General features: G+C 39.7%; 1 protein-coding gene across 5 annotated transcripts; it reads left to right on the forward strand.

Annotated features, from left to right (window-relative positions):
* Positions 1 to 2772: 2772 nt before the first annotated feature.
* On the forward strand, positions 2773 to 92139 carry HECTD2 (HECT domain E3 ubiquitin protein ligase 2). 5 transcript variants are annotated; one of them, XM_032312704.1, is made up of 21 exons: positions 2773 to 2858; positions 39010 to 39139; positions 55790 to 55928; positions 56605 to 56707; positions 57184 to 57273; positions 59090 to 59154; positions 63274 to 63319; positions 65006 to 65115; positions 66538 to 66686; positions 67869 to 67992; positions 70590 to 70686; positions 73835 to 73942; positions 74824 to 74956; positions 75829 to 75917; positions 79513 to 79671; positions 82875 to 82949; positions 83588 to 83675; positions 83761 to 83867; positions 85148 to 85263; positions 86360 to 86503; positions 89642 to 92139. In XM_032312704.1, the coding sequence occupies exons 3-21, from the start codon at positions 55864 to 55866 to the stop codon at positions 89760 to 89762; spliced, it is 1989 nt and encodes a 662-aa protein (XP_032168595.1). In that variant the 5' UTR covers positions 2773 to 2858; positions 39010 to 39139; positions 55790 to 55863; the 3' UTR covers positions 89763 to 92139. The 5 variants fall into 5 exon arrangements, 4 of the variants coding, with proteins under 4 accessions (XP_032168595.1, XP_032168594.1, XP_032168597.1 ...); XM_032312703.1 differs by lacking the exon at positions 2773 to 2858 and adding an exon at positions 19254 to 19513; XM_032312706.1 differs by lacking the exons at positions 2773 to 2858; positions 82875 to 82949; positions 83588 to 83675; ... (2 more) ...; positions 86360 to 86503; positions 89642 to 92139 and adding exons at positions 19254 to 19513; positions 79838 to 80642.
* Positions 92140 to 144179: the final 52040 nt, after the last annotated feature.

Raw genomic sequence — 144179 nt, forward strand, 5'->3', positions numbered from 1 at the left:
GATCAGACTCCCCTTCGCAGATCCCTACCCCTCTTCCCAGCACACATTTTCCTTAGCACTCCAGCCTCTACTGGTCCAGCATCCCAAGACTTCCCATTCCTGTCTGCCTGCAGTGCCCTCCCCTGTCTTTTCTTTGAAATTCTACCACTTTGGGGGGCACCTGGATGGCTCAGTCAGTTAAGCATCTTCCTTGGGCTGGGGTCATCATCCCAGGGTCCTGGGATAGAGCCCCGCATTGGGCTCCCTGCTCCTGGAGAGTCTGCTCCCCGCCACCCTCTGCCTGCCTCTCTGCCTGCTTGTGCTCTCTCTCCCTGACAAATAAATAAAATCAGAAGGAAGGAAAGAAAGAAAGGGCGCATGGCACAGGCAGGGGAAGGATCCACCCAAGGCAGAACAAAAGAGAAGTTTATTGAATACATCTCAAGGGAGGAGTGGGCAGGACAGCAAAGGAGGGACCCTCTTCAAGGAGGGTGTGGTGAGGGGCCACAGTTACAGGGCGGCGGAGTGAGGGAGTATGGGAAATGTATGGAATTTTTCCTTTTTGGTAATCTTAGGAACTGTGCCTGGTTGTAACTGTGGTGCTATTTTGGGCCTGTGGCTATTTTGAGGTGGGTCCTCCATGAGCCTGTTCGCATTCAGCTCCGTGGTAGTCGCTGTGGGCCCTTTAGCCTCCATCAAGTTTCCATGGCTCCAGCCTGTTGCCTAAACCTGGCCTCTGCAGGCAGGTCATTTAATGTCTCTGAACTGCAGCACCATCAGACAATAATCCTACTCCACAGGGGTTTTGTACTCTTTGTTAACCACCTCAACTTGATGAGGACTAAACAGGACATGGTTCTCCTCCAACTTCTTGCCTTCTGCCAGGTTATATTAGCTCTCCCTTCCCGGTCCTTCACCAACAGGTCTGGAAACTTTGGGTTATAAGAGCAAATCTTACTTCCAAATACTAAAAAGTCCAGTCCAATCCAAATACAAACCTCTTTCTCCCCTCCCTACCAACTCAGCTTGACTCGTGGCTCAGGGACCTGCTGGCATCCACCCTTTTTATTCCTTCTTGCTATTCCACTCCTCTCCTGCTTCTGGATCTTCCAAGGTCAGGACAGGAGGAGGCAGAAACCAAAGAAAGGTGGCAGGATCTCTACTTCGTTGGTGCTGTTTTAACCAAGGATGCTCTCTGTCAGGACAGAAAACTGAAGCTTGGTTCCTGTGTGTGGATTTCTTGGAGGCCCCCCAAGGACCTCTGCCTTGCATAGCTTGGTGATCTCTCAGGTGGACCGTCTAAGCATCTTTTCCATTATGGTAAGCGCAGTGTTATACATCATCTGCACAAGAAATTGAAGGGACTGGAGGAGAAAGAGGCTTCTCTTTCTACTTCCGGTATACTTCCATTTGCTTCTTTTTGATCCTACAGCAAAGCCGTAGGCGCTATGCAGCGATGAACATCTGGTGATGCTCCCCAGCACCCTAGCCAAGTGCCCAGACATGCAATGCCTTGGAAATTCACACCCCTAGCCTGGTGACAACCTCACTGTGGCCCTCCGGATGGAGTAACATAGCATGTTTTACACACACATGCTTGTGCACAGAATGTGTGCACCTGTTAGCAACCACCATCTGTCTGCTGTGGGGGAATGGGTTGCTTTTATTTTATTGTTACATAGACATCAAGAATCAAGGCCAAAGAAAAGAGATAGGAATTCTCTAATTTTACAAGATAATCAACTTTCTCCTCTCTTTTAGAAAGAAAAATTTCTCCAAGTGAGACTGGTATTTATCAGGAGCTTAACTTTGCTCATGTAAGTGCACGGAAACCATTACCTGGAGCTCTTTTATTGGTTTGGACTCTATAGAAATATGCAGAAATAGAGCAATCACTTCAAGCCTATTTGCCTGCTACCAAAGACAATGGCAGCCCACCTGGGAGGATATTGTACCTAGAAAAATATGTCTTGTATTTCTTTCTTGCATTTCTTGAAACTTGGGAGGTAGGAGGAGAAATTAAAAAGAATAAGGACTGCAAGCAAATATGAGTAATTATATGTGCAAATGTGTGGTTACTTATTCATTTGGGGTGTTTCATTTTGCCCTTGCAAAGTGTATATTCTGAAACCACACAGGATGAGTAGTACATACCCTGAAACTCTACCTTAATTGCTTTGATTTTTGGTGTTCCATGAAGAAAAGCCCCAGGAAAGACAGGAGGGTGGTATGGGAGGGGGTTGCATTTGCAGTGGTAATTCTGCTGTAATACTTGTGAACCCCAACCTCTCTGCCCTCTTCTCTGTGGATTAGAAAGGTTTGTCTCTACTGTCAAAGGCAATCTATTCTTTGGCATTTAGAAGAAACACTCAAGTAACATAATCTCAATGTGTTAAATCAATTTCAACTTCTGGGTTGTGTGAGTGAGTGTGTGTGTGTGTGTGTGTGTGTATAAATTCTTTTCCAAGTCTCTTGGATTGTGCTGATACCATTGTTATTTCTTGAGAATAGATCCTTCCTAAGTCACCCACTCATATTTTGAAATTTGCCAGGATTTGAAATAATTTGATGCATTTTCAGGGCTAAAATTATCCTTGGAGGAAAAGTTCTACACACCAAACATTCACCCAGAAAAAGGGCTCTAAAAATGTTAATTTGGGGTTGTTCATGCCAGGAATCAAGGCTGGAGAAGTGAATTCATCCCTGCCCAAGTTAGGGAGGGAAAAAAAATATCTGCGGTGCCTCTCGAAGTACATCTCTTTCACCATCACGGCTTGGAAGCCTGTTCACCATGCTGCTGTGTGTGCTCCATCTCACTGTTGGCATTCTGATTTTTTAGCTCAACAAAATGAGGAGTGAATCCAAGATGTCCACATCTGGTGAGTAGCTGGGGTACTGGGATGGATGGACAGACAGAGTGAATAAATCATATTGTTGGCTGAGAAACTTTTCGGTCTTTTTAAAGCAGCTGTTGTAGTCTAGAAAATGCCGGTGTTTCTTTGAGGAAAAATCAATCACAGAAATAGTCATGTCTATGAAATAAGACTGACACCATGATTTCGTGAATAATTATAGCTACTCTGATTAGGATTAGACACGCTGTGGTTTAACTAATAACTTTGATCTGGCATTAACTAGCCTCTGGCTGAGTTATTTTAGGTACAGTTAACTGTTTTTCTAAGAAGCTTCTGTTACCTGGGCTGCAAAACCCATTCCTTTCACAACATCACATCTGCCAGGCATGTAAATAAAAGACCAAAATATGGAGATCTAGAAGATTCATTTGATCACAAATATGGATTTTGTCTTGTAGCCTCAATAACCTGTGTTTCCTCTTTCTGGAAAAGTCCTCTCTCTCTATCTTTACCACTCTGCCCCCTACCTCACCTTCCTCCTCTCCCCATCTCCCCAGTCCCCATGCATACTTTCTTTCATTTCCCACAAGAGAAACACTGATCCTTCCTGATTCACTTTCTGTGCCCACTTCACTTCAAAGGCCAACTTAAATTAGGTGCCCTTCCTCCATACTCTTTTGCCATCACAGCACTTACTAAGCTGAATTGTAGCTGGTTTTCTCATCTGCCTCCTTGCACCTGACTGGAGGGCTCCTGGAGGGCAGTGATTGATGCTTTGATCCCAGCATTTTATTTGGCACAGAGTAGACTCTCAGTAAATGATGGGCAAGAGATGTCACAATGCCGTGCTTCACAGAGTTGGCTGAAGAGCCAATGAAGTGAGGCAAAGGAGACTGAGTTTCAAATGGCAAGGCCCTTTTTAGGTCTTAGTTAGTTTTGACACAATGGAGTACACAAAAAAACTGTTCTATTGTCCTCATATTTACGCAGAACTTTAGAACAGCTGTTGCTTGTTACAATGAATAAAGGGAGTTAGGAAGCCAATGAATCTCTACTGATCATTTTCTCTGTGCCAGACTCTTTTCACATATTCTTATTAATCCCTCCCCCAATCCTGGAGGTAGATATTAACATCTCCATTTTAGAGAAGAAGATAGTGGAGCTCAGAAAGGCCCTTGCCAACATCTCACAGCTAGTAAGTGGCAGAGCCAGGATTTGATCCAGATCTGTCTGCCTCAGAACCCATGTTTGCTTCCCTACCGGATTTTACTTCGGCAAAGTAAAGAATCTTGGGTCATAGATAATTACCTTGCTCATACCTATTCTGCCCATCCCCCATTCCACAGATCTGGGTTGGGGGGGAGTGGGGGGGTGCTCCAGGAGAAATTGCCTATGGCATGCAGCCCAGTGGTGGCTGAGTTGGGGATGGCCCAGGAACCTGCCCTAGTGCTGACCAGATACCCAGAAGCCAGGAAGGTGCTGCATTTTTTTTTTTTTTTTACATAACCAAAGGGAAAGATATTGACCCACAGAGGAAGTCAGCAAATCCACAAACCACTGGAGTCTGATAGTTAAATAAGTGTATTTTTCAAGCTGCTTTTATATCACAAATTAAGGAACATAGGACTTTTAGAAATGATGGTGAAACAAAGTCAGTATTATACATCCAAGAAGGGGAAGGTGAGAACCAACCATAGCATGTATTATAAAGTAGTCTGGATTATTATTAAGAACAAAATCATTTACATATTATTATATAAATTGTATTATGTTATGTTATATATACTATTATAATCATAATAGATAAAATCATGTTAAAACAAAATCTTGACTATGATATGAAGGCCTATTTAATGTTTGTCCCAACCTTTCAAATATAAAACCTGCAGGAAGTTTGCAAAGTGTTTTGTGGGTACACCTGGGGAGGTAGGATTATAACATCAGGCTGAAGCACATTTGAATCTCACATGGAAGGCACAGAGCCATCACGAGAACACAGTATGTATTTTAACCATTAATAAAGGACTAGCTTCCTTTACTCAGGCTGCTCCTTCAGTCGTGAAGCAATAGACACATGTTCGTGTGCACACACACACACACACACACACAGCTGGAAAATTCCTATGCATTTTTCAAGGTGCTGCTCAACTGCGATGTGTTTGGAAAGCCCTTCCAGATATGCTTAGGGAGAATTAATTATTTTCTCCTCTGCATGCTCATTGATCTTTGTACATACTTCCACTGTAGTTCCTTTTCACACTATGCTGTGGCTAGTGCCTCCAGTGCTGGACCAAGATTTCAACAAGGGGAAGAACCATCTCTTAACATCTCACTATTCTCAGAGGCTATCTCGGTGCTAGACAATAGATGCTCAATAAACCTGAAGACTACCTGAAAGGAAATGTTTACTGCACCTTATACCCTCTCGATACCACTAGAGGGCAATATAATCAAGATTACCGAACACCACTGACGTAGTTCCAGATGAATAAATAGCTTCCAAAAAAAAAAAAAAAAAAAATCTATCTTCTTTTTCAGATGTTCTTTGTATTTTTCTTTTCTTTTCCTTTTTTTGGGGTAGGGCGCATGCCTGTTGATAAATTCTGTAGTTTGGTTTGAGCAAACATCCCACAAATATAAAAAGAACACTTCAAATAGAGGCTAAGTGCCAGAGCGCCAAGGCGTCTAGGGATTAAGTCCCTGGACTGGAGAGAAGAAACCAGCCACTACAAATGGGATTAGAGATGCTCCTTTTTCCTCTCAGACATGAAGCAGGGATCTGAAACATTGGTGCTCCATCTTTTCATGTTTTAAGAGGCTTGATCCTCCACATTCCTCCAACGGTGAAGTTAAACATCACCGCATTTAAGGACAAGCGGCGGGACTGGGGAGTTACATCTCAGGGGCGTGGGCTGCAGGGGCACAAAGCCGGCTCAACTTTCCTCTAGATCGTTTCTGTGTATCTCTCCCTGAGGCGTAGCCTTTCCACAGCTGGTTTTCCTTCGGTTCACATTTCAGGTCCCTGGCAGGACAAGCATTCAAGGGACAAGTTTCTAATGAGACATCTCCTCTGTAAAATGTAATAAACCTTCGAGGAAACGCCCCTCGGGGACCATTGTCTCCATGCCAGGGGACACCTCCGTGAAACCCTTCCAGCCCTTCCAGGCACAAGGAAGCGCTGTGCCCGTTTAGCTTCCCTAGTTCTTTGTTCCCCCCAGTAGCCAGCCACTCCCTTCCCCCCCCTTCTCCTGCCTTCCTTCCCCCTCATATTGTGTTTTTGCAGGTACTTGCCTCTGCTCCCCTCCTTGGTGGTTACTCCTGTGGGGTCGAGACAGGTTTCTGCATTCTTGTAGTCCGAAGAGTATCTATTAATACCTTTCATATAGTTGGTGCTCCGTAAATTTTGTTTCATGAAACCAAATGGAAAGGAGTTCCTGTTCCACTAATTGTGAATCTAATACCTGCTTTTTAAATTTTTTTTTATTTCTTTAAAGCCTGCTTTTCTTTTTTTTTAGTCTATTTCCACTTTTTCACACAGCTGATTGAGCAGCAGCACTTACCAGTTTTAAACTTGGATAGACTCTTGTTTGATTAAAAAGCTTTCTATCATAAACATTTAGAACTGTTGCCATGATTTAGCTATCAGTTATATAATTGCTTAGCCTAACTAGTTCCCTCATCTGTGTCTTTAGAATGGGGTGTGGACCAAAATAGGTTTTTTTAGATTTTTAAAATTTATTTTTGCGAGAGCGAGAAATCACGAGCATGAGTGGGAGTGAGGGGCTGAAGGAGAAGCAGACTCCCCTCTGAGCAGGAAACCCAAGGCAAGACTTGATCCCAGGATCCTGGGATCATGACCTGAGTAGATGGCAGCTGCTTAACAACTGAGCCAAGCAGGCGCCCAGTAACAGGTTTTTTTTTTTAATCAAATTAATAACTAATATCTTTTTTGTTACTGTCCCCTGCCCAACAAGCCTGTGTTTTGAATGATTTGGCCAATCGAATTGCATTTCTACATACAAACAAGTTTATTATTATCTAATGAATTCAAAACATAATTGGCAACCGTTGAACAACTGTGGTTGTAATACAGACTTAATGTAATTCTAGCCCAAATCCTTTAGCATTTATCATTTATTTGTTCTACGTTCTGTTCTTAATATTGGGCATAATGGGGATAATGTCTGTTCCAGTGGAGCTGAAAACAGAGAAGCTTTGTGGTTATCAAGATCAATTAAATCCATTTAGCAGTATTTAATAATAAATGTATGACTTAATGTTGGGTTTTTAAAGTTGGAAACCGCTTGTAGTTTCTGTTTCCTATGTTTAGAGACCTTCTTTGTCTAGGAAACCAGTGCACTAGAAGCATTCTGAGGTCTCCCTACCTTACTCTGCTTGCATTTGTCTCAATCATCCCCATTTTCTATTACAATGTAAAAAGTTCCCACAAATTTAGTTGCTTAAGATAATACCCATTTATGATCTTATAGTTCTGTAGGTCAGAAGTCCAGGCAGGCTTTGGGTGGGTTCTCGGCTTAGAGTCTCACAAGGCTGGGGTCCAAGTGCTGGCCAGCTGGCTCGTGTGGGGAGGTTCTGGGAAGAACCCGCTCAGAAGCTCACTGAAGCTGTTGAAGTTACTTGAGCTGTGACTTCCCGGCTGACAGTCACTGAGGCCTCTCTCTCAGATCCTTAAGGCCACTCAACCTTCCTTCTTATGGCCTCCTCCATCATCAAAGCCATGATGGCGCATGAAGTCCTTCTCACACTTTGAATCTTTCTGATTTTGCTGCCAGCCGGAGAAAGCACACCACTTTTCAGGACCGTGTGATTAGATGAGATCCACCATCGCTCTATCTTAAGGTCAGCTGTGCCACATAACCCAAACACGAGAGAGATCTCATCAGATCCGTGGTGGCTGGATATTAGGGCAGGATGTCTTTTAGGACCACTTCAGAAATTCTGCCTCTGATATTGACCAACAGAATTTCCGCCTCAAGCAGTCACTGGGAGAACTCTGTTGGCACACAGGAAGATTTCACCCAAGCCACAGATAAGGTTTTCAGAATCATATAAGGTTATCTTATTTAACTGAATGGAGGTCTTTTTTTTTTTTTTTTTTTTTGAATGGAGGTCTTTTAAAAGTGCATGTTGCAGGGCACCTGGTTGGCTCAGTCAATTAAGCCCCAGACTCTTGATTTCAGCTCAGGTCATGATCTCAGGGTTCTGAGATGGAGCCTGGCATGGGGCTCTGCCCTCAGAGCGGAGTCTGAGATTCTCTCTCTGCCCAGACATCCCCCACCCCCACTCACGCACGCGCACTCTCCCTTTGTGAATAAACAGATAGATAGAAAACTAGATAAATAGATAAATAGACAGATGGATAAATAGATAAAAAGATCAATCAATCAATCTTTTAAAAAAAACCACAGTGCATGTTGCAATTTTATAGAAAACATTCTAAGATTGTTTTGGTCCGTTTTTCTTCGTATCATTTCCTCAGAAAAAGATTATCTTTTTAGGAAAGTAAAAGGTTAACTACAAGTACAATGAGCACCTCCAAGTAGAAAGAATATTAATATTAATGAGGCGTCATTTACGGAAAGCATTTTATGCCTAATCCTCTAAGATGTGGGTAAATAAACAGTACAATTTTCTTTTGGCTATTTTAATCTGCCACTTACTAAATTTTAGCATTTCACTATCTTATCAGCAGAGTATAGATATGATGAGCTAATATCTGAAAGAGGAAGATGACAATAAATGTGTATATCAATTTTATGTAACATTTTTTACTTTTGTGAAGTTGAAGAGTAAAAGAGTTCTCAGTTTTACTTAAATTTTCTGTTCTGACTGTTGACTGTTTGAGGTGACAGTTCAATTTTCACTAAGTAATGATTACATAAAACCCATTTTCTCCACTTCACCACATAAGAAGTATAACAATTGTCATCATTGTGGTTGCAATGGAATCATTTCTTAGGATAGCAAAGCAGAAAATATATGACTTTAAGTTTCAAGAGCAGTTATCCTTGGCAGATGTATTAGGGACAGATGACTTAAACCTTCAAAATAAAATTCATTAGATATGACTTAGTTAAGCTTTTAACACTTAACCTACATATTTTCCTTAGGAGTTTTTCAAACTGTTTATGAGGCAAACACCTCTACTCTCTGAAAATGAGATCTATCTAAACATATTGACTGGGTCATTTGTCACATACTTCAAAATCACCGGGAGTATCTTGTCTAACACAAAGATTCTGGGGCCTTTCTCAAAGTTAGTTTTAATTTTAGAAGGTCTTCCTGGACCACCTTTATCTGGTTTATAAAATCAGTAGTTCAGTCACCAATTAGCCAACATGATTGATCTGTTACTATATAGCAGGCACCATACTGCCATGGGTGTTTAGGATACAAAAATTACCAAACCGTCTCCAGGAAGTTTAGAGTATAGTTAATGGTCTTCCAACCGCAACAGCTAGGACTTATATTGTTGCAAGTAACACACACACACACACACACACACACACACACACACACACACACGTACCAAACAAATTTTTTCTCAAAAGAAGCAGGAATTAATGAGTCAGACAAGTTGAGGGGCTCATCACTGTCATTGGACACATTAAATAACTGGTTCCTTTTATCCCTTTCCTTTCTGCCCTCCATAGTGTCAGAGTCATTCTGAAAAAAAAAGGTGTTCCTAGCTCCCAGGGAGATTGCTTCCTCTATTAGATCTTGGAAGAGAGAGGAGACTGTTCCTGCAAGTTCTCTGTGTAAGGAGGCATGCTCTCCTAAAAGTTCCCAGAAAACACCTTTTTACCTCTTGTTACCGTGAGTTGGGTCATGTGCCCATTCCTGAGCCAAATACTGAGGTCAAGAGAAGGGATTGTGGCTGACTGACTCTGAGACATATGCCCACTCCTTCAACCAGACATAGAGACATAGTCTCCTAAAATACAGTGGGTAAAGATGGGAAGTACGTTTACCAAAAGGAAGGCAAACAGATATCGGGAAGACACTACAATGCCCACTGTATATCCCAGACTCTGCAGTCACCCCAGGGGTGTGCTCGCATACCAGAAGGTACATTCCTATAGACTCTAACATGAAGACCAAACCTTTCCTCATTCCCCTACCTGATGATTCTTGCAACTTGGCAGCTCTAATCTTGGAGGAAGGCTGAAAGTCTTCATTTTAATAAGTTTCAAGAGAGTCAGTCTACTGCATATAAAAGTTTGAAGATCATTGCACTATACTGTAAACTTCTTGGGGATAGTTTCATAATTCTTGTATCCTAAACATAATTCTTGTATGTTGCCTGTTGTATAGTAACTGATCAGTAATGTCAGTTAATTGGTCATTGAATTACTGACTTTATCAACCAGATAAGAATGGTCCAGGAAAGCCTCCTGAAATTAAAATTTTCAAGGGGTGCCTGGGTGGCTCAGTCAGTTAAGCATCCAACTCTTGATTTTGGCTCAGGTCCTGATCTCAGGGTTGTGGGCTGAAGTCCACAAGTCAGGCTCTGCACTCAAGAGTCTGCTCGTCCCTCTCCCTCTGCTCCTCCTCTTGCTTGCATTAGCTCTCACTCTCTGTCTCTATGTTTAAAATAAATAAATACAACCTTTAAAAAATTTAAATTAAAACTTTCAGTGGCACAACATCTATAGCGATGGATAACTGAGGACACTGACATTCAACCTGGCTTTTCTGGATTTGTAAGACAAGTGTCTCATCAGCAACCATGGAAATTATTTTAGGGGCCATCACTAAGAATCCAGATTTGTCCCTGGAAATGGGTTTCCAAAAGAGGTTTGTAATGAGCATAATTATAAAAGCCTATAAGTATCATGGTAGTTGTAGAACTTCTTGACTTTCACCATGAACTTCTTTACCAATGTATTACAACTTCTATGTTGAAAGCATTTTTTTCAAGTAGATGTTCTAGTGCCATTTAGCATTTTGTCACTAATCCAAGCTCCTGCATGATGAAAAGAAGGACCAGATAAAAGAAACTATGGTCCTTGATCATCAGAATGCATTAACACAGACCCTGAAGCCAGGAACTTCTTGAAATTCTGGAACGCCTCCTCTTGTTGGCAATCCTCATGTCACACAATACCTTTGCCTTGTGTGCAGGCAGGACACAGATTCAGTTCCCTGTGAAGAAAAATATGGCAGGAACAGTATTGACCTAGGAAAGTTTAATGTACCTGCTTTGTTTTTAGAGATTAACCGTGTGAGTGCTAACGCCTCCACCAAAATAGTGATACTGGGAACCTCAATTTCATATTTGTCTGCCTTTTCAAAATGAACCCTCATACCTCATGTGTTTAAATAACACAGTTTACTAAAAATCTTTCCAAAATGTCCTCTGCCACTTTCCTGATCAAAGTATGATTGTAACATAGTAACATTTGCAGAGCCTACAAAGGCAGAGTCTCTGTGAAGCATTTAACATTCATCTGTTCAATATTTGTTATTCCTATGGGCCAAGAGGTTGCAAAAGGTTGGGGATTCTCTGTATCTGTCTTCAAAAAACTCCAGAGGCAATAGGAATTATTAGCCAAATGCTTAACGTGGATTGTCACCTCGTAAGGGTTGATTATTTTAGTACCTCTAAAAGAAATTGTTCCTTTAGGATGTTAGACAACAGAGAGGTGTTGAATAGGCCTTCAGTAGCAGTGTTTCACTATGGCCAAATCTGAGTTTACAACACCCTAAATGGTAAATAATTCAGGATTTCAAAAGAAATAAAATATAACTAGGGACGCCTGGGTGGCTCAGTGGGTTAAGTAAGCCTCTGCCTTCGGCTTAGGTCATGATCTCAGGGTCCTGGGATCAAGTCCCACATCGGGCTCTCTGTTCAGCAGGGAGCCTGCTTCCCCTCTCTCTGCCTGTCTCTCTGCCTACTTGTGATCTCTCTCTCTGTGTCAAATAAATAAATAAAATCTTTAAGAAAAAAAAAAGAAATAAAATATAACTCTATTCCTGCCATAAACATTTTTTGAACTTTTCTGTATTGTGGAGTATAAAGAGATGAATTTGCACACTTTACTAGATATGATTCTTTAATTCCCCCATCTGTACAATGGGGTTGAGTTCTGTGAATCCAAATAAAGCAAACCTTACTTAAAATGCAGTTCATGGCCACCTGGGTGGCTCACTCAATTAAGTGTCTGCCTTCAGCTTAGGTCATGATCCCAGTGTCCTGGGATGGAGGCCCACTTGTGGCTCCCTGCTCAGTGGGAAGCCCGCTTCTCCCTTTCCTTCTGCCACTCCCCCTGCTTGTGCTCGCTCACTCTGTCAAATAAATAAAATCTTTTTTAAATGGGGGGGGGGATCTGGAGGCCAAAAGGGGGAGCTCTCACACTCTACCATTTAGTCAAGCATTGACACAGACTAGGAAGAATCCTAGCTTACCACTCCTGCATGAGGGGGTAGGAAGAATTTCTCCTTGCCTAGCCAGCAAGCTTAGCCAGTAAGAAACCATCATCAGCCTGAACTGCCCATTTCCTCCAATGACCTTCAGTTCAAAGCAGTCGCTCCCAACTTCCTCCTTTTCTCTGTAAAATTTCCTCTCCTTTGGTCTCCAGACTTGCTTATGTTTTCCCACAGCTTGCATGTTCTGAATTGCAATTTCTCTGCTATTTCCAAATAAACCTATCTACTGTTTTACTTTTTTTTTTTTCTAAGTAGGCTCCATACCCAGAATGAAACCCCACATGGGGCTTGAACTCACAACCCTGAGATCAACACCTGAGCTCAAATCAAAAGTCAGGCGATTAATCTAAGCCACCCAGGTGACCCTGCTGTTTTTCTTTTAAGGTCAACAGTTCCTATTCCATAACAATATTAAAAGTAAGGTTCCTGAAGAGAATACTTGGAGAGCTCTTAGCACAAACTTGTTACCCAGTAAGTACTCATTAAATTAGATTTATTAAAGTGTATCACAATTCATGCACCTTGGTGGCTCAGACAGTTAAGTGTCTGATTTCAGCTCAGTAGTGATCTCAGAGTCCTGGGATCCAGCCCCACATTGAGCCCTGCCTCACCCTCTGAGCTAAGTGGAGAATCTGCCTCCTCTTCTTCCCCTCCCCTTTTTCATGCTCTTTCTCTCAAATAAATAAAAAAATTTTTTTTTCTAAAATGCATCGCAATTCACAAAGCACTTTGTTTTCTCATTTTGACTCACAATATCCATGCAAGGATAGAGAAACTAACCAAAGACAGAGTGGTTTTGCCAAAGCCACATACTTCGTTAAAAACTGGAAGAACCAGAACTAAAAGCCAATGTTCAAAACTCCTAATTTTACCCTTTCCAATACTTTGAGTTGAAATACATACAGAGGGGCTCCTGGGTGGCTCAGTGGGTTAAAGCCTCTGCCTTCAGCTCAGGTCATGATCCCAGGGTCCTGGGATCGAGCCCCACATTAGGCTCTCTGCTCGGCAAGGAGCCTGCTTCTCCATCTCTCTCTCTGCCTGCCTCTCTCCCTACTTGTGAACTCTGTCTGTCAAATAAATAAATAAATAAAATCTTTAAAAAAAAAAAAAAAAAGGAAGAAATACATACAGAGTCACCTTTTCTAACTCTGATGGGAAATGCTTGTACAATAGCTTGTACAAAGGTTATTGCAATTTCCAAACTATTACTCTTAGAATTGATGACATGTTTTACTTGATTAAAATTGTGTTTTCATAACTGAAGCAAAAGTTTAAACCAGTATAAATTTAATCAATTTACTAGTTTTGGCATCAACTAAGACCAAAAAAAAAAAAAAAACCCACAAAAAATAACCCAAAACCCTGTGTGTGTGTGTGTGTGTGTGTGTGTGCGCGCGCCCATACATGTACACACACTGTGTGTAACAGGATTGTGCTTAGCTGTAGATGACAGAATTATCAATTAACACTAATTTAAGCAAGATAGGGATCTGTCTCACAAAACAAGAAATTCAGATTTGGCAGTCCAAGCTGATGCGTCAATTCCACAATTTCAGGAACATTCTAGATGTCTTCTGTCATTCCACCATATTGTCCTTAGTGTTTTGGCATTCATCCTCATACTTGCACTCTCACGGCTACAAGATTGTAGAACCATGTCCACACATCATACACTAATTTCAGGCAGGAAAAAGGTAGCAAAAGTTTGCCTAAAACACTCAGCTTACCCCTCATTGGCCAGAATTCTCATATGGCCGCAAGAAGCTATAAGGAACAGAAAAGAAATCACCTTTAACTGGGCTTAGTGCCATCTCACACTGAATCAGCAAAAGAAAGGGGAAGAATGAATAACAGTGTCTGCCATTTTGACTTATACTGATGCCTTCGGCAACCTTAGAACATATCATTCCTTTTATTCCTTTTTATTTTTTTAAAGTTTCATTTATTCAAATAATCTCTACCCCCAATGTGGGGCTCAAACTCATGACCCCAAGATTAAGAGTTGTACCCACTTCTGACTGAGCCAGCCAGGTGCCCCCATAGAGTTTCTTTTAACTGAGATTCATGAAAATTTTCAAATGGGTGCATCATGAAGGGGATGTTTTTGTTGTTTTGTAAAAACAAATATAAAATTGGGGTTAAGATTTAAGGCAACATTTATCTACGTATATTGAGGTATCTAGGCACATGCACATATGTGTGTGTGTGTGTGTGTGTGTGTGTGTGTTGATACATTGATAATCCTTCAGAAATAGCTAAAGAAGCCATCCCAAGCCAACTTAAAAACACATACAGTCATCTTCATTTTACTGCCAGTCATATTTCCTTTTACATCACACTGGGTTAAGACAAGATGTTTGTTTCATCCGCAAGTGCAAAGTCCTGTGAAAACAGAATAAGAAAAAAAAATTTTAAAAAGGAAGATATTGGGGCACCTGGGTGGCTCAGTGAGTTAAATAAAGCCTCTGCTTTCGGCTCTGGTCATGATCCCAGGTCCTGGGAGGGAGGGAGGGAGCAGGGAGCCTGCTTCCTCCCTCCTTCTCTGCTTGCCTCTATGCCTATTTGTGATCTCTGTCTGTCAAATAAATAAAATCTTAAAAAAAAAAAAAGAAAGGAAGATATCATTGAGGTTTTTAGGCTTGTTATCAGAACTCTTTTAGATCTGCCCTCATTCTTTGGGGGAAGGTTTGCTTGCATATGTTCTAAAGAAAGAAATTAAGATACAGTAAAGCTCTTTAATGAAGATGACACTAAGTTTGGGTACCTCAAAAAGACTTTTAAAAAGTTGAGATGGGACTCTAGAGCCCTGCTGTGTTCTAGGATAGCACGTGTTACATTTGGTTACTCAAATAGAAATTAACTAAAAGGAACAATTCAGTTCCTCAGACACAAGAGCCACATTTCAAGTGCTCAGTGGCCACATGTGGCTAGTGGCTATTGTATAGGACAGTACAGATAGAGAACACTTTCACCACTGCAGGGAGTTCTAACAGACAGCGCTGCCCTAGAAGATCCAGGCTTTGAAGAAGCAATACCAGACCAAATTATCTGAATGAGGGCAGTCCAACACTTGGAGCATTTTTGTAGTTCCTCTTTGGAAATTGTCCTCAGAGCCCTGAGAAGCCATGCCAAGAAAACATCTTATTTCATTTATTCTGAGCATATCAAGTGCCTCCTTAATAGTACACCCCAGGGATTCAAGGAGAAATCAGACATGCCCTTTCCTCTCTATGCCATGACCTACTGGGAGAATAAAATACTAAGATGTAAGGTAATAGGTATATAAATGGAAGTGTGTACGTTATGCTCTTGGAGCAGAGAGAAAGAAAAATGGATTCTAATTAAGAAAATGCCTGCTTTGTAAAGAATTCAGATAGATGCTAAATGAGGGGTTTCAAAGCTTTGCCTTGAAAGATCACTGATGCATTTTTTAAACAAAGGACTGACACGAAGTTATATATTTTGAAAAAGATCATTCCTGTAGGACTTGGAGCAGGTAAAACACTGAAGGTGAGATCAAGTGGCAAGCTAGGGAAATAATTTGGGTTGGAGATCCTGAGGGCCTTGACTAGGTCAATGGCCTTGGGAATCCAGAGTGAAAGAACAGAGGTCTGATTCAGAATTCAAAGCTTGATGATCATCCACTCTATTCTTCAGTTTTGCCTCTACATAACATTGCACAAATTAAAAAAAAAAAAAAAGTCAAACTGAGGGTATTCTGAAGAATAAGTTGTACAGATTCAAACAGTGTTTCAGTATGTTCTATTTTTATAAAAACAAATCAAGAAACAGTATGTGTGTGTGTAGAGAGATAGATCGATTTTGTAAAGAAACAGACCAAGGTCTTGGCAATGATCTGAAGTTGGGTAGGACCCAGAATTTAATATTTTCTTCATTTTGCTAATTTGTATTTTCTGTCTTTTTCTGTAATGACAATGTATTGTTTATTAATAAAGAAAAGCTGTTTTTAAATAATAATTTTTAAAAGCCACAGTCTTTAAACCTAAGGAAGAGTTCTAACAATGTTTTTAACAATGCCAACGTGGCTAAAATAGTTTCCTTCGCCAAATTTACTACTACTTTAGGACAACACTCAGTTGAAATGTGAAAAGGATGTTTCCTTTAAAAAAAGTTTACTATTTCACAGCCATACTTGCTATACTTAAGATATTAGTTATAAAACACTCTTAAATGACCTGCCAGAACTTACTTTGCTATTGTTCACTGGATTAGTATTATTCTATGTAATTATAATAGAATGTTATCTATAATTAGAAATTCCATTACCTTGTAATTTGCTCCTTCCCCTTGTTCCATGGAAACAACCAGCTCTCTAACCTCCCCACCCCTCAAACTCCTATTCCCCATAGGTATAATTAATGAGCTTGGTTTTCCATCTGGATTTGGGAAGGTGAAATATTCTTCCACCTCACTCCCAGTTTTTCCCAGGCTAATGAGTTTATATTTGGATGCCATCACTGTTGCACTTTAGGCTGACACTTACATAGCTGAAAAGCAGCTTCACCACACCTTTGTGCAGGCCAGCCGGAGCTCTCAGCATATCCAGCTTCACAACCCTCTCTCTGCCACCTGAGCTCCAGAGGCATGTTTGTGGCGGTTGGGAATGTGCCTCTCAAGGCCACTAGTTCCCAGGGGCCAACACCCTGCAGTTTTCTAACACCCCCATCTGGACTCCAACCCCCACCCCGGAATTCATGTGCATGAAGGAGGGATGGAGGGTGCCTGAAGAGCAATGTATTTAATAGGAAGTAAAAGAAAACATCAGTGGATTATAATTAGGGGTATGTAACTCTCAGGTGAATTAATCAGTGGACTTGTTTAGAAATGGGTTATCTATACTGTGCAGTAGCAGAAATTAAAGTTTTTGACTTGCCTTGTTTTGCCAATATTTAGCCATTTTGTTCTATTGAATGTGACTACATGTACAGACACACTTTTATTTAGTCTCACACATGAAAAGAGAAAGCAGAAGGCATGTAATTCAAGTGGTTTCTCATCCAAGCATTTTTATCACAAATTACTAAATCTAGTTGAAAACAGTCAGAAAAAGGATACTTCCCCCCCCCCCCCACCCCCAGCCGGTACTCCCCACAGTATTTGTTCCACCAACCTAGCTTGGCAGCACAGAATATTTTGAATTATAGTTAAAATAAAGGTTTCCCTTTCTAAAACAACATTTGAGTTGTTGCCATATTAAAAGATCAGCAAGCTGACCTGCTAAAAATAGGATGTGATTGTAGATTCCTCTCTATAGGATGAATATTTCAGAGGTTTAAGAAGGAAAGTAAATCCTGAAAAAGAATTCAAGAAAAAAAGAAAGGAGAATGCTTTAAAGTAATGTCTGTATACATCATTTCCCTTCAAGGCTGTTTAGCACAGAAATACTTTTTCCTGACTGTATGGGCACTTCCTCCATACCTTTTACCAATTAGCATTTAAATAGGTGATGACAGCAACTGTATTAAAACTAGAAAGCCTGTCTATAAATGAAAGTCAGAATTTATAACTTAGAAATTAACTGAACACTAATTGTTATATTCATTACATTGGTTGCTTCAGATCTGCTTGCTACAGATTCTGGGTTTGAAAAATAGGCAACCTCATCTCAGGGTGCACTTTAACTAGTACTTAGTTGTGCTAATAATTCTGAATTATGTAAAACAGATAACCCAAACATCATCTTCGGCTTTGTTTCAAATATATTTTTGGTTCTTACACTTGGATCTGGGTATGCTCGATCTGAAAATTCACTCAACCTCAAACAAAACAAAGCCACAGCCTAAAAATCTGAACACTTGAAATGTCGAGAAGGTCCCTATTTTTAATAAGCGATACAGCGCATTCGTACTCTTTCCCTTCTCTTCTGCAGGTGTCTCCGCTGCTCCAGTAGACTGAGAAAAGGAAAAGGAGGGGGCGACAAGAAAGGAAAGGAAATTGTCTGTGTGGCTTGGCGGGGTGGGATGGGGGGGGTGGTGTTAATATTATGATTAAAAGCTTTCCTCTTCAGTTTGAAAGTTCTTACCCATATTAATGATCTGACATTAAGGGATATGAGTCTGAGCAACAGCGGAGTTTGAGTCCGTCCATCTGTAACTTATAAAAGGAAAGGAACAAAGCAAGGATAGGAGGCAGGAAAGAGATGCAGGGAGAGCGCGAGCTGTAGGCGCGTGGGGACGGGAAGGGAGAGGCGGATTTGGCAGTCAAAGGGGGGACGAAAGGAACAGGAATGGAAAGTGTGGCCTGGCCGTGCAGCCCTGTGGTGGAGAAGGTGGAGCCCACGACGTCTCACTTCCCCCCACCCCCAGTTTTTTCCTTTGTAGGTGGGGGCTCTCGGCATCTGGAAAGAATTGGTCTAAGAAAGGAAAGGCTGTCGCCTGAGGATGCGCAGGCTCGAGACCGCCTCTCTTGGAGCAGGCGGGCGGGCAGGGATAGCAGGGACAATCAGTGACCCTAAGGCAGACGGTTTTGTGGGCGCTGGGGGGAAAAGGCCACCAGCCCAGTCCCACGGGTCTGAAAGCCCCAGGCCAGGGCCGTCCGCGCAGGCGACGTTGCCGCGCCCACCCCGTGCCAACCAGCGCCACTCGGGCCCTCTCACTCCCGGCCCGACCCTCTGCGGACCTCGCCTTGTCCCCTCAGTCCAGATCCTCTAGTGCAGACCCCTCCTCGCCCGGTCTGGCGACCGTCGGCAAACATGGCCGCCAGACGTCTGCCGCGGCGCCTCCTCTTCCAGACCTCGGGGGCCGAGGCTGGCAGCGGAGGGTAGTCCGACCCGCCGCCCGAGAGCGCGCGGCGGGGCGGGGGCGGCCGAGGCGAGAGGAGGGCGGGGGCCACGGGGAGCGGCGGTCGCGGGCCTGGCGCGCGCGGGGGCGACGGCAGGGCGGGGCTTTCGGGCTCGCGCGCGGGGCCGAGCGCGGGCGCGAGCGCGGGCGCGGGCGGGGGCGGTGCGGCGGCGGCGGTTGGAAGCGGCGGCCCAGAGCCCTCTCGCGGCCGCGGCGGCAGCAGCGCCAGCCCCAGCAGCCTCCCGGCCGCCGCCGCCGCCGCCGCCTCGCGCTCCCGCCGCCCGGCCCGACATGAGTGAAGCGGGTCGGGTGCCCTCGCCCGCCGCGCCGCCGGAGGTGGCCGCGGCAGCTCCGGACGAGAGGAAAGGGAAGGAGCCTGAGCGCGACAAGCTGCCGCCCATCGTATCGGCGGGCGCCGGAGCTGCTGCGGTAGGTGCCGGGCGGGGGCAGCGGGGCGCCCCGACGGCGGGTGTTCGGGAGGGAAGGCAGGGGGCGCCCGGCGACCCCCGAGGCCGCCCGCCGAGATGCGCCGGTCCATCCTTCCCCGAGCCGCAGTGGAGTGTGTGGACAGCCGCGAACACTTCTCGAGAATCGGAAAATGTTGGGGTGGCCGCGTCCGCTGCCTGTTCTCGGTTATTGTCTGGCTTGGAGGGGGCCCACGTTCTCTAAGGAAATGACCGGCTTTTTGGAGTCCACGTTATCATCTGTTGGGTCAGGGCAAGGTAGCAGGCAGCGGGGAGTGGGTTTTCCACCGAGGTGCCTGCCTGCTTTGGGGGCGCAGAGATTCCCCCCTTGTCTTCGATTTTCTTTCCCTTCCCCCCTCGGATTGAACAGACTGTGCGGCGAGTTCCACTTAATTGTGACCTTTCCGTTGCTGTCAGGATAGTGGGAGGTAGATGCCTCAGTGATGGTTTTATTTTTCATATGGTACAGACATGTGACGTAAGGTGGGGAGGATTTTTTAACCTTTTATTTAAACTCAAGTTATCTGAGCTTGACAGGGATGATTTCCCAGCTGGATTTTCTTAAGGATTAATTGGAGAGCGCTCTAAGGCTTCAAACTACATATTGCCAGATGATGTAATGGGACAGCCCCCCTTCCCTGTTTTTACTGGTGGTTATGATTCTGATTACTTTGGCGCGCGCGCGCGCGCGCGCACACACACACACACACACACACACACAAATTAATCTGATTTTTGAGATTTTTATTTGGTATAACATTTAAATACTTTTTGAAAGTTTGCTTGGGTACATTTAAAGGCCATGACTTGTCATGCATCTGTGCTTGACAAAATAGTAAAAGTTTAGAGAACATGATACATTTGCTTTATTCCTACTTGCAAACTCATTTCTTAAAACCTCCCTCTTAAATGACTAAGAAGTTACTAAAATAGCTCACTCTTTAAAGTGTTAGGAATAATGTTTTGATTCTGTAGGTTTTAAAAAAAATATCTAGGGACTGTGATAACTGGAAATTGTTAGAACAAGCTCTGATCATTAAATCACTGCAGCAAAGTGTGGACAGTAATTAAATGAGACACATATTAAAATATAGCTAGAAGTGAATGGTAAATTGAAGTTGTGTGTGGTTAGAAAACACTTTGGGAGATTCTTTAAAGGAATTTGTCACAGACCCAGTTCTTATGTTGGTAACCTAGGCTTTCAGAGTTTATCCAAGACATCCTTAACTCGCAAAAAGTGTTTTAAAAGTTCTTTAAATCAGTTTAAAACAATTAATGAATATGCTTATAAGAAACAGTTATATGAATGAGTTTTGGTCCTCTACTGAGCACCCTCCCCAAAACATATTTATCTCAGTTTAACTGAAAAATTGAAGGTTTGGAATAAAAACTTGGAGAAACTGATATACTGTGGACCCAGGTCTGCAGACTGTTTCCTGAAAAACTTGGAGTTTGGAGTTTGGGAATTTAGAGTTTTTCAGATTTTAGAAAGGCAATTCAGTACATATGTCATATATAATATCTGCAGTGAGGTCCTGGCCAGTTCTTCATAATCAAGCATTTCAGTAGTTCTGCAGTCAAATGTATGTGTATTCACACTATGAGAGGTAAAGTCAGTCTTAAGTATAAATAGCTTCATATCCTTTCAGATCAGGTTGGATTGTCAGAGTTCAGGTCAGGTACATGTTTTGTCACCATATGAGGTACAAAAACCTTTCAGTTTTAATAGCTTATAGGATTTCAAAAGTGTGAATAAAAGATTATGGACTTTTACTACTAGTCAAACAAGAATAGAGTTCAATAAGTTTTTTAAAACCTTGAATTAAAGAAAATTGAATAAAATATGTGTTTGGTCCTCCAGAGGGCAGGAGAGCTGGGATGATGTCTGAGATCACCAGCAGGTGGGGAAAGCCTTGGTGTGGAAGGACACAGAAAAACGGTTTGTGGCCTGTTGGTTGTTTTTCAGCCTCCACTGTGGACTAGATGAAGTTTCTGGAGGCTTGCTTAGGAACCTGATTGCTGAAAAAACAACTTTTTCTTTGGGACACTTTAGTGATTCTTTTTGCCCTAGGTGAACAGTTCTATATGCACTGAGTTTATGACTCAATTAATGTAACCCTATATTACTGGCTTTTTCTGAAAATCATTCTATTACATTTTTACAGGAGTTTGGAAGTAATTTAGAGTGACAGCTCCCTAGAATAAATAGAAAGCCAGTTTATGATGCCCTAAGAAATCTTGAAGGGTTGGGACTATATCCGGAAAGTGTAAAAAATATATACAGGGATGGGATTGAGGGTGCTGGAAAAAGCAGCCCTGAAGTGATTGATCCTAAGGCCACCTAAGTGTGAAGGAAGCCCCTTCTAGCCACAAAGTCCCTAGCACAGTGGTGTCAAACCTGACTAACCAGAGTTTCCCTGGTAGCATGTTAAAATCCTGATTCCCAGATCTCACCTCAGAGCTCCGGTTTTCAAACTCTGAAGCAAAGTAAAATCACCTGGAAACTTTTAGAGCCATTATTGTCCAGTTTCAATTGCATACCAGTTAAATCCATTTCTGTGGATGGTTCTCAGACTTCTTTTAAATTCTCAGATGTAGCTAAGATTGAAAATGCATGCTTTATGTACTAAATTAAGAGCTCTTTGAAATCTGTGTTTTAACTACCTTTCTTCAAGTCTACTTAGTTTATGGAGCAGCATTTGAAATGGACTGGTGAAAGGTATGGATTGAGTCAGTGGGGCACAGCAGAAATCAAGGGTGGTGGGGGAACTGAGAGAAATGTTGGTTAAAGTGGTTCTAGTTGGAGATGCTCAAGAGGCTCAAGATAGAGACCTCAGGAAACCATCAGGGTGCATAGTTTGGCCTTGCTGTTGTGGAGAGGTGATGCAAGTCCACAGAGTTGAGGAGACTAATGGAAGCAGGACATAGATGCAAAGGGGTGGTGATGTGAACATTGAATTTACTGAGTTTGACAAATTGGAGTGGAGGAGAATATTGTAAATTAGTTGTTGATACAATACAGAAGTTAGAAAAAAATGGTGAATAGGGAAGAAGAAAATGGCCAAAGTTAGAGCAGAAATAATAGTGGCAGAGCATATGGGTGGCTCAGTTGGTTAAGTGACTCTTGGTTTCGGCTCAGGTCATGATCTCAAGATTGTGAGATCAAGCCCTGCATGGGGCTCTATGTTCAGTGTGGAGTCTACTTGAGAGTCTCTGACTCCCTCTCTCTCCCCCAGCTCACGCAAGCACTCATGCTGTCTCTCTCTCAAATAAAATAAATAAATGAAATCTTAAAAAAAAAATAATAGTGGCAAGTGAGGCTGAGTTTGACTGTCTACTTCAACATTTAAATTCGGTGAGCGGGAAAAGAGAGGAAGTTCTCCACAGGGTAGGATAGCAAGGAATGAAATGACTTCTAGCAAAGAATGAAATGTCTTCAAGCAAGAGCTAGATTTAATTAAGTCAGAGAGGAGAAGGGAAATGGAGGAAACCAGTTTAGGATTTCAAAGGGAAGTTTGCCCACAATGAAGGCCAGAAGACTTGTCAAGTAGGTGGAAGGTGAGGGGAAGGTTTTGAGGGAAATTTCAGTTTATAGAGAGGATTTGATAGGAAGTCAGTATCAAGAATAAGTTCATATACATTGTGTCAGGTGTGTATAAATGGGCTTGGTGAAGCCACTAGCTAAAATGTAACTACCAGTTATGGAACATCTATTATGTTTAGCTTTGGACTAGATGCTACAGAAAACACAAAAACATGGTTTAAAAAAAAAAAAATGCCTGCCTCAGAGGAGGCAAGGCTTACACATGGAAACATAACAAAGCAAAGCAATGTGTATAAGTCACAATGAACCATAGAAACAATTTGCGCTATAGGAGACCAGAGAAAGGAAATCAATGTGTGCAGAACTGTGAAAAAAGGCCTTGAAGTAAAGGTAATTATTTAAGCCGGCTGGCCATTGAAGGATGATGGGATTTGGATGGGCAAAAGAAAGTGGGTAAGTAATCCAGTGGGGAAAACAACATGAGCAAGACTTAAGGAAAAGCATTAGGGAGTAATACAGTGAGCCCAATGGAAGCATGCTGGGAACTTGTGGGAGGTAAGTAAGATTGCTTGGGGGCTGGAGCCAGATCACCAGGCACAAAAGTATGGACTTTCTCCCCCGCTGTGGTTAGTGGGAAGCCACTGGAGTTGCTTAAATAGAGGAACCGATGAAGTTTTAGAATATAAGTGAGGTTCAGTGGGGTGGAGTCCAGAGCCAACAACCAAGGAAGGATTCTTGAGACGTCTTTGGTACAAATGGTGGTTTATTAAAGCACAGGGACAGGACCCGTGGGGAGAAAGAGCTGCTGCTGCCCTGGAGCTGTGAGGAATGGTCCATTATATACTTGTAAGTTAGAAGGGGTCAGGGATGGCTTAAGTCTCTAAGGGATTTTGGTGGCAAGGTTTCTAGGACCCTGAGGGGCTAGCTGTTGTTGGGAAAAGGTCACTTATTACCGTCTAATAAAACCTTAATCATGAGACCCTTCACATATATATTGGTGGGCCCTATGTTTGGGGATGATTGCCAGCATGTTTCTTGGAGGGTTTAGAGATAAAGGAATTTCTATATGTTAATATAGACTTACAGGATCCTGGTTGGGATGGGGGCTGCTGTCTGACTGAGATTGCCTTTTTCCCTTAGCACAGTATTAAGGTGGAAGTAGTTGAGTCCCTAGAGGAATGTCACTCTGCCTGTTTCAAGGATTTGTCAGTGGGCTCTGGATAGTAAGGAAATTTAATAACTTTCCTTCTGCGTCTGTTTTCCACATCAGAATGACATAATGAAATCCATGGTAGTGATTAGTGGTTAGCCTGGAGGGGGATAAGGAAGAGTACAAAGAAGGAGCTTTGAAGTTGGTACCCAAGGTAAAGAGGTGCATCCGCTCAGGTGGTGGCCATGTGAGAGCAGGAAGGGATGGAAGAACCCACATGATGTGGAACCTTATTAGGCAACAGAATGGAAAAGAGGGAAGATTGATATAAAAAAAGGATTCTGCAGTTTCCAGATAAGTTATCTCAGAGAAAAATGTTTACATCGAAAGGCAGTCCAGCCAGTAACATTCCAAATAAACATATGTGTGTGTGTGAACTCACATAAACTCTGCCCATCTAGGTATTTGGAACAATCTCGTACATGGAGACTCTTATGCCCTTTGTCCATTGTGTCCTAAACAAGAGGTGAGACAGGAAAGAGTGAAGGCTATGGTGCCAGAGGTTTTAAGCAATTTAATAAACCATAGATATTATAAAAAATATATATGTATATGTTTTATATATATATATATATATATATATATATGTAATATAAGTAATAGCTAGTATTTGAGTACCTACTCTATGCTAAGCATCTTCCCTGTATTTCTTATTTAGTCAGATTGCAACCAAAACCAATCACAACAACCACTATGATGGTGAGGAAGGTAGTCTCATTTCATAGAACAGGAATCTGAAAGTCAGAGAGGTTTGCTGTTCTTGCCAAAGAGTAAAATAGCAACAAGCAGAGCTTTGTTTAAAATTGAGACAGTGTGGTTCAAAGAACCTGCACCTGTAGCAATATTTGTTCTTTTTAAAAAGAGATGTGGTCTAGTGACAAGTTCAAAATTTTGTTAACCAGAGATAGAATTGTTATGGAAGAGAAAATGTGTTCTAGGATAGCTGATAGTGTCAGTTTTAATGATGGCATGAATGAATGATTTTTCTATATAAAATAAAGCAATTTCATTAAAGAAAAACAATCTGAAAGTCTTGAGACATAAAAAGCAGGGTGATAGCTAAATAAATACATATCCAGGGTGTCTCTAATTTTGAGTGGGTTGTAAAGTCTGTTTGTCAATTTTTTTTTTTAACTGCACAGCCATTATGTCATTGCCTGCTTATTCTCTCATTCATAACTAATTCAGAATGTTAGGACACAAGTGCTTTGACTAAATGTAACAATTGGAGAAAAGCGGTCATTGTAAGTTGTGAGCAGGACACCTCCAAAAGTGCCCTGTATGAAACTGAACCCTCCTTATAGGATAAGTGCGAAGACTAAATTAATACACATAGAGCATTTAGGAAAGAGCCTTGACAAAGTGAGCACTCAATAAATGTTGGATGATGATATTTTTATTATGTTGTTGTTATTGTTATTTACAAACCAACTACTGCAGCTGGGGAGCTGTTTTTAAGCCAGCTCACCCTTTCTAAGTCTGTTCTATGGCTTTGGTACTTTCGTTCATAACGTTTTATATCAAGCCACCCCAACTTCCTTCTCCTTTCCTTCGGTGTGCATGCACACTGGCGCATTTATGCGCACGCACACACACATGCACACTGAATTCAAGGACATTATGCATTCTCTGAACTTTTTAGGGCTGGTGTATGCCAAGGTTCATATAAAAAAAATTTTTTTTAAGATTATTTATTTATTTGGCAGAGAGAGAGATCACAAGTAGGCAGAGAGGCAGGTAGAGATGGGGGGGGGGAGCAGGCTCCCCACCGAGCAGAGAGCCTGATGTGGGGGCTCGATCCCAGGACCCTGGGATCATGACCCAAGCCGAAGGCAGAGGCTTTAACCTACTGAGCCACCCAGGAGCCCCAAAAAATTTTTTAAGAGGAAAAGAAATCGAAGTAAAGGGGGTACAGCCAGTGTTACCAGAGTGGCGGTGATTTAGGCATAGTGTTTGGAACTTAACTTGCTTATTTTTAGTGTGAGTTGAGGAAGAGAGAAAGATTAACAGAGGACAAGTGAGGAAGTGGGTGGAGCTGAGAAAGCTCTGGGAAGCTTTGGTTTCCCTACTTTTTTCTCCTGTTGTTGTTTTGTTTTGTTTTGTTTTTCTGGTATGAGTTTACTCTGTGGGTGAAGGATTCCTTTTTGCATTGCAAAAATGTTAGGCTGCTAAGCCTTACATGAAGGATTAGTTGTTCCTAAGTTGATATTTGTAACTTAGTGACATTTTGGTAAGCAGACAAAAAACATGTTTTGGGGAATGATTGTAGTAGACAAATATGCCTTTGAAAAATAGAAATTATTGAAATTTTATTAATTCAACTGAATTGAAGTCTATCTGAAGTCTGAGCCTAGTTATTAAAGAAAGCTCTATTCCACATTAACTTGTTTTTTATCCACATGTTCTTATTAAAGAAGAGTAAATTGGTTGAGGAATTGTGATTGCATTAATCATACAATTTAAATGTGGTATTTTACGGTATAACAGTAATTTATTGATGCCATTTTTTTTTTCTTTTTCTATGTTGTAAGATAAGTGAATAAAATTTCCTATGCCACCTTGCCTTCCTGTTGAGTGAACACTGAATTTTCTGTTTCAGGACTAACATTTTTTTTTATGTTAAGTAGGGTTAGTTTCAGTAATTTATAAGATCAATTGCATTGCGACTTTTTTGGTGTTAGAATTTTGTTTCAGAATCCCAATCCTTATTTCCTATTCTCCTTTGAAAGAGGTGGTTTATATCACTTAAAGAAAGCAATTCCACTTGGACTGGTGCTACTTTGTTTGGGAGGGAAGTTCACACCTTGCAAGTAGCTAACTTTTCACATCTTCCTAGATGTCTGTCCAGCAGAGTTAGCACTTCTGATTTTGTAACCCAGCATCCTAATAGGAACAGTGAAAAAAGCATACAAAAAAGAAAAACAAAGTATCTTTACCCAGTAACAGGGCCTAAAAATAGTCTCCTTTGTAGACTAAACACAGTTGAAGCCTCTCAGCTGATATGGCCCTCCCTGGTAATTTAGGTCAGTTTCTATAAAAAGTTGGTATAGGAGGCTATCTTAGATGTTTTTTATTTTAACTTAAAACACATAAATGTACATTTGTTCACCTGTCTTTTGACACAGTAGCCTTTGCTTGATACCAGAGGAAGCCACTCAATCTTTGTAGTTTTCTGTGCATTATAAGTAGTTTCTTGACGCATTGATACTGAATAATACATACATTATGCATTATATTAGGAGCACTTAACCTATTGCTGAAATATTTATCTTTGGATTTGAAAAATGCATTTCAGTGAGGTATGGCCCAAAGTATAGATTGCTGTGAGATATTGATCTGTATCTATATAGACCTATATGTTTATCAGAAATTACCAAATCAAGACCCTCAGTCTTTATTCATTCAGGTAGCTTTTATTCTTTGTCTATAGAGTATTTTATACCATATTTAAATTCACTACCTTTCCAGCAAATCCCTTCTTCCAAAAATGATGTAAGGATACTCTCAATCTGAGTAATAATTCTGTTATTTTTCCTAAGATTGTATGCTGTATTGGATCTAGTTTAGGAAAATATGTTTTCATCTGTCTAGATCAGCTCTGCCAGGAGAAACATAATGTAAATAATATGTAATTTAAAATTTTCTAATAGCTACATCAAAAAGAATAAAAATAAAGAGGTAAAGTTACTTTGAATAATATATTTTATTTAGCCCAATATATCCAGAAATTTACCATTTCAGTATTTAATCAGTGTAGACACTGGCTGAACTACTCTACCTCTTTTTCATAGTATGTCTTTGAAAATTGTGTATTTTACATTTACTAGGTATCTGTTTGGATTAGCACATTTCAAGTGCTCCATGGCCCCCTTAGTAAATGGCCATATTAGTGCAGATCTGGATGGTATTTTCTTGTCCTCCCCAAATTTCTTAAATCCATTCTTAGTTTTAATTATTATTTATTCCTATTGTAGCAGTCCTCAAAGTGTTATCTTCCACATCCTTATAAAAGTCCATGAGGTTGAAACTACTTTTAGGGTACTAAGATGTTATTTGTCTTGTCTTATTTCCACTCATTCTCCTGAGTATAGAGTATAGTTTTCTAAAGCATACATGACTTGCTAGTCCAACAAATTGAATGCAGAAGCAGAAGAATCCAGCTGTCTTCTGGGAAAGCAGATGTTAAAATAGATTTGCAAAATGTAATGCCCTTCTTCTCACTAAGATTTTTGTTGTTGTTTGAGAAAATATATTTTCCATTATGGGTTTATTGTTATCTTAAAAGAAATTGATACATGCAATAATTTTTAAGAGTGTAAAGGGATCCTGAGTCCAGAAAGTTTGAGAACCACTACTATATGTTGAATTTTGTTTGTTTGCTTTATTTTTGACATTATTGATGACAAGTATTCTACACGAGTGTATTTTCTAAGTAACCAAGTATTATCGAACATCTTAGAATGCCGAATCATTATTTATTGTATGGAGCATTTTCTAAAATACATTACATACCCCTCAAAAAGAAGATTCTGAACACAATTTAGCATGTCCTGTTGACTGGATCCCTGTGACACCTTTGCATTTAGAACTGACCTCACCACAGAGCTCTATGCAGAGTCAATTTCTAGTGTTTGTCTCTTCAGTAAGTAAAACTTCTGCCTGTTGGCCTAAATAGCTAGACTGTAATATTAATTTCCACTTGATATAGTTTAAAATGCAAGCATTTCCCAACCTGTTCACAAAACTAGTTAAATATGTTTAAAATATATTATTTTATAGATATAAGAATTCAATTTAAAATATTTTTATTTAAAGACCCTAAGGTAGTGAGATATTATGGCTTTAAAAGGTGTTTCATGATGGAACAGAGCCAGCATATTATTCTTTTATCAGTGATTAGTTTAGAATGTGAACAAAAATGCTTTATCTTATACAGCAACTTTTGGGGAATAGAGGATTAGCAAGGTAATTTTATCAGAATTTTGAATATGATAGAACTTGGTATTAAGTACAAAGGATATCATAGATATCCTTCTTATTAGCACCTGATGAAAAATATGATAAAGAAATCAGAAATTTAACTCAGGTGTAGTTTGTTCCTCAGGAATTTAAAAATTTAAAATAAGATCAACAATATCATATGTTAACAATAGCAGAGCAGATAACCTAAGTATTTATTTACATTTTTAAAAATTATTTGTGATTATATATAGTCAAAGAGACCATTGAGGTCCATGGTAGGTATTTGTGAAATATGATTTTTGATTAGTTATGTAATTACTACATTAAATTTTTTGCTATTTACTGAATCTATGGTAGCCTCTGCCTAGAGTTAAGTCTACTATTTATTATGCCAGCTTTAAATATTTTGAGTTTTTTTCCTCAATGAATTCCTGGTGTTTTTTTCCCTGTGTTCCCTATTTGTGCTGATCTTCAATCTGTAACAGCTGCTTGGGTATCCTGTTACTCTCTATTCTTCAACACATCCAGCCCACTGCTTGTGGGCTGGCCACATTCCAGGGCTTCATCCTTAGTGTTCTCCTTCTGTAGGACTCCTAGATTGCATTTCCAAAACTCCTCAGGAAACCAGATGTAATAATTGTGGTAGATCCAATTCTTAGAAGACTTATAAAGAAATGTTCTCTAACCTTTAATTTAGTCTGATGTCTGATGTCAATACCCAATAGCTTCTTGAGTTGATTCTCTAATTTTTAGTTTACCATGGCACAACATGCTGCCCTATTTTTTCTTGTGAAAGTATTAGGTTTTGTGGAAGATTTCTATTGTACAAGCTAGTGTAGGGCAATGGCTATTTTGTGAGTTTCCTTTTATGGATCTGTGGTGTACTGTCAGCCTCTGAAATTGCCGATGATTTGTATCAGGTCATTTCAAGTATTAATTATCAAGAACATAGCCATCTTAAAACAAGAGACTTGGTAGACCAAGGATTTTTTTCCATGTCATTTAAATTTTTTTTTTTTTATTACAAGCAACAGAAAGCTGGGCCATGTATGCTTCCCTTAGGAAAAAGGGGGATTTATTGGAATGATACATATACATAGATCAGAACCAAAAAGCAAACTGGAACAGAGATTGGCTGCTCTCTGTGCCCCTGCTATTCTCCCACTCTTGGCTGGCACTCCTTTCCGTATTCCTTCATCTAAAATCTGGAAAGACCTCCTTCTGATTACATACTAGGAAGCATCAATGCCCTTTATGCAAGACCACCCTAATGGGTAGCCACTCAGGCTACAGATAGCTGCCCTTTTGTTGAGTTCCTATCTCTGCTCCCACCCATGGCCATTCCTGCACAAAAAATAGGAACAATGCTCTAGGGACTACAGAAGCAAACACTGGATATGGCAACCATGAAACAGGCTCAGTGTATCTTCCCTCAAACCTTTACACCCTTCCAGCCACTTGCCTTTCTTCCCTTCTGTAAAGCTTCTCCACAGAGCAATCCCTGCTCATTGCATCCATTTCCTAACTTCCCACTCATTCACTAGTCCAGTTCATATAGTTTCTGCCACCACCATTCCCCTGAATCTGTTGTCTGCAGTGTCCCCAAGATTTCACAGTTATTCATTCTAGTAGGCATACTTTTGATCTAACCATTTTCCATTGTTTAACATCATTGACCACATTTTTTTCTTGAAACTTGATCCTCCCTTCATTTTTAACATATCACCTTTTCTTGGATTTCATATCTCCTTGGCTATTGATCCTTTATCTTCTTTGTCAGCTCATATCATGCAGGCCTCAGAGATACTGCAGATTTAGTTCAGACCCCTGCAATAAAGCAAAGATTACAATAAAGCAAGTCAAATTAAATTTTCTATATCCCACTGCATATAAAATTATGCTAACATTATACAGTATCTTATTAAGTGTATAAAAGCATAATATCTAGGGGCGCCTGGGTGGCTCAGTTGGTTAAGCGGCTGCCTTCGGCTCGGGTCATGATTCCAGGGTCCTGGGATCGAGCCCCGCATCGGGCTCTCAGCAGAGAGCCTGCTTCTCTCTCTCCCCATCTCCCTGCCACTCTGCTTACTTGTGCTCTCTCTCTAGCTGTCAAATAAACAAATAAAATATTTAAAAAAAAAGCATAATATCTAAAAAACAATGTACATGCCTTAACTTAAAAATACTTCATTGCTAAGAAATGCTGACCACCATCGGAGCATTTAGTGAGTCATAATTTTTTTGCTGGTGGAGGATCTGGCCTTGATGTTGGTAACTACTGACTGGTGAACGAGGTTGGTGGCTGATGAAGGTTGGGGTGGCTATGGCAGTTTCTTCAAATAAGACAATACAGTGAACTTCATCAGTTGACTCTCCCTTTCACGGATGATTTCTCTGCAGCATGTGATGTTGTTTGATAGCATTTAACCCACAATGGAATTTCTTTCCAAATTGAAGTCAATTGTCTAAAACCCTGCCTCTGTTTTCTCAACTATGTTTATGTACTAATTTACATCCTCTCTTGACATTTCAACAGTCTTCACCAGGACTAGATTCCATCTCAAGAAACCACTTTCTTAGGGCACCTGGGTGGCTCAGTGGGTTAAAGCCTCTGCCTTTGACTCAGGTCATGATCCCAGGACCCTGGGATCAAGCCCCGCATCGGGCTCTCTGCTCAGCAGGGAGCATGCTTCCTCCTCTCTCTCTGCCTGCTTGTGATCTCCGTCTGTGAAATAAAAAAAAAAAAAAAGAAGAAGAAGAAGAAAGAAACCACTTTCTTTGCTCATCCATAAGAAGTAACGCCTCATCTGTTAAAGTTTTATCATCTTAGGCTCCACTTCTAATTCTAGTTCTCTTGCTATTTCTACCACATTAGCAGTTACTTCCTCCACAGTCTTGAACCCTTAAAGTCATCCATGCGGGTTGGAATCCACTTCTTCCAATCTCCTGTGAATATTGCTATTTTGACCTCTTTCCATGAGTCACAGATGTTCTGAATGGCATGTAGAATGGTGAATCCTTTCCAGAAGTTTTCATTTGACTTTGCCCAGATCCATGAGAGGAATTCCTATCTAGGGCAGCTACGGCCTCATGAAACATATTTTTAAAATATGACTGAGAATTCAAAATGACTCCTTGATCCATGAGCTGCAGGCATGAAGATAGCGCTCAGTTCATTCTCCGTCAGAGTTCCCGAGTGACCAGGTGCATTGTCAATGAGCAGTAATATTTTGAAAGATATCTTTTTTCTGAGCAGTAGCTCTCCACATTGGGCTTAAAATACTCAGTAAACCGTGTTGTAAACTGATGTGCTGTCACCCAGACTTTATTATTCCATTTATAGGACACAGGCAGAGTAGATCTAGCATAATTTTTAAGGGCCCTAGAATTTTCAGAATGGTCAGCAAGCATTGGCCTCAACTTAAAATCACCCTCGAAAGGGAATCAGCCTATCTTTTGAAACCAGATATTTACTTCTCCTTTCTATGAAAGTTTTAGATGACTATTCCTCCAGTAGAAGGCTATTTCATCTGAAATAACACTGAAAAACCTGTTTCTTAGTGCAAAAACCTGTTTCTTGCTACAGCTTCTACATTAACATTCGCTGCTTCCCTTGCACTTTTAGGTTATGGAGATGGCTTCTTTCTTTAAACCTCATGATGCAACCTCTACTGGCTTCCTACATTTCTGTAGCTTCCTCACTTCTCCCAGCCTTTATAGAATTGCAGAGAGTTAGGGTCTCGCTCCGGATTAGGTTTTGGCTTAAGGAAATGTTGTGGCTGGTTTGATCCTCTATCCAGATCTCTAAAACTTTCTCTGTATCAGCAGTAAGGCTGTTTTGTTTTCTTATCATTTGTGTGTTCACTGGAATAGCACTTTTAATTTCCTTCAAGAACTTTTCCTTTGTATTCACAACTTGGCTCTCTGGTGCAAGAGGCCTAGTTTTCAGCTTATTTCATACATCAGTATATCTTCTTCCCTAAGCCGAATCACTTCTAATTTTTGATATAAAGTGAGAGGTGTAAGTCTTGATTTCACTTGAATACTTAGAAGCCATTTTAGGGTTTTTAGTTGGCCTAATTTCAATATTGTTGTGTCTCAGGGAATAGAGACTCCCATGGAGAAGGAGTGAGATGGGAGAGCAGTCGGTCCGTGAAGCAGTCAGAACACACACATTTATCAGTTAAGTTTGCCATTATTTATGGGTGTGGTTCGTGGTGTCCCAAAAACAATTATAGTTGTAACTTCAAAGATCATTGATTATAGATCACCATAGTTATAATGATGAAAAAGTTTGAAATACTTCATGAATTATCAAAATGTGACACAGAGACACATAGTAAGCAAATGCTTTGGAAAAGTAGTGTTGATAGACTTTTTGATCCAGGTTTTCCCAAACCTTCAGTTTGTAAAAATGCAGTATCTGCAAAATGCGATAAAGAATGATAAAAGGAGGTATGCCTCTCTTTCCCACAGATCTGTCCTTCTATTAGTTTTGCACAACAGTTACTACATAACAGTGACATAATCATAACCCTGTAAGTTAGGGGAAAATCCTTTATTTTGGCATGAGAAACATGCTTTTGCCTAGTCGTCACTCACAGATCATATTCTTATAAAACCCAGTCTAGAATTTTCAAGTTTTTACATATTCTTAAGTCATATACCCTCTGTTTATGGTGAGATGTCAAAGTTTGCCTGCTCTCCTGAACTTGGAAATAAAGCATTTTACATCATTTATTTTGTAGTCTATGGGAGGGTTCCGTGATTCCCATTATGCTTCACATTTAGAGCAGAAGTAGCTGTTAACATTTTGCCATTGTTTTGGCCCAGACTTCCATGAATCTTCGTTCCCTATTCCTGTTGTTGTCTTGGTTCAGACTTTGTTTCCTCTGATATAAAGGTCCTCCAAGGCCTGGTTTCACTTCTAGTTTTCCTCCCTCTAGCCTCTTCTCTACACTGTTGACGGAGTAATCTTCTAAACATCCTGATGTGATCAGGTCGCTCCCTGCTTAGAAGTCCTCAGTGATTTTTCCCCTTTCCTTCCACCCAGCACATCAGCTCTGCTCCATAGCTTGAGGGCTTCGTGATATGGCTCCTGCCTCTCTTTCCAGTCTCATCTAATCTGGGCCATTCTCCATTTCTGATTTTGGTTCAACGACACTGCTCCCTAAATCCTATATTGCTCAGTCTGAGGTAACAGTTAACTGTCTTTGACAGTTTCCAGTGGAAAAAAAAACCTGCCCTTGGTATGTCAAATTATTAAAGATATTTAAAGCTAAGTCAACATAACTTCATTCCTGGGAGGCCATTCATTGCTCTCATTTTATAATTTGTTATTTTTATTAATTACTGTGTATAAATGAAATATATATATATATATATACAAAATATATATATAAACGAAATATATAGGGATCAAATTTGACATTTGTTCCCACTAGTATTTAAGATGTTCTATAGCACAAAACAGCCAAGCAGCAAACTTGGCCTGAGTATTTAATAAAATTCTTATTTAACTATCCTAATATTTATAATAAGGAATGATTTACTTTTACATATATATAGTTTATTTTGATTTTATTTTCCTAAATCAACATACTAGTTCTGTGAATTTGAGTGTATTGCTACAATTTACCAAGATTTTGCATCTATTAGAGATTTGAATTGATAGCTGCAAAATGGACTTGTTGATCCAATCAGTTACTCGTTATTTTTTATTATTCAAAGATTCCACAAGTGAGCTAAACAGTGTTCTTTGGGACCTTCTTTTATTGAGAAGGAGTAGAGGAAGAAGTAGGAAAATAAACTATTGAGTCTTTCCTAGATTGCTAGGATATCATTTCCTTAGTATACACTCAGTTTTTCTCCTTATGTTGATTTCCTCTACTTACATGAGTTGTTCCTAAAGCTATCAAATTTCATTCAGCATATATTTGTAAAAGAGGAGAAGGTAATAGTCACAAAGGATTGTTGTAGAAACAAGCTGATATGTGTAACATACCTACTGTCACAGGATAAATTCTTAATAAGTGATAGCTACTATATTAGAGACTTTGATATATGGTGGTTTAAGGATACAGACTTCAGGGTCATTCAGAGTTTGAATTCCTACTTAACCATCTCTGTGAACTTGGGCTTGGTACTTCAGTTTCCTTATTCATAAAGTGGGGTGTAAATACATATCTCATAGGAATGGTATATGAAAGTACTTAATATAGCACCAAGCCTGTAGCAAAGTACGCAGTAAGTGGTTTGTTTTACTATGCCGCTGTCCTAGGAATAGCCATTTGTTGAGCCACTCATCACATTGTAGGTTTTGTACAAGACCCTAGATGATACGGTTTGATTCTGAAACCAGATTCGTATCCTACACATATAAGATGATTTTAGTTAGGCAATATATATAATAGGCTGGATCACGTAGACTAATCCTAGCAGAAATATTAACCAGTCTTCACTGAGTCTAAATCTAGTCAGTACACAAGCAAAATTTCTACTTGTGGCCCTATGAGAATGAATCGGTTGGCCACATTTATCTCTAGGAGAGTAGGAAATGTGGGAGTGTCAGTTCTTGGTAATCATGAATGTTTTTGCTACATAGTGTATGAGCTGATTCTGAAAAGGCAAATGGAAATCAGTGGATTAAGAAGGAGAAGAGGAAAAGGAAACTATTGTGAAAGCAAAGAAATTACATTTAGAGTAAAGGAGTGAATATTAAGGAAGAAAGTTGTATTTTTTTTAAGATTTTATTTATTTATTTGACAGAGAGATCACAAGTAGGCAGAGAGTCAGGCAGAGAGAGAAGGGGAAGCAGGCTCCCTGCTGAGCAGAGAGCCCTCATGACCTGAGCTGAAGGCAGCGGCTTAATCCACTGAGCCACCCAGGCGCCCCAAAAAGTTGTATTTTATTAAGCATCAGTAAGCTGGAAAGAGAGCTGAGAATAAACCCTGAGGTAGCTCTATAACTAAATATTGGCCTGGTAATATTTTATTTATAATTATAAAATACAGATAAATTACATATTACGGACCTTATGGTTATTATTTTGTGAAAAGTGTGTTAATGGGTAGATTCTGTGCTATAGGAAGATTGCACTGTTAGATGCACCTGTGGATTCCTAAGGGCTTAGTGTTATCTTTTTCTCCCCCATCACCTTTTTAACTCAAACTCATCACCTCACCCATCTCCCTTCTGCTAACCATCAGTTTGTTCCCTATAGTTAAAAGAGTATTTCTTGGTTTGCTTCTCTCTCCTTTTTCCCTTTGCTCATTTGTTTTGCTTCTAAAATTCCACATATGAGTGAAATCAAATGATGTTTGTCTTTCTCTGACTTATTTCACTTAGGATGATGCTCTTGAGCTCTATCCACATGGTTGAAAATGGCAAGATTTCACACTTTTTGTGGCTGAGTAATATTCCAATATTCCAATGTGTACTTATGCCACATCTTATTTATCCATTCACCAGTCAGTGGGCATTTGAGCTCTTTCCATAATTTGACTGTAGTAGATAATGCTGCTGTAAACATAAGGGTGTATGTATCCCTTTGAATTAGTATTTTTGTCTTCTTTGGGTAAATACCTATTAATGTGATTGATGGGACTAGTCTGAACTTTTTGAGGAGCCTCCATACTGTTTTCCAGAGCGGCTGTAGCAATTTCCATACCCACCAACAGTATAAGAGAGTTCCCCTTTCTCCACTTCCTCTCCAACACCTATTGTTTCTTGTGTTGTCGTTAGCCATTCTGACAGGTACAAGGGGATACCTCATTGTAGTTTTGCTTTGCATTTCGTTCATATGTGATGTTGAGTGTCTTTTCATATGTCCGCTGGCCATCTGTATGTCTTCTTTGGAAAAATGTCTGTTCATGTCTTCTGCCCATTTTTAATTGGATTGTTCATTTTTGGGTGTTGAGTTTTATAAGTTCTTTATAGATTGGGGTACTCACCCTTTATCAGATATGTCATTTGCAGATTTATTCTCCTATTCCATAGGTTACCTTTTAGTTTTGTTGATTGTTTCCTTTGCTGTGCAGAAGCTTTTAATGTTATTGAAGTCCCAGTAGTTTACTTTTGCTTCTGTTTCCCTTGCCTCCTGAGATGTGTTTATTAAGAAGTTGCTGCCGAGGCCAGAGGTTCCTGCCTGTGTTTTCAAGGATCTTTCATCCATTTTGAGTTTATTTTTGTGTGTGGTGTAAGAAAGTGGTCCAGTTTCATTCTTCTGCATGTGGCTGTCCAAATTTCCCAGCACCATTTGTTGAAGAGACTGTCTTTTTTCCTTTGGCTATTCTTTCCTGCTTTGTCGCAAGTTAGTTAACCATACAGTTGTGGGTTTATTTCTCGGTTCTTGATTCTGTTCCATTGATCACATTATGTGTCTGTTTTCATGCCAGCCCCATACTGTCTTGATCACTACAGGTTTGTAATATAACTTGAAGTCTGTAATTTTGATACCTCCAGGTTTGCTTTGCTTTTTCAAGATTGCTTTAGGTATTCAAGGTCTTTGGTATTTCCATACAAATTTTAGGATTGTTCTAGCTCTTTAGGAAAAAAAATGCTGTTAATATTTTGGTAGGGATTGCATTAAATATGTAGGTTGCTTTGGGTTGTATAGATATTTTAACAGCATTTGTTGTTCCAGTCCATGTGCATAGAATATCTTTCTATTTCTTTGTGTCATCTTCAATTTCTTTCATTGGTGTTTTATAATTTTCAAAGTACAGGCTTTCACCTCTTTGGTTAGGTTTATGCCTAGATAGCTTATTATTTTTGGTGCAATTCTATATGGAACTGATTCCTGAATTTCTCTTTCTGCTGCTTCGTTAGTGGTATATGGAAATGCAACAGATTGCTGTACATTGATTTTGTGTCCTGTGACTTTACTGAATCGTTTTTCAGTTATAGCAGTTTTTTGGTGGAGTCTTTCAGGTTTTTTATGTTTACTATCATGTCATGTCCAAAGAGTGAAAGTGTTACTTCTTTGCTGATTTGGATGCCTTTTATTTCTTTGTGTTGTCTGACTGCTGTGGCTAGGGCTTCCATTACTATGTTAAATAACAGTGGTGAGAGTGGACATTCCTGTCTTCTTCCTGACCATAGAGGAAAAACTCTCCATTTCTCCCCATTTAGGATGATATTAGCTGTGGGTTTTTCACCTATCACCTTTTATTATATTAGCATTATCTCTTTTAATCCTGGTACACCCAAAGTGTAGTCACGGTGCATAGAAAGAAATGAGCTCTAAAGGGTTTATCTTTTTACCTGAACTGCTAAAGTTGCATCAAAAGAAAAGAAAACCTTCAATGAATCAACATATGAAATTTCACATGCATGTTAACTATTGAAAATAATATTTGTGGAGCTCATAAAAATAGTGTTACCTAAACACAAATGTAAAAGAGCCATTAACATGAGTGGAGCATGTACAGTGTACGAGGGGCCATGCCAGTTACTTGATACCCATTATCTCAGAGAGATCTCATAGTAACCCCATAAGGAAGATACTATTTATATCCCTGTTTCCAAACTTTATCAATTTATAGGCATGATACAACTATTTTCATTTTATATTTAAAACAATTTGGTCCTAAAAAAGGTAAGTCAGTGTTATATATTTTATCTGTATATCATGTATCTATCATCAAATTAAAATCTCTGTTTAAGTGTTTATGATTTCTGCAATAAAATAGTTTAAATATAGCTAGTGGGAATTATACTGCAATGTTAACTTCTCTGTTTTTAGGGTTTGGACAGAGGATCCAAAGGCCAAATTTCCACTTTTAGCAGTTTTATTTCAACTGTTAACCAGAAGAAAGAAGCCGCTGAAAACAGAAGTTCACCTACACATCTTGTTTTCCCTAACATCAAGAATGGTAAAATAATAATGACTATTGAAAGTACACATAGTCTTTATATTTTGGCTGAAAAAGTATTATCAAACTATTAAAAAGTAGTTTTTTGGTAGATTAAATTAATTAACACAATATGAAAAAGAAATAAGCTGCATAAATATTTACACAAAGGAGCAAAATTGTTATTTTTAGGTGACTGTTACCTAGGGTAAGGTATGAATGACATACAAAGCTTGTGAATAATAGAATTTGATTAGGCAGCCAGATACCTTACAAATATATGAAAATTCAGTAGATTTCCTTTATTTGAAGAATAATCAATTAGAAGACTTGATGGAAAATAATGAAATACTTAGAAATAAACCTAAAAGAAAGTGAGTTAAACCTGTATGAAAAACTTTATCAAAAGACTAAAAGGTCATGGGATGGAAAAACATGAAGGTGTCAGGTATACCCAGTTTACTCTCTACATTTAATACATTTTTCAGCAGTTTTGTGGGGGGGGGCAGGTAGGATCTTAAGACAGTGATGGCCTATGTGATCTATAAGGATCAGTGTCCAAGAAGATGCAAGCAATGTAATGAGGAAGCCCATTCCTCTGTAGTACATACATTATAAAGCTATTATATTTGCAGTGCTGCCACAAAGACAGCCAAATAGATCAGTAAAAAATGTAGTATATAAGTGGTATTCAATTATTCAAAAATGGAATTAAGATGACTAGTTAACCTATTAAAAATAATAACGGGATTTTTTTTTAAACTACAGAAGTACTAGAAGAAAACACAAGAGGTTGTTTATATATATAAAAAAAATCTCTTGGCATGATAATGCCAAAATCCATGAAACAAAAAATTGACAAGTTTGAGTATATAAGAAAATTTAAAACTTCCATGGGAACTTTTTAAAATCCTAAAGTATAAACATCTACAAATGTCATAGTCTGTGAAAAACATATCCTTGATCATAAAGACTATTAATAAAACAATAAAATGAACATCCCAATGAAGAAAAGGCAAGGGATCTGAGCAGACTAATCAAAAGAGGAAATGTGAGCAATAACTACACATGTGAAAGGTTGCTCGATCTCACTTGTATTTAAAGAAGTACAAGCTACAATAAGAAGTTAACATTTTCCTCTGCAGTTGCAGAGAATGAAAGGATTTATATCTGTGATGTTGTCTAAGGAATGTGAAAATTGGCACTTTTATGAATGGGTGGCTTGGAGTACTACACCTCTATTAAGAAAAATGTGGTATGTGTATAAAGTGTCTAGAAGTGCCCACAATACACTGTAAAATGAAAAACACAAGTTACATATAATAGGTCGACGATGACTCCAGGTTTTTAAGAGTAGGGAAACATTTTATACTTCTTCAAGCATATAAAGAGGTATGGAAGGATGCCCACCAGTCAGTTTAATGGTTTCCTCAGGAAAGTAGAACTGGCTGTATATTATAAATATGCTTTATTTCTTTATACAACTCTGTATTGTTTTGTCACAGGAAATATCCATTACTTGCCTAATTTTAAGTTCTCCTGACCTGTAACAAAAAAAATCTGTGAAGGTTTAAATGTCCCTATACCCAAACAACACAAAATAAACCTAGAAATGTTTAAGGACATAGTTTTTGGTAAATTCCTTGTGTCCGTAGCTGTGTGTGGCATAAATTATTCTCACACAGATTTTCATTTGACACTTGATGCTCGTGCTAGACCCATATTCTGCACTTTTGCAGGTCAGTATTTACCTTATTTCATTTATCAACCTTTGCCTTTGATGACTTCTTTCTTCTCTTATTTATGCACTCACGGTGCACGCATGCTCACACACACACACACACACACACACACACACACACACACACATATTCTTTCACCTCAGGCTCACTCCAAGGAGCCACTAGTCAGTCCCCCAGCCCACAACAAAACAAAGCAAAGCTGTAATTACGGTACCATTAAAGAAAGAAAGAAAGTGAGCTTATTTGATGGGGAGAGGAGTTGAGAGAAATGATACATATTTTAGACTTGTTAACTGGATAACAACTATAAGTTATATTTGTGTATTATTTGTGTATACGTTACCTTATTTGAGCCTTGCAACAATCACATAAAATAGAATAGATACTAGAATTCCTGTTACATTCGTTTTCTATTTATATATAACAAATTACCACAAACCTAATGGTTTAAAAAGCAACACCCATTTATTAGCTGATGGCTCTTTAAGTCAGAGGTCCTGGTGAGTGTGACTGGGTTTTCTGCTCAGGGTCTCACAGGGTGTTGGCTGGGCTGGACTCTGTGGGAAGAATCCTCCTCCAAGCCTCTTCAGGTTGCAGGCAATCCCTGAGGACTAGCAGCCAGGGCTGCTCTCAGCTCCTAAACAGACCATTTACACAGTCTGCCACCTCCTCCCACAGACCTCGCTGAGTGCTGTAGCTTCCTGTTTGAAGGCCAGCAGCAGGAGCCCTCGTGTTGAATCCCTTTCATGTTTCCAGTCTCTCTGACTTTGTCTTTTGCAGCCAGTGGGAGAAAATTCTGTGCTTCTAAAGGTCTCATGTCGTTAGGTTTTGCCTACCTTGATAATCTCCCTATTTTAACCTCAACCAGTTATTTATATCTACACAGTCCCTTTTGTCATGTAATATAATGTAATCCTGACAGAACACCAGAAAGCTGAGACTCATGGGGGCCATCTTAGTTTCTATTTATCACACCATGTTATAAGTATGGAAACAGGCTGAGAGAGGGTAAATTAGTTGGCTGGGGTCACTGTTAAGTGTTAGAACCAAAATCCAGTCCACATTTTGTGACAACAAAACTCTTGTTCCTCTATCTGACAGATAGAGGAAATTCCTGATTGACTTGTTTCTCTTTCCTGATTAATCATATCACATTAATCATACAACTCTAATTACATCATCTTCATACTCCCTAATGCTTCCAAAATTAAATAAAAAATTTTTACCTTGACACTCAAGGACGTTTAAAATATGACAGCTTTTCAATGTTAGCTCCCACTTTTCTCCTACATATAACTACATTTTTGCTATTCTTTTGGATGCCTCATACCTTACCTCAGAGATTTTGCCAGCTTGTTCCCACTGCCTGGAATGCACTCTTCCCTCTTTTCTACCTGACACATCCTTATCTATCCTTCAAAGCTACTTCTTTATTAAACCTTTGCTGATTCTCTCCAACCAGATATAGTTCTTCCCTTCTTTGACTTTCCAATTAGGTTTTCTTTTGTTATTACCTTTTATCAAGTCACCCGGTCTTATGTATTATCATTTGAATATTATAATCTCAGACAATTTGTTCCGTGAAGGAATAAAACCTTTATAATCCCCTCAGGCTCTAGGCAGTTCCCTTGTCCGGCAGTGATTCTTAGAAGTATAGTTAACCAGTTAGTTGACTCTTGAATGACATAGGTTTGAACTGCATAGGTCCGCTTATATGCAGATTTTTTTCAGTAAATACTGTACAGTACAGTGAATGTATTTTCCTTGTGATTTTCTTAACATTTTATTTTTTCTAGCTTATTATTTTAAGACTTTGTTACATACAACATAAAAAATATGTGTTAACCAATAGTTTATGTCATCAGGAAGGCTTCTAGTCAATAGTAGGCTATTAGTAATTAAGTTTTGGGGGAGTCAAAAGTTATATATGGATTTTCAACTGCATGAGGGGTTGGTGCCCCTGACCCCCCACATTGTTAAAGGGTCAACTCTATTGCATAGAGTCAAACAAGAGACAACCCAGGACAGAGGAAATAGCTCTCAGAGTGAATGTGCCAAAGCAGTGACAGCAGCCACAACAGCAGCTCCATTCAATGCTTACTCTGCCACTCATGGTTCTGAATGTGGTACATATAGGAAGGGAATTCATCTAGTCCTTACAGCCACTGAAGGATGGAATCCTTCTCCTGTTTCAAAGGTAAGGAAACTTAAGCCACAGAGAGTTTTAAGTGGCTTGCCCAGAGTGAACTTACCTAGCTAATGATATGGCAGACATAGAAAAAGGAAGAGAGCCAAGGATAGTTTTGGATAATACCTTCATTAAAAGAAGAGTTGGTGAAAGAAAAGAAAGTGAGTCCTGAAGGAGGGAAATGAACAACATTGGGCTGTAACTTAGAAATCCAGGAAAAAGCAGGGCACCTGGGTGTCTCAGTCAGTTAAGCATCCAACTCTTGGTTTCCGCTCAGGTCATGATCTCATGGGTTGTGAGATCAAGCCCCACGTGGAGCCCTGCGTCAGGCTCCAGGTTCAGTGGGGAGTCTACTTGAGCTTCTCTCCCTCTGTCTATCCCCCAACGTGCACGCACGCATTCTCTCTTTTTCTCTAAAATAAATAAATCTTTAAAAAAAAAAACGGGGGGGAGAGAGAGAGACAAATCAAGGGAAAAGAAAATTTAAAGAAGATGATATAGTGTCATTGCTAAGTGAGAACAAGAAGAGTAAGCACTGAGACAACAAAGCAAAGGATTTGTTGTTAATGTGTTTATTGATGACTTTTAAGAGAATGCTTTCAGTAGGATGGTATGAGGAGAATTTAAACTGTAGAAGGTTAAGAGGCAGATTAATAGCAAGGCTATGGGGGCAATGTAGACTGCCCAGATTGAACTGAAGCTTAGCTTGTACTGAAAGAAAAGCAGGGTCTTGCAGAGCAGTGTGGTCAAGGAAAGGATCTCATAAAGAGAGAGACTAAAACTGCAGTAGGAAAATAGAATAATAAAATGAACTAGTAGAATAGAAAAGTGGTATGAGGATAGAACCAAAGAAAAATGCAAAGCGTAGGGGTTGGGATGTCAGCACCAGCAAGGTTACAAGAGCTCTCATTACTCACACTACAGAATTGAGGGAAGAGAGGAAGTAGGAAGAGGAAATGGAAGTAGAAAACTCAGTTCTTCTCGCTTTGAATTCACTAATCTCCTTGGAGGGTGTATCAGTTTCTTCCTGCTGCTGTAACATAGAACACAAACTTGATAGCTTTAAACAACAGAATTTTTTCTCTTATGGTTCTGGAGGCTAGAGATCTGAAATCCAGGCATTGGTAGAATTGGTTCCTTTTGAAGGTTCTCAGAATCTGTTCCATGCCTCTGTCCTAGCCTCTGGTAATTACCAGCAATCCTTGCTGTCCCTTGCCTTGTAGATGCGTCTCTCCAATCTTTGCCTCTTTCTTCACGTGGCATTTTCTCCTGTATTCTTTCTGTGTTTCCCTTTTTTTGTAAGGATACCAGTCATTGAATTAGGACCTACCCTAATCCAGCATGTCTTCGTCTTAATTTGTTTGCATCTACAAATTGCCAAATAAGGTCACATTCACAGGTCATAGGAGTTAGGACTTCAAAATATCTTCAAACATATCTATTTCACAGACACAGTTCAGCCCACAACAGTTTTAAGAATCTTAAGAACATTGAAATGACTCCTATGGAGAATGATAGTCAAAAAGAAAGTCATGAATAGCTCTAACTTTTTTTTTTTTAATTTTTTATTTTTTATAAACATATATTTTTATCCCCAGGGGTACAGGTCTGTGAATCACCAGGTTTACACACTTCACAGCACTCACCAAAGCACATACCCTCCCCAATGTCCATAATCCCACCCCCTTCTCCCAAACCCCCTCCCCCCAGCAACCCTCAGTTTGTTTTGTGAGATTAAGAGTCACTTATGGTTTGTCTCCCTCCCAATCCCATCTTGTTTCATTGATTCTTCTCCTACCCACTTAAGCCCCCATGTTGCATCACCACTTCCTCATATCAGGGAGACCATATGATAGTTGTCTTTCTCTGCTTGACTTATTTCGCTAAGCTCTAACTTTTTTTGTTTGGACTCTTTGTTCAGATTCAATAGCTTTTGCTTCCACACTGATTCCTTTATTCCATTTTGTCTATACTGAAATCCTGATGTCTGAACCAACTTCTTTGCTCACAACTTACCTGCCTCCTATTATGTAGATGTGTGACTCTGAATGAGTCCCCACCACTTGTCTGTTTCCCTCTCATCTGTGCCAGTCTTACGGAATCTAGACTCAGCCCCAACCTGAACTTGGAGTATTTGTATATACCACTCTAGAGGAATAGCCCTCTTAGCAGACTTCTTTTCCTTTATTGGAACTCCTAGTGCTGACTTCTCCTAGCTGTTCTGTCTGGATGTCGCCTGGATTCAGGTACGACTTGGAGTTCCTATCTCAGGGCTGCTGCATAAAGAATTCCTTTACTGAATGGGAAGTTAGACTAAGTCTTTCCAATGTAAGCATGTTTATAATTCTTTGATCTTTCGGGAAGCCTCTTTTACTTGCCAGTAAGATTGTTTCCTCAAAGATGCATCATTCTTGGCAGTTATTACAGTTTCCTCCCTCTTCTCTGGTAGCAGGACCTATGCTGGGTATTCTCTAACAGCTTGTCTTCCCATCTGATCTTCAAGTGGTATTAGAGAAGCTGCAAAAGCCCAGCGTGGGTTTACCTAACAGCTGAGGGATGCCTTTCCTCCCTGTAGATCACATGACTAGGTCTGCCTGTCGAGTTGGCTGTCCTTTTGGAGATCAGAGAAGTGTAGGAGTTTTACCTACTACAACAGCTGTTAGGGATGATACATCTTCAGAGAAACAATATAAATGGTAAGTAATGATGGAGGGGGGATTAGCACTATGTTCTCTCTTACTCTTTTGTATCTTCTTTCTAAAGTGATTATGCCCCCGTCAGACTTCTTTAAAACATCTTTAAACAGCCCAGAACAGCTTTAAAAGAGATGAAACAGTTTCTCCCCATCTCTTGTATAATGTCTTTGCACTCTTGGTAATTCAGAAAAGCGTAGACAGGAACTCTGAGGTTTATCTCGAGGGCACTGTTTCTCTTCCAGCTCAGTGCATTTCATGAGTTTACTCTAAAAGAGCCCTGATAGGACATCGTGAGCCCTGCAGTTTTCTGCCTAATTCTGGAGAAATACATCCCATGATCTTTGCCACTCTGAAATAGCTCATGGAAAAACAAAATGGTCTTTCGCTCAAATGGGTGATTGGATCAGTGTGTGGTGGTGTCCTATGATTTCTACACAGGTAAAGTACCACGGAGTTTACACAGTTCCTCCAAGAGCAACTTTAGAGGCAGACAGAGAAACAAGCTGTTAGAAGAAACCCAGCGCAGGACTTGCCATCTGGGGAGAGAAAAAGACTTGAAATAGCTGCTTTAAGAATCTTACCCTAAAAAAAAAAAAAAAAAAAAAAAAGAATCTTACCCTAGAAGAATTATCTCCAAAGCCTCAAATGACCCCATCTCCAGGTTTCTGTGGAGAATAAACTGATTTTAGACTAAATCTCCAAAATCCTTCTGAGTCAGAGTGAGTACCTTAGACTTGACTTTCCTAACTGTGCCAGCAGGAGAAGAATATCTACTGAGAACTTAGAGTACCCTGCTGCATTTATCTGTTCACTTATCTGTCTCTTTACTAGTCTGGAGTAGATTCTTAAGCTTCTGTTTTAAAGAGGGCAAGTGCTCTTCTTTTTATATTTTTATATTGAAGTTAATTTTTTGAATAGGTAACATTTGTGTGTCTCAAAGAATCAAAACTATAAATAGTATGTTTCAGATGTCTCATTTTTATTTCTTCCCTGCTGTCTTACTATATTCTTTCTTGTGTTTCTTTATCCAGAGGAAAGCAAAAATAAATGTACATACATTCTCATTTCCTGTCTCTTCTTAAAGAAAAGGTAACTGCATATACATTGCCCTGCACCTTGTTTTTAGTATACCCTGGATATTTTTCTATATCAGTACATAAAGAGCTCCCTTATTCTTTTTTATAATTATACGTCACTCATAGGATATATTATAAATTATTTAATAAAGATCCTATTAAAAGAAATGAATTGTGTCCATTCTTTTACTAAACAATGCCACAGTGAATGAATCTGTACGTATGTCTTTTTGTGTTTTCTGAGATATTCCTGGAAGTAGGATTGTTGGGTCTGAGAGTAAATGCATCTACATTCTCCTTGAATTTTTAATCCATTTGTGTATCTCCAGGATCCAGCCTCTATGGTAGGTACATAGAGTCTTTACTCAGAAAGTAGTTTGCTGAATGAGGAAATGTATGGGAGACAGTTTTTCTGGATTTCTGGTCAGTTTTCTCTCCTGGAATGTCAAACCTGTCTCTGTAATAAATTCTCCAGTATAAGGCATCTGTTCCACTAGAGGTAACCTTCTGGAAAAAGGACTTTTGAATATTTTTATAACTAGACCCATGAAAGAACATTTCACCTATGTTTTTGTTTCAGTTTTACAAACATAAACATGACTGAACTTAGTGAAAAGTACATCTCCCAAAACTAATGAATCTATTACAATATATTTAGCTCTGGTGGCTAAAGTCCTGTGAGTCAGATTTTTTCCCCCTCTTTCTTCCTTTTTCTCTCCCACCTTCTATTTTATTTTTTGCCAAATGTTCAGAAAAGTCGCCCTATAGACAATGATGTAAACACCACCTGTTATGACTAATCCACTCTGGTCTTCTTGTTTCAGTTGCTGCCACTACCGACGTAGTGAGGCATCCTTCAGTTTGTAGCTCATTTATTTCCTGCCTGGCACCCACACACTCTAAATTATGATATTAAATAAGAACTGAACATTTGAGTTAATTACCACCAGCAAGTGTCATTGTGACCTTAGACATTACACTTAGCCCTCATGAGCCTTCATTTGCTCATTTATAGAATGAGGAATTGGGGCATTATGTGTTGTGTAACATATCCTCTACACCAAAGTTTTATGATTTAAAGTGTTTATTTTCAAACCTATTGATTTTGTTTGATCCTTGTTGAGTTTTGTTTTGACATTTCATAATTTCCCAGGTCCTACTTCCATGTAAATTTAGGATTCAGTTTTGCTACTTGTTTTTATACGTAGTAGAAGGTTTGGCATTATTCGATAGTGGAAAAAACATGGGTGTTGTAACTTATCCGGATGGGTTTGAATCCTGGCTCCATAACTTACGATCCTGGAAAATTTATTTAACCTCTCTGTGCTCGTTTTTTCCATCTGTAAAATAGCATAATAAAGAAGCTGCCTCATGGGGTTGTAAGGATAAATGAAAAAAAAGCATTTAAAAACATTCAGTTCCATGCCTTATGAAATTCAGTAAATGTGAGTGATAATACTATAGGCAGCTAAGTTGTAGGGAAGGGATTGTGATGAGCAGGAGTTTCTATTACTCTTATTTCATGGGTAACTGCACAAATTTTTAAAAATTTGACACCACATATATGGAATGTAATCAATAGTAATATATGGTTTTAGTAATAATAAATGGAAAGCAGAAGAAGTTGGTGCTAAAATTAAGAAAAAGAACATTATAAGCTCCTATGAACCCACCCAGTTGCATTGCCCTTTCTGTCCAGAGGTAACTCCTATTCCTTTGATTTTTAAAAAATAATAATTTTGTTATCTGTATACGTTCCTATAAACAATATACCGCTTAAATTATATGTGTAATTATATACACACACATACTGCCTGGTTTTGAAAAACAGAATGGCAAGCACAAACCTTGGATGTGTAAGGGACAGTGCCACAATTAGGTGAAAAGATGGTCTGAACAGAGTCTCTGAATCAGATCTGCCTTCAGCTTTCGCAGGAATGTGAGTTCTTTCTGGGGAAGTCAGTGAGCCAAGGTCATGAGTGAGTCCTGGGAAACAAAGGACAACTATTGGCATATCTGACAGAGCTGTGATTTGTTGGACTATGTATGCTTTAGATGTCTGGCAGAAATATGACTCTGCAGCTGTCAGGAGTAGCCCAGGTTAAAGCAGTGAGGTGAACTAAGCACCCTCAGCTGATTCAGATAGCACAGCAAGAAATGGAGAGATTCATCACCCCACCGGCTAGACAAGCTGAAGTATGGAGAACAGTCTGGGCTGGGCTCACCTGTTCCTTCTAACTTCAGTTAAAAAAGAAGAGTAGAAAGGTAGTCAGGATCTTGGTGATGGCAGGCATCAAAATTACTCACTCTTAGGCCATTCTGTTCTAGTGTGTGCAGAGTATTGCCCTCACCTTCCTGTTCTTTGTATAAGGTATCTGTCTCTCTGGAAGCTTGTAGAACCATCTCTTTGACTCAGACTTCTGAAATTGTACAGAGCGGTGCTTGGTGTGGGTCTAGTTTCAGCCCTTTTGCTACATGTTTCATAGGCCCTTTTCATCTAGGAATTCATGTCCTTGAATTTCAAGGAATTTCCTAGAAACTTTTTATTGATGGTTTCCTCCCATCTGTTTCTTTTATCCTTTCTTTCTGAATCTCCTATTATTCAAAAGCCAGACCTTCTGAATGTCTAGTTTTCTTTTTTTTTAATTAATTAATTTATTTATTTTCTGGATCTCCTATTATTCAAAAGCCAGACCTTCTGAATGTCTAGTTTTCTTTTTTTTTTTTTAATTAATTAATTTATTTGACAGAGATCACAAGTAGGCAGACAGGCAGGCAGAGAGGGAAGGGGGAAGGAGGCTCCCCGCTGAGCAGAGAGCCTGATGCGGGGCTCGATCCCAGGACCCTGAGATCATGACCTGAGCTGAAGACAGAGGCTTTAACCCACTGAGCCACCCAAGCACCCCTGAATGTCTAGTTTTCTTATTTTTTTTTTTTCACTTTTGCTTTCCCTTTCTTTGTTCTTTTGCTATATATTTTTGGGCATTTCCTCAAAACCCTTCTACTAAGTATTTTGTTTCTGCTAGTATGGTTTTAATGAACAAGAATTCCTTTTTCCCCTCTCTGAATATCTCTTTATTGATAGAACCTTCTTATTTCCTGGCTGTACTATCTTTTATCCCTCTAACTAAATTAGTGATGGGTTTTATTTTTATTTATTTATGCATGTATTTTAGTCTTAAGGGTTTTGGGAGTATTGTTGTTGTTGTTTTATGCTTATCATGCCGTAAATTCATAGGAAATGGGTTCCAGCAGCCCAGACTCCTTTCCACTGGTTCTTACAAAATGTGCTTTGCTGAGTGGGACAGGCTGGCACTTCAGTTGGACCCAAGTACCTTTCTTTTGGCGTCCTTCTCTCTCTGATCATTTTCCTTCATGAGCTTCAAGAAGCTATCTCAGCTCTTTGAGTGCTTAATATGCTCAATATATACATTAATTCTCTTGGCAAGAATCTTGCCTTTAACTTGGTTCTTTACAACAATGCCAACAGCAAGCTGGGTAACACTATAGACTCTCCCAGTTTTGCCATCATAACATCTGTGGGGCATTCCTTTTTGAACAGTGCCCATTTCCTTGATGGTAACAATACCATCTTTTTTGTAGTTTGGCATTTATGTGGCCAAAGGAACACCTGCCTGTTTTCTAAAAGGCCTAGAGAACATACAGTGGGTGCCTTTCCCCTTCCCCTATGAGTTGATGATTTTGGCAAATTACTGGAAGATGGTATTTTCCGTGAAATGCTAGTGATAGGTTTTTACATTTTTTCCCCCTTCCCTGCATGATTTCTGACTCTTCCAGGCTGCTCTTGTTTATTTGCTTTGGTTTCTACAAAATTGGAATCCCTTGAAGTCTTGTTCATTCATACGCTGGTGATTAATGCTGGCTTGAGGCTTGGACTTTAAATAGGTTCTAACTGGAACACCTGCTCCTGGCCTTTTCATGGACTGCTTGGCTTCCTCAGAGCATGATGACTGGATTCCAAGGCCGAGCACCCCAAAAAGAGACACCCAAGCAAAAGTTGTATTGACTTTTGTGACCTAGTCCTATAACATCACTCTGTCACAATTTTTCATTAGTGGGGATCCACTAGGGCTGGCCCGTATTCCAAAGGAGAATAATTAGACTCCATCTTTTCATGGAGGAATATAAAAGAATTTATGGACTTATTTTAAAACAACCGCATCATGTGAATGTAAAATTCTGAAAGAGAATCCAGATCTTTTGACTCTTATTTTAGAACTTTCTCTTCTATCCTGTCGTAGGACAGGAAGTCATAACTAAAATCAGGTGTTTCGATGACATGTGCATGGTGAGCTTCCATGCTGCTTCAATTTCTTGATTAGACCTCCCCATATAGTTCACTCTTGGAATTTTTTTTTTAACTTTTTGTTTGGTTTTTAAATCCTATCCATTTTGTTCTTAAATAGTTGTAGAGATGGAAGTTAGAAATTATTAAACTAGTGATTTTCAAGCCTATTTTTATTTTTTATTTTCATAGCAAAATACTTTTTTGAATAGTAAATTTTTTCTTAGAGTGTCATTATATTAAGCAGAGAAAACTGAGCTGCTCTGAGTAAACCCGTCCACCAGCACCAGTCCCATGAGGCGGCCCTTGAAATTCTTTGGAACTTTGGGAACAACTGACTAAGGTTACGTCTTTTCTTATTTTATAATGTCAAAATTGAGGTTTAAGGAGTTTCAGTGATATGTCTAAAGTTATGAATGTTAGTAACTGAGCCAACAACAGGAACCAACAATAAGACCAAGCCCCCTATTTCCAAGGCTGGTGCTTTTTGTTGTTGTTGTTGTTCCTATCTGTTATTTACTTAATTACAAATTACTCATGATGAAGCTTAGAGTAGAGCATTTGGCAACAGTGTATCGCCAGCAGCAAACCTTTTAAAACATTAATTCCTTTCCAGCAGTAGAGGGACAAGGAATAGGCCCAGGGTCCTCCCACTGAACATCCAACCTCCATAGAGATTCCTGTTTACCTTTGATGCTGTCACTGCCATCTGTGCTAGATGGCCAGGAACAACCTTCAGTGTCCTAATCATGTGGCCTGTTTAAAATGTCAGTCTTAATTTTGGTGGCTACTGTTGTGGAAAACCACATATTACTAGTTTCCAACCAGAGTCAGCTTATGATAGCTTCTTGAAAACAATGAGTAAGCTGGCAAATTTGGCTGATAATCTCACACCATTCTACATAGTTGTATTATGATCTTCACAGTTTTTTTCAATGTACTTCCAGCCCCCACCAGAACCCTTATTCTTCTTGCACTAGTTTCAAGTGCAAGTTTTACTTAATGTTTCTAAGCAACCAACTAAAATTGGCAGCACTATATTAAAAGCAATGGAAAATGATTACTGCTCATCATTTTAGCGCAGTGTTCCCAAGTATTGGCTGAATGAAATCAAAATGACAGGTTTTCACTGATAAATATATTTTGGCTTTTTTCAGTATATTTACGGTATTCTATATTGCAGAAAAACCTGCATGTGATAGAACAAAGAATTGACTATTTATAATATCCCCCATTTGAGATTTAATTAATCTCTCATCACCACATTTATTGATTTTCTCTTTTGAATTAGATTTTAATAACCATCTGTGAGAACAGACTGAAAGTCTGTCTCTGGAAACAATGCCTTGATATTTAGGGACATGAGAGCAGCTGTGAGCTGTTGTTCTTCCTTTCTTAATAGCTGAATGTCACATCCTGTAGTTTGGCTTTCATTCACTAATGTAAGCAAAGGATCTGCCTTTCTTTCTGACTCAAATTCCATTTACATAGTATGTTAACATTCTGTGTTACTTTTCAGTCCCAAGTTACCTTGTGATCTAAAAATAAATCCTTTCTGGGCCTCTGGTTCTAATCTCACCCTATAATCCCCTTGGCCTTAGCATTACTATTTCTCTTACATAAGATCTTCCCACTCTCAGGCTTTGCCAAAATCCAGTTCTCCTACTAACTAAAATTCACTCTTCTTCCACCTCAGCATGGTATTAATAAAAAATGAGTGGGTATAAAAATGTGTCTATATGCTCTGTGAGTGAATAAGTTAATTTATATTTGAATGAGTCTGTGTGTATCTAATAGTGGGTGTTTATAGCCAGGTTGGGAAAGGTGTGTGGGAAGGGATAGGAAAGGGTAAGCCTGGTGAAGAGGAAGAGACTGTAGAGGAGCCTCAAGACAATAGTAACAGGACTACTGTTGGAGAGAGGAGACTATCATCTGTTTCTTTGCTGCTGAGATGCCCATTTCTTTAAAGATTTCCAAACATAATAAGAAACCATATGTAGAGACATCTAATTTTACTTGCTAACGAATGGAACCTCTGTCCAATAGGTAACTAAAGTAAAAATGACTAGAAATGGGATATTTCCATCTTTAATTAAAGGGTGTAAAAATCCGTTATAGCAGTGAATTAAAGAAATTTAATGTTTTATACTTTCAGCACCATTGTTCTCTCCTAATACTAAACAGTGTTTCTCAGTGTGACCCTCAGACTGGCAACATCAACATCATCTGGTAACATGTTAGATATACAGATTGTTGGTCCCACCACAGACCTACTGAATCACAAACTTTGGGGATAGGCCTAGTAATCTGTGTTTTAACAAGCTCTACAGGTGCTTCTGATATACAGTAAAGTTCAAAAATCATTGCTGTTAATTATAAGAAATTGGCATCTCTGTAGGATCTTCTAATATGAAAGATAATTTACTGTAAAATATACCCTAACACTAATGAAATTTATATTAGTTTATTGAAGTTAGTGATAGATCCAAGGATAGATATTTGATGGGGAGAGTGGATAAGGAAGGAAAGACCTTACAGCTATGTTCCTACTTTGATGATTGATATAGTTATGTTTGCTTAATTGAAAATGTATCCTGATTACATAAGAGTAGAATTAAATTCTATGTATGTACATTTGACATTGTAGAATTTAGAATATATAAAATATTCACCTATTCTATTGGTTTGGAAGTATTAATAATTGAGAAAATACAATGGCCAAATAAAATGCCTAGTGGATAGGCTCAACAGCAGAATGAGGAGACAGAAATAAATGAGCTGAAATATGGAGCACCTGGGTGGCTCAGTTGTTACGCGGCTGCCTTCAGCTCTGTTCATGATCCCAGGGTCCTGGGAGGGAGCCCCACATTGGGCTCCCTGCTCAGCAGGAACCCTGCTACTCCCTCTCCCACTCCCCCTGCTTGTGTTCCCTCTCTCGATGTGTCTCTCTCTGTCAAATAAATTAATAAAATCTTCGAATTTTTTTTTTTAATGAGCTGGAATGTAGTACAATAGAAATTACACAGTTTGAGCAATAGACAGAAAATAGACTCAAAAGAAAACTTGAATTATCTCAGAGACCCGTGGGACTGTAACAAAAGAGGTTACCTTGTCATTGTGTCTTGGAAAGACAGGAGAAAGAGGGTAGGCTGAAAAAATACTCAGAAATGACTGAAAGCTTCCTGTATTTAGCAAGAGACATAAACCTACAGGTTCAAGAAACTGAGCAAACCACATACAGGATAAACCCAGAGAAATATATGTCAAGACATATGATAATTAAACCTCTGAAAACCAGCCAGAGAAATACAATACCTTACCTTATAGAATAAGATCATCATAAACCGAGAACAGTGAAGAGATACAAAAGGTACAACTTCTATACTTCACTCCAACTGATAAAATGATAACACCAGTAGACTATGATAAGTTATGTGTATATAATATATTTAGAGCAACTTTTCAGAAACACCACAGATGAATCAAAATGGAATTCTAAAAATGTTCAAGTAACTCACAAGAAGATAGGAAAAATTAAAAAATAGAAAACAAAAAATAAAATGACAATCTTAAGCCCTAATGGATCAATAATTACATTAAATGTAAATGGTCTGAAATATATCAATTAAAAAAGATTGGCAGGGTAGATTAAAAATATGACCTAACTATATACTATCTACAAGAAACTCAAATGTAACAGTATAGGTAGATTGAAAGTAAAACAATGGGAAAAGATATATAGTAGTGGCTATTATTAATATCAGATAAAGTAGACTTAAAGAAATTACTGGAGAGAGAAACAGGGACATTATATAGTGAAAAAATTGGAGTTGCAAGGGAATAATTAGAAATATTTTTTTAAATTTTAGAAATAAAACAGAAGGAGCACAAAAGCAAACGTACATACTGAATAATGACTCAAAAGAACTAGAAGATGAAAAGAAGGAAATGTTTAACATTTTAAAAGAAATGAAAAAAGAGCTAAAAAATTGAGAGAAATTGAAATTGAAATAGTCAGGGTCTAACATCTGGGTAACTGGAACAAGGAAGGACTTGGTAAGAGTCTATTCCTCAACTGGTTAATGGTTTCAGAGGTCTTTATCTTATACTAACTCATTAAGCCATACATTCCTTTTATAAGATTTTTCTGTATTTGTTTTGTTTTATAGTTAAAAGATTATGAAATGCAACAAAAAGGCAAACAGTGAACTGGCAAATATTTGCAAAAAAGGAAAAAATAGAAAAATTTCATGAAAATTGATTTTTAAAAACTAAAACTATAATAAATTACAGAGGATGTAAATAAACGGTTTGCATATATTCAGAAAGGTAATAAACACTAAAAACTTTGAGTCTCTCTGAAATACTTCCTGGAAGACAACTATCAGGAAAGAAAGAAAAGAAAGAAACTTTATATTACATCTGTGGATAACATAATTTAAGATACAGCCCAATATATGTTGTGGGTGAAGTTGGGGTTAGAAGGGGCTGGTGGCAATAGAGCCTTCAGTACGTACCATTTACTGTGGTAGGTTTTCTGTTGTATGATCTCAAGGTGAATGCAATGCAAAATAACTCCCTTGTTTTCTCTTCATGTTGAGTAAGCCTGACATTTTAAAATTTTTACTATTAATTATATTGAATGCTTTTTTATACTTCACAGTGAGAGACCTACCACCGATTTGCCTTGATGTTAGACAAAAACAGCGTGTTTCTATAGATGCATTACCATCTGAAATGAAGGCCCCAGTTCTTCCAGAATCTGTCCTTCCTAACCAGCCCAAAACTATGAAAGACTTCCAGTAAGTTTCGTTATGGGAAGACATACAGTTATCTGCATGCCAGTACTCTATAATATTTTTGTGTGAGAAATTGATTGAACTTGTGGCTCTTTATAAGGCATTGGTCAAGAGTGAAGACCTAAGACTAGATGTCTCAAGTTCAAGGTGAAAACAAATGTATAAATAACAGGTAAGGGGTGGATAATGTTGCAGCAAAAGAAACACTAAGTAAGAGAATATGAATTAAAACAGACAAAAGGAGATAAAGATGGTGATAAAATAATAAAATGTTTCCTTTTTTAAAAATATGATTTCCTCTACTATGTGACACATAAATCATTAAAGATATGTTACTACTGAAAATGAATACTTGAAGGACTAAGTGTTAATGAGAAAGTAGAGACAGAGAATGTAAAAATCTCTCAAATTTGGCTAGTAAGGGAAAGAAAGTGTTAATTGTAAGGAGCATGTCAAGAATGACTTTTTTAAAAAGCAGGCAAATGGAAAGCTGAATTAATATTGTGATCCATTTAAGAATTATAGGTTCATAAACTATATTTATATTAACCGGAACATATTGTATTCAGCTTCAGTATTTCAAATTACATGTTTGGTGACATTTATTTTTAAAGAAGTAATGCTATTTTATCTGAATAATATTTCTACTTGCTACAATTAACATTTGTTTTCATTTTAGGGAAGATATAGAAAAAGTTAAGTCATCAGGAGATTGGAAAGCAGTACATGATTTTTATCTAGCAACATTTGATTCTTTCCCAGAACTAAATGCTGCATTTAAGGTAATAACACATAAAACACATTTTTCACTATTAGTTTTAAATTTTCCTAAAAGAATACAATAACTTAGCTCTTTTTCTACATGTTATTGACTTAAGCAGCTGTTTAAACATGTATATATTAATTTCAGAAAGTATACATATCACAAATAAGTGTTACTTAAGTAACAAAGTGTTTGCATTTGAAGATTATTTGCATTTGTACTGATGATGATATTTGACTCCTTTCTTTCAGTTTTAAAAACAAAGTGATTATTCTGGCTAGTTGAACATGATAATAAAAATAAATAAATACAAAAAACAAAGTGATTAAAATAATTCTTATACATTCATTTTTATTTCTACCAACTTTGCCCGAAAGTTCTTTTTCATCACCCTACTAAAAATATTAGAAATTATGAAAGAATAGTTATGGTTCAAAATTACTAAGAACAGTCTTTTAATGTTATATACATTTAAATCATTAACTGAATTTGCAGAAAGATGCCACCGCCTCCTTTAATACCATTGAAGATTCTGGGATTAATGCTAAATTTGTGAATGCTGTATATGATGCCTTACTTAATACTGTAAGTATTAATAATGAACAGATGGAAACAGTATGATTCTTTGTTTCTTTTGTATTTCAAAAGCAGCCACACAAATATTGTAATAATCAGCTTATAATTACATAATTGTATAGTAAATTTAATTGGAATTCTCAGAAAGTTAGATATTTTTTATTTTTTTAATTAAATGAGAATTAAGCATAAAATACTTTTTTGTCCAGTCCTTTAGGATGGCTCACTGAAATAAAATCATGCTTCACTTAGGCAGCAAAGGGAGAGAAATTATTTGATTGTTTTGGCATTGTGCTGAATCTATAGTGGTTCTCAAATTTTTACTATGTATCAGAATCACAGGAAGGGCTTCTTAGAATACAGAGTTTCAGATTCAGTAGGTCTGGGGTAGAGCCCAAGCATTTGTGTTTCTAACAAGTGTCCAGGGACCACATTTTGAGAACCACTAGTGCTATAGATGAATTTGTGAGGAGTTGACTTTTTTTTTTTTTCTTAATTCATAAGCATGGTATATCCCTCCAATTACTTAGATCTTCTTTAGTTTTTCTTGGTGATACTTAGTAGTTTTCTGGATAAATGTCTTATACATATCTTGTTACATTTAGTACTAGTACTTGATTTTTTTGATGCTATTGTGGTTTTCATTTTCTAATTACTAGTATATAGAAATACTCTCATATATTTATCTTTATTTACCCTGCCAAATTCACCCATTAATTCTAGTAGTGCATCAATAGATTTATTTGGATTTTCTATATAGACAGTCCTGTCGTTTGTGAAAAATGAGACTTTTCACCTCTTCAGTCCTTTTATCTTGCATGTTATGGATGGATAGATGTAAGTATTTGCCTTATTGCTCAGGCTAGGACCTCTTGTAAAATTCTAAATAAAAGGAGAAATAGCAAATATCTTTGTCTTTTTCCTAATCTTGGTACTTTACTCTTAAATACATGAAAAGGTACCTAATAATAATTTTCATGAGAGAAATGTAAATAACATTACACATCTGTTCAAAAGGAGTAAAAAGTTTTTAAGTACTGAATTGGCAATATTGTGGAGCAACTGGAACTTTCATACCCTAATGAGGTAAGTATAAACTAGTACAACTGCTTTGGAAAATTGCTGGCATTATTTACTAATACTAAGCATATACATATACTGTGACCCAAAATGTTCCACTCCTAGGACATTTGTCTGACCTCTTTTGACTTGGAATGATGTCAGTGTTTTATAGACACTAAAAAATTAAATCTACAACATAAGGGGAAAACTCCCTAAAATGGAAATAAGATTTTTTTTAAGTAATTGAATTGTTAAACTATATAGGAATGTTACTTTATATCCTTTCCAAATCCAGTAATGAATTTCATTGTACTTAATGTACTTAATTTCATTGTACTTAATAATGAATTATGGATCTACCTGCGAATTATAACTTGTTAAAGTAGTAATAAGTATATTTAATATATGCAGTCATTTTATATTGTTAAACATGCTACTCTCTGACTCGTATTCATGATTTTATCCTGCCAATCCAGGGAAAGGAAATTTTTTTCAGTTATATAAAACTGATGGTGGTCATCAAAGGGCCACCATATACGTTTGTGTGGTTTGTATGCACGGCACATTCCCGGGGCATTCTAATTGTAATCTTTGTCATTGGTGCTCTAGCCCTCTCAGATGTGAAAATGATACCACCATAAGTGGCAGTCCTCAGTCAGCAAGTCTGATTTCTCTATTGAAACACATCTATAAATATAATTAACATATAAAAGTGACCTAAGCACCTAATCCTAATTATTTTATGGTTTTCTTTTCCCTATAGCCTCAAGACATTCAGAAGACAGTATTGAAGGGAATCATTAACAGCCTACTACAAGAATGGAAAGGGTAATTTTAACTAATACTTAGCTAATCAATATAGATATTAATTTCCACATCCCATACATCTTTAATATATATGCGTGCATTTTACTCTCAGAAAAGATCTTAGTTGTTTTAAAAACAGAGATCTGAAATTATAAAATATTCATGGCAAAAAAAAAAAAGCACTTATGACAAAGCTTTTTAATGAGATTTCTGACTTCTCAGGAGGGTCTATATGTAGGCCTCACAGGATCTGTGAATCCTTTAAAATTATATATAAGTTGTTATGTACAGATATATGTATGTTATAAAAATGGGATGGGTAGTTACATTATTAACCTAGAATTAAATCTATGGACATTAAATTTAGCTTTGGATTTCTTGGTAGCTAGAGCAAAATCTTTCTTCTTTCTAATATAAGGAAATGTAAGTTTGGCTACTGAAATATTTTTTTCCTGGAACTAAATCTTGAATCACTATATAAGGAATGATGGCAATGTAACTGATAATATTAGAATATCCCTGGATATGCAGAATACAACAATATATTTTGAAAAGTCCATATTATCTAAATTGGTATTATTTAAGTAGCATATAACTTAAATAATAGCTTCTACTAAAGCCAAAGGAATAACATTAAATTATAATTCAAGTGTTTATATTAAGCCCCATTTAAAAATAATATCAAAATTATTAAATGTTAGGGGATACCTGGGTGGCTCTGGCAGTTGAGCATCTGACTCTTGGTTTCGGCACAGGTCATGGGATCCAGCCCCACATTGGGCTCCATACCAGTGAGGATCTGCTTGAGATTCTCTCCCTCTGCCCACCTCCCATTCATGCGTACACTCTCTCAAATAAATAAATAAATCTTTTAAAAAATTATTAAATGTTAAACATACCCCATATTTTTAAATAACATTGCTCTGATTTTTAAAGAAATTCATGGTTATTACAGAAAACCTAGAAAAGTCACCGCTAGTATTATAAAAAAAGTAAACATGTTAACATTTTGCCATCTTTATTTTTCTGGTCATCTTTTTGAAACAACTGAAATCATACTGTATAGTTTGATATGATTTTTAACAGTATTTTTCCTAATTTGTCATTACAGTAATAAATTAGCATTTTCCTTAAATTGTGTGATTTTGGTTGAACCCGTAGTGCTTCCCTGAAAATGAAGAGAGATTTAGAGTGTGGGAGAGCTCCTGAGAGGAGGAAGCCCAATGGCCTAACCCCGCCCTGGTCTGAGTCCACTCCCATAAGCACACTCTCACCGCTTTCCAACCATGCTCCTCAGAAGTGTGCCTGAGACAGATTAAATGATAGTTCAGTGTGATTTATCTATCAAAGGAGCATGTGGTCTTTACCCAAAAATCTTGTTGGATTTTTATTTTTTCATTTTTATTTATTTTTATTTTTTTTTATCCAAAATTCTTTTGGATTTTTTTATAACAACGAGATCTAAAGTTTACTATTTATTATTAAGGGCTAGGCTCCTTTCTAACAATCTTCTGTTTTTTTCTCATTGAATCTTCACTGCAATTTTATGAAATATGTAATATGATTATTTTCATTTCACAATGAAGGAAACAATTTACAGAATAGTTAAAGAAATTGCCCCAATTAACACAGTAAGTGCCTGAGTCAGGATTAGAACCTAAGCAGTCTGGCGAACAGCCTGTGATCTCAACCACAACTTCAATACCCAGAGCTATGTGCTACATTAAAACAGTAGTGCATGGGACAGGAACTTGGAAATTGTTATGGTATTGCTATAAAATGGAAAAAATAGGGCTTGCCTATCACCAGGAATTTTAATATTTATGAATTGCCTTGAGTTTTACAGTATTTTCAAATTGGGGCACCTGGATGGCTCAGATGGTTAGTGTCTACCTTTGGCTCAGATCATAATCTCTGGGCCCTGGGACAGAGCCTCATGTTAGGTTCTCTGCTCAGTAGGGAGCCTTCTTCTCCCTCTCCCTCTGCCTCTCCCCCTGCTTGTTCTCTCTCTCTATGTCCCTATCTCTCTCTCTCTCATAAATAAAATCTTGAAAATAAATAAATAAAAGTATTTTCAAATATAATTTCTAAAACGTAACAGTAGTCCCATTTAGAAAATGGTCTGACAATTATGTAGAAATTATAGACAGAAATAATTTAGATTTGATTTAAACCTGAACAGTTTAAATCATTATTTGATCAAGTAATTCTTCCACAAAGAAATGTTACTAAATATTTTTATATATGTGTGTGTATACAAATGTCAAATTTTAACACATGTTATCTATTTATATTTCAGACTATGTAGCTTTGCATTTTGTAAAGGTCATTTTGTACGTTTGGGGCAGTGGTTTATGTTTTCAGATTTATTTTGTAACTATAACAGAAAAATAAGTAATCATTTGGTCATTTTATTTTCTTAAAGGAAGTAAGGAGATACTCGGAGGTGAGCCTTTTTTTCCCCCAGCATTTAATTTTGAAAAATTTCAAGCCATAGAAAAGTTAATGAGAACTCCTATACCTTTCACCGAGATTCACCAGTTGTTAATTTTAGGCCACATTTGCTTTTTGCTTTTTCTCCCTGTGGGTGTGAGTGTGTGCATAATTATTTCTTTTAGTAAATGGAAGACATCATGACACTTAACCTCGAATTGCTTCAGCATGTATTTCTCAATAATCTATTCCTACATAACCATAACACAGTATCACACCAGACAAATTTAATGTTTTTTCTTATAGTACTCTCTAAAATGCAGTCCACATTTAAATTACCCCAGTTGTCTCAAACGTGTTCTTTAGGGGGCGCCTGAGTGGCTCAGTGGGTTAAAGCCTCTGCCTTTGGCTCAGATCATGATCCCAGGGTCCTGGGATCGAGCCCCGCGTGGGCTCTCTGCTCCGCAGGGAGCCTGCTTCCTCCCCTCTCTCTCTGCCTGCCTCTCTGCCTACTTGTGATCTCTCTCTGTCAGATAAATAAATAAAATCTTAAAAAAAAAAAGTGTTCTTTAATATCTGGGTTTTGGACACATCAAGGATCATGAATTGAATCTGGTAGTCATATAGGTGAACCACTATTAATCCAAGAAGTTACTTCAGGGTATTTGTGAGAGTCCATTCAATAGATCCTGAGAGGGCAAGAAAGAAACACTCATCGGCTTCGGGAATAACAAAAACTCTTGGTCAAATCTGACAATGTAAAGATCCAGATTTATATGGGGAAAAAATTACAAATCAGTTACTTCTCAAAGGTATTCAAATACGAATCTAATTTCAAATTTAGACACATACTAGATGCATTTACCTTGTGATTTGATTTGCAAACATTTCTGTATCATTTCAGAAATAGATAAATACAAGCATATTTTCTTTCTTTAGTGCATCAGTGTTTTTAAGTGAGAAACAGCTATCCTTTATTAAAACAAAAATGTAAGTACTCTAAAATTGTTGTTTTTTTAAAAGGTTTTATTTATTTATTTGATTAACAGAGATTATAAGTAAACAGGCAGGCAAAGAGAGAGGATGAAGCAGGTTCCCCGCTGAGCAGAGAGTCCGATGTGGGGCTCGATCCCAGGACCCTGAGATCATGAGCTGAGCCAAAGGCAGAGGCTTTAACCCACTAAGCCATCCAGGCACTCCAAAATTGTTGATTACTTATCAGGCTCTTAACTCCTTCCTGAGTTAGTCATAAAACAGTATAGCCTATTTAATTTACCTTTCTTTTTTAAGATTTTATTTGTTTATTTGAGAGAGAGAAATCATGTGAGAGCATGAGTTGGGGGGAGGGGCAGAGAGAGAATCTCAAGCAGACCCCATGCTGATTTCGGAGCCTGACACAGGGCTCCATCTCACAACCTGAGACTGTGACCCACGCTGAAATCAAGAGTCATGCTTAACCGAGTGAGCCCCCCATGCGCCCCTACTTAACTCATATTTTAGGTGTCTTCAGAACCAGCCAAGAGTAAGCACAGAAGAACCTATATTCCCAGCATACTATGAATATGTTACTGTCTAAGTAATCATACATATGAAGTCTCATTTTTGGCTTTTACCAGCTCAGTTCTCACAAAAACATGTATTATTTTTTGTTAGCTGCTGTAAGATTAAATACTAATCTGTAATCAATTATGCATATTTCTTTTACAGTCCACGAACAAAAGATGATCTTAGAGCATATTTTATACTTTTACAGGTAAGAAAGCAAGAATTGAAGTTGTCTAATTCAGATCTCCGTCTATGCGTGTGTTAAGGGAAATGATATCAAGTACTAAGTATTATTTTGTGGAATGTTACTGATAGTTTTTAGATTATAGTGTAACCAGAGCATTAAGGTTATAACAAATAAACAATGGGAAGCTAAATTATCTTTTGGATTAAAATTTTAATGTAGTTCTTGCCTTTGTGCTGTAGTATTCAGGATCAAGCAGAATGGAAGCATCTCTGCTTCATCCAGTCAACCTCTTATAACTAGCTTAAATGGGCTTCAGAACTTTCTTTGATTTCCCAACTAGTAGGTTTCTAACTTCTCTAGGTATTTTAAATAAATGCTTCCATTAGAATTCTAATGGAGAAATAAAGGTGGTTGCTTATGTTTGCTAAGGCAAACGTGATGAACTTTTTCCTCTTGAGAGATACAGATTCGTAGATACAAAAAAATAAGGTCTAAGACAAATAATAACCAATTTTTAGTTTGTATTATTTTCTGAGAAAGAAGTATGTTATTACATAGCCAGCATACTGCTTTTGTATTAGTCTTTACAATTTACAAAAGCTGTTTGTGTATATTATTATCTCATTCAAAGGTAAAACATTATGTTAAGTAAGATGAAGTGTTTAGTTAAATATTATGTCCAATAAAAGGAAATACGCACATTAGGAATAAAAAGGGAAGAAAGGAAAAAAGTAAAAGTGGGAAAAACGCAAGTAGACAAGAGGTAGTGGAAAGATACAAGAACGGAAAGTAGAGAAGTAGGAAAGACAAAAGCAAAACGAGAAGAAAGGGAGGAAGTGTATGTAGATAGTAAAAGCTAGAGAAATGACAAGTGAAGTTCAGATTTTTTGAGTGAGTCTGTGTGTCTGCCAAAAGCTCTGCCCTTGACACTGTCTCAGGAGCACCACCAGGTGAGGCTGTCTGCGAGAGGCACTCTCTGGGTTTGAATTTGCCCTTGCCAGTAAGTCAATTTCGAAGAATACATGGTGCTCTCTTAGCTGCCACAATTTCAGTTTATTTTTCAGTAATACTCATTTTTTCTGTGAAGCTCTGAAATGCACATAGTCATAAGAGTTTAGGTTGTAGAGATGTAACTAGAGGCTTTAAGCACTCCTTCAGTGTCCCTTTGACATTTGAAAGATGTCAGGTGCAGTGTTGTGGCTCTCTCCTTGTTCTTTGTGAAATGTGCCACTAATTCATTTCACAGTGGCAGAGGTTACACAACCAGTTCTTACTTTTTCTAGCATTCTTTTTTTCTTTGATCAAGGAAGAACAGGTTTTTTTGTTTAATTGGATAATAGTGATTACCATGGAGCTAGGAGCCTTACATACATTTTCTTTTTTACTACTTAAGTAAGATAGATACTATCATTCCTATTTTAGAGATGGGGAAATTGAGACTCAAAGTTAAGGAACATGCCTAAGTGGTAGAATCAGTCCTCAGGCCCAGATCTGTCTAAAAGCCCATGCTCTTTCTGCTACAGCCAAAAATCAAAGTTTCTGTTAATTAAACAATTAAACAAATAGATTATTGTTTTACAGGTTTTCACCCAGTATTTCATAATCTCAAATTTAGTTTCCTAATTTACCACTTAGCTCATTAAGCTTAGTGTCTTTCCTTTCATGTTAACAAAATTTTAACACAATTATCTTTAATATCTTTTTCAGAATCCTCAATTTAATAATACATCTACGTATGTCATCTATGCTCACTTGCTACGACAGATAGCTACCTTAGTGGAAGCTGATCATCATTTCCTAGTTCACTGGTTTAAAAAGTAAATCATTCTATCATATTAATAAGAACTCGTATAATCGTACAGTTTCAAGTTTGATATTAGTGATTTTATAATAAACTATATTTAAATGTTTTCAGGTCTCTAGAAATGATCTTCTAATTAACAGTACTTCAAAGCCAATTATAAACATATCCTTTAGTACCACTGAGAGAATAATTAAAAATCTATGTTTAAAGCAAGTAACCATTTTGCTGGTGCAAACTGTTGTTGAGGTTTCTGTCCACTGCTTTCTCTTATTACACAGCACCTGCCTGTCAGTGGTTTTCTTATATCTGAAAGTGGTAACTGGATTTTCTCAGATACTGTTTCAATTTGTGTCGTTTTATTTCCTATTTTTGTCAGTCAGTCTCACCATTACTTACATAGTGCCTTTTCCTTACCTAATAATGTCATCATAAACTATAGTTTAGCCATCAGTATCAATTTATAAAACAATACAGTCTGGTTTTTTCATAGAGCTGTACTCACATAAACAATGACTTTTCTCCATGATTGAGAAAATGTTAGAGGCAAAATATTTTCAGAATTAATTTTAAATACAGTCAGTTCTCATTATTCATGATATTTATGTTCTATAAAGTTACTGCTAACACTGAATTAACAGATACTGAATCATTGATCCTTTAGGACATAACAGGGTTAGGCTCCTATGAGCTGCTGGTCATAGTATTCCCATCAACTGATGAATACATGATCTTATTTTTAAAGCATTGTATGTAAAGACATCTTATTTGATAGAAGTTGTGGATTCACGAGCCTTGAACTTGCGACCAACAGCACTATGACTAATGTTTGAACCAATTTTATCTGCCACAAGTTTATTCTCCATAAGGTACCCCACATTCCTCTTGTATTTGAGAACAATAGACAGAACATTTTGGGAGCCATTTTAAAACACCAGAATTACTAACAGAAAAGCACAAAAATGTGGAAAACATGACACTAAGTAAACTGTGTAAAGAATACTCATTTATGGTATGGGAGCTAAAATAAGAAGGCAGAGTGTTTCTTTGTTCGACCTCAGCTGGGAATTATGCACATCTGCAAATGACCATGACTGAAAGCTCCACTAATACTGATTTTGGGGTTGCAATGAAATTTTAGCAAGTAGGCAAATTTGCAAATACTGAGTCTAAATATAACAAAGGTTGACTGAATATTAAAAGCCTTAAGAATGAAATGCTTAATGCTAATGTTACAGTAATTTTGGTGTTTATTTCTTATTTAAGAAACAATACTCCAGGTAAGATTTTGCATCTTTTCAAATATTTGGCAACTTAAGAAGTAGAGTTTGGGGGGGGATATTCTAAAATTTTATATGTACAGGATACACTTTGATATCTAACATATTGCCAAATAGAAAATGTGATTTGATTGGAATTGTTTCAAAATCTTTACCAGATTATCCCAGAAGAGGTTCAAACAATTGGTAGAGAGATTGCTGCAATTTATTTCTTTGCGCCTGTTTCCTGCAAAGCCTGAAGAATTTCCACCTATAACAAAGTGTTCCTGGTGGATCCCATCAGCATCCAAAGTGTTGGCTTTACTTAGTAGGTTTTATTACTCTATCTTCTCTTTTGTTAGATATTAAGGACATTTCTATAAGGATCTCAGAGTACTGTAGAGGCTTTCTTAAATTTTAAAACCTTCCTTTGAAGTGAAGAGTTGTAATTTATTTCCTGTTTTGATAATGAATTTCACATTTACTGTATAAGCATGAAAAAGCTTTATGCATTTTATTGGGCAGTATTCTGTATTCTGGCGGTCTTCTGCATGTGACTTACTAAGTAGAGACCCCTAAGAAAGCAGGAACTTGTGTTGATTCCCAAGAACTTCTAGGAGAGAACACACTGATGGGAAAGTATGTGAGGCAGTGCTCACCTGTGTACTCCCTTTACTATACTCTTCTAATCCCTACCACAAGTTTTTTAAATAAAAGTAAGAAATGATTGGCTGTATCTGAACCACCATTTTTTTTTTAACATTTTATTTATTTGAGAGAGAGAGAAAGAACATGAGCGGGGGAAGGGGCAGAGGGAGAAGTAGGCTCCCCGCTATGCAGAGAGCCCAGGTTGCAGGCTAGATCCCAGGACTCTGCTCTCATAACCTAAGCTGAAGGCAGGCACTTAACCTACTGAGCCACCCAGGCATTCCCCTGAACCGCAATTTAAAACTACATTTTAGGGCGCCTGGGTGGCTCAGTGGGTTAAGCCGCTGCCTTCGGCTCAGGTCATGATCTCAGGGTCCTGGGATCGAGTCCTGCATCGGGCTCTCTGCTCGGCAGGGAGCCTGCTTCCCTCTCTCTCTCTCTCTGCCTGCCTCTCCGTCTACTTGTGATTTCTCTCTGTCAAATAAATAAATAAAATCTTAAAAAAAAAAATAAAACTACATTTTAAATTTGGAGCTATTGGGGTGCCTGGGTGGCTCAGTGGGTTAAATCTTCTGCCTTCGGCTCAGGTTGTGATCCTGGGGTCCTGGGATCGAGCCCCGCATCGGGCTCTCTGCTCGGTGGGGAGCCTGCTTCTCCCTCTCTCTCTGCCTGCCTCTCTGCCTACTTGTGATCTCTGTCTGTCAAATAAATAAATAAAATCTTAAAAAAAATTTTTGGGGAGCTATAGTCACTTAAAATGGGAATTTCTAGATAAAGGCTATCTGGTGAGCATGAAAATGTTCTTGTTAGAATGAATCATGCGCATGTTAGAAAAGATCATTGTTAGAATTTATCTTTACAGATACTGCAAACAGTTTGGTTCATCCTCCCCTTATTCCTTATACTGATTTCTATAATTCAACATTGGATCACATTGATCTCATGGAAGAATACCACACCTGGCAGAGCTTTGGAAACTCTCACAGGTACAATCAGAAGCTCATTTTGATTACTTACCTAAATGAAATACTATTCAAAATAATGAGTGGATGTTTGTATAAATAAATTTAAGTATGCACATAACTTTGTATATAAACTTATAGTTTAGATAGCCAGCCTTGAAACATCATTATATTTCTTAAAGCATTTTCTTTTTCGTACATTTTGAATTTGTGTACATGTTAATTTGGTTTTAGTTTAACATCTTCTTTAGAAGGGAAAAGTTCTGTCTTAGTGTGCAAATTTCTTATATCTTCTTCTATATGCTACCATCCAGTACAGGGATCACAAACTTTCTCTGTAAAGTACTAGATGGTAAATATTTTTGGCTCTTTGGACTATACGAACTCTGGTATACCACTGTAACACAGAAACAACATTAGACAATATGTAAATAAACAAGTATGTCTGTCTCAGAAAACTTTCTGTACACAGGTGGTAGACCATATTTATCCCATGGTCCATAGTTCGCCAATGCCTGTTCTAAAACAGTAATTATACACATGCGTATATACACACGTACAGTTCTCTCCTTTTCTGCTTCATTCTGTCCCTTATACACAATATAAAAAGAATGGGAGTTATAGCAAAAGGGCTTTGCCTCAAATTCTTTATTATAGTAGTGTAATAGGTTTTCAAAAAGCTTGACCAAATTCTTTAATATACTGCACTCATATCCACACTCACAGTTTGGATTAAACCAGCATGACTAACCCAAACATAATTTATTCCCAGACCATGTGATACCTTGGAGAGTGTGTCTGTTCTAAAGGAGACTTAAGAGCTATGGTAGGGATATAAGTAATCTCAAAACCCCAAATTAGTTTATAAATTGGTTCAATCTGCCAGGGACCCTTTTTATCAGAATTGGCCAAAACCATAGACTGGCCTTTTAGACATATCTCTGTCCATAACTGAATACTCAGAACTAAACAAGAATTGTTTCTCAGACTTTGTTCTGTCCAATGGATATTTTCTTGAGAAAGTATTTATTTTACAAGCACCCTTTTTTCTCCAACTTTAATATAATCGTAATGTTGTAGGCAAAACCACAAAACAATTCTAAGAGTTACTGTGCATATTTTAGTGACACTTTTTAATACAGAGCTCTTCTAACCACTGTGCCACAGCACTGGGTACCAAGAAGGGCTTTCAGAGGACTGTTGATCCTATGATCCTTTCAGTTTAGGAGAAGCCAGCCTGGACTTAGAGGGGGACCTGGAGCCCAAGGGCAAGTCTCCTCTGGCAATGAGCAGCCACAACTGTTTATTTCAGTGTGTCACACACATAGTATTATGTGCATGACAAGGGAAGGGTTAAGCCACACCGTTTGAAAACATGGAATATTTTCAAAATTTTTTCAAAATATGTAATAAGACCAAGATATATATAGATATAGATAGATGTATAGATAGATGATAGATAGATAGACCTCATTTCCAAGCTTTTAGTTAGCACGTAGTGATATCAAAACTAAGACCAAGATATATATAGATATAGATAGATGTATAGATAGATGATAGATAGATAGACCTCATTTCCAAGATTTTAGTTAGCACGTAGTGATATCAAAACTAAGACCAAGATATATATAGATATAGATAGATGTATAGATAGATGATAGATAGATAGACCTCATTTCCAAGCTTTTAGTTAGCACGTAGTGATATCAAAACTGTTACACATTAGTACTGAACAACTTTATTAACAGTTGCATTCAGGAGAAAGTGGTTTTATTTGTGGTTCACACTAGGGCGATCTCCTTTTTCCTCATCACGCCTTCTTTGCACCCAGTACTTGACTATACTAGGATGGATTCCAGCTGTAACTCATGGATTCACTGCAGCCACTTCTGATGGAGTCTGTCTCCTGAAGTGTCACTGCAACCTACTAGTTCCCCCTAAATGCATTTCTCTCTGGGTAGTTTGTGGCTTTTTTATATACCACAGGATCAGCTCTGAAGGGAGAAAGTTAGTTATTTTCTTGACCTTTGATCATAATGTCCTGTCTTTACAAATATATACCATTTCATACTACTAACCATTAAATACAATGCCAGCAGCAACATACTTTTATTTTATTGATCTTAAATTTATTACTTTGCTTTTTACTACCATAGTTTTTGCTAGATTTCCTATTTCTGAAGCTTGCACATGAGAAATACCAGGTAATAATGGATTTTTATAGTAATTTCTGTGCATGAACTTTCTGTCCTAATCCTCCTTCATGAGCACTTCTGCCTCTGGGTTCTGGTGTTGGCCATATTCTCTCAGGTAATGATCTATAGGTGACTGTACATAAACTGAAATGATTTGTGTGAACCATATAAGTGGTTAGTGCATTTCCAAATGTTAGCTGTAGATTCCTCTAGAGAGTGAACACACAGCACGTCTAGTAATGATATGGACTTCACAAGGCTGTGGGGATTAAAAGAAATGATGCACATAAAATCATTTTGTAAATGGTAAAACACAATACAAAAGTGATGTTTTATATTGTTAGGAGGGGTACCTTAGATATTCCCTTAGTATAATTTTGCTAAAAATACACCATTTTGCTTTTTCTGTTTTCACTTGTTGAGCAGGTTTTCCTTCTGTCAGTACCCATTCGTTATTTCTATAGCTGCAAAAAAAATCATTATTCAAAGAGACTCAGAACAACAGATGATAAGCATCGCAAGGGTAAGCCAGCTACAAAAACATTTATGCTGACTATAATCAATATAGTAAATAATTTAATAAATAAATCAAATGTCTTGTGAATTGTTCTAGCATAATCAGGAAATGTTAAAAGTAAAATTCATTTTATAACTCCCTCCAAAAGTGCTTAAACCTGTTCACGATATAGGAAAGAGATAACCCCTCATCAGGTTCTCATTATATTATAAATAGAGCAGGAAGATGAAATCCCTCTCACAGACCAAAGTACTGGGAACCTGTTGGACATCATTCTGTGGATCCCATTTTCGAACTCGATGGTAGCCAGCAGAGCACTGGGGAAGACTGCAGTGAGGGCAAGTGGTGTCCTTAAGAGTACACCACTCAAACCACAGCAGCGTGTTCTAGGTTTTAAGAAAATCAAATAGAAAAAAAAAAAATTAGAGGATATGTACAACCTTGGGAAACAGAAATATGTCCCAAAGAATTGAAAGATGTTTTATGGATTCTTAGGAAACCAAAAGGCATGGAGACCTACAGAAACTGGGGTAGGAGTCTGACTGGCTGTAGGCAGACCATGCAGCAGGAGGAAGTTTATCTCTGGACCTATCTTTATCCCCCTTCTCTGCCCACCAGCCCTTGTGTCTCAGCACAACTCAGTGAAGTTAGGTTTGTTTTCTAAGAGATACAGACTGAGAGAGCAGTTTTTCTCTTATTAGAGGGCTAGACTATACATTTCAATGCTCATATGTTTTGAGTACCTGCTTTCAGGACACTCACTATTTTAAATAGGGAAGGTTGTTAGTAATCTTAAAGAGATCCTCAGAGTAAAAAGAAATGATTTTCATGTCTTGTCCAAGAATATAAAAACATTCCTAAAGTATAAATTATAATACTTTAAAATGCTTTAAAAAATAAGAAAAGTTTATTCTTCAGTAATTCAGTTCCCAGAAGGTGAGTATTTTTTTCTATCACAGAGCAGGACAAAAGATTTGAGTGACTGGTGACATCCCAGAGTCAGCTTACACTGACTATGAGAATATTAGAAGAAACATTATTGCCTGTGTGTACCAAGGGAGTTCCAAAGCCACTCTACCTCCCTGAAAAGTAAATTTAAACAGGTATATTTGGCATCAGAATTACTACTTAATCTCGGGTAGATATTGGCTCAAAGATTAGTCTATATTGGCATTTTGGCAATTTCTGTTAGCTGCATTTGTGTAATTTCATGTGCCTTTTTAGAACTTTTTTACTTTGGGCTATAACTTTTTTATATTTGTAAAAAAAAAGTCTGAAAAGCTAGAATTTTATCTCAGTTCCCCTGAGCAGTTTTCTGCCATGTCACTCACACTTAAAACAGCAAATATCTTCTTTAATGAAATTTTCTTCTAATTAAAAGGAGAGTGGCAGCTGTAGACTCTGTCACAGGCTGTCTTCCACAGAGCATGGACACAAATGAGTAGAGACTGAAGAGTTAAGTGCCATTATCTGTTCTTCTGCTTGTTGCCCAACATTTTAAGTTGTAAACTGCCACATCACTTGGAATTAATGGCTGGTGATTATTTTGACAAAGGGACAGACATCCTTATAGGTAGTTAATGTAAACGAGAGTTTATATGGTATCTGAAGCTGCGAAAGAGATTCCCCAACCTAAAAATAACCTCCTCATCAGACTGTATCTAAATTCTACCTTTTAGCGATTATTTCATTCATTCCAAGCATTTTCTATTAAATATTGCTGATGGAAGGAGTAGCCACTAAGCCTTGGCTACCATTAGCATCTTAGTATAAATTTGTTTGCTGGATATTTCCAGTGTGGTGGCTTTCCAGGAGTTAGAGTATGAGTACAACATAGGAAATAAGGTTAGGACAGTAAGTCCATGAAATAGGAATATAGAGCAGTCCGAGCATCAGAGGCAGGACCCAGAGAAGAAGGGGGAAAAAATGCAAAACTATTAAAAGCCTTTAGAACTGGAAATTAGAGAAATGAAGTGCCCTGAATTAGTGTTTTATTGTAGTAATCTACAAAATCATGGACATAGCCTTATACAGATTTGTAGTATTAATTTATTTAGTTAAGTCTTTTGCTGCATTATTTAAAATATCTTGAAATGTCATCTTTAGTCTACAGTAATTTTTCTTTGCTACCAAAGAAGATGAAGTAGTGTGATAAAAATTATTTAATTAAATTATATAAGTTGGAATAAATTATATAAGCATGTAGACTTCCTATGATACTTATATATTTCTAATAAGTGTTTTTAATGTGTTTTTTACATACTCATTACTTATATTTTGAAAAACCATAGATTTTTAAAATTATCCCCATTTCCATTACCTGGACATTTCCATTACCCAAACATAACATATCCAAACTGTTAATATTTTAGTAAATTTTCTTTTGATATTTCTTCTCTATAATATCTTTAAAAGGCAACAGAATGAAACAGTTTTATATATATACTTTTGTTCCCTGCTTTTTCACTTGTACCTTTCTTAAATACTTTCCATATTATTTACATAATTACAGCCATCCATTTTAATAGTTGTATTATATTCCATTAGATACGTATATTATATATTTCTAAAGTGTTGCTTTTATAGCTAGTGCTGTGATGAACATCTCACTGTATATTTTTTGTGTTTAGAATTCCCAGAAGTGGAATTATTGAGACAAAGGGTATGAACATTGTTAATATTTCTAAATGTTGACAAATTACTTTCTAAAAGTAGACTGACTGTGCTTTTCCAGTAAATGCAATATCTAAAAAAGCTTAAGCCAGGTTTATCATAAGTAGTATATACCTCATTTCAAGTGTTCCCACTTTATGTTTATACTTATTAAACAAAAAAGCCTTGCTATTTGAGCAATGAGTCATCTGGAAACTTGTAATGCAACTTTCTTTACTATAGAAGGTGAATTATTTTTGGTCCTCCATTTTGGACCCCCTTTCATTACCATTGTTTCAAAATGAAAAGATACATATAATAAGTATATAATAGTAATTTGTATAATTGAGTATATGAAAATATTTATATGAGAGATGGTATAGAGAAGGATGTAAATGATTTTTATTATAGTGCTTAAATGTTTTAGTTGAAATTAAAATAAAAGCAAAAGTGAGTATAAATACAAGTAAAAGTAAAAATGTTTGCTTTCTTTTTTAAATAGCAAAGTCTGGTGGATAAAGTATCTCGAAGACAGAGACCTGATATGAACATGTTATTTCTAAATATGAAAGTAAGACGGACACATCTGGTTAGTGATTCGCTTGATGAGGTATAGATCATTTATTCCAAAATGGGACTAATTGATTAAAGTTTTAAATAAATTCTACAATGTGATATATTACTAAAGTCTTGGTAATCTGGTTTTCATTTTTGTATGTCAGTAAGTGTACTTCCTTATACTCTGGTGCTATTGTTAAAATCAGTTGTGGTGCTCGCTTCGGCAGCACATATACTAAAATCAGTTGTGTATTCACAATTAAGCCTTGTGTTCATTATTTATGTTTATTAATGGTTTGTTGTTAACTCCGCAGAAGAAGATTTTATATAGAACACTTAAGTGAGCATTTTTGTGTTTTTGAATGTGTAACTTAGATTCTGGACCCACCTTTGTCACTTGTTGGGTGTGTAATGAGTCATTTTAACTTCTCCAGGCCGGAGATTACTCCTCCTTAAACTTAGAGGTCTGACCTCCAGGGGATGTTGAGTGTACTTAGGCCCAAACATACTTTGGTTGTACGGAGCTTCATGTAGGTGTAGTGCTTCAGCCAGATCTTCTTGTGGTTATTATAAGATAATGGCTAATTTCATTATGTGATTTTTAAAATCAGGAATGAAAATTAAAGAAAAGGAAATTAAGTATTTTATGATATAAACTGCTAAATTAAAATCTTGGAAGCAACATGATACCAGGAGACAGTAACTTTGGGCAAGGTTTTTGACCCTCTAATTCTTTCTCTTGATCTCTACAACAAACATAATAATGTTTAATTCACATAGTAACTGACAAATTATTGGATGAACAGATGGAAGTGAGTTTTGTGACATTGTAAATAAAAATAAAGATTGCCTAATGCATTTCCCAGAATTGAAAAAGTTAATTTCCTTTTTACTGCCCTTTGTTCATCTCTACCATATAAATTTTTCAAATAGTTAACCCGGAAAAGAGCAGACTTAAAAAAGAAGCTGAAAGTTACATTTGTAGGAGAAGCTGGTTTGGACATGGGTGGCTTGACTAAAGAATGGTTCCTTCTTCTAATTCGCCAAATTTTTCATCCAGATTATGGTGAGTATTCAATTTTTATGAACAGTGTTTCTTCATAATTGTTAGATTAAGTAGGCACTGTTATTTTTAACCAGCCATATGAGTTTATAGATTTTTTTTTGTCAACCATAAATGTTGAATAATTTAAGGATGGTTATTTACATTTTTAAAAGTGAACAAACTGATGATTGAAATGTTCATTATCTTACTGGGAATCCTACACAATAAAGACTGAAAGTATATATTTACAAGACTGCATCCCCGTCTTTCCTGAATAAACCAAACGCATGAAAATTTGTTATTGAAATAAAGAACATGTAGAATTTAAAAACAAGATTTTATCTTGCTCCCCACGAATATTGGAGCCTCTTTCATTAGATTTTGAGCCATTTTGATAAATAAGAATTCATTAATTAATTTTTAAGACAAAAGTAAGCTTTGAAATTTTATCTTATTAGAGAAAATACCTATATAATCCTTAGTGTCTATAAAAGATTTTTCTTCAAAGTGAGTTTTAAGTATTTTTCTTACTCTTTATTTTGTATATGTGTATATATAACCTCTTTCTGGCAATGGAAAATAGAGATGACATGGATAAACTAAAATTAATTTTCATCATAATTTATAAAACTATCGTTTTTATAAAAGAAAATCAACTGATTTAGTTTTCTGTTTTTAACCCATTTATACCATTGGTTCAGAATGCCAATAAATAGTAAAATGCTCTTACACATCATTGTGCATATATTTTATATATTTTAACATGGAAGATGGTTTGTAATGGAACTATTGCTAAAATGTCTTATTTCTAATAAAGGAGGTGGTATCTACATTTTTAGTACTTTGATTTTTTTAATCAGTCATGTTAATAAAATTATGTTTCTTTTTTTTAGGCATGTTTACATATCACAAGGATTCACACTGCCATTGGTTTAGCAGTTTTAAATGTGATAACTATTCTGAATTCCGATTGGTTGGAATTGTATCCTTTAACCGTTCCACTAGGAGGTGCTAGTACACTAGAGATTTTGAATTTTATCTGAATTTTGGAAAGCTTTTCACATTAAGCCTTTTATTTGGATTTAACACTTTTGTCAAATTTACTAATAGATTTTCAGTTATTTGCAGTATCACAGCTATATGATATCACCAGACTCAATTAAAAGGAAATATAAATTTTTTATATTTTTCTCTGAAAATATCTAAATATAAAGTTATTTCTTATTTCACATGTTATCTGAATTCTCAGAAAATTAGGACATTTTTAAAATTAAAAGTATCTTTTCCATTTGTAATGAGCTATTTTTCTGTTCTTTTACTTTGTGCTTGTTTTGCTTAGTTTAATAAATTGAAATTGTGGAAATTAAATCTAGGCCTTTAAAATGCCCTTGAATCCGGAAACTTCCATAAAACTTAAAACTGAATGGAATGGGGATATTTAAAGTTTATGGCATTATTGTATAGTATTTTTTAAATTATACAAATCCTTGTGCCATCCTCTGATTCCTATCAGGTTGTAGTAGAGAGTACATTCCTGCATTGGGTAGGAGATTGGAAAAGATAACTGCCACATTAACTTTTTTAATTTTAAGAAATACAATTGTGGAAGAAAGGAGAGAATAGTAAATAAGTGAGCATGCACTGGAGATACCTAACTTAAAGGAGGGGAAAGTATCCGGCTTTAAGAAGTTTACCATCTAGGGGGCACCTGGGTGGCTCAGTAGGTTAAGCCTCTGCCTTCAGCTCAGATCATGATCCCAGAGTCCTGGGATTGAGCCCCGCATCAGAGCTCTCTGCTCGGTGGGGAGCCTGCTTCCCTCTCTCTACTCTCTGCCTACTTGTAATCTCTCTCTCTCTCTCTCTCTCTCTCTGTCAAATAAATAAATAAAATCTTTGAAAAAAAAAAATTACCATCTAGCTGGGCAGATGACCACCAATTCAAGGTCCCCAGTTCCCAAAGACTCATAACTCTGACATTAAATGCTAAGGAGTTCTGAGAAAGAAAACAGTCTGTGTATTCTTTCCAGAAAAGGTAGAGGTTTAAAAATGGAACCATTCTATCTGATTAGCACAAGGCTAGAGAGAGTAGGACACAGACTGGGAGAATGGTTAGAAACCAGGCTGCATTGTCCTGGACGTGGTGCAAAGGAGTGTGCAGGCCCCTTGATTGAAACAGAGGGCATCCTGGGAGTTACAGAGGACATCTTCAGCAGAGGAATCAGGAGTGATCTTAGAGAGGGCTTGGAATGTTCAGCTGCATTTGTTGGAATAAATCCTGAGGAAGGTATAGTAAAACTGAGAAAGTGGATAGAAGAAAGGTTAGCAGGGAGAAAACAGCACTTTACGATGGTAAACCTAATCTGAAATTATACATATGTCATCATGTCCAAAGGTCCAAAGCACCAAGTTCCATAATATGGAGTGCTCATCAATTCTTAAACGTCTGTTTTCACAGTGTTATCTACAGGAATCATTTGTTGAATGTTTCAGTTTCATTGAAGGCCCGAGTCACCAATACTTCTCACTACCCTTTAAGCTGTTTGAATTCCCTGATACACGTTTGTCATACTTTACATTCTTATCACAGCTTAGATTTGGATGATTATTTTGACTTTTTAATATTTATAATGCAGTATTAAATCTTACTTAGCTTAAATCGCATTTTTAGAATGTTGTTATCCATAAAATCATAAGTTTACTAATTGGCCTCCTTTGTGGTAGTCATTAGTTCCTATTCAAGGATTACCCAAAAAAGCGAGCACATTCAGCATATTTACACATGCTGCATATTTCAAGTTAATTAATTAAATTTAAAATTAACTGATTATAACTACTATCTCATTATTACGTGTATTTATCTCACATGCACACTCACAAAAAAAACTATAGAAAGTGAGATTGATGCTGAAAAATCATGATAATTCACAGGAAAAATAGGATTTGGTAATGGATTATGATCATGTAAGTAGGTGATAGATCTGTCAAAAGTGAGAAATAAAAATTGAGAATGTGCATTCTCTATTGAGAAAATATAGTTAGTTCTGTATATATATTCACTTTCAGTTTCAGGACCAAAGATTTGTTGGTCTAGTAGTTCTGCCAACATTGCATTCCTAATACTTCAGTTTTAAATATAGTAAGACTTTGGAGTTTACAGGAAATGTTATGGTGAAACCTGTAATAATAATTATAAAATGTTTTAAAGATTGCATGAAGAGCCATAATATAACATTTATTTTTTAAACCAGAATAGCTTTTACCAAAAGGGGCATTGAAAGAAGGTTTTCAAAATCTACCCTGTTTGTGCCACCCGATGCCTCAGTGGTCCAGCAGGATTGCCCCATCCTCCATCTCGTCCTTGCTTCAGCCAGCACGGACTGACTTAGTGTGAGATGAAACCTTGTAGTCTGCATATAAAGCTACCCTGTGGCAAATCTTATGGGCCTGCTTCCTCATCCACAAAAGACCTGCCTTTAGAGTTATAATTTTTTAAAAATTTTTAATGAAAAATGCTTAGAATTTGTCACTGTGGTAGATAATCATAAATGGTAACCATCATAGTATTATGGTCACTGTCATTGTAGCTATTATCACAAGTATGGAAGCATATTAGATCTCCTTTTCAGTATCTTTCCCTTGAATACACTACTCAGTTTCTGTTGATATAGTTACCTATAAAATAATATATCTATTTATTCCTTAAGTTACTATTAACTTTCATTCTGCCTTGGCAAATTGAAATACTCATTATCTTCCAATTTTTTAAAATAATTTTCGGTAATTTATCCAGCCCATATGTTTAGATTTCCTTTTGAGCCTATAAACTTAATGACTTTCTTAGTAACTCGATATAATAATCTTTATTTCACAGCTGAAATAAAACATCTAAAACCCCTCTTTCAGCAAATGGATGACTTACATTCTGCCATAAAAGTAATAAATAAAATATAACTGGGCAGCATTTATATAGACAACATCTGTAGCTTTTAGCCTGAACACTTTGTGTACACTCCAAGTAATAAAGGCCTTCCAAGTATTTCCGTAAGAGAGTAATTGTCATGTTAGCCTATCAATAGCATGTGTGTGTGTGTGTGTATGTGTCCGTGTCCGTATGTTTATTCAATTCAGCTCTCTTTATATAGTCTGTATTTAGTTTTAAAATAGTTAAAATGATCACCGAAATTAGAAGTGTGTTCTGCATTGAGTTCTGAATAAACTGCTTCTACTACTTACAAAATCACCATCATCATTTAAACTTAGAATAAATTTAGAAGATGTTTTCTTGTATGTCACATAATTTATGAAATGTTTGAAATTGCTGTCTGCTGTGATCTTAGATAAATTTTTCTGGAGAAATCATCAAATACTATCAACCACCCCCCCCCCTTTTCACATGACTCTTGGTAATCAAGGAATTACATTGTGTAAAATAAAGGGAAGATAAAAGGAAGTATGTGGGATTAATTCAAGTCTGTGTTAGATCTGAAAGAAGTATGCAAGAAATAGACTGATGCATAATTCAAAACTCATTTGTTGTCATGGATTTTATGTTAATGCTTAACATTCAGTATGCATAGCTTATGGGACTAGCTGTTTATAACAGCATTACCTTGGATATTCGTTTCCCCCCCTGCTGTTACAAGAAATTATTGAGCCCTCCCATCATTCCTAGTGATCAAAATATACCAGTAGGCATCTGCAGTGTGACCACTGACGACTTGTGTCAAATTATGCCTGTAAGTATAACGTTATCAGCTTATTCCTTAATGCTTACTCCTTAATGATAAATCATCTCTCTTCCACCTGAAGTCTTTCTCCATCTATTGCTGTTCTTATTTTTAAGTAGAGTTTCTATCTATGTAACCCATCACCTTTTTCATCTAGTTTTCTTCTTCCTCACAGAGAGATATCACCCACTTTGCTGCCCTCCTAAGCTCTTACAGCACAGCGAACAGACTTTGAAGGAAAGAGAAACAGATTAGAATCCAGGCTGCCACTTACTAGCTCTGTGAACTTGGCTAAGTTATTTAATCTTTTTGAGCTCTAGTTTCCTTATGTGATCAATGGGATAGCAAAACTTATATATGGGGCAATTAAATGAGATAATAAAGCCCTTAGTAATTGATTACATCTGTGGATTCTTATTAAGATGATACTATGCAGTATCAGTAACAGTATCTGCAAAAAAATCTCTAAAATAAATGCAACAAATGAATTTCGTGGTACTGTCTCTTACAACATTCTTCCCCTCAGAAATTAGATTTCTCATCATCAAATATAATCAAAGATTAAAATTTAGTAGAGGAGTGGATTCTGTACATATTCTTCTGACAGTCCCCTAAAATAATGTTTTTTACAGCTCAGTTTGGTACTGTTGGTCAGCAGAAATTCTCGGTGATATCTTTAGCAAATAGCCTAGATGGGGAGAATCTCTTTTGCTAAGTATTCCTACCTAAATATCCCTGTGTTTTAATGATCCAGTGAGTTTGGTGTAGGGTTGGTGACTTCCTGTTGAGTTGAGAAATCTCTCCAGAAAATATTTGGTTAGGAAATTCTTCTTCATACTCCCCAGAGGTTTGATATCAGACACATTTTGGAAGTTGGTTTAGGATATCTTCAATTAAGGGCATAAATCTACATTTTTTAAGACTTAATAGTGGGGTGCCTGAGTGGCTCAGTCAGTTGGGCATCTGGCCCTTAATTTTGGCTCAGGTGATCTCAGGGTGATGAGATTGAGCCCCAAGTGGCTCTGTGCTGGGTGTGGAACCAGCTTAAGATTCTCTCTCTCCCTCTGCCTGCACCACCACCCCTACCCCACTCCCCCTACCCCGACCCCCTGCTGCTGGAGCATGCACACTCTCAAAAAAACAAAACAAAACAAAAATGACTTAATAGTTTAAAAAAATAGTATGATATGAGAGTGCACAAGTTAACAGAGCAGGCTCTGATTAAGAAACTGAAAGTTCAGGGCGCCGGGGTGGCTCAGTCTGTTAAGCATCAATCAGGTCACAATCCCAGGATCCTGGAATCGCCCTGCAGTCAGGCTCCCTTCTCAGTGGGGAAACTGCTTCTCCCTTTCTCACTGCCCCCAGCTCATGCTCTCACTCTCTATCTCAAATGAATAAATAAATAAATAAATAAAATCTTTTAAAAAACCACAAAAAACAAAGTTCTCTTTTCTGTAGTCTTATATCTGCAACATCCTAGCTATGACTCTGGATTATTCACTTACTTTTCTTACATGTAAAATGTAAGGAATACACTCGTCTCTGAGTTACCATCTCATTTTAGATTTTTGTAATTTTTTAATTGCATATATTAAATTTCTGTCAAATTTTTTACCAATTTTCTAATTTTATTACCGGTTTTTGCCAATAAAATGCCTAATTTTATGATTAAAACTATTCAAATTTGGCTCATTTAGAGCCAGCTTTTTTTTTTTTTTAGTTAATAATGGATATTTTATGAATGACTACACTGAAATATTGTTTTATATTATGGAGCTGAAGATTTCACTGTGTTAATTTCATTTTCTTATGTTGGCCCTTTAGTAATAAATCAAGATTCCTATATTGTGATGCTAATAAATGCAGTAATATTCCACTGTTTCCTTAGACAAACCACTGGGATTGTTCTGTGGCAAAAATAAGAAATCTTCCCAACCACAGCTTTGTGAAAATTACACTTCAGGGTTTTAGATGAGAACAGAGGAGCCTCGAGCATATCTTTGAAGCAGTGACTATCACTCCCAGATATATTGTATTAAATAAGACCAGGCAGAGAACTCAAATGCTGTGCAAAAACTGTATTCATATATTCACACACTCTTTATTCAGTTACAGGTTTACAAAATCATAAAAAGTTTATACGGATGATTAATAGTATTTTAGAACTAACATATTCTAGTTAAGAGTCTAAGATTGACAGTATAGGTAAACAAAAAAAAAAACTCAACAAAAATAGGGGCTTGAAAATACAAAGTCTGGAAATAAAGGGCCTATAGTCCCAAATAAAAACAGATCTAAATATATAACTTCATAACCTATTGACTTTGTATTTTGTCTTTAAAAATTTCATCTGTGAAAGATGATGGTAAATCTGTTCCCCTGGGTTCACCTGCTAGTCTGTGGCATTCTTAAAAACTGCAAACTCCCAATTATAATTTTCAGCACTCATGATTTTTATTAATAATTGAAGCATTATGCCAACTGTACCAGCCTAGATTTATATAAAGATTTCTGGTTTTAACAGAATGAAAAATGTATTATGTTTTTAAGTATATAAGCATATAACATTTTATGCTGTTTACCTTTTCCTCTACTAATTTAAAATAACTAAAAACTTTAATTTTTTTCTTAAAACCTGAAAAATATTTTTAAATATTGGGTCAATTTTTCTGTTTGTAAATCTTTGTTCATGGATAACATGAGTTATAGGAAAATACTTCTTCCACTGTTCCCAACTTTTGGGGGAGAGAGACGGGCACTGTAACTGAAATGTAGAAACCACTTAACGTGTATGAACTGTGTGTTTTTATACTTAAAAGATGAATCCTAAGACAACAGATTTTTGAAGAATGTACGTTGATAAATACTACGAATTCATAAATAATAATGTTGCTGATGGCAGTGAATTATGATGGAGACTGTGCTCTTCTCTTGCTGCATCAGAACAGATCCCAGAGTTATGCCTCTCTCATTTGAACTGGATGTTTTCCTCTTACATGACTTTTCCCAGTGAGTTTTTCAAGCCTTTCACATGGTAGAAATCATTAACAAACATTTTGTGCCCTGGAAAAATATATCCCAAATATTTAGTTCAAAATCTGAAAGAGCGTATCTACTCTATTTCACATGTGAGTTCACTATGGTAGATCTGCTCAACTATTTTAGGTAGTAATATTGGATTAAAAACACAGGTAATGGATATCTTTTTACAGGAGTTGGCCCATGGGTTAAGTGAACTCCTATCCTATGAAGGCAATGTTGAAGAAGATTTCTTCTCAACGTTCCAGGTACTGTTCAGGGCAAATAACTTTCTGTTAACCATGTATTTCATATGTGAAAATGCCATTTGTTATTCAACACCTATCATTAGAACAGATGAACAAGGATTAATCTGTGGTTTGTGATTAACACACACCATCCCTTATCGTAAGGGCTCTTAACCTGATAAAGCACAGACAGTACAGCAGACCCATGTAGATGACCAGTCAAGGAAAGTGCCTAAAGAAGCTCCCCAGGGTGCAGGTACTCTGCTAGGCACCTGTCATATGCCCTTGGCTCAGCTACTTCCTCGGAGCTTTTCAGCTTCTGAAAATAAGCCTCTCTTGTAGCTTCAGTGCAAGAAGTTAGGAGCAGAAACTAGTGGATCAGACCAAAATGGTCTCATTTCCTCTCCCCTAACAGTAATTGGGAGATGGAAGTCAGAGTAATCCACACAGCTCCTAAGTCCTGAGTATTACCTAAATGGCCATACAAGTTGACGAACAGCAGTAAGGTATTCAACTGTGCTCAACAGAAAGGGTTAAGTCCCCATAGTTTGTAGATTGGTGGGGGGGACCTGTTCTTAAATTTATACAAACCTGTTCGCTGAAGCCTATTATTATATTAACCATACCAATAAATATGTTGTATTGGAATATCCCAACAGGTTTTTCAAGAAGAATTTGGAATCATTAAATCCTACAATTTAAAGCCAGGTGGTGATAAAATTCCAGTTACCAATCAAAATAGGAAAGGTAAGAAGACAGCATTTCTTAATTGAAATGCCTGAATGTTTACCATTTACTTTTACTATCTAATGGATGTAAAATTGCCTTCCAGAATATGTGCAGCTTTATATTGACTTTCTTCTCAACAAATCCATCTATAAGCAGTTTGCTGCCTTTTATTATGGATTTCATAGTGTGTGTGCTTCAAATGCCCTGATGGTGAGTTTAAAACTAAATTTTGCTTTTGGTTAGATTTTGTAATACTGTAATATTGACAAATAAGTCCTGAAATAGATAAGCTTCTAAAATAGATTTTTTTTAACTTTTTGAAGGTAGAGCTAGAAATAAAAATAGTTTTCTCCTTCAGCCTTAATTCTCTAATGGGAGAAAAGACCAGTCAACTCCCTTTTCCCTTCCTTGGGCTCTGTCTTATACTATGTCTTTTAGGGTTTTAAGAATTTTCCTTAAGATTAGATGACGAGATCCCCATAGGCTCAAGGAACAAAGCACAGAAAACAGAGTTATACGTAAGCTGCCCGGCCGAAGCCACAACTTCTGACTAAGGAACGTATCTATAACTGCTTCCTGCTGCAACTCTGAGTTACCTTTTGCCCGTAGGAAGTAGTTTGTCCTCAGAGTCATGATGCACTCTGGTTGGCTGGACATGCCTTAGCCACGTGAAGGTGGGTCAGCTGCCATTCAGAACACCGTGTCAGAGAAAACTCAGGCAAAGTCTTCTAATGAAGCCCTGCTCTCTGCACCAGTTCTGCAGGGGGCGCTCTGTCAGGCCACGTGTATCTCCCCCTCAGTTTTAGTATGAGCGTTTGGAGTAAGGTCTTCCATTTGAGATACTATTACAGGAGAGAGCTGGTTTTAAGGTAACCTTTGTCCCTTATTTGTTGTTAAAAGCATTGCTGAAAAAGGAGCACTTTATTGAGCTCTAATTAGGTTTTTTAGTTGTGGGGGCGGAGGAGGGAAAATAAAAATTAAATGGCATAGCGTGGTCTCTGCTCTTAAGTTTTAATCTCTTTAGGTGAGAGACAACTTACGTAGGTGAAAAACCCAGTGAACTACAGCAGAAGGACTATAACCAAGTACCCAGACTTTGCAGTGCACCTGGGAGGCGTGTGGGATACTGGAAGGAGGCTGGAATAGCTGAGAGTTTCAAGCAGGCTTGGGGGGGCGAGGGCGGGGGCAGGGGCAGGGAAGAGTTCTCACTTGAATTCATGCTTAGTCATCTGCTTATTTTTCTGGCAAACTGCTAATTACTGTTTGCAAAAGGGAGAGCCTAATAGTTTGACAAGATTTATAAACTTTCAGAAGCAAAAATATCTTAACCTCAGTAGAAAACTAAAATGGAGATTTTTTTTTCCTTAATAAAAATGACTTGATTTACTATAAAGAAGTCATGTGTCTTATCATTCGATTCAGTGAAGACAGTTCACTTTCATTTATTTAATCATTTTATATTATCATTTTTGGAAAATAATTCTTGGCAGCTGCTTCGCCCAGAAGAAGTTGAAATTCTGGTCTGTGGAAGTCCGGAACTGGACATGCACGCTCTGCAGAGAAGTACTCAGTACGACGGCTACGCAAAAACAGACCTAACGATAAGGTCAGCACATCCCACTGCTGAGACCGAGATTGCGGGAGGGGGAATGAGAGAGTGGGGCCTGTTTGTATAAGTTAGCTGAAATATCGTAGTCCCGCCCTGTCTTATTTTATCTTTAGAAAGTAACATGAGAATATTAAATATGAGAAAGCACTTGGCAATCCCCTTGGGAGAAAGTGATATAAATAAGTCTCTACAAAAGTATAAAGATTTTTTTTTAATCTATTTTTAGAAAGAGATGGCGGGAGCTGGGGTGGGGCAGGGACGAAGAGAGGGAGAGAATCTTAAGCAGGCTCCACACCCAAAGCAGAGCCCAACATGAGGCTTGATCTCATGCCCCTGAGATCATGACCTGAACTGAATTTAAGAGTTAGACTTACCCTACTGAGCTACCCAGGTGCCCCAAGATTTTGCTTTTTTAAAAAATGACTTTGGTTCTAGAATTTGGGGATGCTCTACTTACAAATAGCATTTTACTGGCACTGTGCTGAAAAAAATAAAAATAAAACTTGTAAATTATATAGGAGAAAATTGGCTTTTGTATCATCTACTGTTTAACTACTTTTATAATTCTATAAAGATGTTACCTTTGGAGTGCCTAGGTGGCTCAGTTGGTTAAGCATCTGACTCTTCCTCTCAGCTCAGGTCCTGATCTCAGGGTGGTAAGCTCAAGCATGGCACTGGGCTCCACGCTGGGCACTGAGCCTACTTAAAAAAAAATAGGTCACTGACTATGGACTCTGAGAAACAAACTGAGGGTTTGGGAAGGGAGGGTTGTGGGGTGGTGGGTGAGCCTGGTGGTGGGTATTAAGGAGGGCATGGATTGCATGGAGCACTGGGTGTGGTGCATAAACAATGAATCTTGGAATACTAAAAAAAATAAAATTAAGATGTTAAAAAAAATGGGTTACTTTCATAATAATGTTAGTCAAGAATCTGATTCATATATAGAAGCTTGCCATTCCTTAACTTCACATTAAGGGCTATTGCGTATGTTTAAGGGAGTTTTATTCCTTAGAGCTTACTTTATGTTACTTTATTATGATCTGCAGAATTTTTGACAAGACATTTTATATAAATTTCCTTTGGTGTTCTCTAGATATTTCTGGGATGTTGTGCTTGGATTTCCTCTTGATCTTCAAAAGAAGTTGCTACATTTTACTACAGGAAGTGACAGAGTACCTGTAGGAGGAATGGCTGACTTGAACTTTAAAATCTCAAAGAATGAAACTTCCACTAACTGGTAAATTTCCAGATTGTAATTTTATTTTTTTAATCTGCAAGCTTTGCTAATAATAACAACAACAACAACATATTTGTTTGGGATTAGAGGATTCTTTAGATCAGAAGTCATTTTTGTAGCAAAAAAATCTTGGGAGTAAAAACAACCTTGAAATGAGAGAGTAGAAAGTATATGTATTAAAGTTCTCTGTTCATTTTTGAGACATACCAATAGTAATAATTCTGTCAACTTTTTACTTTGCTAAGTCGACTGCTTTGTAGTCTCTTTTAGAATCTAGCTGGCTTTTAGTAGTACATTGTATAATGTCATTTTTATTTAAAGGTGTTTTTTATTAAAAATATTAAGGTGAGTTTTTTGGCTTGAATTACGATTAGTACAAGAAGTCCTCTAATAGTAATCCTTCTTTTTTAAATCTAGTACACTTTGCATATGAAAGTAATAATGATGGCTTTGCTTTCTAATATTATTGATGGGTTAACACTGATCTACTTGTTTTCCCAAACATCTTATAATTTTTAAAACTGATTTGAGTAGACGCTGCTTTTATTCGAATCAGTTTTTTCTCCCACCCAATTTACTCCCTGAGCTTTATCAGCTCTTCCTTTCATTTTAGACCTGGACTCGACCCTTTCCTTTTCCATGGCCACCACCCTGCTGGAGTTGTTTTTTGTCTCCTTCCTCGCTTATTGAAATAGCCTTCTTCCTGGTCTACTTGCTCAGATTCTTCCTTTTTAAATTATTTTATCTATTAAATTCATTTTCCTTAACACTGCTTTGTTCATGGTATTTCCTTGGGCCATAATAGCTTTACTGTTCTCCTTCAGTAGAGGCTCTAGAATTTAGAGCCTGTCTGATAAAGCTTTACAGTCTTCTCCCGAAGATTACATAGCAGTTTCCCTTTCTTGTCCCAGGCTTTAGTTAGCAGGCTATTTTTCTACTCCTTCAACACATTTGTCCTTTCCTTTTTTCATACTTTAAAGTGGTTCTCTTAATATATGATACTCAGTTGGGGTCTCTCTACCCAAGAAAGTTATACCCCTCCTTAAAGATCCATTTTCACATCAACTTCCTCGGTAAAGTAAAAAAATCATTGTTCCTTTGATGTACTCCTCAAATATTTTATAGAAATCATATGTCACTTAGCATCTTGCACCTTCATCTTAGTCATTTAGCCCCTCAAGGCAGAGGTCATGCCTAATACATCTTAATATTTTTCAAATAGCCACACACATATTAGGTGTTCAATTAATGTTTCTTGAATGAATATTTCAGTCAACATCAACATTATATTAAAATACAAAACAAATATTTATATACATACATATATATATATATATATATATATATATATATATATATATATACACACACACACATACATTAAGAAATGTCTAAATAAGATTTATAATTAAAGACCAAAAATGAAAAAAATTCAAAAGAAGCTTTTTTGGGGGGTGCCTGGGTGGCTCAGTCAGTTAAGCGGCTGCCTTCAGCTCAGGTAATGATCCCAGGGTCCTGGGATCGAGCCCCGCATCAGGCTCCCTGCTCAGCGGGGAGTCTGCTTCTTCCTCTGCCTGCTGCTCCTTCTGCTTGTGTTCTCTCACTTGCACTCTCTCTCTCAAATAGATAGATAAAGTATTTTTTAAAAAGAAGTTTTTTAAAGGTTATAGACTTATTTATATAACAGAAATTAATTTTTCAGGATATTGAATAACAAAAATTTTGTCAATTTAAGAAGAGTAACCTGGGGGAATGCCTGAGTGCCTCAGTCCGTTAAATGCTCCTTGATTTTGGCTCAGGTCTTGATCTCAGTGTCATGATTTCAACCCCCACATTGGGCTGTGGAGCTTACCTCACCCAACAAGGAGCCTACCTTAAAAATAAGTAAATAAATAGAATAATGTGAGTAATGTAATTTAATATAAAAGTGATATCACATCTAAACTTTTCCTATTGTTATTTCAGAGAGTATTTTTGTAAGCATCCATGGTTTAGTCATGAATCTTCCACAACTCTAGGATTTGCAGTAGGACATTCACATAGATGAAATATAGTTGTCCATCAAAGATATGTACATCACCATTGTAGATCCACTAGATTTTTGTTAAATAAGAATGTTAAATTTTTACATGGTAACAGTATTGATGTGAGGTCTGACTGATCTGGGTTTGATTATCAAAGGTCTACAACTTTACCAGCTCCGTAGTGTCGAACAGATTACTTAACCTGTATGTTCCCATGTTTAGTTTCCCTTATCAGTAAAATGAGGATAACAAAAAGTACTTTTTAGGTTGCTTTGAGGCTTTAATGAAACACTGCATATAAAAACACTTGTTGTAGACCAAACAATAAATGCAAACTGATTATGACAGTTTTAAGTCTTTTAATCCTACAAACTTCTTTTTTCTTTTGAAAATGTTCTCCTTTTCCCTGGCACATTTCCTGTTTTCTTTTTCACTAACTTCTCTGATGGCCCTTCTGATGCTGTGAAGTTCATAAAGTCTGAAGGAGGGGCCTAGGGAAAGGGTAGCGGTCTAGAGTGAAGATAAACAGTGTCATCAGGGCCAAGACCAGGGCTGGTCCAGAAGATCTGGAGGACGAAGGCCGCATTTGCCTGAGGGTGGCGGCCCTGAAAGCATGGGCGTCAGGTATCCAGTAATGTCCTTTTTTATTATTTTTTGGACAGTCTTGACTGAAATAATCATAACAGTTGTATTATCCACCATTCTGCTGGCCATTTTATGCACATAGCTCTTTAAATCTTCTACTGAACAACCCACTTGGATAGTTGACCCTGCTGTGGTAACAAGGACTGAGATATGGAGTCATGAAGCCACTCAGACAAGATCCCATGGCCAGTAAGTCAGGGACAGCATTCAAATTCAGATCTGCCTCCAACAGTAATGCCTCTAGGATGCAAGGTTCGCATGAGCACAGGGTAAACCCACCCCTGTGTCTAGAACAACGGTGCCGAAACATAGCAAGAACTCTGTAAGTATCTGTTCAGTGAAGGAATTCATGAGCCACCTCTTGGCAATAGCAAGCTAGGTTTGACTTGGCCATGTTTGACAGTAGCTTAGCGCTTAAACTGTATGCATTTTGAGACTTAGTATCTCTAAAAAAAATTTTTTTCCCTAGGTTGCCTGTGGCCCACACCTGCTTCAATCAACTTTGCCTTCCCCCCTACAAGAGCAAAAAGGACCTAAAACAGAAATTGATCATTGGAATTTCAAATTCAGAAGGTTTTGGACTTGAGTAACCTAGAAGACTTGAAATATATTTTATATGTAGCATTCACTTCCCTCTTATTGTGCCTTTAACCTTTTCATGTCTCTGTCTCACAACACCTTGACAAAGCTCATCAACTTTAAGATACTGATTTTTTAAAAATCAAATATAAAATATGTTTAGTGGGGGAGGCATGATTTTCTAAAAACACAGAAATTGCTTGAGTGAAGAAAAGACCAGATGGCAGAGACAGGTGTGGGTCTAGGCCCTCTTTTTTATAGCACTTTATGATTCTCCATAGGTCGTTCTGCACAGGTGTTCCACTGGGAAAGCAAAGCCCAGTGAGGAATGCCCTACCGTGTAGTGGAGCCCAGCGGGGCCCCATGGCAGACTGTGCTGCTGGCTCAAGTGGCAAAGCGCACAGCTCTGTTCTCGTTCACGTGAGGCATGTAGCCATATTTTCATATAGAGGTAAACGACAACAGTATAAATGCAGTTTACAGGGTTTTTGTTTTTGTTTTTGTTTTTGTTTTGATATACTGGCTTTGGTCCTATAAGATTCTTTTCAACTGTTGCTGAAAAGCATGTAAATAACTACATAATAGCCTGAGAATAATGGGATTTTGATAGTGCCATTTATTGCTAAAAGATTTATTTTTACAAAATAAATTCAGGGTTTTAGATGTGTATACAGCTTTTACAAATCAATAAAGATGAATGTACAAGAGTGTTAACTATTTTCAGACTAAATGGATTCGAGGTTCTGTTCTTTTAAGTAATGTTAGTCTGCATGCACATTGGCAGTAAACTAGTTACTTTGAGTATTCTGTAATATTTGTATAATGATCATTTCTTCTTAAGGGTCAGGACATTAGAGGGGATATCAGATCTAACTGTTGATAAATTAAGTCAATTACAAGCACAAAAGAAAAGAACTGTTTTTATATATACTTTGATGTACAAGGCTTACTTCTAATATTTTTTGAACACCAGTTGTACTGAAACACAAATTTTGGGGAAAGGCTAGGATTAAGATATTTGACAAAAGTGAATACAATAATAACATCTGTGTCAAAATGATGTAGCCTGGTATCAAAATAAAGTTCAGCATTTTGGCCAAAATGTTTGTATTTCACTGGATTCTGAATGTAGTAAATTCAAAAGTATTCTTTTTGGAGTTTCTCAACAAGTAGCACGTAAAAAGAAACCACATTTTAAGTCAGACTGTAAATGGTTTTCTTTTTATTTACAGCAAATGAAGCAGTTTTATTGGCATGGTACAAATATTTCCAAATCAAGACTTCTCTATTATATTCTGATAGCTTTCCTTCAAGAAACTCTGGAGGTACATTTGCAATAATAACGAAGCCAGCATTTAGTACCAGCATATGGTTCACAGGCAAATAATACTGTCCCCCAGTTTTTTCTTAGTTATGCTGTTTTCTTATTGCTATGCTTCCTACACCCAACCAGCAGAATTCTTTAGGGTGGAGGAATGGATCAGCTGGTACTCCTGTAATGCTTGAGCCAATTCCGAATCCTCGAGGAACAGGAATTACTGAGCTTACTGTTCTCTTTGTGATGACAGTGACTCTGGTTTTCCACTAGGTATACCATGGAAAGGATTTTTCTTCTTAAAAATCTTGGAAAAGCCTAAGAGAGTTAAAGGCCTGTTGGTTTTGTTTGCTCTGTTTTTAATCCATATGCAAGTAAAACTGCTTCTCTGTTACACTGCTAGAGCTAGAGCGTAAGATGTTTAATGTAGGTTACTACTTACTAATAAGCACAAAAGAATCATGTATAAGAAATCAGATTTAAGTGTTTTAAATAAAATGTAAACAGAGTTTTTATTTGGTAGAGACGGAAAAATTGTGTTGGCTTGGTCTGCATGTTTAATGATGTGCTTGTATAGCGGTAGCTCTGTCACTTTTAAATAAGTACACAAGCAAGCCAAATTTTTAAATGACAAAGTCCATAAGTAAGTAGAAAATTATTGTTGTCTGTTGTTATTAAGTTGAAATTTGTAACCATTTATCACTTAATTACAAATTGCCTTTATTTATTTATGTTGTTTTTGGTTTACAGTGTAATAATACCTCATTTTCTTAAAAAAAAAAACCACTACTGTTCTATTTCCTTAATTTAAATAGCTAGAAAATTCATGTAGTTGCTTTTTTTAATATAATCTTTAAGGAATTCTTGATTTTTATATCTGCAACAGTAAATTAAAGCATTGTGCTGTATTTATCAGTATTTACAAAATGTCCTGTCCCTTTTAAATCTTTGCTTAATCATATTTTTGTCTGTATGATCAAAAGTTTTTAACAGTTTGTCTTTTTTGTACAAATCTGTATTGTATTAAGTTCATTTCTGGATAAAATTTTTCAAATATTAAAGTTATACAATCAGTCAGGCTTCAGCTCAATTTTTTAACCTGAGGCAATTAATTAAAACCGTAAGTTTAAAATATTTTATAAAAGCACACTGTTCTCATTACACTGTCTCTTACACTAGTGCTTAGGAAAATACAGAGCTTCAAAAGATTTGTGTTGATATTGACACCAAATAAAACCAATTTCTTTCACATTATTTTTAGTGTGAAATAATGTCTATCCAGTGTCTGGATGGTCACAGACCATTCTGTCAAATGAACATTATAACACCATGGAGGCCACCCAGAAAGGAACCAAGTATGACATTTCCTTGGCCAACTTAAGTATTAAAGATCTTAAGTATTCCTCCCCAAAACCATTAGTTTAGTCTTCTTCCCCTAGCCCACATCTCCCATGCTTAAGGAAAAGAGAGAAGAGCTTATGAGAATGTAGGGGAGAATGGCATGAGTGATTCATGGAAGAGAGCTGACTGATTCATGGATGATAGGCAGCTGGGTAGGAGGAAGGAAGACCAGGGTGGCAAATACACAATCAATTCTCAGTGGTAAATACACAACCAATTCACCCCGATGGCCTCACAGCCTCTGGTCCAGTGTGGTGGTTATGAACCATGCCTTGGCGCCAGACTGCCTGGGTTTGGGTTTGCTATTCACTAGCTGTGTTTCCTTGGGCCAGTAACTTACTCTCCCCCACTCCCCCGCCTCAATTACCACGTGAAAATAATTTGTAAATGGAAAGCCTACCTATCTTGCAGGTAGGCTTGTAGGAGGATTAAGTGAGTCAACGTGTGTAAAGCAGTCACAGCACGTGGCATATGGTAAACAGTATGATGGGATGCAAGAGGAAGCCTGGTGCTAAGGTGACAACTTGTAAAACCACAGCTTCTGCAGCCTTCTGAAGGTCTTTGACTATCAGACACTGGGGTCAACCACAGATAAAAGACCACAAAGTGCTTCTGAGGCGTTAAAATTGCGCTAGGAGAATATTTCTTATTCTAGAAACAGAGCGTTGGAATTTATCCTTGTAGGTGTTTCATTAGGCAAGGGTTTCTTTTTTCTTTCTTTCTGTTTTTTTTTTTTTTTGCATCAATTTCTCTGTATTTTATTTTTTATTTAAATTCAATTAATAAACATATAGTGTATCATTAGTTTCAGAAGTTGAAGTCAGTGACTCATCAGTCTTATGTAACACCCAGTGCTCATTACACCCCCTGCTGTCTTTAATGTCCATCACCCAGTTATCCCATCCCCCAACCCTGGCCCCCTCCAGCAACCCTCGGTTTGTTTCCTATGATTAAGAGTCTCTTATGGTTTGTTTCCCTCTCAATTTTGTCTTGTTTTATTTTTCCCTCTCTTCCCCTATGGTCCTCTGTTTTGTTTCTTAAATTCCACTTGAGTGAGATCATATGATAATTGACTTCCTGCGACTTATTTTATTTAGCATAATACCCTCTAGTTCTATCCAATGATAAGCTTTCATCCTTTCTGATGGCTGTGTAATATTCCATTGTGTATACACACACACACACACACACACACACACACACACACTACATATTCTTTATCATTCATCTGTCAATGGAGATCTGGGCTCTTTCCATAGTTTTAGTGGACATTGCTGCTATAAATACTGGGGTGCAGGTGCCCCATCAGGTTACTGCATTTGTATCTTTAGGGTAAATGTGCAATAGTGCAATTGCTGGGTCATAGGGTAGCTCTATCTTCAACTTTTTGAGGAACCTCCATGCTGTTTTCCAGAGTGACCACACCAGCTTGCATTTCTACCAACAGTGTAAGAGGGTTCCCCTTTCTCCACATCCTCTGGACAAGGGTTTCTAATACTATTTTACAGATGTGTAAACGGCATAATTTTAAAACTCCTAAGTGAAGAGTTTATTTTTAATGAAACATTTCAAATACGGAGAAAATTTTCAGAGATTAATACAGTAAAAGCATTTCCCCACACTCAGATCTAATATGTTAACATTTTGCCTGACTTTATTTAAAAATAAAAAATTACAGATGGAGTTGAAGTCCCTTTTTGTGTCCTTCTGCAATCCCAAAGTACTCTGTCCTTTCTCCGTTAACCCGCGGTGGTCATGAACCCTTCCAGCACAGTCTTACATCCCTCTCACCCACGCACCCGTCTATAAACACCAGACAGCGCTGCCACGGTCACATACCCTAATAGACTCTACTATGGGTACACGAGTGTCTACACCCAATATTGTCTTTCCAGGCTTAGCCCTGATTCTACATTTAGATATAATTCCCCCAGTTTAGTTGCAGAATGGAATCCTATTAACCGTATAAACACCACAGTTTGCTGACCCATCCTCCACAGATTAACATTTAGATGTTTTCACCAGTGTGAACCAGGCCATGACGGGCGCCCTCGCCCAGACTGAGTGAACTTGTATAGTCTCCCTAGATTGTAAACCCAGATGTGGAATGGCCAGAATCACAGGCTGAAACGCAGAGATTACTGTCCAGTTAGTCTCAGTATTAATCAGTATTAATTTCCACCACATTCTAAGAGTTGTCATTTCTCCACATTCTCCTTAACACTTGATTTTACCTTACCATTGTGTTTTTTACATTTCCACAATTACTAATGATGTTGAGCACATTTTTGTATGTTGATAGACCGTTCCTATTTCTTCTCAGCATGGCTAGTTCAATATGCTGGCCTATTTTTTTTCCCTCATTGGTTTTTAGGAGTTATTTCTACTCTTGATTCTGATCCTTTGTTAATCTTTCAGTGACCAGGTGACTTTGGACGAATAACATCTCTTCACCTCAGTTTACTCTCAGGTCAACTCTGTAAAATAAAGAAAATAATAATACATAGCTGATAGAACTGTTAGATAAGCCTGTGTATAAGCATGTATAAGTGTGTGTGTGTCTGTATATACTTGTGTATATATGTATATATCTTAAATATATGTAATATGAAGTTAAATATGCTTATATATATATAAACTAGATATATATATCTAGTTAATAGATATATAATCTGGTTATATATATATAATTATATAGATATATATATCTAGTTATATAGATATCTAGTTATATAGATATATAATCTATATAACTAGATATCTATATCTAGTTCATATATACACAAAACATGTATTTATATATAAACCTATTTAACATATATATGTGTGTAAATAAATAAGTTCTTATATTTATGCATGAGCCATAATCATATTTGGTATTATCATTATAACTTATGCATTGCAGAGATCTTCTAGTATAAGACTTGACTTTCATAAAATGAATTTTTAAATTTTAATGTAGTCCATACAATAAAACATTATATAGTTAGTTTAGATTTAACCACGTATTTACAATTGCCCTGCACACCATTCCCTCATCTGTTGTTGCTCACACTTACCTCTGGGATCAGTTTTCTATCTCCCAAATTAAAATTATTAGAAGCTCCTTGAATGCTTGTTGGTAGTAAACTCTTTTTTCACTCATCTGAGAATGACTTTCTTTCACTTTTATTCATGAAAGATAGCTTTATTGGGGTGCCTGGGTGGCTCAGTTTGTTAAGTGCCTGCTTCGGGCTCAGGTCATGGTCCCCAGGGTCCTGGGATCAAGCCCCGCATGGGGCTCCCTCCTCAGCGGGGAGTCTGCTTCTCCCTCTGCCTCTGTTTCTCATTCTGCTTGTGCAGTCTCTTTCTCTGTCAAATAAATAAAATCTTTTTTTAAAAAGGAGAAAGCTTTATTAAGCATGCATTTTTATGTTGATGGTTATTTTTTTCTTAGGACTTTTAATACATTAATCCACTATCTTCAAGTTTCATTATTGATATGAAGTTAGCTATCAGTATAAACACCATTTGGTAGATAATCTCTTTTTCTCTACTTTTAATATTTTCTCATGATGCTACTGAACATCAAAGATGATATATATTGTGTATTTTTTATCCCACTTAGAATTCATTATGGTTCTTGATTCTATGGATTTGTATCTTTCAATTCTAGAAAATGCGTCAGCCATTTCCTCTTTGAATAATGCTCCCTGTTCTCTCTAATCTCTTCTGTTAAACATATATTGGAACATCTCATTCAAACATTCCATCTCTCTGTATGCCTAATCTGTTGTTTAACCAACCCACTAATATTTTTTTTAATTTTCAATGGCTCTATTTTTTTTTATTTCTAGAAATTCTTTTGTTTCCTTTTCAAGCCCACCTGTCCTTTTTTCATACTGTTCTTTCCTTCATATGGTTTTATTTCTTTAATAATTTTCAGCATACTTGGGGCACCTGGGGGGCTGAGTGTGTTAAGCTTCTGCCTTCAGCTCAGGTCATGATCTCAGGGTCTTGGGATCAAGCCCTGTATCGGGCTCTCTGCTCAGTGGGGAGCCTGCTTCCCGCCCCCCACCTCTGGCCTGCCTACTTGAGATCTCTCTCTCTCTGTGTCAAATGAATAAATAAAATCTTAAAAAAAAATTTTTTTCAGCATATTTGTTTGATACTCTCTTTTAGATGGTTCTACTCTTCAGTTCTTGAAGTACTAATTCTTGTATATCTTTTTTATAAAGAGTTGATTTTTTAAAAAAAATTTTTTTATTTATTCATGAGAAACAGAAGAAGAGAGGGAGAGGCAGAAGGGGAGGAAGAAACGGGCTTCCTGCCTAGCAGGGAGCCCCATAAGGGACTTAATCTCAGAACCCCAGGATCATGACCTGAGCTGAAGGCAGACTTTTAACTGACTGAACCACCCAGGAGCTCTATAAAGATTTAATTTTTTTTATAAAGATTTAATTTTTAAGTAATCTCTATACCTGATGTGGGCCTCAAACCCCACAATCCCAAGACCAAGAGTTGCATGCTCTGTCAACCAAGCCAGCCAGGTCCCCTAATTCTTGTATTTCTTCATCTGCTGGATCTCACAGTGATTTGTTCCCTTGTATGATTTGTGATTTTGTATTTTTGCATTTTCAGTTTACCTTAGGGTCCTGAGTCGGGCAAGTGTCCTAGTAGCGTAGTTCCATGTTGTTCTCAGCCCAAGCCCTCCAGATTTCCCACACCAATTTTTATATTAACTTCTTGGACTAGACTTCCTTTCCCACTTGTGTAAATGTGTAAATAAACTTGTGTAAATAAACCCACCTGTAGTGGATTTATGAGTAGAATTTTTCTATCCCCTTTTCATAGACATAGCAACCCTTTTATTTATTTATTTATTTTTGAGATTTTTGTTTATTTTGACCCAGAGAGAGAGCAGAAGCAGGGGTAGTGGCAGGCAGAGGGAGAAGCAGACTGCTCAGCAGGGAGTCAGATGCAGGTCTTGATCCCAGTACCCTGGGATCATGAACTGAGCAGAAGGCAGATGCTTAACTGACTGAGCCATTCAGGTATCCCCACAGCAACCCTTTTAAACTCTAGGCTTTATGAAGTGGGATCAGTTGTGCTGCTCACCTTGAATAGGCCTAAGGCATGTCTGCTGAATTCACGGGCACTTACAGAACTCATCACCCCCATGAGTCACCTAATCCTGCTTACTGCTTTCAACTTTTCATTTCTACCTCATTTCCTATAAGTGATCATTTCCCTTGCTCTCAATCTTGGACGTTAATATTTTAAGATTTTTGTAGGTATGTTCCAAAAATTTATAAAATTGTATTGTATTCTATGACCCTTTTCTTTTTCAGCTCAGCTTATACAAGCATGCCCCTTGGTCCTTTTTACCCCATTCTATTTGTGAAACTTTTAAATATACTGTTTCCTATAGATTATTTGCACCAAGGCTTATTAATTTTTAACTTAATACTTTCTTTCTTTTTTTTTAAGTAGGCTCCATGCTCAGTGTGGAGCCCAACACAGGACTTAAACTCACTACCCCAAGATCAAGACCTGAGCTGAGATCAAGAGTCGGACACTTAACCAACTGAGCCATTCAGGTGCCCTGTTAATTTAACACTTTTGAGTGACTATTATATCAGCTAGAGGCCAATGTTTACCTCTATACACCGCTTGTTTATTCTTTACAAACATAAGAAGCAAATGTGATTCTGAATACTTACGAAGCATTACAATGTGTATTATAGCAGGAAAACTCCTCCAGGATTTTCATAGCAATTATACAACAATTATACAATGTTTTCACACCATTTAGGTATTATAACTGAACCCATGGGTAGACAGACAATAGGAGCATGAATCCCCATTGAGTTTAGCTGCTGGGTTTTCCAGCAACACAACTTGGCTTTTTCCATGTGCACACATACCCACAAAACACCCACACAAACATACAAATCACAATAGGAAAAAATCTAGGATTATTTAGTAGGATTTCTCAAGGAATGCAATCTTGTGCTATGTTTCCACTTGTATATAATATAGGCCGCCTCTCAATCTGCCTTCCTTCCTGGTCTCTGTCACAGGCAAACTCACTCTCCTGATGGACTTGGTGTATAAATAGTGACCTCATTTCAACTTCTCTTCAACCTCCTATCAGCAAGCTTCACCTTTATGATGTTTGTCTGATGTGACCCTTCTTTCTACTTCATTCCTACAGCCTCCTCCTTGGTTTAGACACTCAACCCTTGATAGTTAACCAACTCCCTGACTGTAGACTCACTCTTCCCCTGTTTATCCTAAGGCTCCTCGATTAATCTTTATAAACTTGTATTCTTCTCATGTGTCTTGCTATCAAGTATCTAAGATACAGCTGATGTTGACCTAACCACCTGCCAACTCCAGAGCCTCACATGGGTTCCGTTCTATTTTGCATTTTCCCCAACACCAAATTCCGAGAGGATAGCTCCTTTACTGAATGCCCCATCCTTGCTCAGCTTCTCACTTCCCACTCCTCCCCCGCCAACCAACTCCTCCCTCAGCTCTGCCCCAAATCAGCCCACGTCTCCTGCCCTCCATTGCCTTCCAGACCAGAATTTTCTCTCTCCTGCCAAACTTTGCTCTGAACCATTCCTACCCCTCAAACAAACAAACAAATAAACAAAAGTAGCTGGAAGGCAAATCACACGGTTTTTCACACCATCCTACTACCTATCTTCATTTCTCAGGTGGTGCTCAGTGTTTTCAAACTGGTATGGGATTCGATATACACGTATCAGCAGCTTGAGAACGGAGGTTAATTCCTGTGTCCCCACCTAGCACCTAGCACAGTGCTGGGTCAGTAAACTCAGATAAAATCCTATCTGACTTGTTGACTTTACTGGGCAGGTGAACAGGCATCCAGTCAGCGGGGTGAACTTAGAGAACTTAGCCCTGCTTGGGTAACATTGTTAGTCATAGCCTATTGTCCTGACTCACACAAACCAGTTCCCACCCTGGCTGTCAGGACTCCAGTGTGTCAGCCTTCTGAACCCCACCTACCGCCATATTCACATCAGCCTGAGCCTGCCTTTCCACTCCCAGCTCCATGGAACCTGAGCTTGCCTGCCTCCAATGACCAAGTAGCTCATTCACCAAACGAAACAAAATCAATGAGCAGTGATGGTCACAGTACATTAATGGTTGCAGGATAGTTCTGGGGTACAATCCAAATTTTGGTTATGCGTGTATGTATATTTGTGAGTGTGTGTGTGTGTGTGTACATAAATGTCTATATATGAAAGATTTATTGCCCTTTGCTAATAGTAGTTATCACTGGGATCATGCATGATTTTACATTGGTCTTTCTGCTTGTATGTTTTTAATCTCTTCGCAATGAGCACTTTGTAATAAGGAAAAATTCTTTATTTTTTAAACCTGCTATCTCACACTCTAAGCACTTCCAGAAAAAGATGCATATTTATTGATCACCTATGGTATATGAAACATTTTTATGTACAACATCTCACATTTCACTTAGTCTTTACAACAGTATAAAATTGGTAAGAAAACTGAAGCTCAGAAAAGTCTAGACTTTTGCCCAAGGCCCACGTAGGAACCAAGGCAGAATTTGAACTCCTATCTGTCTGACTCTAAACGTCATGATTTCTCATTTCAAATGCTTCCCCAAACTAGGGAGGCTTTCCAGAAATGCCTAAGCTTAAACTATGCTGCTAGAGATGGACAAAATGTTTTCTCATTGATTGCCCCAGGAGTCAGTTAATCTGTATTCTCATCCTAAACTTGACACTTAATGGCTGTGACCATTAAGATGATTTCTTTATTTGCCTCCCTTTTGTCTTCAAAAAAAAAAAAAAAAAGACAAATATTCTTGGAACTTTAAAATATAGTAGAGAATAATAATTTCCTCTGGGTCAAGAAAGATATTTTGTCTATAATAATGCCTCGGGAAACCACGTGGGAAACCACGATAGTGAAACCTATACATCTGATCGCCTGAAATATAGGCAAAGAGTATTTGCGGGGAAACTTAAAATTCTAAATATTTTATTGTCAAAAGATAAAATCATTAATTCAACAAATAAAATTTCTGTGATGGGGCAGGGAACAGAGAAAAAGATAAAAAACCTCAATAAAATAACTAAATTAAAAAACATAAAAAACATCTTAATTGAGATATTAACCCAAAAGCAGTTCCCTTAAAGAGGCTGATCAATAAATCAATAAACTTCTAGCAATATTAATCAGGAAAGGGTGGAAACCACACCAGATTAGAAAGGAGAAGCAGTCACAAGCAGCAGGGGGTGCCACGGAGCCCAGGTTTATCCTGCTCAGCAGAGGTTGCAAGTCTGTTACCGTCACCATCACCGTCTGGAAAAACCAGTGTTGATGGGACAGATGTCAGAGGCTGTTCTCACAGTGCCCTCCAGAAACATGGCTGAGGAGAAAGAAACTGTACTGGACATATTCATCACAGCTGGGGACTCCTTCCTGTTCTGCTCTGTCCCTCACCCTACCCTCTCCTCTGAACTCTGCTCCCAGATCTCAGCAGCAGCCCAACTGCTCCCCTCAGGGTCCTGACAGCTCCCCCAAAACATGGCCACTTAGATCAGATCTCAGATCCTCTCCTTCTCTTCTCATCCTCCCATTGTCCTTCATCTCCCTTCCTCCTCCACCTTTTTTCTCTGGTTCTAAAAAATGACACCACCTACCTGGTCACCCCAGGTCTCCCTTGTCCGAGTGGTTGCCAAGCCCTGTCAATTCTGTCTCCACAGTGTGTGTGTACTGGTCCAGGCCTTGACTACCTACTCAATGTTGTGCGTTCCAGTCTGAACTCTCTGTGGCCTCTTTCTTCCCAAATCCATCTACACCCAAGCCATCACCACCACATCACTCAGAAACCCTCAATGGCTCTCTGTTGCCCACAACACGAGGTCAAAACATGGCAGTGGATTGGAGGCTTTTCATGGTTCAACCCAATCTAATCATTCTTAGCACCTATGCCTCTCCTTCAGACATGCCATAATCCTCCCAAACAGCGCGTGGACTTGTCAGAAAGCCTTAACAAGAGTTCTGAGGGGCGCCTGGATGCCTCAGTCAGTTAAGTGTCCGACTTCTGCTCAGGTCATGATCCCAGGATCCTGGGATCAAGCCCCACATCAGGCTCCCCACTCAGCGGGGGAGTCCGGTCCTCCCTCTCCCATTGCCCCTCCCCCTGCTTGTGCCCTCCCTGTCTCTCTCAAATAAAATGTTTCCTTAAAGACTATTAGAAGTTCAGAGAGAATGTTACTAAGAAACTGTGTAGACATCCAAGTTGTTCTTTGAACAAAAAAGCAAGAAACATTTTTTTTTTAACTAGGCTCCATGCCCAGCGTGGAGCCCAACGCAGAGCTTGAACTCACCGCCCTGAGATCAAGACCTGAGCCTAGACCAATTGTTGGATGCTTAACTGACAGAGCCACCCAGGTGCCCCACAATAAACATTTTTGAGCATGCAAGAATTTAGGGAAATACCCATATTAAACCACCAACCAAACAAAAAACTACAAAATGACAAAACAGAAGCTACAAGTAGATAAATCCTAAAAACAAGGAAAAAAAGCAAACATTTTATGGGCAAGTGAAACCCTGTGTATGGGGCAAATGAGACATGTTATTTGCCATTCTCAGCAGAGAAAGGGTAAGGAACCAGGTTTTAAGTCCTGCCTCTGAGTTCAGACTAGACCTGGATTTGGATCTTCCTCAATTCCATACTAGTTACAGGACTATGGGGACATGCCTCAACATCTCTAGGCCTCGATTTCCTACCTATCTACCTACTTACCTGTCTATCACCATCTATCTACTGTATCTATTCATTATCTATCTCTGTACCATCACCTACCTCTCCACCTATCCTCTGTCACCTAGACTCTGTCACCTATCCCTAGCTATCTATGAATAATAGAAACAGTTGAATTATTCCATTGTTAGGGAAATCCTGCTTCTTTTTCTATATACCAACCCTGCCACACACACCAAAGGCCTTTGATTCTCTTGTCAGCTCAGGGAGTGTTATAATGAGAACTTGCTTTCTCTCCATTCCCTGACTGCTTCCCCCAGGGGAGGGCAGCTGCTTTTTGATTGATGAGAGCCTAGTCTCACTGGGCCATGTCTCCATGCAGTGTGGCCCTATACACAGAAAAGCTGCCCTGGGCCTTGTTCTTCTCTCCAGTGCTCTGGGAATCTCTGGCCTAGCCGCAGTGGACACCTGAGCTTCCAGTCTCCTCAGTCAATGGCCACGCCAATGAGACCCCCTCCCCCCATTCTCTAGCTCCTCCATTGGTGTCTGGGGAAGTAAGAGCAGTGGAGAGAGAAGTCAGCAAAGATCAGCTAGGGTAACAAACCGATGCCCCAGACTCATGGCTTTGTAGACTAGAAGTTATTTTCTAACTCACTTAACAGTTCTGGGAGGACATTCAGTTCAGCAGGGCAACTGCTCCTGTCATCATGCCCAGGCCATTTCCATCCCCTAGGGCATCACTGATGACTGTACCCAGTGGGCTGAAGGAGAGAGCACGGCAGATCCACCCAGAAGATTTCTTGGGCCAGGCCACACACTGCGTATGCTCACGCTGCTTTGGAGAGAACTCAGGGACACAGAGTCACAGGCTGGATTCTCAAGAATCACTGAAGTTTAGGGGCATGCTGAAGTCATTTCAAAAACAGTGCCTGTGAAAGGAAAAGGAAAGAAGCAGAACTGGGCAGAGGGAGAAGCCAGACTATAACAACGCCATCAGACAACACAATGGCCAAGCCAGTGGGGAGCTCTGGAGCGAATATTGTCTGTCAGGATTATCCTCTCTGGGTCAAAATGGCCAGGTGTCTCTCTCATGCCTCAGGCAGTCAAGTGGGCCCTGGGAAGGATGTGACAGTGGCTGAGGTGGCTCTCCGTAGCTTAAGTGGACCCTGAAGGAGCAGACAGCTGAAGACTACCCAGTGACTACCTTTCCTGTCCTTCCTGGAAGGAGTGTCTGGAGGCACACCTCCATGTCGACCATATGTGGGCCACACCTAACTGCAACGGAGTCTGAAAACTATGAGCCAGCTCTAGACCCAGGAAGAGGGGAAAGCAGGGTGTGGTGACATCTAGCAGGCCGGCTTGATCGCTCTGTGTTCTCCACACCCAAGAGAGGCCTGAACTTGGGAGCTGATGGCACAACAGACAAAGAGTCTGATCTCCATTTAGCCACGTGTGCTTACTCCCCCTGCTACAACTCAGAGGAGCTGGGTGGTGGGCGCAGAAACCTAACCCGGACGACAATGGCTAGAAAGGACCTGAACGGGAAGTACCTAATCAGTGTGGCCTCCGTCTCCAGCTTTTCATGCTGAATTGGATTTTGAGAATATGAACAACCCCATCAGGAGCCCAGCTTATCCAGTGTTAGGGGTGATTTATTAAGTAAAAGGGGGGAGATGAAAATGGCCTCTGAATTACACAATTGCCCTAGTTTATGTGTGGGCTGATCAGCCTTGACCTCCAAGCTGCTGAGGGCCTATAATCACTTTCTAGGTCCAAGAGAGAAATCTGGAAACCTAGAAATAAATCCCCCCACTTTATACCAAATGACCTACTTTTCTCTTTTGCTGGTATTTCTGAGGTTCCAATGGTCAAAGGAAAAGTTGGGAAGTTGTCTGTGCTGGTCGCAGCTGAGGACACAGCTGCCAAGCTCTCCTCTTTGATCCATCACATGAGAACATTGGGAAATTCAAGCTAAACACAAGTTCTGGCTAGCCAGGGAGGCTGCCTGGGTTAACTCCTAGTCATCTGGAACCATATCAGGAAAGCAGCATCAGGTCCCCACCTCCCTGAGCAGAGACTCTGGCAGACTTCCAGCTGAGGGGGTGAGAGTGGTAAGGTTGAAAAAGAGGGCCTGGTAGGATGGGAAAATCTGGGCCCATCCTTCCTCCTCCTGTCCCCCCCCCCCTCAGTGGTACCCTAAGCCTGGTAAAGAGAAGAGACGTGATCAGAGAACAGAAAGGAGACCATCTCAGCCCTGTTCAGGCCCTCACCTGCTCTGTGAACCCGACAGCATGAACCAGAACTTCAGGATTCTGCCTAGTCAATGAGAAACTTAGACCCTACCTCGGGGTGCCTCCTATTTTATCTCCTTCCCAATTCCTCCTTAGAAATTAGAGCTCTGTCCCCCACCATTGCAATCACCTGGAATGTAGGTCAGGTAATTAGTAACTGGGGTTGGTTTACTTTGGAAAACACTCAGTACACTCAGACAAAATAGGCCATTTCCCATTCCTCAGAAGAGACTCCTAGGGCTTTTGAGAGAAGAGAGACCCTAAAGTCACTGAAGGCCAGCCCCTCATACCCTGAGGCCCTGAACTAGGTCACCAGCTAGTAAGCAGTCGTGCTAGGGTTCAAGCTGGATCTGTGGGTTTCTGGAAGCCTTGCTCTTGCCACTTGACTGCCCCCTGGTCAACTACCAAACATGGGCCTTCCTGGGATTCCAACTTGTGCTCCAGAGAGCTGGCAGGGCCCAAATGTGCAGTAATGGTTTCTCTCTTGCCTGTCTTCACCTTGGGCTGGGACCCTGGGGAATGACCAGGACCACTGGTTACCCAAATGGCACAGAAATGCACATGTCGCAAATAGGTTAATGTTTGTTGGGGCCCAGGAGGGGCTGGGCTGCTCCTGCCAGCACCATCTGTGGTAACGCAGCAGCCTTGCTTGACACTTTCCTAGGTAGCCTTTGGCTCCTTAAATGTAGAGTTTTTTAAGGCCATTTTCTTGAGTGAACTGAATATGTTATGACTTATGGACCCCAGATATGGCTCTGGCCAGTGAGAATATCAGTGCAGACAAATGGGAACAGCTTTTGAAAACCACAGAGATGTTCACATCACCCACCAAGTATCAGGTGAGCTGGAAGATTCACATGCAGAAAAGCCTGAGATCCACCCAGAGGGTCGGGCCAGGAGGTCCCAGGATACAGCAGCCTTTGTCCCAAGGCTCAGCAGTAGGCAGGAGTCTATGAAGAAAGGAGGCACTGCTGGTAGCCAGCCTGGAAATGCTGGTGGTATTTTCTTACCAGACTCTTTGCTGATGTTTTTTTTTTTGGTTTTTGGTTTTTGGGTTTTTTTTTTTTTTTAAGGATTTATGTATTTATTTATTTAATAGGCAGAGATCACAAGTAGGCAGAGAGGAGAGGTGGAAGCAGGCTCCCTGCTGAGCAGAGAGCCCAACGTGGGGCTCGATCCCAGGACCCTGGGATCATGACCTGAGCTGAAGGCAGAGGCTTTAACCCACTGAGCCACCCAAGCGCCCCTCTTTGCTGGTGTTTGTGTGGCCACCATATTCTCCCCCAATCAAGACAAGGCATACAGTGGAAGATGCTGGGGACACATTGCACTGGTGAACAGGGCAGAGCTGCTTCTGTTTGATCCTCCAGTGTGTCACCAACCGTGAGCAAAGCCTGAGCCCAGAAAGTCACTAAGCTTCTAAGGAAATGGGATCCTGGCACCGCACCCCATAGATCCAGCTACTACCTAGTTACCGTCCCTTGAAAGCTGGAAACATGAGCTTTGTTCTCAGGGTGTGAGATGAATAAGGACAGGAGCATATACTCCAACTCAGAATTCTGAAGCATCTCCTCTGGAGCCTTCTAGAGTCATTCTCATCAGTCCCAATCATCAAGGATTCACCAATGGGGAAAGACACCAGCTGTTCTCTGTGCCAGCAGGGTGGCCCTTCTATCCAACCAAGAGGGCCTTGGGCAAGGAGCCCCCTCTTGCCTCCCCTCTGCTGCTAATAAGCCTGGTCTTCCACCTAGAATTCTATCCAGGATGGCAGGTTTGGGAGTGTAGGGCGGATGGGAGACCAGATCTCAGACATCAGGAAGCTCTATCTTCCGATGGAGGTATCCTGTTCCTTCTGAGTTCCTACGTCCAAATGCCTGGGGACTAGGAGGAAATCACTGTGTACACTAAAGAATGATTTGTTGAAGGCCTGCTTCTGTCTTGCTGCCTCACTGTGGACAGTATCATAGCCTGACAACAAGGGAAGACAAGGCCACAGGACCAGAAACCTTCTAAGCTAGGTCAGAACTCAGAGGCCAGCTAGGGAGGAACACAGCCATCCCTTCAGGAGCTTTGAATGCAAGATTGCAAAGGAAATGAAGGGTCAGAGCTCTGGGGGCCGGTCAGGAGAGGGACCACTTTTGCACAGCAGATTTCAGCTTTACTATCCAGCATGTGCTGGAAAGCAAGACAAGGCAGATGGTCCCGTGGGGCCCCGACCACATTAGCAGTCTTCCCTCCTTCTTCTACTCTGAGGAGTGAAGGGACTCATCACAACACCCTCTTTCCCTTCCCAAGGCCTGATGATTTCCTGTCTAGGGGCAGGCTGTGAAAGGATTTGAAACAGGTCAGGGCTCAGGGTAGGAGCAGAGAAACATGGTGAGGAGAAGAGAAGAGGGAGCCCAGAGAACCAAGCACAGAAATCAGCTAAGAGAGGAGCTACTTTGTTTGACAGTGGCCCCAAGGGCCTCAGGGCTTGGGCCACCCGGCTTCTGTCATGCAATCCTTCCCAAGGCCTCTGCAAGAACCCCTCAGGCCTTCCAAAACCCTGGGGAGGAAAAGTCATCCATCCAATCTGGCCTCCACGGGGCATGGCTGTGGGAAGAGTCCCGGGGGAGGGAAGGACAACCTGCCCCATACAAACACATTCCTGACTGAGCCCTCCAGGCTCCACCTTGGCTCCCCTGGCTCTCTTTTCAGGGTTTCTTGGAGCTCTGACAGCCTTGTCAACTTGCAACAAAGCCTGTGGTTGCATCATCGCTGACTCTAGACAGTTTACATTTAAGCTCCTCCTCGCGCTGTGGCCCAGCACTGAGGCACGAGGTGGGGATGGAGGCTGCCCTTCACTGTCTCCCAGTCACCTTGCCTGTTGCCTGTAACCAAGCCACGGCAGGGCACTGATGAAACACTGTGTGGACAGGGGGCTCCTGGGATGGTCTTTCTGGCATCTCTGAAAGAGCAGTCCAAACAGCAACATGGGAATGATGAGTGTCTCTGAATTCCTCCCAGAAGCTTTGTCCAGACGTTTAACCCCCAAAGCGTTAGGATCCCCATCCCCTATACCCCACAAAAAGACCTTTGTCTCAATTTACTAACCTTTGCCCACTAAGATCCCAGGATCCTTCCAGCAAGTCTTAGCCCCCAAAATTCCACCCATGTCCTCTACAGCTAAGGTTCTCTATAATCCAGCTCTGGACTGCCTTCTCTGTTTTGGGGGACACAGAAAACACAGAGACGAGATAAGACCCCAGCCCCACCCTTGCTAAGCGCTCCACCTGGTCGAGAGATGGGATCTATGTGCCCTAGTCCCATAAAGGTCACCGTGAGACGGTGTGTGCTGTAGGAGAGAATCCTCAAAGAGCCATGGAATCCCAGGAAGGGAGCCATCAATTCTAAGTGTAGATCTGGGATGGCTTGGGGGAGGGTCAGGAGAGTAGGATGAAGAACAAGCACTCAGGCTGGGCAGACCAGATGTAATTCCTCCACTTCCTGCTGTGGGACTTTGTGGATGCTAACCTCTCTGAGACCAGTGTCACCCATAAAGTGGGGATAATAATACTCATCTCACCAGGCTTTTGAAGGCTACTGAAGATTGTGGACTTGGTGCTTGCCCCCTTGTGCATGCTCAGAACACATTATTTCCAAGGAGGAGGAAATTCTCTGAGGCCAAAGGCTATAGCAGTGTAGATCATGGACTGTTCAATCAGAAGACCTGGGTTGAAAACCTTCGAAAGTATGTGGTCTATCTGAATTTCAGTTTCCTCATCTATAAAATGGGAACAATAATAGGACCCAACTCAGAGGACCTTTGGGGGATCAAATAGAACAAGCTTGTAAGACAATTAGTGCACTTAATAAATGCTGGCTGCTTTCACAGCTTCCAGACTCATGCAGCCTGGGCTGACTGGTACACATCAATCATTGGCACAGATCATCAGTGGTCTATAGTGGGGACAAGGATGAGGGTCTCTCAGGGGCTGCAGAGAGAGCAGCCACGACCACAAGCTTCTGATGAGGAGTCCTTTCACCGAAAGACCGCAGGGTCACCAAGGCTTTGTGGAAACACCTGCTTGCTTAGTTGGTTTCAACACCCTGCCTGTTGGTCCTTCCTCCATCCATGAAATCTAACCTGTTTGTCTGAAACTTTCTTCCTGACAGATGTTCAATTTGAAGTAGTCAATGGTATTGTCAATAGTCCACCCACCCCTCAGTTTAGTTACTCTGAACATGAGGCAGGTTGGACTTTGATCTTTCCTCTGAACTGTTTTGCTGACACAATAGTAAATAATGTCAATCTGGATCATGCAACATCTCTGCTACACACTCACACTCACTCCTCATGACCACCTGTGAGTCTGATGGGGCAAGGGTGTCTCAGCCGGTTAGGAGGAAATGAACCTCCAGTGGCTGTTCCAGGCTTTCTAAACTGTCAGTGATTTGGGGGGGATTCTCTTCAAATTTGAGGTGCATGGAAGCACCCTGCTGTGGGTTGATATGTTGGTGTCTTGGGGGATTGACAGCTACCTGTGGGGACCACTAGACCTTCAATACAATCCAATTCAACTTTCTTATTTTACAAATGGAGAAAGTTGAGGCCCAAACAAGGAAAGCAACTTACCCAAGGTCATGAGATGGGAATAGGATTCCTATCTCCCAATTCCCACTTTTGTGATTTTTCTACCAAACCACCACATTTTTGTTTGGTAGATTTTTTGGTTAGAAAAAAATCACTTTTACTTTTGAAAGAGTAGAGTGGGAAAATAAGCTTTTTAATTTTTTTACTCAACTTATTTAAACTAAAAATAAAGTTTACCCTTTTTGTTTACTGCCCCTGCCCCCACCTATTACAGCCACCAATCTGTTTTTTATATCTATGAACTTATTTTTGCCTTTTAATTTGATTCCAAGTATAAATAAAATCATATGGCATTTGTTTTTTCTCTGTCGGACTTATTTCACCTAGCATAACGCCAGGTGCAAGGTCCATCCATGCTGTCACAAGTGACAAGATTTCCTTCTTATTCATAGCTGAATAATATTCCATTATGGGTGTATACACCACAGTTTCTTTGTTCTGTCATCCAGAAATGAGCACTTAGATTATTTCCATATCTTGGTTATTGTAAATAATGTCAAAACAAACATGGCACAGACACCTTTTCAAATTAGTGTTTTTGTTTTCCTCAGATAAATACCCAGAAGTGAGTTGCTAGATTATACATCAGATTTTTAATTTTTTGAGGAATCTCCATGCTGTTTTCTACAGTGGCTGCAGCAACTTATATTCCCACCAGTAGTGCTGGAGGGTTCTATTTTCTCTACATCCTCACCAACTCTTACTATCTCTTGTCTTTTTGATACTTGCCATTCTAACAGGTGTGAGGTGGTATCTCATTGTAGTTTTGATTTATATTTCCCTGATGATTAATGATGTTGAGAATCTTTTTATATATCTGTTGGCCATTTGTATATCTTCTTTGGGAAAATGTCTGTTTAAATCTTCTGCTTATTTTTAAAGTGGATTGGTTTTTTGCTAGTGAGTTGTATTATGAGTTGTATTATGTATTTTTTGTTTTTTAGTTGTGTGAGTTCTTTATATATTTTGGATATTAACCCTTATCAGATATAGGATTTGCAAATTTTTTCTCCCATTCAGTAGGTTGCCTTTCATTTTATTATTGGTTTCCTTTGTTGTGCAGAAGCTTTTTAGTTTGATGTAGTCCTGCTTGTTTATTTTTTTCTTTTGTTCCTTTTGCTTTTTGTTGCCAAATTTTAAAAAATCCTCACCAAAGTCTATGTCAAGGAGATTACTGCCTATGTTTTCTTCTAGGAGTTTTATGGTTTCAGGTCTTATGTTCAAGTCTTCAATTCACATTGAATAAAGACACCATCTGTGTATCAGAATTCTACCCCACCACTGTTTTAAGCTGAGGAAAATGGGCCCCCAAAGGACAAGTGACTTGCCCCAGGTTACAAAGCCAGGAAGTGGCAGAGTTGAACGTGTTTTCTTGCTCTTTCCCCTGCCCCACTGGTTCCACCCCTCAAACATAGATGTGCATGTCCCCCGCTGAGGCTCCAAGCTCAGCTCCTCTAGTGCCTGACTGACATTCTTCTCACACGCTGGCTTCTGGCACATTTGCCTCTGTTCCTGATTGTTGAAGCACAAAACTGAAGCCTATATGGTTTGGGGAATGGACATATTTTTGTTTCCTGGGAAAGCCAATATTCCCAGATGGGGCTGAATATGATGGAATGTGATAGAACATTAGGGTTTCCCTGAAAAGCAAGGGAAAAGGAAAATATTTCACTGGCTAGAGGATGAGGGGTGGAGATGGTGAAGCACATGGAATCAGTTATCTTCCACTCCACAATTTCTTATCACTAATATGCCTTCTACACAATGACCAGTTTCTTGGTAGGACTTCCCAAAGGTCATTTTTTTCTAAGAAGAGTGGTATTTGGCGGATCTTGCCTCAGTCCTGGCAAATGGTTCCATAGAAGGGATGGGCTGGGTTTCTTATGTCTGGGTCAAAGGACACAGGAGGAGAGCTAGCAGGGAGGCAGGGGGAGGGGAAGATACTGAGGTGGAAATGGCCATTTTCTGTTCATGTCTTCACAGATATAGAAAAGAATAAGGGGACAAGTGATTTGCTGGAAAAGGAGGCTAGAGAAACTTAATAATAATATTAAATAATAGTTGCAATTATTGGACATCTTTTACATGCTGGCATTATTGTAAAAGAGATATGCAAATTACCACCTTATACATGAAGAAATCGAGGCCTGCAAAGCTTCAGTTCATCAATGATCACACGAGATAGAAATTAACATTTTGCTAACCACCTAATAGGTGCCCAAATTAAATAAAATTTGAAAGGTGTTTGTTGTTGTCACAAAACTTCTCAATCTTTATTATAATAATGTGGATTGATTTATTTCTTTAGTAGCTTCAGAGGTAGAATTTAGTGATTCATCAGTTGCATGCAATACCCAGTGCTCATTATATCACGTGCCCTCCTTAATGTTCATCACCCAGTTACTTCATCCCCTCACCCACCTTTTCTCCGGCAACCCTTGGTTTGTTTCCTAGTGTTCAGTGTCTTTTATGGTTTGCCTCCCTTTCAATTTTCTTTTTTTTTTCCTTTGAGACTTTATTTATTTGACAGACAGAGATCACAAGTAGGCAGAGAGGCAGGCAGAGAGAGAGGAGCAGGCAGGCTCCCTGCTGAGCAGAGAGCCCGATGCGGGGCTCGATCCCAGGACCCTGGGATCATGACCTGAGCCAAAGGCAGAGGCTTTAACCTACTGAGACACCCAGGCGCTCCCTCCCTCTCAATTTTCATCTTATTTTAATTTTTCCTTCCCTTCCCCTATATTCATCTGTTCTGTTTCTTAAATTCCACATATGAGTGAAATCATATGGAATTTATCTCTCTGACTGACTTATTGCATTTAGCATAATACCCTCTAGTTCCATTCACATCATTGCAAATGACAAGACTTTATTCTTTCTGATGGCTGGGTAATATTCCATTGTGTGTATATAGATATATGTATGGATGTATGGATGGATATATATATGTGTATAAATGGATAAAGAAGAGGTAGTACATAATATGTACACATATATACACATATAATGTATACATACATGTATATATGTACATATATATCTACTACCTCTTCTTTATCCATTCATCTGTCGATGGACCTCTGAGCTCTTTCCATATTTTGGCTACTGTGGACATTGCTGCTATAAACATTGGAGTTCATGTACCCCTTCAGATCACTGTTCGTATCCTTTAGATAAATACCCAGTAGTGCAACTGCTGGGTCAGAGGGTAGCTCTACTTTTAACTTTTTGAGGAAGCTGCATACTGTTTTCCAGACTGGCTGCCCCAGTTTGCATTCCCACCAACAGTGTAATAGATTTCCCCTTTCTCCACAATGAGGATTAATTTCTAAGAGAAAAATCATTTATGAAACTTTCTCCAAAACTGAAGTCCTTTTTTTCCCCAACAAACACTTATTAAGATCTTCATAACTAACATAGGTGGGAAATGTTGGTCTTATCTTGTCTATCTATTTCCATCTTAAAAAAAAAAATCATTTCCTAAGCCAAAAATCAATCATGATTCAGAAGATACAGAGAAGGGCCTATTCTTGAAATGAAAAAAATAAAGCCCAACAAAGATTCAGTATGAGCATGGGATTATCTTCCTTTTTAAAGACTTTATTTATTTGACACAGAGAGAGAGATCACAAGTAGGCAGAGGCAGGCAGAGAGAGAGGGGGAAGCAGGCTCCCCGCTGAGCAGAGAGTCAGATACGATCCCAGGACCCTGAGATCATGAGCTGAGCTGAAGGCAGAGGCTTAACCCATTGAGCCATGCAGACGCCCCGGATTATCCTGACTGCCAGTCCTTCCTGCAACAACCAGTGTCTAGAAGTTTGTTACCTGCCTACCAGCCAGTGAAGCTGGAAGGAGTATGCCAGATTGTATTTTCCAAAGATGGCTGCAAAAACGTTCCAGTCCTGCTTTCTTTTCTACAATGCAACCTTGCCATGCTGCCATTAAGAGGCAGAGCAAATTTCCCCTGAAATCTCAATCACAAAGCCTTGTGACTGCTTTGGCCATTGGAACAGGGTAGGAAATAACACACTGCTTGACTTCTGGGGCTGAGTCATACAAAGTGATGCAGCTCCTACTTTTGCCCACTGGAATACACCCAGCCATGCAAGATTTCCAGCTGCTCCGAGGCTGCCATGTTGTGATGGAGCCCAAGTCACATGGAGAGGCCACATGTAGGTGCTCTGGTCAGCAGTCCTGGTCTTCAAGTCAGAGCAGCCAAGGCACCAGAAATGGCAGGAAAGGAAACTTCAGGCAACCGTGCCCCCCACCTTTGGGGTCACCCCTAGCCTACTAGTCTTCTCAGCTGAGGTCCCAGGTGTCATAAAACAGAGATAAACCATCCCCTTTGTGCCCTGTCTAAATTCTTGACCCAAAGAATCTGTGAGGATTAAAAAAAATGGTCATTGTTTGAAAGCCACTAAGTTTGGGGGTAGTGTGTTGTGCAGGGAGCATGTGTAATATCGGCACGGGTAAACACATTTAATTGAGATTTAGCTTGGCATCAATAACCTCTTTTATATTGATTAGTGATTCTCGACTGTTTGTCTTTTTAATTGGCATTCAAACTTTAGATTGGAGGCTTATTTATTCAACAATACATATTAAGATACAGCTATTTGCAGGATTAAAGGGACAAAGCCTAGCTGTGATACCATCTCCATGGAGCTTATATTTTATGTGGACATTTAGTCAAATGCTAGCGTCACATAACTGGAAATCCTCAACAGGAAGGAGGGACTGGGGGAGGAAAAAGGAAAGAGAAACTCCTTGGTAACCGAGATAAATAAAGCTCTGGGTGCTTGGAGCCACGGAGACAGTAAGTCAAATGGCTTGAAGCCGGAAATGGTTTTCCACCCAGCTGTGAATTTGAAAATCCCATATGTGGTACAACATTAAGCTGCTATTTTGGAAATTCTTTCATCTTTTTCAGAAGCATCTCAGGAGCTCTTCCTTCCTCTTGGAAGGCAGCCAGTCCTCTGTAGAAATCACTTCATCAGCAGGAGCTGAGGCATTTTGCATGCAACCGTATAATTCTGGAATCGTAGCTTTTAAAAATATTCTCTCCTGGGTGAAGAAAGAAACATCGTGGAGCAGTGTTTCTGTAAGCACCAGCTGGGCAGCTCCGGATGCACTTTTATTTTTCCTTTTTCCCTTTGAAATGGCAAAACCTGGCATCTGCATAGGAGTGCAATGCAGCATTGTTGATTTTCTTAAGAGAACTATGTTTCCACTTCGGAGTTCCTGGGAATTTTCCATCATCACCAATGTCCATTTCACCAGAAACATCCTCTTAAATGTTCAACTGAATTTGTCATTATTCATTGAGTAATTGGGCCAGATGCCTTCAGGAGCTGGGGATGGAGTGACAAACAGGAGAGCTTCCCTCTCTGCCAGACTGCGGGAGGAAAAGCGAGGAAGGTGTTCCCTGGGACAGAAGCAGCACTAAAAGCACCCCACATCAGGACGAGTAGGGACTCATCCTAATGAATGCCTTTTGGATACAAGAAGGAAAAAGTCATTGAGACAGAGCAATGTTCATGTGAACTGATATTGGGAATTATTAATATGGTATGAGAATGGCACCATATATGGTGGGTTGTTCTTGCCTTGCTTTTGTCTGAGTCCTTTTCTGTTCCAGGCACATTCAATATGTATGGGTGAAGTAATATGCTCTCTGGGATTTGCCTTCTAAATGTCCAGGAACACACACACACACATACAGGCCCCACATCCAGACAATTTCCCAAGAATATTTTACCAACCCTTTAGAAACACATTATTGCCATGCTATTTCACCTGTTCTAGGGACTGAAGATAAAATCACTCATTTAATCCCCGTTCTCTCATTTAATGACCCTGAGAGAAAGAAAGCATCCTCACCTCATCTTTACATATACAGTCACTACATCAGACATGTGAAGAATCCAGGAGGTGGTGGAGACAGATCTGAGATAAGGCTGCGCAATCCCAGTGTGAGTGCCCCTACCTAGGGCTGCCACCACATATGGTCCCTAGGAAGAGCCCCCCCTGAAGTTGAGCAGACAATAGCAGAACCTTTAGAATGTTGACTTTTTGTTGTTGTTGTTTTAGAAATGCCTACTTCTATCACCATGTTATTCAGCCTTTCATAAATGAGTAAATGAGAGAATAAATACATGATGAATGAATGAGTTCTCTTTGTTTCTTCTTACTAGTTTCACCCTCAGGAGATGAGTCCCCTAAATCTTTCTTTGTTCTCATGAAGGCTAAATGCAGAGGTATCCATGCCAAGACTAACTGGTTGGATTCCAGCAGCGTCCTTGCTAACTGTGCTTTACTGCTTGGGAAGAAATCAATTGTCAAAATTGCCTTTGAGAAATGAAGTGATGTTGACCTGGCTCCTTTTGGCTGCCCTGGCTCCCATGAACTGACAGGAATAGCAGTCAGCCCCCTGTCAGAAACCCTGGCCTGAGATGAAGGATAAAGCCACCAACACAGTGGAGTGCAAAAGAAACCAGAGGCCCACTCGCCCAAAAGTCCTTCTCCCCTTAGACTGACTTCTGTGCTTGAAGTTCCTGTCCCTGGCATCTCTTGCCTGGATTAAGGCCCATCAAAAGGCGAACCTATAAGCAGAGGGTAAGAGCACACAGATAACCCTTGGTCACATATTCACATAAACACAGGTTCCTTCATCCACAGACAAAGAGAAAGTAGAGATCCAAAGGGGTATCACAAGAGGAGAGAGAAATCCCCAAAAGTCCCAAGCATGGAGCCATTTGTTGAGAAGTATCTGCCTCTGGTGCCATTTTGGAGGGAAGGATGGGCTGGGAAGATGGGTCAGGCAGTATGTGGACATTGGGAGAACAACAGAGGATCTGGGAGCCCAGAACCCGGAGAGAGGGTTGGGATGGAGGTGTAGGTTTTATTTCTGTGTGTTCAGCACAGTCTTCCATATTTTTTCCTTTCCTTTGAGGAATCTCTCCCCATTTCATAAGGTCCCCAGAGAGGCTATCAGAATGTCTGACCTTCATCTCAATGAAATGAGCATGTGATCCAGGCTAATCGGTTAGACCCCTCCATGAGATTGACGCAGGGACTTTGGGAGATAGAAGTCTGCCATCAACACCATTTAAATTTTTTCTTTAGTTTATATTTTCAAAAAAAAATTTACAGAAAAATAGCAAAAATAGTATAACGAACTTAGTATGCCCTTCACCAAGATTAATACTTTGCTATATTTGCTTTATCTTTCTTTTCCTCTTTTCCCTTCTGTACATGTTCTTTTCTGTTCTTTTCTTTTGTTCTATTCTACTTTATTCTGTGATATTATAGGGTTTTGGGGTTGTTGTTATAATTGTTACTAAACTATCTGAGAGAAAGTGACAGACATCATGATCCTCTATCCCTGAGTACTTTACATTTATCTCTTAAGAACAAGAATATTCTTCTATATAACCATAATACAATGATCAAACTCGGGAAATTTAACATTGAATCAATACTATTATCTAATACACAGCAAATTCCTTAAAACAACTTTTTTCCCACCCAAGACCTAATCAAGATTCCAGGATGGCACATGGCATTTAGTTTTCATGAATGAAAATGAGACTCTACAGACTCATTTAGTTTGAAGAACTCCTTAGCCTCTCTTTGTTTTTCATGACATTGGCATTTTAAAAAATATATAGGCCAATTGTTTTGTAGAATATTCCTGAATTTGGGTTTATCTGACTGTTTCCTCATGAGTGAATTCACTTTTGGCAGGAGTACCAGTGACTTTCTTAACAGTGATGTAGGGAGAGCCAGTCAGAGGAATGAAGCCTTATAGAGATGAGATGAACAGAGAGATAGAGAAAGATAAACCAACCCTGATTAGCCCCTTAATCCAGTGAACCTAACATTACTTGCAGCTCTGAACCTTCCAGTTGCATGAGCCAATAAATTCCTCTTTTTTACTTAAATTAATCTGAGTGGGGTTGTGGCTACTTTGACTCACACACAGCTCAGCCTATAATCTTGGGCTATGTGGTATCCTCAAAGGACCTCAGAGGAGGAGGGCCAAATGATGTCTGACCAGAAAGACATATCCCAGGCATCCCACATGAAACTGACCACCTTCCCTAGTAATAAGTGAGAGGTCACCAAACTGTAACTCCTTTCACTTCTAAGCGCCCTTGTCTCTGAAGAAAGCCCATAACTTGCTATAATCTGAGACCGAGTGACACAGAAAAGAACCTGGTCTCTCCATAGTCCAGGGATATGGTCTTTCTCTTCTCTCTGCCTCTCCTCCTTCCCTGGGACCTTCCCCAAAACCCTGGGCCTCCGTTCTCTTTTCCTGTGTCCATCAACTTGTAGTCACCAGATGTCCTACCTTCATTAATGCCTCATTACCACCTCATTATATGGCATGTGCTCTTGGGGAGTGGTGTGGCAGCAATCCAGCGGAGGTATGCAGGGGGAACTGGAGACAAGGAGGATCACTAGGAGACCCCCCCCCCCCAGTTCCCCAGAAACAGAGGCCCAAGTCTTGGAATCTCAAGAGGGCACAGGCAGCCAGAACTCAGGAGATGGGCAGATTGGAGAAGCACAAACGAAGGCCGAAATGGCAGGAGTAAGCACAGAGAAGAGACGCAGAGACTGGAGACCAAAATTTCCCTTTGCACAAGCTTGAGGACACACTCAGCTGCTGCCCATCTGCTTTAAGCCTCACTGACACCCCATGTTGGTTAGGAAATGTCTTGGCAAGGTCCCTCCCAGGTTTTTGGAAATCCCTCTGAGGGACTCTTCCCCCCCCTTCCTTCCCTTTTTCCTTCTCTCTTCCTCTTTCCTTCCTCCCTAACCCCCTCCTCTTTCTCTCTCTCTGCTCTTCCAACTTTCTGGCTTCTGTGGGGAACGTTGCCCCCAGCTATGCCCCCATTTTTTGGAACAAAGACGCCTCATTTGCTGGACCCAGAAGATCAGGAAGATGCCAGAACGCCTCTGCACATTGCTCCCACCCCGGGGCTCCAGCTGCCTCATCCCCAGAAACCTGTCCAAAGGAGAAGGTCCAATGGCACAGGAAGCCCCTTCTTCCCTCAAAACTCCCCAAGCTGCTGCTAATCAGCTTGTAGGGAAAGGGGATGTAGTGACATTGGAGCAGGAAGGATCTCAGCTCCCTACAAAGGCTGGCTTCTATTGCAAAGGGCTGCGTGTGCTCAGAGGGCTGTGGCCAGGTTCAGCCACACACCCCAGTCTTACCAAGTGTCCTCCAGGGGGCAGGGCTGCCTCTTCTTAAGTGTGTGCATGCGCACAAGCACACGCGAATGCGCGCGCACCTCCACGCAGGCACAGTATCGCTCCCAACATTAGGAAAAAGGCGTTCTGGCCCCTAGTCAGTAAAAGTGGACTCTTGCTGGTCCAGACGGGAATTTGAAAGCCAAGGTCAGCAGGCAATCGGCTTTAACTGCTTCATTGAGCCTAGTCAACTCAACTACTAAATCCTGGTGCCTGGGAAGTCCTGCTGACCTCTCTTGACTGAGCCTTATAAACGCTCCCTCTCCTTTGGGCAGCCATCCTCCCAAGGAAACCATTTCCTATGACTTGAAGCACTCTGGCCCTCGAGGCGTCCCACAAACACTGTGCAAGAGGATGTGGATTTTCCCGGGAAGGCTTGAAACCCCAGTGGTCTTGGCTGCAAGGCTGGAGTCTCTCCTCCAGCCTCTCCCATTTGTGATTTATCCTGGGCCCTTCAGGTAAGCAAGGACCTCTGGAACAGCCCATGCCTGCAATGCAGGTAAGGTTTATATTAAAAGTTTCAAGTAAGGTGCATACCCTTAGGTTCTTTCCAAAGTGCAAGGGTTGAAGGATGTGACCTGTGTCTGGGATTTGTACTGAAAGCAGTCACCGTCCCCTGAGACTTCTCCCATATAGATGCGGGTAGACCCACATTCATGTAGACACGTAGACATATATGGACACATTTACACGCATTAATATATTCATGTGCATGCATAATTACACACTTTTAAATTTTTTTTTAAAGATTTATTTATTATTTTAGGGAGAGAGAAAGCAGAGAGGAGGGGCTGAGTGCGGAGTCCCTCTTAGGGCCTCTATCTCACATCCTGAGATCACCACCTGAGCCAAAACCAAGAGTTAGACACTTAACCAACTGTGCCACCCAGATGCCTCTCTTTTTATTTTATTCAAGGGGTTATGGGGCACCTGGATGGTTCAGCTGGTTAAGCATCTACCTTTGGCTCAGGTCATGATCTCAAGGGGGTCCTGGGATCGAGCCCCCACCTCGGGCTCCCTGCTCAGCAGGAGCTTAGCTTAGCCCTCTCACTCTCCCCCTCTCCCTCATGCTCTCTCCCTCTCTCAAATAAATAAAATCTTTTCTAAAAAGATTTTATAATTACAAAGCTTTTATTTATTTTTTAAAAAGATTTTATTCATTTAAGAGAGAGAGAGAGAGAGCCCAAAGAGGAAGAGTGGCAGAGGGAGAGGGAGAAGCAGGCTCTCCACTGAGCAAGGAGCCGCACATGGGGCTGGATCCCAGGACCCCAGGATCATGACCTGAGCTGAACACATGCTTAACTGACTGAGCCACCCAGGTGCCCCTAATTACAAGGATTTTATAATTACAATAGGCCAGATATTGCAGAGATAATACTTTAATAATCTCAACCCTTTGGTATTAGCAGTGTTAGCAGTGTGGGCTATGTGCTCCTGTATCTTTCTCTGACGTGATGCAAACACACATAAGCACTCATCAGGGACTTCTAGATCTAAAAACAGGATCATTACTAAACCTGTTTTTCAGCAACTTACATCTTTAACATTGTGTTTTGGACATTCCTTCAACTCAATCTGGATCTAACTCTTTGTAATAGTTGCACACACACGCACTTAATCCACATCTACTTATGTTTGCACACAAGTGTATAATTACCCACACACATGCACATCCATCCCCACAGCCCTTCATGCTGGTACTGAATCAAACATGAGGTCACTGCTGTGTGGTTTCCCCTCACAACTGCCTTCCAGACTTCACTGGCTTGACTCTAGTTCCAGGGGGCCCAGTCTGAGCATCAGAAAGCAGGTTAAAAAAAAAAAAAAAAGTACTTTATCCTGGGAACATGAGCCATGCTCAGGGCCAGGCAAACACATCCAGGGGCTGCTGTGGTGATGGGAGGAGAGAGAAGAAACTGGCAGGCCCAGTAAGAAGCTAAGCGTGTCCTTAAGTAGCAACAGACCCCCAACCCTATGGATCAGAAACTGTGTTCTCACCCCTGCCCTGCCATTAACCCCACTGTGTGACCTCAGGCAAGCCTTGACCCTCTCTGGGCCTCTGTTTCCTCTTCCATACAATGAGGTATTAGCACTGATGTTTCTAAGGCCCTTCCAGCACAAATAATTGGGTTTGGCCAGTGAGTCGAGCTTCTCCTTCTGTTCTAGGAGCTTCCTCTTTCATGGTTGTCCCCTAGGACTCTGCTTCCTACACCTTCAGGACTGGGAGTCCCTGGGGATGTTGCTGAGGAGGCCAGGGCAGAGGTTGCACCTGCTGAGAAAAGCTTCCCTGGAGGCCAGAAGAGACGGAATTTCCTAGGCCTGGGCAAAGCCTCACCACCTCCTCCCTTGGCAGGAAGTGTCCGTCCTGCCCAACTGGCTTCAGCCTTAACTATGTATCTGGGCTGGGCTCCGAGCAGAATCTCTGTGGCCACCCTCAAATCAGCCTCTGGCTGTTGACTGATTCAAAGATTATAGTTGAGCAAACGGGAGCATGTTAATTTTTAATTTCACTCGGTTGATTGACAATCAGGCTTCCTCCTCGTCCAGTAACCAAGAATGACCCCGTCAGAAGAAACACGCGATCCTTACCCTGCAATGAAAGTCCACTTGTCTATCTTCCTGACCCTCGCTGGGCTTTTTAAAGCAATTCCCATATTGATTCGGTCTCAGTCAACAGAGAAGTAAGGGACTTTTGAGTTGGGCAACCCAGGATCAATGAGAGGCCCAGGCTGAGCAGCATGGTCGAACAAGAATGAAAAAGGAATTCCTAGTGGAGGTCTTTGAGGTTTGAGCTTGGGGTAGGGATGGGGCCTTTCTTCTAACAAAGAAGAGAATGTGACAGAAGGAATATCTCTTCCCATGGCCCCCAGCTCATAAGTCACCACCTACCACGTATTTTCCACCTACCACCTACCCCTGTGTTTTCTGCCCATAAGGGGGACTTTCACCTTACCCTCATGGGGACTCTGCTGTTGGCCACATCCCATAGTTCACACTGACAGTGCTCCATGGCACAGAGAAGGAAACTGAGGACAACTGACTGGCCAAAAGTTACATGGTTCTTCAATACCGTACAGCGTCCAGTCACTTCATGTAGAGCTCTGCCACATAGTTTTCCTCTTCCTCTTTCTGCTCTTTCTGCTTTTTAGGGCCAAAGCGGTTTCAGTTTGAAAACTGTGTTTAATTTAACACAGATCAAGAAAAGCCATAGAAGCAATTTTTCCCATCTGCGATGCTGTAGATTCTTCTATTTGATGCCCTTGTGTCTACCCTGTCGCTAATGGATAACATTCTAACATTTCCCTAAGGCCCATGGACCAAAACAACAACAACAAAAACCAGAGAAATAGCATCTATAGTCAGAATCTGAGTAAAACTTGAATGTTAGAGACCCACTGAGCAAGGATTCATTCAACTGGCTTTTTAAAATAATTAACTCCAGAAAAAGATGGGTCAAAGACGTGTGTGTGTGTATGTGTATATCTCGCCAACTTCAGTTTCATTCACAGATGTTGGCAAGTGACTAAGATAAGGGAAATTTTGTTCAAAGCTCAGAGATGAATATACCAAATCCTACAAGCCCCACAGAATTTGAGAAGGAGACTAAGAGATGAGTTAGCAGAGTCTGTCAGGGCTTGTAACCTTTTCTTGAAGAGCTACTTCTGAGTTTCCTTAAATTTTGTGAGCATAGGAGACATAATCGTTGGCTTGGTTGGAGAGTGAAAGTTGGGGTTTACTGGGCACACAACGCTATCATCTGCCTGCATGAAGTCCCACAAGTCTCCCCAGGGCCTGTGCTAGTGTTTCTGTAGAAGATCAGGCTCGCAGGTTCCTTCTCTACTCAGGTTTGCACAGACATGCTTGTTTGGGAAATGCTGCCCATCTCAGGCTACTCTTGGATATTTGTGATACCTGCCCACATAATAAAAGCTGTTGCATTGAGAAGTTCCAGAATAAAGAACACCTCATATACTTTAAGGCAAGCCCCCAGTCTCATCTCGTGACTCTAACAGGTAGGATATAGCTGCAAGTGACAGAAATTCTGACTCAAAACTAGGATGAACAAGAAGAAAGTTCATACTTCACAAAACAGACATTCAGCAGGGTAAATGGGCTTTGGAGATTTTTCTTCACGTCGTTCTATTCTGGCACTCCAGTTACAGCTTCCTTGTCAGACCCATCTGAGATGGCAGTTCTAGGCGTCACGCTCAGGCCTGGGATATGGGAGAGGAAGGGGAAAGATCATTTCTTCATGAGAAGAACTTCCTGCAAGAACCCTAGCTGGAATCAGGTCACACAGCAACTCCTGAATCAATCACTGACAGAAGACATGGCATTTCCTTCTGAACAATCCTTCTCGAACTGGAGGTGGGTCAGCTTCCCTAAAGTACGTGGCTGTGTGGAGCAGAAATCTATTCCTGAACAAAACTGGAGCTGTAGCGGGAAGGCAGAGGAGAATGGGTAGGCAGGTGACAGTGTTCCCTACAACCACAGACCCCTTTGCACCTAACCCTCGGTGATGGTTAATTAGATGTGTCAACTTGACTGGTCCACACGGCCCCCAGTGGTTAAACAACCCCCAATGGTTAAGCATTATTCTGGGTGTTTCTGTGAAGGTGTTTCTAGATGAGATTAACATCTGAATTGGTAGACTGAGTAAGGCAGATTGCCCCACCTGACATGGGTAAACTCATCCAATTCATTGAAGACCTGAGTAGCATGAGAAGCTGGGTAAAAGTGAACTGCCACCTGACAGAGGGCCTGAGCTGTGACATTGGTCTTTCCTAGCCTTTGGACCCTGACTAAAATATCAACTCTTCTCCAGCCTTCAGCCTGCTGGCTTTCAGCCTGGAAGTTACACCACCAACTCTCCTAGTTCTTCAGCTTGCTGACCACACATCTCGGGACTCCTCCAATACTTATAATGAATATCTTTTTATAGATACATACACATATGCATCTCCTATTGGTTCTCTTTCTCTCTGGAGAATCTTAACTAATAAGCACTGGTTTTTTAAAAAATAGTATTTATTTATTTATTTATTTATTTATTTATTTGAGAGAGCAAGAGAGAGAGAGAGCAGAAGCAGGGTGCAGAGGGAGAGGGAAAAGCAGGCACCCCACTGAGCAGGGAACTCCATACAGGGCTTGACACAGGGCTGGACGTGGGGCTAGATGCAGGGCTGAATCCCAGGACCCCAGGATCATAACCTGAGCCAAAGGCAGACGCTTAACTGACTGAGCCACCCAGGTGCCCCTATTAATATACACCTGTAATGTCCTCAGAACTTGGCTCCTCCATGCTTTGGGAAATGCTAGAAAGCTTTCCTGGAGAGAGTTCAAATTCTCAGATATAGCATTCTGAGCCCAGTATTCTCCTCTTCCAGCAAGCAAGGTGCTCTTTTGGACCCTTGAGCATTTGCAGGTTCTAGTCCCACTGCTAGTTTCCCCTTTCCCATCCATCAAGTGCCCACTTAGTTCTCAACCACAGTCCAAACATCACATCCTAAAATGAATCTCAACTTCCATCTTCACAATCCACCCTCAGTCTGGTTTAAGAGCAATCAGACAGAGTCCTGGCTCTGCTTCTTTCTAACTATTGGAAACTTGGGCAAGTTGCTTAAACTCTGTGCCTCAATTCCCTTTCCAGAAAATAGGGATCACGTAAGTATCTATCTCACAGGGTTGTTTTTAGAATAAGATAAGCCAATGCCTGAAAGCATTCTGAACAGTGCCTGGCACGCAGTAAGTGCTCTTTAAATGTTAGGGTTCATTCTGGAATCCCTAATGATCATTCTGGAATCACACTTTGTTCATGCCTCAGTGAAAGCCCACTCCACACAGTAATAAGTTATTCGCCTCCTCATCTGTCTTCCCAATTAAATCATGAACTCCTCAAGGACAGGAGCTCCTGAGACTCAGCATGATATGTAGTGCTTGGCTAGTTCTCAATGAATGATTTTCATACCTAAGGAAACTAAAATTCCAACAAGATGAAGTGATTGGCCCAGAAGTACCAGAACTTGGAATCTGGGTCTCCCAACTTCTGAAGTCAGGAACTTTGCATGACACCTAGAGATTGCTTCTTCCCACCATGTGACAACATTCCTGTGTTTCAGTTCAATAAACCGTTACTGAACATCTATTATGGGCCAAACACTCTGCCAGGGATCCATGATGAAGCAGCCACAGTCTGTCCACAAGGCATCAGATCGCCTTCCCCTAGAAGCAAGCCTCCAGCTAGGAGGAAGGCTCCAGCTAAGGCCTCCCTCCAGCCAGCCTTCCGCCCCTCCCACCTATCCCCCCTGGCATCATCACAATGACTTCCTGGGTCTACACGCCATGGCCTCCTAGGAATAATGTGCACATTCGGGGCCTTGTTTCCATTTCCACACCTGTGCTCATTTGATGCCTCCCACCTAACATACATCCTCTGCTTCTCAACCTGTAACTGGTGTGACCTAGTTTATTAGCTTGGAACACAAACCTAGTCATTTTTTTCCCCCAATTAATCCCCTGAAGGTCTTATTAGACCTCCTATTGAATTGCATTTCCCTCTTTATGTTCTCCTAAAATTTGTACAAGCATACCAGTGGCTTTTTAAGTACAAATAAAACACCAGCTAGAAAATCTAATCTGGGGGCTCTGGGGAGTGCATAGTTGGTTAGCCCTCCAACTTTTGGTTTTGGTTTTGGTTTCAGTTCAAGTGATGATCTCAGGGTTGTGAGATTGAGCCCTGCATTGGGCTCTGGGCTCAGCACAGAGTCTGCTTAAGAGTCTCTCTCTCCCTCCTTCTGCTTCTGCTCTCTCCCCACCTCTCAAATAAAGAAGTCTTTTTAAAAAGAAAAGAAAAGGTGGGGAGAGGAAGAGATGGGAGGGAGGTAAGAGGAGGGGAGGGGAGAGGGAATGGAGAAAGGAAAAAGAAAAGGGGAAAGGGAAAGCAAAAGAGAAAAGAAAAACTAGAAAATGAAACCTGCTCACTGCCTCACACAGACTCTTGCTTGCTTGTTGTCAGCCCCAAGGTTAGGGCCTGGTCCAACTCCTAATTCAGGTTGTTGGCTACAGCTCTTACAATCGCAGCTCTCTGCTGAGACCTACCCTCAGAACTTTAATCTAGCAACTTCCATAGCCATCATTAAGACAAATAAAGTCCCAGTCATAAAGACAGACTCCTCTATTCCTCAGGGTAAGTCCCTCCCTGGAGTAATATTCTGCTAGTCAGTTCAAAGTCCTGAACACCCTGGTCCACACTCATCAGATTTCCCTCACTTCCAAACCCCACTCCCATCCTTTGTCTTCAGAAGGGCCTTTAAAAAGGGAGGGGGGGGGCTTGTATGCAAATTGACCCAACCTTCTTCATGTGCCACAAACCAGAGGGAGAAGCCACTAAACAGGTGGTCCTGGTTACACCTTCCTCCCAGGCCAACAGGTGTCTGCTTACATTTGCTTAACAAAGAAACAGCATTTGTGACTCTTCATGCCCCAAGATGAACAACTATGTCTATCTTCTCAGAGGTATGATGATAGTTTCTCAGTCTCAGTTGTTTTTCTAGATTGTTCTCTACCTAGTAACGTATTATACAACTATCTCAGGTCTCATCCTTCAAGGCCCTGAGAAAGGATAAAATATCTTTCTTCTAAAATTCGCATAGTGCTTATATACAGTCCATATCTTGATTTATTCATTTGTTGAACAAATAATTATTGAATACCAACAATATACCAGGCCCAGGCACTGGCACTGCAAAATTAAATGGGCCACAGCCCCTGCCTCTAGCGCCTACTAAGCACATGGTTTCTATATTGAGCTGTGCTGGTCATTGTGACAGTTGCCAAATCTGTGTGCCCACAGCTGTAATGCCAGAAGGCCCATTCGTTCTGTTACAGTTAATCTGGTGTGTGATAGATAAGGTTGCAGCTTCGATCAAATTGCAGGCCAGCTTCTGCCTTCCCATAATCATGACTATTACCTCTTTCTACCCCAGCCCATCAGCACCTGCTCCATTTGAAAGGACGGTGAAAAAGGATCTCTACCCTCCTACAGAAGTATTTGTGATAAGGCAGAAAGCATCTTAGCTGAGACATAAACATGAAGCATTCAGTTGGCTTTCTGAAAAGCCTATAACTTGGTAGATTAATCAAAAACTAATTCAATTTGAATGAATTGAATATATTTGAAAGCAAATATACAAATGTTTATATGGTAACTGCCATACGGCCTGAGGAGTAGTCAGTTTCAATCAACGTTTTGGACCTTATTTGTTTTTTTGAAACTAACAATAATTCTATTGTACATAGAGTTGTTTTGTAAATATAAATTCTTTTGAGTGAAGGGGAAGGAAAAGGAAAAGGAAGGCCTGAGACGGAGTGCCTACCTGCCTACAAAAAAGATAACCATTTGAAGTTGAGTGAGATGATGGATGCTAATAAAACTTTCCCCAGTCTCCAGAGCCCAGGTGGAGGAAACAGGACAGATTTCTGAGTGAGTGTGGAATCCAAGAGAAGGAACCAATAGCAACTAGTGGCTGAAGAAAAGCTGGACTTGAGGTCCAGCCAGCAAAGAGTAGATTGTACTAAAAGCTGGGGCTGAGAAAGTCACTCAATAGACCAGGAGATCACTGGAATCCATATAGCCAGGCGACACTGGACTCCGAGACTTTGGAGCATACCTGTAAATTGCTTTCTGACATATCACGTACCCACTGAAATTCCTAGCAGGGGAGTCACATTTAGCTCTGGAAGGGTCATATGCTTCAGATGATTCACCACCAAACAAGTCTGAGGCAGAAGGAGGAACAAGGAATCAAGTTTTAGGTCTTAGGTCACAGGCCAAGAGAAGGGAAAGGCTCCCAGGGGGGACTGAAAGTGACCAACATTAAAAGGGTAGCCTCCCATTGAAGGGTGTCATCCAGGAACTGACCACAAGCTAAGCTAAGAATCATTCGCCTACAGGAGGGACCACAAGGTCTCCTAAAAGGCCTAGCTTGCAAGGAGAAGGCCATCACACTGCATGCTTGGCCCGGGTCCCAGCTGCAGCCTGTCTCTCCACTAAGTGGCCTGTGTGAGCCCCAATTGGCTGGCATCAGTGGGCTGAGAGTTAGATCCTGGTTGGGTGAGCTTCAAGGCAATGCACAGTTCTGAAATCTTAGCTCATAGTCAAGGTGAACCCCACAAGGAACATTTGGAGCAAGGACTGGCCAGGACAAGTCGATCCAGGCTTATCCCTCAAGCTTCTACAAAGCTCAGACATTAGGAGGGGGCCATTTTGCCCATGGACATCATCTGGGGTATATGATAGGCCAGTTTACGGAGGCATTCAAGGAATTTAAAAAAAAAATTACTTAGGGGGTGATTGGGAGATGCTTCTAAGGATAAGAGAACAAGAATATTTGAAGAAGGTGAAGGGTTAAGAAGTAGGAATTAATGAATATCTCCATGCACCAGCTGCTTTATCTGTATTCTATCTCTTAATCCTGAAAAAAATTCCGTAAAGGAAATGTGACCTCTCTGCATGTGGCAAATGAGAGAACAGATTCAAAAGAGAGAGTGAGCTGCCCATGGATGCTAGGAAGTGGCTGCATCGGAACACAAAGCCAGCTCTCATTTTTGGCAGAGCCTATGTTTTCCCAATTAGATTGAAAATCTAATTCAATAACAACAACATATTAAATGCCTATTATTTAATAAGGCACAGAGCTGGGCCCTGTGGGCATATACAAATATGAATAGGACTCACGGTCTCTGCCTCATAGGCTACCAGGAGACACAAGAACTATAATTGTAAAGGCTAGAAACTGACAGCAGAGAAAATCAACAGTATTAATGGCTCCTCAACCTCACCTTGTGCACTTAACCCTCAGTCCCTAGGTCTGACTAGACCAACCAGTCCGCCCAAGACTAGCTCATTCCAGCCTCAGAGTTTCTGTATTTACCCTTCCCCCTCCCTCTCCGACCTTCCCCAGCTCAGTGTCACTTTCTCAAGGAGTCCTTACCTATCTCCCTTTCCCCCCATACACACACCTTCACTCTCTTCCCTCCCTTCTGGGGAAGGACACTTAAGGACAGGCTTTGAAGTCTTACTGTCTGGATTCCAGTCCTAGCTTCACCACTACCTAGCTGCGTGATTTTGGGTAAATTAGTGACTCCTTGAGCTTCCTGTCTATGGGTAGATAATAATTGCATGGAGTGCAGAGTGTTTTTGTGAGGACAAAAGAGAAAAATTAATGAAAATACCTAGAGCAATGACAGGCATATAGAAACTGCTTAATATAGGACAGCTATTGCTGTTATTGTTTCTTGTGTTTCCTTCCCACCGACATGTAAGCTCCATGAAGGCAGGAATGTGGTCTGTCCACCAAAGACACAGTAGTCCCACCATAAATACTTATTGAATGAATAACTTTCTATGTACCAGGCATGGTTTATCCATGGTTATTACAATAACTCCATGAAGGAAGAACTATCAGCACCCTCATTTTACAGATAAGGTTTAGAAAGGCTGAGTACATTTCATAAAACCACATAGCCAAAACACGGTGAGCCAGGATTCAGACCAAGCAGCTCTACCCTGCTGTACCACCTGACTTGAAAGCTAGGGAGGCCACGGGAGTGCAGCCAATGAGACAGAACCAAAGGGCAGGAAGAGGGAGAAGTGGTTGTTTTGTGGCCTTCAATTTAGGTACCAGGAAAAGCTGAGTGGTTCTGGACAGGGTTTCTGAGTGGGTCTGAAGGATGGACAGCATTTATGTGTAGAGATTGAGGAGAGGGGCGCCTGGGTGGCTCAGCTGATTAAGTGTCTGCCTTCAGCTCAGGTCATGATCCCAGAGTTCTGGGATCAAGCCCTGCATTGGTCTCCCTGGTCAGTGGGAAGCCTGCTTCTCCCTCTGTTGCCCCCCTGGTTTGTGCTCTCACTCTCTCTGTAAAATAAATAAATAAAATCTTTTAAAAAAGAAAGAGAGATTGAAGAGAAAACATTTCTGGAAATGAGAGAAAGAAGTAGAGCACAGGCCTAAAAACAGGAAAGGTCTGAGCCTTTAAGAAAAAGCAGATTGTCTGACTAGGATCTGAATGCCCCAGGGTGTGACATTATTGAGTCACTGCTGGCCACAGTCACTGCTGTTAATGCATTATTTGTAAAGGGGTGACTGCTGAGGGAAATTATGCAATGCCAGCCTTTTCTGTGTCCAGAGGTAGAGGCAGTTAGTCACCTTGGAGCAAATTTTTGTCTTAATGGGAAAAATTACTTGAGTGACCCCTTGTCCGGGAAAGGGGAGGAATGGGGACTCTTTCCTATGGTCTCATCAATGCTCCGCACTCCCTGCACCTCTGTCTGTAGAGCCCCAGAGCAGGGGAGCCAGGAGAAGATGAGAAGCAATTTGCAAAGAAGCCCTTCTGGAAGGGAAGGGACCACAACCACACTTCTCTTCCCAGAGCAGAAGGGTAGAAGCCATGAGCCCTGACTATGACCCAGCTCGCAGGAAAGGACACAAATGGCCCAAAAGGGACTTCCCCAAGTGGAAAAGCCCTGGACTGGTGTCCTGAGTTTAACACAAAGTTAAGGCAATGGGTGTGGCACAGGGTGAGAACACAGGACACAGAGTCCCTCACACCCCAACCACCCTGACCAGTGTCACAATTTGGAAGCATCCACGGAACACAGGAGAGAGCTGAAAACCATGACCCTGGGTCACAGACCTGCTGTGATCACTCACAGCTCTCTGCACCATTGGACAAATGTCTGCACACAGTGAGAGATGGAATGCCGTAATGAAAAAAGTGACACCCTTGGAACAATAGAGCATTCCTGTACTCTCTCTGTCTAGATTTGGAAACAGTATTGATAGCCACTTGTAAATTTTGGCTAATTCTGAAGGAGATAAGCTTCAAAAGCAGGTATCGGTCTTTTTGCTCCTAAGAGAAAAGGAGCTAGAGCAATTAACTAGAAAAAAAGAGCTTGAAATGTGACCCTATTTATATCTCAACCTAATGATGTGTTTATAGGTTTCCAGAAATAAGCAAAGACACCTCCCAGCAACACCCTGCAGCCATAGGCAGGTGACTGGTTATTTGCAGGAAGAGGAAGGAACCTGAGAGTCCAAGATAAGGAACAATGTCAGGATAGGAGTAAGGGGTGGGAAGGCAGGCTGAGGGCAGGACAGACATACCATGGCTATGTCTATGGCTGCTCTGGCCATCAGCTAGTCCCCACCTCCCACTTCCCAAGATCATAGAGATGTTTAGAACAGACTTCAACTGCCACACAAGGACTTAATTTTTTTATGTAAGGCAGACTCTCCCAATCTAGAAATGTTGTGAAATTATATTCATGAAGATAAAATAATAATAATAATAATAGACTGATTCTCACTGGTCATCAAGAAAGCTTTTGGGTAGGGCAGTGGTTGTCAAATCTTTATTAGAATTCTATCTTATACACACTATCAATATTAAACTAAAGAGATATGAGCAGTTTGGAGGGAACAAGTAGCAAGGATTCACTGAGCCATGATACCAAGACCTTCCATGCATTCCACCTGCCCCGGCTCAAGTGGTCCTGGGAGGCCTGGTAGGAGTACCAGGGGGGCACCTGGGTGGCTCAGTGGGTTAAAGCCTCTGCCTTCAGCTCAGGTCATGATCTCCAGGTACTGGGTTAGAGCCCCACATCGAGCTTTCTGTTCAGCAGGGAGCCTGCTTCCTCCTCTCTTTCTGCCTGCCTCTCTGCCTACTTGTGATCTCTCTCTGTCAAAAAAATAAATAAAATCTTAAAAAAAAAAAAAAGATTATAGGAGTACCAGGGGCTTTGTAATGTACCATGTAAAAAATACTATGGTGGTAGATGTGATCTAGCAACACAGACCCTAAGTCATACTCCCTCATTTCTCATGAATCTTTACTTATAACACAGGTTCTCAAACCACAGCTGTTTCTAGTACAAAAAGGGTCCTGTCTTCAGCCAAAATCCATGGCCCATCTAAAGTAATGAGTCATAAGTCTAGGCATTCCTCATCATCAGGTAGCTCATGGTCAGTGTTCCAAGGCACAGCCATTTCTTGGCATTGATTCCCAGTCTGTGTGACTTCCTTTAGTTATGGCCAACCTGGAGTGGCACCCCGCCCCCACATTAACACCTGCAGCCAAGCCCATCTTGAACCACCTGCAAAGCATCCTCAGAGAGGAGAGCCTCTTCAGAGTCCTGTGCCATCAGTGCCATCCCAAAGGTGACTGTGGAGAGCCAGGCTCTACTCCTAGAGTAATCAGAGATGAAGGTGACAGACACCAGCTCAGACCTCAGTGACAAGACCCAGATGAAGTATTGGCAATTCCATGCTCACTATGGCTTGTTCACCATCAGATCTCACAAGCCTTGCAAAGTACTTGGCACATGTAGATGCTCAGCAGATGCTTACTGAATGCACAGAAGCATCACTACATCAGGGGTGCCTGGATGGTTCAGTTATTAAGCATCTGCCTTCAGCTCAGGTTGTGATCCCAGGGTCCTGGGATCCAGCCCTGCCTCGGGCTCCCTGCTCAGCAGGAAGCCTGCTTCTCCTCTCCCACTCCCCTTGCCTGTGTTCCCTCTCTTCCTGTGTCTCTTGATAACAAATAAATAAATAAAATCTTAAAAAAAAAATCACCACATCAGGAGACAGGATTCACTCTGGCTCTGTCACTAATTAATGCGTGACTTCGGACAAGTCATTTCTCTTGTTTGGATCTCATTCGCCTAATTATAAAATTAGAAAGTTGGATCATATAAGTTGTTCCTCAAGAAATGAAATATTATTCACTAAAAAAAAAAAAAAACACGACAAACATTTTAAACTCCCTAGGGACCCATTCATTTCTGTTATTTGGGTATAATTTGAGATTCTGCATAAATTTAATGGAGGAGAGCTTATTTATTGGGAGGGTAGTTTATTTTTAAATGGTTGCAAACTACTAAACCAAATGACCTATAGGATTCCATCAAGTATTGATATTTTTTGCAATTTTATTTCCTGGACTATTCATAGCCTATCCCAAAGTGATGATGAGATCAAACTGAAAAAAGTTAATTCAATTTCCACTTGGGATTGTACCTGAAACTAATATAACACTGTATATTAACTATACTGGGATTAAAATTTAAAAAAAAATTCTACTTGGTTCCATCTCCAGGTAAAATTGTGAAAGAGACTAAGGTAGGTTTCCATTGCCTCTATACTTCATCTGGACACCACCCCTCCTTGGACGTACTATTGTGCTGGGCCAATAAACAACTAGAGCACAATCCTGGCACATGCCTCCACACCAAATCTATTTTCTATTATATCCTCTTCAGAACTTATTATGTCAACTAATCTACTGGATTAACAGAATCATGCTAATTCCTTAGGATCAACAGGTCTGGGACAGACCTTATAGTCACCTGCTAAGTCACTTGGTAACCAAGGCTCAGAGCAGGAGACTGATTTACCTGAGGCCAGAATCAAGTTCCAGGTTTCCCAGTTCTCAGGCCAGGGTTCAATCTACTGATCAATAAGTAGCTCACACCCCTGACTAAAAATGAAGATTGTCCAGAGGGCTTTGTAAAATGCTGCACTCAGTCTCCACCTCCAGAGAGTCAGAAGTAGTCTAGAGTGGGGTCCAAGCATCTCTGATTTTTTTTTTTTTAAGATTTTATTTATTTGTCAGAGAGAGAGAGCGAGAGCGAGCACAGGCAGAAAGAGTGGCAGGCTGAGGCAGAGGGAGAAGCAGGCTCCCTGCCGAGCAAGGAGCCTGATGTGGGACTCGATCCCAGGACGCTGGGATCATGACCTGAGCTGAAGGCAGCGGCTTAACGGACTGAGCCACCCAGGCATCCCAAGCATCACTGATTTTTTTTTTAAAGATTTTTGCATCCAAGTGCAACATATACTCGTAAAAGTGAATCAATTGTAAATGTAGATGTTAATGAATTTTCACTAACACCCATCAGCCCAGACCAAGAATCAGAAGATGTCCAGCACCTAAAACTTCCACCAAAGAGAATTGCTATCCTGATTTCCAAAACATAGGTTGCTTTTGCCTGTTTTTGTATTTTATGTAAATGAAATACATAGAATGTCCTCTTTTATGACTCACTTATTTTGCTCCATATTATGCTTTTAAAATTCATCAATATTGTTTGCTATGGTATGCTATAGTTCATTCCCATTGCAGAACAGTTATTTCATTGTGTGAATACACCACGATTTGTGATCCATTCTACTACTGATGGACATTTGGGTAGTTTCCAGTTTAAGGATATTATAAATCGTGTATCTTCTAGCATATAACTTTTAGTGAAAATGTGCAAGCATTTCTTTTGAGTGTATACTTATGAATGGAATTGCTGGGTCCTTTGGGTATACCTGTGTTCAACTCTAATAGACACTGTGAAACAATTACTTCAAGTGACTGTACCAATTTATACTTCCTATCTGAACTGTATGAGAGTTTCAGTTATTCCACATCTTCACCCAAACTTGGTATCATCAGTTTTCTTGGGTTGTTATTCTGGGTTGTGTGTGAGGATCTTACATTGTTTTTAAGGTCCCCAAATGAGAACTTCTGGTTTTTCCCTACCCTCATGACCACTTGAGGCTTATGAAAATAATGCTCTTGCTTTTATTGTCTGACTCAATGCTTCTAAAATATCCTAAAAGCCAGCTCAAAGTGTTAGACCACTAAAATAAAAAATTTTTTTAAATTTTCCTAATTTATACAAAAAATAAAAATTGGTGGATAAAAATTTTACTTAAAGTTCTCTGGTAAATTGTTCTTATATTTTTGGCACCCACTGTTGCTTTCCACTAGTGAATGCTAATAGTCAACAAAATAGACAGGCAAGAAATGAAACAATAACTTTTTTCCAATCCCTCACATGGAATTCTGGAATATGCAATTTGCTTCTATAAATGTTTGTTGTTGTAACCGCACGCATTTTCTGCTAAGTATACAACTTTCTCTGTGCTAAAGAGGTCCTAATGTCCTTTGTTCTCCTCTCTGGGATTCCATCTTCCTTATAGCTAGGGAAAGGCGGCACTATGTACCATATGATCCCCTTCTGCCTACAACTGATCACATCAAGAGTAAACACCTTCAAGGGGTGGGGGGTGGGAGGTTGGGGGAACCAGGTGTTGGGTATTGGAGAGGGCACGGATTGCATAGAGCACTGAGTGTGGTGCAAAAACAATGAATACCAATACGCCGAAAATAAATAAATAAATTTTTAAAAAATGATAATTCACTATATTGTACACCTAAAACTACTAAATATGTTAGCTATACTGAAATTTAAAAAAAAAAACTACATGTTCTAGAATAAATTAGATAAAAACTAAATAAAGGTAAAGATACATCATGTTCATGGAATGAAAGAATTAAGACTATGAGAAGTTGAATTTCATTAACATTTCTTGTAAGGCAGGTCTTTTCTCAAGAAACTGCCTTAATTTTTATTTGTCTAAGTTTTTATTTCTCCTTCACTTTTTAATAAAATATTTGTGGGGTGCAGAAAAAAAAAAAAAAGAGTAAACACCTGGCTCAAGTTGAGCCAATAAGATCCTCTCTCTTTCAGCAATTAGGAATTAGGACTTAAAGGCTGAGTTAGTTATTTAGAGACATATAGTTATGTGAAATTGGAACCAAAGTTGGTACCAAATTTCTTGAAAGCCACATAAAAGCTGGTGTGACACTGGCATGAGCAGCGCTTAGGAGCATATACCAACAAGAAAGCTTGAGAGCAAAATTAAATATGGATTGCACAAAATCATTTCAGTCTCAAAAACCCAAATTATTTTAGTTATCTGGTACCATATCAGGACAAGGGGAGATGAATGGCAACTACTTTTTGTCATTAAATCAGAAAGGCATGGAGCCTGAAATAGAGATCCAGACTCAGGAGAAAAAGCTCTTAGCATGTTAAGACGAGTAATCCTGAAGAAGTCCTCTTGGATAAGGGATGATAAATGGAAATTAATGGTTCAGATGCCATTGATCCTAATTTAAGGTGCATTAAATATCATTGATTTTGGTATTTGATATCATTAAGTATCATATATCATGATTTTGTCATTTGTTGTGCTGTCCTTGTGGTGTATTTTAGTGAATGTAAGATAATTCAAAAGCTTTCAGCAAGTCATAGAGTTATTATCCATTTAGTATGATTTTTCCCATACAGGCTAAACCTTTTTAATATGAATTTTCCAATCATGTGGCTGTTAGGTAGTGGATCTCTAAAGTTGGAGATGAACAAGTGAATTAACAGACAAGTTAGGAGGAAATCAGCAGTGCCCCATTTAACAGCTCATTACTTTATTTTTAATGATTATATCAGTTAGAATTGGCTAGGTTTTGCTATGGTAACAAAACTCTAAAAAAAAAAAAACTCTAAAACTATTAATGGCTTAAACAGACAAAGATGTATTTCTTGTTCATATCATGTTTGATGTATGTTGGCAAAGGAGCTCTACTTATCGTAGCAACTCTGTGACTCTGGTGAACAAGGTCTCCATCTCAACATAAGACTCATAAAGACTATATTATAGGGAAGGGAATGAGGAGCATCATGCACTGATTTTAAAAGCTTCCATTCAGGGGCACCTGGGTGGCTCAGTGGGTTAAGCCGCTGCCTTCGGCTCAGGTCATGATCTCAGGGTCCTGGGATCCAGTCCCGCATCGGGCTCTCTGCTTAGTAGGGAGCCTGCTTTCCTCTCTCTCTCTCTCTGCCTGCCTCTCTGTCTACTTGTAATCTCTCTCTGTCAAATAAATAAATCTTAAAAAAAAAAAAAAACCTTCCATTCAGGTGCCTGGGTGGCTCAGTTGTGTCAGCGATTGCCTTCAACTCAGGTCATGATCCTGGAGTCTGGGGATGGAGTCCCGCATTGGGCTCCCTGCTCAGTGAAGGGGTCTGCTTCTCCCTCTGACCTTCCCCCTCCCATGCTCACTCTCTCTCTCAAATAAATAAATAAAATTAAGAAAAATAAAAGCTTCCATTCACATTTCTTTGGCCAAATCATGCTATATGGCAATGCCTATGAAAGCAAATGGGGGAAGTGCAAGCTCACCATGTGCCCAGGTGAACAAAAATTTGTGTGACTGGTCCTAATGACTAATTCAGTGTTTGTGATTACAAAGTTATTCTGTGTGCTTTACCAGCTGGCTTTTCTGCTGGCAGAGTGGCTTCTTGTTTGTCTGATGGAATTAAGTAAGTCGATAATTTCTGGTGTTCCACAGGTGCACTGACACCTGAGTTCATTTGAAAACTGCTGGCCCAACCCATGGTGGGAATTCCAGTTAGATGGGCAGGTATGACACACAAAGACAACCTTATCCATCACAACTCAGGTCAGTCCTATTTCCAGACCATGGTGTACATGAAATATAAATCTGGGTACTAGTTTGGGTTTTGGGAACTGGAGAACTGGAGAAAAATAAATGGGCCTCTCGGAGAGAAAAGAACCCGGCCAGGTTTTCTGAGTCCCGCTTGTTTACAATAACATGGCACCACTCGGGGGGTGGGGGGTGTGAAGACCATAGTGTTATGTCATGAACCCGCTTTAAGTCTCAGAGAGTCACCTTCCTTTCCTGTCAAGTGAAGAAGTTAAAAAAGAATTTTTAAATACACAACCCTCTACAAAAATAAATAATATTCAGAATCTCAATAACATAGATACAAAGTGATGCTAAAATGAGGGGGAAGGACTAGCCCCACATCCCATAATACGTCACAGAAAACAGCAGTCCTTGAAACATGCTCACATAGAATCTTTAGAACTCCACGGAGCATGACTTTAAATGCTAGGATTCTGTAACCTCTAAGATGCTTCCCTGTGATCCCGTTATGCTAGTTTTAATGCCAGCACTTCCTGGTTCCAAGTCTTAAAGAGACAGCGCTCTTCCAATTGCGGCTGCGCATAGGGGGCGAAGATGGCGGCTTGGGCAGCCGCTCCCACGTAGCGGCAAGAATGTTGGTGACTATCTGACTCAGGCTCAGGTCATGATCCTGGGGTCCTGGGATGGAGTCCTGCATCGGGCTGTCTGCTCAGCGGGGAGCCTGCTTCTCCCCCTGCCTCTGCCTCTCTCTCCCTGCCCTTAATGTTGGTGACTAGATTTTTTGGCCTCACTGGCAAGAGTGCCGTTTCCTCCTCCGTGTGCTCCATGCGAGCACGTGGAAATGTGAAGAGTGGAGACTACGCTCTGCCAAGTTGTGTCGACTGACTCCACTATCCCCTGCCTGATGTGGCCTACGTCAAGATTTTCTCCACCAGCCATATGGCCTTGAAAGAAAAGGAGGAGGACCCCTGGAGCAGCTTCTCCATGGCTAAAGATGTTGAATTGTGCCTCATTAAGTTCAGCGAGAACTTTGCTGACAGGAACAGGAGCACGAACAAGTGCAAGCCGGCTGTGGGCGCCGCCATGTTCTTCTGGGGGCGGTGCTCGGGGTCTGATCTGAGAGAGGCGCTGTGTGTACGGCCCCTTCCCACACATCTCTGAAGGGTGGCCAAGCCGACCCAGAGGATGTTGGACGTCAGGGCTTCTCAGCCAAGTGGGACTGTGACAAGAATAAATAGATGAAATAAGCACCCTCTGCTCACGCATCTGAGCCTCACCTTGTTCTGCCACCTCCATGCAGTTCAGCGTATTTACTGGAAACTGTTGCGTTGTAGTACGAATGCTATTAAGGGAGCAGTTTATGTGGAAGAAAAAACTAAACAGCCAACATTCACAGTGCTGCTTCCCTAGCCCCGTGGTTGCCCTAGGCTGCACACCGCCCCTCACCCCTCGATGCACCCCTCGCCTACTCCCCATGCCTTAAAAACCGTTATTATTGCAATCCCAAAGCTCCGTGCCCAGGACTGCCAATAACGCTAACATCTTTTGCCTCTACTTGCAAGAGGGTAAGCCATGCCTGTGATTTTGAAATCTCACAGGCCAAAGCTCTTCTGTTTCTATGCCCAGGCTCTGGTTCCTCTTCTCTCATCAAGTGCAGCTTTTCTATCATCCAGGTGTCATAAGGTTTGGTGAAAGGCAGTGGAAGGCGGCTCTCAGCCCAGCGGAGAATTCGAGAAGTTGGTAATTCTCCAGGTAGTTAATGAGGACTGTGCTAAACACTGGGAACGCCTTTGGAATGTTAAACAAAGTGGCTTTTATTCTGGCCGTCTTGCGCCTGCTGCTTCCTCACAACAAAGGGACTTACTGTGCTCTTGATGGGTGGGTCTGAACATCACTTGGCCAACACAGCCCCAGGCCTTCCTTCAGCCTATTGAGGTTTCCTCCTGTCAGAGGGTTTCTGATGGAAAATGGACAAGACCTTTATTTTAAGACTCATAAATACCAGAAACTCCCTTTCCAGTCACCGACATTTGGATGCTATACAATTTGTCTATAAGCCCTGTCTTTATCTAGGTCATTTGCCTTGTCTTTATCTGAGCCATTCCCTAGCTGCTTGTGACTCAGAGTGGTCTGAATGGAGACATCAGCTGGGAATTTGGTAGAAATGCAGACTCTGAGGCCCTATCTCAGACCAACTGGATCAGAATTTAGAATTTCCCTTTTCAACAAGATCCTAGGTCTTTGCTCTATCTAGTCTATAAAACTGTAAAAGCCTGAATGATACTGTTCATGGTGACAACCCAGCTGTCTCTGAGAAGGACACTGTTTGTCACAAAACATAGTCATCCAGGAGTGGGGAGACCTGACTTCCAGTCCTGACTTGGCCACTAACTCACTGAGTGGCCTTTGCCAAGTCACTTAACCATTCTGGAATCTTGGATTGAGCTGAACTCCTGACTCTCCAAGTCTGCTCTGAGGACAGAAAACAGAAAGGTAAGTGCTCTCCTATATACTGATGACATGGTTTTATGGCCAAACACTTAATAGACAGTTGTCCCCAAGATCTAATTACTTTCAAAAAGAAGCGCTTCAGAGCAGCTACCATAGTCACTTTGTTTTGTTAATTGTCCTTCAGGATTTGTTTTATCAAACACAGATCTTTCTGTGGCAGTTCACTTCGTTCACTTACCTGGGGGTACTTTTTTGTACCTCTTTGCCCTTGAGCTCTCTTGGCTTCCAAAATGTGTGCGGTCACATCTGCCCTATCATACAGGGCTGTATGAGGATCTCCTGAGAAGGCACCTTGAAAAGTATGCCGTGCTGCCACACCCACTGCAGACTGACAGAGCCTTTTGGGAATGCCATTTGGAAGTATGAATTTTTAAAACCTTTAAAATATGCATAGCCCTCCCAGCAAATCATCTGCTAGGCATAGACCCCAAGGAAAAAATTATGAATGAGTCAGAAGGCTGTTAATAACTGTAGCATTGTTAATAATAGTGAAAAATGATAACTTAAATGCCCAACAACAGGGAATTGGTTAAATAATAAACCAATAAAAATAAATAGTAAATGAGGGTACCCACATAATCGAATTCCATGGGCACAAACAATACTAAAAACAGGTATTGAAAGATGTGGAAAGCTGTTGATTTCTCACTGACTAATGAAAATATACTGAAGACTGTAGTGTGGAGTGTGATTAGACTCCAATTTGAAAATAAAGTGTTTAGATATGCATGGGAAAAAGCTGAAAGAATGCATGTTGTTTGTGAATACTGATACACTCTGATTATGGGCAGTTTTATGTACCTTGTTTTGCTTACCTGCATTTTCCATAGTTCAAGTGCAAGGAAAAGTTTTTGTTTTCATTCTTAACAAAATAGAAGCACTGTTTTTTTCATCACTGTATTCATCAGTGGAGAAAGCTCTGTCTGGCTGGGGGAGAGCAGACTTTGAATAATACCTCTGCAGTGTCTGCAGGGGGTGAGTAGAGCTATCTTTTGCATTCAGGGGCTCAGAGGAGGGGTGGTCCTGGGGAGGAAATCATAAATTCTTCCCGGATGACAGAAATGGAAACTCATAGCCCTGCAAACAAAAAGGCAGCAGAAGTAGGTGGCATGCTTCCTGAAAGGTTGTCAAAACACTACTTCAAAGCCAGACTGGGGGCATACAGACAGCAGTTCTCCTGTCTCTTTAACTAAAAGCCGCAAGGACAATTCACCTGCCAGATAGTCCTTCTGAGTCCTCCACCAAAGGAAGGTGCTTTGTTTCAGCAGGGTAGAGGAATTTGATTCTATGATCTTCCCTCTTCATTCATTGAAAGGTAGGTTTGGCTTCTTCATTTTAAATACCTCTGTCTAGGGGCATCCGGGTGGCTCAGTTGGTTCAGTGTCTGACTTTGGCTCAGGTCATGATTTCAAGGTCTTGTGGTCAAGCCCCAGGGTGGGGCCCTGCATCTGGCCCTGGATGGGCTTCCCCCACCAGCGTAGGTCTCTGTGCTCAGTGGGGAGTCTGCTTCTCTCTCTCCCTCTGTTGGGGGGGAGGTCCTCCCACTCGTGTTTTCTCTCTCTCTCTCTCTCAAATAAGTATGATCTTTTAAAAAATAAAACAAATACCTTCATCTAGAACAGAACTAAGAGTGATGCAAAGCCTGCTTTGTCTTTTCTATTGGAAATAGTGGTGATGGTGACTGTGGTGGCAGTTAGTGGTAATACTGGTAGTAATAATAGAGGAAGTAGCAGCTGTACTAATATGTGCCAGCTGTTTCCCCGAATGATTTTATTTAAAATCTTCATAAAAACCCTTTGAGGTTCGGAGTATTAATGAAGAAGAAAACAAAAGCTCAGGAAAGTAACTGGCCCAGAGTCACAGAGTAGGAGCTGGAAGCTGGATTCTAATTGGGTTTGTGAACTCTGAAACTCTTTCTTTCTACAGTAACACACTAGAAAATTAAGATGCTCCGAGTCCCAGTTATATTTATCAAAAGGCTGATGTTTATAGGCTAATTCAGCCCTTGTTTTACCCCCCCCCCATACATTGCCTGAAATTGGTTCTAGAATTGTCTACAGGAGTCAGATTACATTCAACAAACTCAAAGTGCCCCCTTTTTTTTTGAAGCTCAGTCTCTTCTTATGTCAGCAGTTATGAGACCCTTAAAATACTTTCCTCTCTACTAAAGAACCACTTCACTTTCAGGAGATAGTACTCTTCTGCCTGGATAATGTACCAAGCAACATTCCCTGATTTGGCTATCACTAGTGGGAGGCTTTCCCTGGTCTCTCCCCTGCTAGAGCACTGTTTGCTGATGAAAAGAATTTAAGACTGGTGCACTCTGACCCTACCCAAGAGTATTTAGTCAGAAAAAAATGAAAAGAAATTTTATCTCTCAGCTTTTACAGAGTGATTTGGTGTCTTATTTTTGCCAGTGACGAAACTGAATTGAAGGACAATATATAGCAGAGGGACATTTCTTTTTTTTTTTTAATTAAAGGTCTTATTTATTATTTGACAGAGAGAGACACAGGGGGAGAGGAAACACAAGCATGGGGAGTGGGAAGGGAGAAGCAGGCTTCCTGCCAAGCAGGGAGCCCATTGTAGGGCTCAATGCAGGGTTCAGTGCCAGGACCCTGGGATCATGACCTGAGCCTAAGGCAGTTGCTTAACGACTGAGCCACCGAGGTAGCCCCAGAGGGGCATTTCTGCAGTCACCTACTTGTCATGAACCCATCTGCCTACCTGGGGGAACACCCCCCACTGCCTTCTGCTAAGCCAGAAATGTGGGGATTATCTGGGTATCAGGAAAGAGGTGTCTCCCAAAGGCAATGGTGAGTCAATGGAAGCATATTAGACAGAGGCCCTGTACTTAAAGATTAGAGAGAAGCCCGAAATGCATCAGGAATATTTTCAGCTGTAAGTAACAGAAAACCAATAAGGAGTACCTTTTTAAAAAGTAGAGTTATTTTTCTCCATAACAAAAAGTCTGTGGGTAGATAATACATAGTTGTTTCAGCAGCTCAACAAAATCATCAAATTCTCTGTTTCCTATTTTCTACCCCAGATCTTCAGCATAGTAGCATTTTAATTTTGTCTGTCACATGTCTCAAAAGGGCAGCCACAGCTACAGATATTATATCTATGTTTAAGGCAAAAAGAGAGAGTAGAGAGTATTGCTAGCCACGTCCAATGATTTCATTCAAAATGAGAAGTCCTTATGAGAAGTTCCTCAGCTGATTTTTTTTTTTAACTTAGATTTCATTGCCCAAAATGGTTACATGAACCAGCCCTTACTGTGAGGGAGGCTGGAAATATAAGTACCTGGTGAATGGAATTACAGTGAATGACTTTGACTAATCAGATTCAACCTCTGAAACTAGGCTGTTGCTATTCTAAAAAAACAGGGTAATCGGAAGAGGTAAACAAAATCATGGTATTGTGGGGAGAAGGGAGGGATGGCAGATGACTGGCTAAAATAGTCTGTCACAGTGAATAAGATTCAAACCAGAATGAGGAGACCCCATTGGAGTTTAATGTCTAATGCTATGAACTCAGCCATCCCAGGTATACATCAGGCTGAAGACATACCTTATGATTCCAGGCATGCCTCCCTAAGGAGGGAATGTAGAACCAGCATCTGGAATCAGTGGTGACAGTGTTGAATGTTAGTGGTCTTATGTGAACAGTTGTTGATATGTCCTGAGATTATCATCTTTCTGGTCACTTGGAATCTAGAGGTCTCATTGCTGCCTCTACCACTACTAATTTCTTGGAATTAGATACTTATGGACTTTTCTTTTGGAGGGGGTTGCAGTGAGCACAGAGGGAGAGAGAATCCCAGGCAGGCTCCATGCCCAGCTCAAAGCCTAAGGCAGGGTCTTATCTCACAACCCTGAGATCATGACCTGAGCGGAAATTGAGTTGGCCACTTAAATGAATGGCCCTAAACTTTTCTTCGGACTATGGATCTCTTAGTAATGTCCCGTTCTTGCTTAGGCTCTTGCTTTCTGCAAAGAAAGAAAAGTACACCTAAATGCCCACCAAAATTATAATGGCTAAAGAAAGTATGAAATACCATTTGGCAATTAGAGAGATTGATATAATTCTGCATGTGCTGATAGGGAAAGATCTCTAAGGTGTTTGTTAAAGGATAAAAAGCAAATTGAAAGACAACACATAAAGCATGACACCATATACGTCTAGGTTAAGCTTTGTAGTCGTTGCAGAATATGTCCATAAATTCTGTTACAACTGCCTTCAATCCTTCTCCCCTGGAATGGGCTACATGTAGTGATTCACTTCTAATAAATAGAATGAAGCGGAAGTAGTAGTATGCAATTTCAGAACAAAGTCATAAAAATGCTGTGATTTCCTCCTCCCTCACTCTCTCTTAGATTGCTCACTCTGGTGGAAGTTAGTTGCTGTGTCTCATAGACACTTAAGCAGCCTGTGGCAGTATCCATGTGGCAAGAGGCTAAGCCTCCTGCTGACAGCCATATGAGTGAGCCATCTTGGAATAAGGTTCTACACATCCAGTCAAGTCTTTGGATGGTTGCAGCCCCTGCCAACCTCCAGCCACAGGAGAGACCCTCAGTTAGAACCACTCACCTGGCTGCTCCTGAATTCCTGACCCACAGATAATAAATGTTTGCCCTATAAGCCACTAGATTTTGGTGTGAGTTGTTATGCAACAATGGATGACTAATATGACCTCCTTATTTGCATATGTAATAACACTCAAGCTCTTACTCTACCTTAGTGATTGTTTTATAAGTACCAACATTATTCACAATAACCCTATGAAGTAGAGACCAATATTGTCCTTATTTTATGGAGTTAGAAACCAAGGGACAGAGAAGCAAAGTAATTTGCCCAGGGACATACAGCTATTTGGAACCCAGACAATCTTAGAGTGATTATTTGTAACCTCTTATACTATACTTCTTAT

Source organism: Mustela erminea, chromosome 14 (assembly GCF_009829155.1).
Source record: "Mustela erminea isolate mMusErm1 chromosome 14, mMusErm1.Pri, whole genome shotgun sequence".
Taxonomy (NCBI): Eukaryota; Metazoa; Chordata; class Mammalia; order Carnivora; family Mustelidae; genus Mustela; species Mustela erminea.

Excerpts from the sequence above, each read along its gene's own strand:
- HECTD2 (XM_032312703.1), top strand. The coding sequence starts at position 19,376 with ATGAGTGAAGCGGGTCGGGTGCCCTCGCCCGCCGCGCCGCCGGAGGTG. Across the intron at positions 75,918-79,512 it reads AATTCCGATTGGTTGGAATT|CTTATGGGACTAGCTGTTTA; the intron begins GTATCCTTTAAC and ends CAGTATGCATAG. Across the intron at positions 86,504-89,641 it reads AATGAAACTTCCACTAACTG|GTTGCCTGTGGCCCACACCT; the intron begins GTAAATTTCCAG and ends TTTTTTCCCTAG.